The 143,339-nt window shown below is 46.6% G+C and overlaps 3 protein-coding genes and 2 long non-coding RNA genes across 8 annotated transcripts; 4 read left to right on the top strand and 1 right to left on the bottom strand.

The window, feature by feature from the left end:
* The first annotated feature begins 67,113 nt into the window (after positions 1 to 67,113).
* Positions 67,114 to 71,027, top strand: LOC307208313. Its single transcript, XR_013835068.1, has 3 exons — positions 67,114 to 67,718; positions 68,324 to 68,520; positions 70,939 to 71,027. It is a non-coding gene; the product is annotated as an uncharacterized lncRNA (long non-coding RNA).
* A 2,948-nt stretch (positions 71,028 to 73,975) lies between these two features.
* On the top strand, positions 73,976 to 93,831 carry GDPD2 (glycerophosphodiester phosphodiesterase domain containing 2). 4 transcript variants are annotated; one of them, XM_079962818.1, is made up of 16 exons: positions 73,976 to 74,505; positions 77,163 to 77,294; positions 81,528 to 81,631; positions 81,740 to 81,833; positions 82,836 to 82,895; positions 84,970 to 85,068; positions 86,405 to 86,498; positions 87,407 to 87,552; positions 88,151 to 88,233; positions 88,390 to 88,540; positions 90,012 to 90,227; positions 90,546 to 90,697; positions 91,914 to 92,061; positions 92,216 to 92,298; positions 92,972 to 93,000; positions 93,384 to 93,831. In XM_079962818.1, the coding sequence occupies exons 2-16, from the start codon at positions 77,193 to 77,195 to the stop codon at positions 93,434 to 93,436; spliced, it is 1,614 nt and encodes a 537-aa protein (XP_079818944.1). In that variant the 5' UTR covers positions 73,976 to 74,505; positions 77,163 to 77,192; the 3' UTR covers positions 93,437 to 93,831. The 4 variants fall into 4 exon arrangements, with proteins under 4 accessions (XP_079818944.1, XP_079818943.1, XP_079818945.1 ...); XM_079962817.1 differs by having other exon boundaries at positions 73,977 to 74,505; positions 77,160 to 77,294; XM_079962819.1 differs by lacking the exon at positions 73,976 to 74,505 and adding an exon at positions 76,853 to 76,981 and having other exon boundaries at positions 77,160 to 77,294.
* Positions 93,832 to 96,342: 2,511 nt separating this feature from the next.
* LOC307208338 lies at positions 96,343 to 102,315 on the top strand. The gene is made up of 2 exons (XR_013835107.1): positions 96,343 to 99,281; positions 99,656 to 102,315. It is a non-coding gene; the product is annotated as an uncharacterized lncRNA (long non-coding RNA).
* On the bottom strand, positions 101,525 to 129,127 carry FOXO4 (forkhead box O4). Its single transcript, XM_079962809.1, has 3 exons — positions 128,409 to 129,127; positions 109,563 to 110,797; positions 101,525 to 103,524 (listed from the first exon to the last, which is right to left on the bottom strand). Exons 1-2 carry the CDS (start codon positions 128,877 to 128,879, stop codon positions 109,580 to 109,582), a joined length of 1,689 nt encoding a protein of 562 aa, XP_079818935.1. The 5' UTR covers positions 128,880 to 129,127; the 3' UTR covers positions 101,525 to 103,524; positions 109,563 to 109,579.
* Positions 129,128 to 133,127: 4,000 nt separating this feature from the next.
* Positions 133,128 to 141,805, top strand: SNX12 (sorting nexin 12). Its single transcript, XM_079962498.1, has 4 exons — positions 133,128 to 133,416; positions 138,473 to 138,568; positions 138,759 to 138,883; positions 140,035 to 141,805. The coding sequence occupies exons 1-4, from the start codon at positions 133,252 to 133,254 to the stop codon at positions 140,135 to 140,137; spliced, it is 489 nt and encodes a 162-aa protein (XP_079818624.1). The 5' UTR covers positions 133,128 to 133,251; the 3' UTR covers positions 140,138 to 141,805.
* Positions 141,806 to 143,339: the final 1,534 nt, after the last annotated feature.

Below are 143,339 nucleotides of genomic sequence, written 5' to 3'. Positions count from 1 at the left end.
TGATCACTGCAGATGGTGACAGCAGCCACGAAATTAAAAGACGCCTGCTTCTTGGGAGAAGGGCAATGACAGGCCTAGATAGCATCTTGAGAAGTAGAGACATCACCTTGCCAACAAAGGTCCGTATAGTTCAAGCCATGGTTTTCCCAGTAGTGATGTATGGAAGTGAGAGCTGGACCATAAAGAAGGCTGATCGCCGAAGAATTGATGCTTTTGAATTATGGTGCTGGAGGAGACTCTTGAGAGTCCCATGGACTGCAAGAAGATCAAACCTCTCCATTCTGAAGGAAATCAGCCCTGAGTGCTCACTGGAAGGACAGATTGTGAAGCTGAGGCTCCAGTACTTTGGCCACCTCATGAGAAGAGAAGACTCCCTGGAGAAGACCCTGATGTTGGGAAAGATGGAGGGCACAAGGAGAAGGGGGCGACAGAGGACGAGATGGTTGGATAGTGTTTTCGAGGTTACCAGCATGAGTCTGACCAAGCTGCGGGGGGCAGTGGAGGACAGGAGTGCCTGGCGTTCTCTGATCCATGGGGTCACGAAGAGTCGGACACGACTAAACGACTAAACAACAACAACAATTAACTGTCTGGCTCTGAAGCACCCTCTCCAATTGCATGGAGCCCGGACAGCCCTGTGGTTTTCCCCGGAGCTGAGGGCGATGAAACAATCATTGAGATGGCTAGAGCGCCGGTGGAGGGAAACTCATTCTGAATAAGACCTGGCACGAGCTAGAGCTCAACGTCGAGCCTACCAAGTGGCGATGGCGACAGTGAAGAGGAGCTTCTTCACCGTCTCTATTGCATCTGCAGAAAACAGCAGCAGGAGATTCTTTCAGGTGGTTCGCAATCTATCGGAACCACCTTCGTCACCGGGGCCTGGTAGGGACCCCAAGATCTCCTGCAATGCTTTTGCAGTTTTTTGCAGATAAAATCGCTCAGATTCAGAAGGAGGTAGACTCCACCATGGGAGCAGAGCCAGGGCAGGACTAGACAGAGTCCTGTCTAGTCTTGTTACATGGGATCAATTCCAAACTGTTACCTCCAAGGATGTGGACAGGCTGCTTGGACGAGTGAAACCGACCACCTGTCTCCTTAATCCTTGCCCATCCTGGCTGATAAAAGTGAGCCGGGAAGGGCTGGGCAATGGGCTTCGCGGGGTGGTGAATGCTTCCCTCTGTGAGGGAGCCTTCCCAGTTCCGCTGAAAGAGGCGGTCATTAAACCACTTCTTAAAAAAACATCTTTAGACCTGGCCAATATGGCCAACTATCGCCCCGTCTCAAATCTACCATTCTTGGGCAAGGTGGTTGAGTGGGTGGTTGCTGAATAACTCCAAGCACGCCTGGAGGATGCAGACCATTTGGATCCCTTCCAATCGGGATTCAGGCCACACCATGGGACCAAAGCTGCCTTGGTCTCACTGGTCGATGATCTCTGGCGGGCTAGGGACAAAGGTGAGAGCTGTTTCCTAGTTCTGCTGGATCTCTCAGCGGCCTTTGACCCCATCGACCATTACATCCTTCTGGACCGTCTAGAGGGGCTGGGAGCTGGGGGCACTGTTATACGGTAGTTCTGCTCCTTTCTCCTGGGCCGTGTTCAGAAAGTGGTGGTGGGGAATGAGTGTTCAGACCCCTGGGTTCTCACTTGTGGGGTGCCTCAGGGTTCCGTCCTCTCCCCCATGCTTTTTAATATCTATATGAAGCCGTTGGGAGAGATCATCAGGGGGTTTGGGCTGGGTGCTCATCAGTATGCAGATGACACCCAGCTCTACCTCTCTTTTAAATCAGAACCAGTGAAGGCGGTGAAGGTCCTATGTGAGTGCCTGGAGGCGGTTGGAGGATGGATGGTGGCTAACAGATTGAGGTTGAATCCTGACAAGACAGAAGTACTGTTTTGGGGGGACAGGGGGCGGGCAGGTGTGGAGGATTCCCTGGTCCTGAATGGGGTAACTGTGCCCCTGAAGGACCAGGTGCGCAGCCTAGGAGTCATTTTGGACTCACAGCTGCCCATGGAGGCGCAGGTTAATTCTGTGTCCAGGGCGGCTGTCTACCAGCTCCACCTGGTATGCAGGCTGAGACCCTACCTGCCTGCGGACTGTCTCGCCAGAGTGGTGCATGCTCTAGTTATCTCCTGCTTGGACTACAGCAATGCGCTCTACGTGAGGCTACCTTTGAAGGTGACCTGGAAACTGCAATTAATCCAGAATGTGGCAGCTAGATTGGTGACTGGGAGTGGCCGCTGGGACCACATAACACTGGTCCTGAGAGATTTGCATTGGCTCCCAGTACATTTCCGAGCACAGTTCAAAGTGTTGGTGCTGACCTTTAAAGCCCTAAATGGCCTCGGTCCTGTAAATCTGAAAGAGCATCTCCACGCCCATCGTTCAGCCCAGACACTGAGGTCCAGCTCCGAGGGCCTTCTGGCGGTTCCCTCATTGCGAGAAATGAGGTTACAGGGAACCAGGCAGAGGGCCTTCTCGGTAGTGGCGCCCACCCTGTAGAACGCCCTCCCTTCAGATGTCAAGGAAATAAGGAGCTATCCTATCTTTAAAAGACATCTGAAGGCAGCCCTGTTTAGGAAAGTTTTTAATATTTAATGCTGTATTGTTTTTAACACTCAATTGGGAGCCGCCCAGAGTGGCTGGGGAAACTCTGCCAGATGGGCGGGGTATAAATATATTATTATTATTATTATTATTATTATTGTTGTTGTTGTTGTTGTTGTTATTATTATTATTATTATTATTATTATTATTATTATTATCATCATCATCTGGCAGGCAGACTCTGAAAAGTTGTCCAGGGAGCAATGCTGTCTTCTGAATGCAATCTGTGCAAAAAGCCACACAATGGGGAGATGAAGGACTCAGTAACATTACAGTGGTACCTCAGGTTACATACGCTTTAGGTTACAGACTCCACTAACCCAGAAATAATGCTTCAGGTTAAGAACTTTGCTTCAGGATAAGAACAGAAATCATGCTCCAGCGGCGCGGCAGCAGCAGGAGGCCCCATTAGCTAAAGTGGTGCTTCAGGTTAAGAACAGTTTCGGGTTAAGAACGGACCTCTGGAACGAATTAAGTACTTAACCCGAGGTACCACTGTAGTGAAAAAAACACCTGTGTTTTGAATGTGTTATGAACAAGCAACACCAGATAGCACTGGAGAGTAAAAAAAAAATTCCACATGATTTTCCACAGCATTTTTGTTTTGCTTTGTTACAACAATTTAATTTCTGACTTATTTATAGTGAGGGTTTTCCTGTGTTTAGATTCACCCAGAAGAGGGAGCCATGTGTCAGTGAAAGAGAAGGCTGCTGGAGTGGGGCTGGAAGAAGAATGCTGGAAGGGAAAGGAGCAAAGTTGAGAAGAAGCTGAAAAGAGGCTTGAGGAAGAAGATCAGGGAAGGAAGGGAAGGAAGTGGATTGATGAGGGAGCAGAAGGGAGAGCGGACTCCGACAGACAACCTGCCACTCAGCTAGCAACAACTAAGTGACATTGTTTATTTGTTAATTCAACAAATCCGCTGTTGCCAAGGAACCAGCACTGGTTTGAAATGGGTCATTGTGGGGTGTTTTGTTTTGTCTGTTTATTGTTATAATTGTTCCCTAATTGGCTGCACTAACTGCTCTCCCTCTTAAGAGATGAAAGAAGCATTGCTATATTCATTAGACTTCTGGCATGATTGCCAGCACACCCATTCTCACCCTAATTATGGGACCCCAGGGCACTGCACATCAACTTCATAGCTCAGAGGGTGATGCCCTGTGGCTTAGCAGGATGCAGATTTATAGCAAGTTCCATATCTGGGCACCTGGACCACAGGACAAGCAATTGACACCTTTCTCCCAACCTTCACAAAGCAACTCCCTGTCTGCCTTTTGCTAATTCTTGCAGGGAAGGAAGCCTATTGTGGTTGCTTAAGGATGCTTAATGTCCAGGTGACCTACTTTTACTGTTGGAGGCAACGTGCCTCTGAGGACAAGTTCTTGGGGAGCACAGGTGGGGAGAGTGGCTGTTGAACCTCAGCCCAGCTTGCAGAATTCCCACCGGAGCATCCAGTTAGCCACTGTGAGAAGAGAATAGTGGACTAGATGGGACTTCAGCCTGACCCAGCAGCACTTTTCTTATGTTCTTACTTGAACTGTGGGCTGCAGCCCAGTCCTGGGTCCTGAACCAAACCGGGCCAAGGGGATTTGTCCAGAGCAGGTTGAGGTGTCTCCGGATCACCCTGAATCAGACTGGGTCCACTCAGAGTGATCTGCAGTTGTCAAAAGTGAGAGGTTCAGCTAACAAAGAGAGTGGGAGCAGGGACCTTGCTGCTCTTGCCTACAAACAGGGCTGGACCATTCACAAGGCAAGCTGAGGCAGCAGGATCCACAGGGCAGGATCCTTCTGCATCCCCTGTAGATCTGCACCCCCTACCCCACCCCCTTGTTCCTGGTGTAGATCTTTGCTCACCCCTTCTTCCCTGCTGGAGAGGAATGTACCTTTTGTGGTTCTCTTCAGGAAACAAAATGTCCTGGCCAGCCCTGCTTATGAAATGCTTACATTTTTCCTGCAATGCCATCCGTGAATAACCCATCATTACTAGAAGTACCGGTAATAACTGTGCGTGACTGTTGTGACTCTAGGTAGCAATTCCTCTTTAATCTTCCTTTTCTGCTTTTTATTCAGGGATTTGTGACACAACATCTCTGGCCTTTGGATTTCAAAGGCTGGTACCAGGGGAAAAAATATATTCTGGTAAAAGGTGTCTTCACAATGCACCTATCCCCAGAGATTCGCTGCTGCCCCCCACCCACCCTGCCAAAATGCAAATGAGCTGCTTTGATCCTCCCCCCCCCCCCCATTCTAAGTGTGGAGAAAGCCATGCATTGTTACATACAAAGCTGGGCTTAATTTCAGAGCATATGGACCACGCCGTGTGTGTGTGTTTACTTCAATTGGAAGGCTTTAATTTGTCTTGGCAGCGGCTTCTGTTTGGGATAAGAGAGAGATGTATGGACACAGTGTAGGCTATGATGGAACATAATTAGGCAGCGCAAGCTCTTAACCAAAAAAAAGAAAGAAAACCCAAACCCTCCTTTCATCTATAACAGTTGCACACATTATGTAGCGCTGCAATCTGTAATAATACACTTCCCCTGCAGCTTAGCACACAGAGTCTCGGAGCTGTAGGCCACCTTATAATGCCTGTTTTTCAAAGAGACCTTCAGCATGCAAAAAGAGAGAGCACTGGTGGTGCAAAATCCAAATTAGAAAAAGATTAGGTGGGGAGAGCGGTAGCCCAGGAGTTGTAGAGTACCTGCTTTGCATGAAAAAGGCTCCAGGCCTCAATCCACAGCAATAAATTAAAGCTGAGAGTATCCCCAGCCTGAAAACCCAGGAGAGCAGCTGCCAGTCAGTGCAGACAATACAGAACTGAATCGGCCACTGGGCTGACTCTATGAAGCAGCTTCCAATTTTCCTCTGTCTTGTGCATTAAAAGTCCATTGAACAGTCCACAAAAGCCTTACTCGGTCAGCCCCAAAGTTCTCCCTTAGCTAGTCTTCCTCCTGCCCTAGCCTCATGAACTCAGCCCGCACTGGGAGGGCCAGCCAAGATTTAAGTTAAATTAAAATTCAGCACCCATCCCCATGCACCACTGAGCAGCATGGCATTAGCACATCAAATTAGCCAGAGTTGGCTGGGGTACTGTTTGCTTTTTTTCTTTTCTTTTTTCATTCTTTCCCTTTTAGTGTCTGTTGCTTGTTTATTCCCTCCTCTCTACATCTGTGTTTGTGGCTTGGGCAGCTGGTGGAGAATCAGAAAGATAGGATTCCCTGGAACAGGAAGGAGATCATCCTGCCAGCAAGCTGCATGGAGCTGTTTCTGTGCACTTTATCCAAAAAAACTGAAGACAGCACCTCTCCCTTCCTCTCCAAAGCATTTGGATGAGCAAGGCAGACACCCCTGGGACTCTGACACCCTGAGTAGCTGCCAGATTTGCTTCTGTGACCAGGCCAGCCCCGGGGCAAAGTTTCAGGCAGTTGGCAGAGTAAAGTTGAAAGCAAAATGAAATTAGGCACAGCATATTGCCAGTGGGCATCCAACACCAGAGAGTAGGGAAGGGAAGACTCAGAACCAGTGTGCCCTCCTCTCTGCCAGAAGAAGAACTCAAAATTGGGTTTCTGTTTCTGTCAAATTCTTTATGCCTATGTCGGAGGGCTTGGCCGCACTTCTACTTGTGCCATGCCTAGAAACCAAGCGGTTTCCCCCTTGTCCGACACTGACTGTATGTGTTGGGATGGATGTGGAAGGTAGGAAAGGATATATTATTTATTAATTATCCTTCCTCTTGCTCACTTCAGTAATATTAGTGTCTAATTTAGCAGAGTTAAAAATATGCCATACTCTGCAGCATTAACACGGAAACTTGGGACAAAGCTGTGCAGCTTTCTATAATTATGCAAGATGCCTTTGGCAGACAGGATCTTCCCCTTTATTTATCCCTCCAAACAAAATAAGAACACAGAAGTCTGCAATGTAAGAGTATAAAAATATTGTTTGCTTACATAAAGTTGCAGACTCGACTCAGGCAGAAAATAGCAGTGAAATAAGTTGGGCAAAATATCTTTCTAGATTACAAAATATATGATTTAGAGCAGTGTCTCTAAAACATGGATCTCCAGCTGTTTTTGGACTACAACTCCCATCATCCTTAGCTATCTGAACTAATGGTCAGGAATGATGGTCAGGGATGTTGTTAGGGGCCTCCTAACAACTCTCTGTGCCCTTGATGAACTACAGCTCCCAGAATTCTTTTGGAGAAGCCAAGACTGTTTAAAGTAGCATCATGGTGCTTTAAAATATGGGGTGGATGGGACTGGTGCCAGCTGTTTCAGGTCTGGTCCTGATGGAACAGCTGTTAGGAAGGAGTCCAATTTGGGGAGAATTTTAACTGATTACTTTATTGCTTGTCTTGTGGCACAGAAACAAAGCCCACCCTGCCACAGGGTAAGCATGACTCTGGACCACTCATCCACGATGCTTGAGATCCTTGAATGCCCTTTCCCAGGGCTTTTTTTCATGGGGGAAGTCACAGGAACTCAATTCCGGCACCTCTCAGGTGGGCATCATTGCCATTATAAGAGAACAAGAGAGGCGTTCATGGTGAGTTCCGGCACCTCTTTTTCTAGAAAAATAGCACTGTCCTTTCCCCTCTGCTGCCCACCTCCCTCTTTTCAGCAAGCAAGTGTGCACCATGCAACTAATGTCTGCAACTTCCTGCACAGTGAGAGATGCTCCAAAAGGGTCAGATGGATCTTGCTCAGGAGAAAGGAGTGTTGGCGGTGGAGAAGCCCAGTTCTTGTATTCCAGCAGGAAGAACGGCTGTAAGTCAACAATAAAGAGGTGTAATTATCATGACACTAAGTAAGAGCTCCAGTGATTTAAACTTTAGAGCAAAGCTTTGCCAGTCATTGCAGCGATTACCTAGTGCCATTAAACTTTAACATCTAAAGCAGCAAGAAGCATCTGGGCTCAGGAACAATTTTCACCTCCTCCAGCACTGACAAGATTTGCAAATGCTAAAATATGGAAAGGGATATCACTGTGCTCCCTAGAAGGCATCAAGTTTGGCCTTGCTTCTCCCCCTACCCACTCTCCCACTGTGCTACAAGGCAGTGTGCAGCCCACAGGTTCCATGTAAAAGTACTCTTACGAACCAGTTGGTATGAAAGGGGGGCTGCTAATAGGCAAAGAGGCAGCAGAGGGAGCTGGAGGTTTAAATGACTATGAGGCTTAGAAAAACGGGTATCCCTGGATAAAGTTCATTGATTGGGTTCAATTAATTAAACTAAATGGTTTTTAATTGGATTTTGAATAAATGTGCTATTAATTTTTTACTGTTTTTAATTTTATTGTATTACTAACTTTCTTAGTGGGTCATGCAAACCGCTATCCTTAATAATGCTATTTATACTGCAAAAGGAAGTTCACTCTGTGTGCAGGAATCCAAAATAACACAGAAGCCCATGAATATCCTTCTTTTTTGCTGTAAGCATCCACACATCCTGAAACAACAAGTGTGGGACAACATAATCTCCTGCAAAAACAATTTTTACATCAAGATCCTCTGTGCCACACAAATTACTACAAACCCTCAAATTTCTTTAGCTTAGCCATTTTTAATTGAAAGCCTTTGGAAGCTCAGACCCTCAAAATTAGCAAGCAAAAGGGAAAGTGGGATGTGGAGGAGGACAGGCAGGCATAATCCAAAGCAACAACGTGTAGTAAGCATATAGTAAATCTGAAGGCAAACTCAGCTTGCATGCCCAAGCTCTGCACCCCCCCAGCTCTCCAACTGGATAGTAAAGAAGGACACAACACTGCTGCAAAGGGATCAAATCAGACCACAACTTTATTGACAACAGATGTGAGAGGTTTGGCATAGGCATTGTGCAACCAGTTACTTCAAGGACTAACCCAACAGTGGGGGATTCCTAAGACTTGCATCAAATATGGAGACCTCTGCCGGGATCGTTGGCTCTGGCTCAGTCACCACTGGCTCTGGTGCCACCTTCTGTTGGGCTCCCTTGCCTCCTGCCCTGTTAGTTTCAGTGGGCACCATCCATCATTGGTCGTAGTGCTTTACAAAGTGATGGGGGGGTCCCTTCTGCAGATGGGAAACAAGAAAGGAAGGGGGTGGAGGCTGAGGGGGGAAAGTGCAATTATCTCAGTTATGCATACTTCAGCTTCGGTACATACTCTGTCTGTTAGGGCAGTGGGTGCATCTCTTTAACCTTGTGCAGTCATTGTTGTTGTTGTTTAGTCATTTAGTCATGTCTGACTCTTCGTGACCCCATGGACCAGAGCACGCCAGGCACTCCTGTCATCCACTGCCTCCCGCAGTTTGGTCAAACTCATGCTGGTAGCTTTGAGAACACTGTCCCACCATCTTGTCCTCTGCCGTCCCCTTCTCCTTGTGCCCTCCATCTTTCCCAGCATCAGGGTCTTTTCCAGGGAGTCTTCTCTTCTCATGAGGTGGCCAAAGTATTGGAGCCTCAGCTTCACAATCTGTCCTTCCAGTGAGCACTCAGGGCTGATTTCCTTCAGAATGGAGAGGTTGGATCTTCTTGCAGTCCATGGGACTCTCAAGAGTCTCCTCCAGCACCATAATTCAAAAGCATCCATTCTTCGACGATCAGCCTTCTTGATGGTCCAGCTCTCACTTCCATACATCACTACTGGGAAAACCATGGCTTGAACTATACGGACCTTTGTTGGCAAGGTGATGTCTCTGCTTTTTAAGGTGCTATCTAGGTTTGTCATTGCTTTTCTCCCAAGAAGCAGGCGTCTTTTAATTTCGTGACTGCTGTCACCATCTACAGTGATCATGGAGCCCAAGAAAGTAAAATCTCTCACTGCCTCCATTTCTTCCCCTTCTATTTGCCAGGAGGTGATGGGCCCAGTGGCCATGATCTTCGTTTTTTTGATGTTGATTTTCAGACCATATTTTGCGCTCTCCTCTTTCACCCTCATTAAAAGGTTCTTTAATTCCTCCTCACTTTCTGCCATCAAGGTTGTGTCATCTGCATATCTGAGGTTGTTGATATTTCTTCTGGCAATCTTAATTCCGGCTTGGGATTCATCCAGCCCAGCCTTATGAAGGGAAAAAGAACTGGGTTCCTGTGGCCCCAAACATAGCCATAGCCTGCTATATTATGGAAATAATAATCAACACCAATAGCTTTTGCATAGATTCCTAGGGTCCTTGGGATATGCAGCTCAGTTTGCCACAAGTAGTTATTTATTAACTTGTGCCTAACTTAAAAAACAGCAATTATTCATTGAGCAGGATATCCATGCAAGGAGGTACAAGAAGGAAATGCATGAGGGAAGACAGAAGTCACTCCCTGCTCTTGTTATGCATGAATGAACACATGAGACTGCTGTGCTCAAGTCAGAGCATGAGCTCAGTACTGTCTTCTCCAGCTGGGCTCTCCCCAAGGTCCTTCTCAGCCCTTCTATCTGACATCGCTCGAGGGAATGAACCTGGAACATTCTGAATGCAGAGCATGTGGCCTCCCCTTGAACACAGAGGTTTCTCCTCAGCCTCAGCCAGAGATGCTGGGGCAGAACCGACAGCAGATTGCTGTGACTTATTTGCAAAGCATTTTGCAAGATCCCCACTGGGATCTTGACTCTGCTGTTACAGTAGATGAAACTCATGTGGTGTCCACAGCACTGTCTAGTCCTTTTGTGTTGGATGAGTTTCACTTAACAAGGCTCAAGGATGAAGGCAAGGTGCTTGGATCGGTCAGAGCAACCACTTCCACTCTGGACCCTTGCCCCTCTTGGCTGATAAGAACTAGTAGGGAAGGGGCAGCTGGCTGGGCCAGGAAGGTGATTAATGCTGTCATTTCATGCTCAGGTGACCATGGTGGCACAGAGTGCCTTCCATCAGCTTTGGCTGGTGCCCCAGCTGCACCCCATCTGGAGAGGGATAGCCTAATTTATGTTGCCTATGCTCTGGTAACCTCTAGAATGGATTACTGCAGCACATTATACGTAGGTCTGCCTCTGAAGACGATTCAGAAGCTTTTTTTTTTTTAATGATATTTATTAAAGTTTCCAATAAAAACATACACAAACGAAAGACAGAAAACAAGTATAATTTCAAACCTTATTTTCTTAAACCTAACTTCCCCGACCTCCTCGTACCTCCCCCTTCTGTATTCTAATTTCATTATCGAATCAGCAAATTCATTCCCTTATTTCCCATAGTTTTTGATAATTCTGTTCTTTTTCCTTAATCAACACCCCTGAAAACCACATAATTTTTAAACCCATGTCATTCTAACCTTCATTAATTTTATAGTGTTTATTAAGATAGTCTTTAAATTTCTTCCAATCTTCTTCCACTGTCTCTGTCTCCTGGTCTCGGATTCTGCCAGTCATCTCTGGCAGTCCCATGTAGTCTATCATCTTCATCTGCCATTCTTCCAAAGTGGGTAGATCTGATGTCTTCCAATACTTTGCAATAAGTATCCTTGCTGCTGTTGCGGCGTACATAAAAAAAGTTCTGTCCTTCTTTAACACCACATGGCTAACCATACCCAGGAGAAAGGCCTCTGGTTTTTTCAAGAAGGTATATTTAAATACCTTTTTCATTTCATTATATATCATTTCCCAGAAAGCTTTGATCCTTGGGCATGTCCACCAGAGGTGAAAGAATGTACCTTCATTTTCTTTACATTTCCAACATTTGTTGTCTGGCAAGTGGTAAATTTTTGCAAGCTTGACTGGTGTCATGTACCACCTATAAATCATTTTCATAATATTCTCTCTCAAGGCGTTACACGCCGTAAATTTCATACCGGTGGTCCACAACCTTTCCCAGTCAGCAAACATAATGTTATGGACGATTCAGAAGCTTCAGCTGGTGCAGAATAACATGGCCAGGTTGCTCACCCGGGAAAGAGAGTTTGAGCATATTACTCTGATCCTCTTCTGACTGCACTGGCTGCCAATTTTCTTATGGGCCCAATTAAAACTGCTGGCTTTGACCTATAAAGCCTCCCCCTTATAAACTTCCCCAGACCCTGCAGCCATCATCTGAGGCCCTTCTTCATGTTTTTCCTCCCCGAGAGGTTCAGAAGGTGACAATGCAAGAGCGGACCTTTTCTGCAGTGGCTCCCCATCTGTGGAATGTTCTCCCCATATTTCTTCTATATTTTTAGGCACCAGCTGATAATGTTCCTCTTCAACCAGGCCTTTGGCCAATTAATATTCTACAGACTTTAAAATGTGTTTGTGCAAGTGGGAATTTTTGTTTTGTTCTGTTTAAACTATTTCTTTTTGTTTTTATTTTGCATTTTTATCTTGTGAACTGCCCTGAGATCTTTTGATGAAGGGTAATATATAAATCTGATAAGCAAACTGGACTTCCGGTCGGCGCCAGCGCTTAATGGCGGCTCTCTCCCCGATCTCCAGAGAGAGGGCTGCTTCACGAGTTCGGGTCTGACCGCTACGGCGAAGCGGGGACCCCTAAAATCACAGGCGCAGAAGCCTGTGAACAAGGAGACTCGGTGAGCACCTTTTGCGCGCCCCCTTACTGCAAAAGAGCCTTTTTAAAGGCTCCGGAGGAGCATCGGGGGATCGTGCGGTGCTGAGAGTCGCTACCCAGCCCGTGAAGTGAAGCCGCGTCGCCATAAGCGGAGAGCGCCGATTCCTTCCTGAAATCTGGACTGAAATTGAAATACCCGTAAGTAGCATTGGGAAACCTACTGGGATTATAAAAAACGTTTGAAATTTGGCTGAAAACAGGGATGGTAAATAAAGGAAGTCTGCCTCCCCCGGTTTGCATGGCTTTTAAAGCAACGGAACTGGAAAGCTGCAATTGAAGGAAAAGTAACTTTGAATTTTTGAATTATTTAACTTTGGCATTGAACTCTAACTACCCCTCCAGCAAGCAGGAGCAGGGGGGAAGAAAAGGAAACTTGGCTTAACCTGCGTGAGAGGAAATTTAAGTGATTAATTCCTGCTGTCTCTGACTCTGGGAACAGACTGCCTGGGTGAAGCGCTTTGACAGGAACTGTCTGACAAAACCTGCTGCAAAGCGGAGAGCTCAAATAGATACAATTTTTGGGACTTTACAGAAATATTACTGTTGCAATTGGAAGACTGAAAGTTTCTAAAAAAAAAAAAAAAAACCTCTCTCCAAGAGGGTTTTTGGTTTCTTTGTTTCTTCTGCTTATTGGACACAGTGTATTGCTCCCTCTAGAGGGCTGAAAGGTTACAGTTGTAACATAGACTGTCAAATAAAAACAAGTCACTGGATTTTTCTACTTAAGAGCTGTTCCTGTGGGAACGACCTTGGGACATGAGTGGTTCCGCAGAAGACATAACAACAAGATCTAAGGCTAAAGCTGCACAAAAGAAAAGAGGCTCAATATCAGGCTTACTGCCAACAGGCACAGCTGGACAGGAGAAAGGAATAAACGTATTCATGGATTCAGTGACTCAAGCATTACTCAAAATAAATGAATCTTTAGAAAATTTGACTAAGCAGAGCACGGAGAATACCAAACAACTGACAGAACTTACAACAAAATTGGACTTAAATACCAAAAGCATTACATCTAATACAGAAACCATAAACAAATTAGTTCAAGAAAACGCCACAATTCGAAAAATTGCAGAAGAAGCTAAAATTACTGCAGAAACCACACAGGAAAGTCTAATACCAGTCTGTAAGAAGTTGGACCAGCATGAGGCGGCCTTGTCTTTGTGGGAGATGCAGAGGAAAGAGAAGAATTTGAGACTTAGGTTGGTCCCTGAAAGTGAAGGGGACAACCTAGTGGACTTTCTCACAAAAGAATTATCAGAATTTTGGCAGGTAAATTCAGAGGAAGAAGATTTTAAGATAACAACCGCCTTCAGATTGGGCAGAAGGCAAGGCAGGAAGATCCCAAGGGATTGTCTGATAACTCTGAGATCTAAAGAGGAAAGAGATAAAATTTTAAATTTACATTACCAGAGAACCCTTCAGATTGGAAATGCTTCTGTTCAAATTTACAAGGACATTCCAAAATACATTCTGGAGGTAAGAACTTATTTTAAGAACCTGGTTGACCTGCTGAAGAAGAATAACATACCTTTTAGGTGGGAATTTCCACAAGGTTTGTCTTCTAACTTCAAAGGAAAGAAAGTCAAAATAAGAACAGTGCAAGATAAAGAACAATTCCTAGACAGAAACGAGGAGGACCTTGTGAAAGGAGTGCTAGACTCGACCTCTGACACAGACCTTGGAAACTTGACATTTGGACTGAAGTCACCAACAGAAGAAGAACAGCTGCAGGGAGCAGCTGGAGGTAACTAACTAATAATGTCTCTGCAATTTTTAACTTGGAACTGTAATGGACTCAACCTTCCCAGAAAAAGGCGTGAGGTCTTTCATATCTTGAAAAGAGAACAATTGGATTTGATATGTCTACAAGAAACCCACGTAACAAGGGCACACAGAAGACTACTTATAAATAAAAGATTAGGACAGGAATTTATTTCATCAGACAAAGTTAAGAAAAGAGGAGTGGTGATTTATGCAAAGGAAAAATTGGACCCAAAATTGATCTTTAAAGATGAACATGGAGGAATTTTGGCAATTGAGATACAAATCCAAGGAGAAAAACTCCTGATAGTGGGCATCTATGCACCAAATGAAGGGAAGGCAGAATTTTACAAGAAATTGCATGAGACATTAACGGATTATTTGGATTATAAGGTGATCTTATTAGGAGATATGAATGGCGTGGTCTCTACAAATATGGATAAAGCACAAAGACAGGTGGTCTCTAAGGACGGGAGATTACCTAAGACCTTTTTTGAAATGACTGAAAACATAGACCTGATTGATATCTGGAGAACAAGAAACCCTCTTGAGAGAGAGGGAACATTCTTTTCAGAGGCACAAATGACATGGACAAGAATAGATCAAATATGGATTACTAGTGGAATGGCTCCAAGGATAAAAAAGGTGGAAATCTGCCCAAAGACATGCTCCGACCATAACGCAGTGAAGATGGAAATGAAACTAACAACAGCTGGATCCTTCAGATGGAGAATGAATGACACCCTATTCAGAGAGGTGGAGATTTACAAAAAGGCCCAAAAAACCTTGAAGGACTACTTTGAGATAAATCTGAGGAAAGAGGTTGAGAAAAGAGTGATTTGGGACGCAAGCAAGGCCGTGATGCGAGGTTTTCTGATACAACAGAACTCTTTAAAGAGAAAGAAACAAAATGAAAGGAAGGATAAGATTCTGGAAAAAATAAAAGAAGGAGAAAAGAAACTGAGGTCTAAACCAAAGTCTCATGAAACTCTGAGAGAAATTAAGTTCTATCAAATGCAATATATGGAATTGATGAACCAGGAGATAGAATGGAAAATCAAGCAAATGAGACAGAGGACATTTGAATCAGCGGACAAATGTGGGAAACTTCTAGCATGGCAATTGAAGAAGAGACAGAAATTAAATACAGTCACAAGTTTGGAGGTGGATGGAAAGAACATCTTTAAACCAAATGAGATTAGCAACTGCTTTTAGAATTATTTCAGGAGATTATATGCACAAGGGCCGGAAAACGAAGGAGGCATAGAAGATTTTCTTAAGAAATATGGATTACAAAAAATTTCGCAACAAAGTATGTTGATTTTAAATGAGAAAATAACAGATCAAGAAGTGGAGGGTGCCATTCAAAACATGCAACTAGGGAAATCTCCAGGACCAGATATTATAAAGCATTGAAAGAATGGTTAATATAGCCGCTTAAGGAGGTTTGTAATGAAATATTAGAGGGGAAAAAGGCACCTGAATCGTGGAAAGAAGCTTTCATCACACTTATACCAAAGACTGAAACTGAAAAAAACCAGATCAAGAACTACCGCCCTATATCATTACTTAATGTGGATTACAAAATATTTGCTGACATTTTAGCAAAAAGACTGAAGAGGGTGTTAATGGAGGAGATTCATAAGGACCAGGCAGGCTTTCTCCCAGGAAGACACTTATCAGATAATGTAAGGAACATAATTGACATTATGGAACTGCTAACTGTAAATATTAATACGAAGGCAGTCCTAATCTTTGTGAACGCGGAGAAAGCCTTTGATAATATCTCTTGGAAGTTCATGAAGAAGAAACTCCATGGGATGGGGGTAGGTCAAAGGTTTGAAAATGGTATAAGTGCAATATATTCTGAACAAAAGGCTAAGCTAATTGTAAATAACGTGGTTACTGATGAACTTTCCATAGAAAAAGGGACACGGCAGGGGTGCCCGATATCCCCATTACTTTTTATATCAGTCCTGGAGGTTTTGTTGAACATGATTAGGGGGGACCAGCTGGTAAAAGGAGTTCAGGTCGGAACTAAACACTATAAATTGAAGGCATTTGCAGATGACCTAGTATTGACTTTACAAGAGCCAGACACTAGCACAAAAAGAGTTTTAGAGTTAATTCAATTCTTTGGTCAGGTGGCAGGATTCAAGTTGAACAAACAAAAAACTAAAGTTCTGGAAAAAAACTTAACAAATGTTGAAAGAGAGAGATTCCAAAACGAAACTGGGTTAATGGTGGCAAAGAAAGTAAAATATTTGGGGATTAACATGACATCTAAAAATGTGAATTTATTTAAAGACAATTATGATAAATGCTGGACAGAGGTAAAGAAAGATCTAGAAATATGGTCGAATCTGAAGTTTTCCTTGTTAGGCCGAATTGCAGTGATCAAAATGAATGTATTGCCTAGAATGTTATTTTTGTTTCAGACATTACAAATTGTGGATAAACTAGATTGTTTCAAGAAGTGGCAGAAAGATATATCTAAATTTATCTGGCAGGGCAAAAAGCCCAGAATAAAATTTAAGATACTTACTGATGCAAAAGAAAGAGGGGGGTTTGCCCTGCCGGATTTGAGACTGTACTATGAATCGGCAGCTTTCTGCTGGTTGAAAGAGTGGCTACTACTTGAGAATGCAGATATTCTGGACTTGGAAGGATTTGATAATAGGTTTGGCTGGCATGCATATTTATGGTATGACAAGGTTAAAGTTCACAAGGGTTTTAAAAACCATATTGTTAGGAAAGCATTATATAATGTTTGGATTCGATACAAGGATTTGTTGGAAAATAAAACTCCTAGGTGGTTATCACCTATGGAGGCTAAGGAGGTGAAGAAACTTAACATGGAATCCAAATGGCCAAAATATTCTGAAATTTTAGAACAAGAAAGCGGTGAGTTTAAACTACAGAGTTTTGAGAAATTAAAGCCCAAGCTACGAGATTGGCTCCATTACTACCAAATAATGGAAACCTTTAAACAAGACAGGAAAATTGGCTTCCAGGTGGAGAAATCGAAATTGGAAACAGAATTGTTAGAACCCAATACTAAGAATGTATCAAGAATGTATAATCTGTTGCTGAAGTGGAATACAATAGATGAGACAGTTAAATCAGCCATGATTAAATGGGCACAGGACATTGGTCATGACATTATGTTTGCTGACTGGGAACAGTTATGGACCACCGGTATTAAATTCACGGCATGCAATGCCTTAAGAGAAAATATTATGAAAATGATTTATAGGTGGTACATGACCCCAGTCAAGCTTGCGAAGATTTATCATCTGCCCAATAATAAATGCTGGAAATGTAATGAGACTGAAGGTACCTTCTTTCACCTTTGGTGGACCTGCCCAAAGATTAAAGCCTTTTGGGAAATGATCTATAATGAAATTAAGAAGGTACTTAAATGTACCTTTCACAAGAAACCAGAGGCATTTCTCTTGGGCATGGTCGGCCAATTGGTGTCAAGGAAGGATAGGACTTTTTTTATGTACGCCACTACAGCAGCAAGGATCCTTCTAGCAAAGTATTGGAAGACACAAGAACTCCCCACACTGGAAGAATGGCAGACGAAAGTGATTGACTTTATGGGATTGGCAGAAATGACTGGCAGAATCCGTGACCAAGAGAAAGAGACGGTGGAGGAAGACTGGAAGAAGTTCAAAGCTTATCTTAAGAACTGTTACAATATTGATGAGTGCTAAAATGTCAAGGGAAAGGAAGATACAGAATTGCAGCGGAAATTGTTTGTTGAAATAAGATGAAATTGAGAAAGATAATAAGTTTTAATTAATTGGAGTAAAGGGTTGCTGAAAAATTGTAAAATATGGATGCAAAAAGGGTGAGGTATGGGGAAGTCCGAGAAAGAAGGCTTATGAAAATGAGGTTATGAAATTATATCTGTGTGTTTGTTTTTGTTTGTTGATGTGTGTATGTTGTTTTGTCTTAAAATTGGAAAATTAATAAAAATTATATATATAAAAAAATAAATCTGATAAGCAAACTGAACCCAGGACCTTCTGCATCCAAAGCAAGTACTCTACCCACTGAGTCAGGGCCTGATCCATTAACCGCTAGAAACACGGGAACTTTCCTTTAGCAAGCCAGACATGGCAGCATTTATTTATTTTTCAGTTTAATGGATTTTGCCCAGAAAGGGAAAATCTGGATTAAACTGGGAAGGGGGAATTTGTAGCCATGCATTTTGATGTTATGTGGATACTGCAAAAAGTATGCATGCATGAGGATAAAACAACTGTTAGGAAGCATCTTGAGTAGGGGTAGGTGGAATCCAGTTACTTTTCCCAGGAGGGGAACTGTCTTTTGAGAAATTTCTGCCCTGTTCCAAAGAGCACGGGTGGTTCCTACCTGGTATATTTAGAGATTAACGGTAAAGGTATGCGGATTAGGGATGTGGGTGGCGCTGTGGTCTAAAGGACTGAGCCTCTTGGGCTTGCCGATCAGAAGGTCGGCGGTTCGAATCCCCGCGACAGGGTGAGCTCCTGTTGCTCACTCCCAGCTCCTGCCAACCTAGCAGTTCAAAAGCACGCCAGTGCAAGTAAGATAAATAGGTACTGCTGTGGCGGGAAGGTAAACGGCATTTCCGTGCGCTCTGGTTTCTGTCATGGTGTTCCAGTGTTCTGTTGCACCAGAAGCAGTTTAGTCCTGCTGGCCACATGACCTGGAAAGCTGTCTGTGGAGAAACACCGGCTCCCTTGGCCTGAAAGCGAGATGCGCCGCAACCCCATAGTCGCCTTTGACTAGATTTAACCATCCAGGGGTCCTTTACCTTTTTTATTTCGAGATTAGCAGATTGCTGCCCTCTAGTGGCAAACATGAGTGAGAGCTGCCCTCGCTGCATTACTAGAAAGGAATACAATCATGCATCCTGTAGCTTCGCTTAGTTTTTTTAAACAGGCATTTGAATTGGGATGAAGCTACTGTTGCTTCGTCTCTGGCAATGGAGTCCTGGAAAGTGTTCTGCAGCACTTGAATCAAAAAGCTTGCAGTCCCTTAAAGAGCTGCCTTTACTTAATCAAGCAGGATAAGTGGGTTTTGTTTTGTTTGTTATTTAACTACCTTAGAACACAGAGAACCATCGGCATTCAGAAATACCTAAACCAGAGATTTTCAGTTTTTTTGAGTCCCACAGCTTCCTGCACTCTCACCTGCAGCTGCAACTACATTGCCACCACAATGCAGCAGTGAGGGTGCAATATTAGTGGTGAGAGCAAGGGTGTTGTGGGAGCAGCAGTGGGGCCACAGGCAGGGGCACAGCAGTGGTGGAGTGGGTAGAGGATTGGGTCAGATCTGCTGCCCATGGCAAATTGCTTCACCTCACCTCACAGAAAGGCTGGCCTTGCAATGGAGGTAGAATGCAGCCATCATGGTGAGCAGCCATTAATAGTCTCATCCTCTATAAATCTTTGTACTTCTCTGTTTATGATTCTTTAGCTTTTAGTGGGAGTTGGGTGACTGCTACTGGGGTGAGCTTGCTGAACTGCAAACAGAACCTTTTGTACAGATGGTTTTAGTACTATTGTCAGCCACCCCAAGAATCTTTGAAATCGAGTCGAGGAAGGTGTATATCAGGGGTCAGTAAACTTTTTCAGCAGGGGGCGAGGCCACTGTCCCTCAGACCTTGTGGGGGGCCAGACTATATTTTTTTTGGGGGGATGAATAAATTCCTATGCCCCACAAATAACCCAGAGATGCACTTTAAATAAAAACACATATTCTACTCATGTAAAAACACACTGATTCATGGACCATCCACAGGCCAGATTTAGAAGGCAATAGGGCCAGATCCAGCCCCCAGGCCTTCGTTTGCCTACCCATGGTGTATATGTTTTAAAACTGCCTTTCTCAACTGTGTGCCCTCGAGATGTTTTGGAATACAGCTCCTATCTGTCCCAACCAGTACAGAATGCTCCATCAGGGGCTGATACATTATACGTTTCATTTACTTAGTCATAGTTCAACATAAATCTCTAAGCAGTTTGAAGATCCTAACAAAAAGAAGTGTGTGTGTGTGTGTGTGTGTGTGAGAGAGAGAGAGAGAGAGAGAGAGAGAGAGAGAGAGAGTCTGTATAAAAGCAACCATGTTCAAAATCAAGTTTAAAAAAAACCTGGCCGGTAGGCAAGAACTCCTCAAGAGTCAAGGTCTCCTCAGGAGTAAGATCCTCCTCTGGAGGGGAACTGCTGATACCAGTCAGACAAGGGGTCATGGTGTGTTTCTAGAAGCTCCAACTAAAAAACTCCAGTGCTAGGCTAGAAGAGCTGCTAGAACTCCGTCTATGGCTTTGGACCTTGACTAAATTGCACCTACTGGACATGTCCTTTGACTCCACTGAGTTAACCTCATCTCTCAACTGTGCCCTGTTTCCTGACCTTGACCTTGACCTTACCCCTTTCCTTATTACCTCGGCATTGACCCAGATGGGCCTTGGACATCACCTTTGCATTTGTCAATGCTGGTGTTGTTTCCATAGAGTACTTTGATCACTCAAGACCCTGTACAGAGCTGGGGAAATATTTTGATGCACTTTTCTGTAAAATATGCACTTTTAAGCACAACATTTCTACTTCTGCACACTGAAACTGCATTGCAGAGAAGTACATCATCCAGTCAAGACTTATGTTCTGATCTGCAAACACATCTGGGACCATCAAATCAGGCACTGAGGAAAGCAGATGGAGCCAGTTCCTCCCCGTTTGCGACATCACTCTAGCCTCTGAGCATCCATTACTACTGAGTCTGTGCCTTCTCCTGTCAAGCTCTCCATGCCTGCAATAAACCCTGCCATTCTGACAGGTTTTGGGAGCCTGCGTTGCATTTAGATAAATGGCAGTGAAGCAGAGAGCACATCCGTTTCCCCCGCCCATTGTGTGCAAGGCTGCATTGTTTTTATTTCCTTTGCATTGATGGATCTGCGCCTCCAATTCAAGCTCAGGGCCCATCAACACAACAGCTGGAGAATTAAAAGATTAAGCTCCCCTCTCTGATTACTAATTATTTCCTTCTATTTTCAGTTATGAATAGAGGGCTGTCAGGGATGGAAACGGTCTGTGCATCTCACAGTTGATTGCCTTCATGCATACCCTCGTTTCTATCAGGATAACATAGATGACAAATCTCCCAGTACAAAATAAAAATAAAAAATCTGTCTTTCTTTCCACCATTTGCAAGCTTCTCCAAGGCCTCTGTGAAAGGCTTTCAGGCAGTCACATTCCAACTTTTTCAGAGTCTGTGGTGTTCTGTCTGCTAGGAGGCCTTGTGTTCTGTAGCGCAAGTATCAGAGCAGGTTTCAGGGTGAGTGCTTGGATCACTCTGGAATGTAGGAAGCTGCCTTATACAGAGATGGGTCATTGGTGCATCTAGCTCAGTATTGTCTACACTGACTGGCAGCAGCTGCCCACGCACTGAAAGAGGAGACCTTCCCTGCTATAACTGGATATGCTAGGGATTGACATTGGACCTTGAACTGCATGCAAAGCAGTTGCTCTATCACTGAGCTATGGTCCTGGGGGGTGAAGGGCAGTGTCATCCTACCCACAGAAGTATACATGCCAGAGTGTTATGCTTCCAGGTGTTGTCAAGGACCTTGAAGGCAAAAGGTGCTTTGATTTTGGTGCTCTGCCCTCAGTCTGGGCAGACTTCACCTTTGAGGCTAAATGCCATGCAAAGGGACACAGCTCAGTGGCAAAGCAACTGCTTTGTCCTGCTTTTCAGTCCCCAGTGGCATCACCAGGTAGGACTGAGACAGACTTCCAGGCAGCTGCTACTGCCAGACAGAGTCAACAATACTGAGCTAGATGCTCCCATGTTCCTAAAGCAATGAACTGGAAAGCTACAATTCAGTAGGATTTGGCTAAAGGAGGACAGTTACGATATGCCAGTTACGGTATGCCAGGCAATGAACCACACAGTTGTAAAGTTGAAAGGGACCCCAAGGGTCATCCAGCCCAACCCTCTGCAATGCAGGAATCGCAGCTAAAGAATCCCTGGCAGCCAACCTCTGTTTAAATACATCCAGTGAAGGAGAGTCCCACCACCTTCTAAGGTAGTCTGTTTCACTGTCAAACCAGAGCCTTTCCCCATCCTAGTTGGAGATACTGGGAATTAAAGCTGGGAGCTTTTGCAAACAAAGTGAATGTTCTAACTTGAGTTATGTATGGCTCCTCGCAGGCAAATCAACATGCCCATGCGGTTTAGCCTTCTGCTTTGTACAGTGGCCAACCAGATGCCTCTAAGAAGTCAAGGGCCAAGGCAAGAAGGTAATGAGTTCTCTCCAGCTGTTGCAACCTAGCAGCTGTTATTCAGAGATCCCTTGGCTTTGAACAGGGAGGCTCCATACACGTAACTCAGTTCTTGTTTTGTACTAAGCTTGAATCCTAGAACAATAGGCAAGTAGGATCCTAGAATGCAACAACTGGTTGGCTTGCAGGAGAAGACCAATCAGACCCCAGGAGAAAGCTAATCAGCCTATTAGGCTGGTAGGATCGTAGAATGCAACCCCCTGAGGTTTGGGGGAAAATTCAATCACTGTTTTACAAGCTGCAATAAAGAGCATGAAATCACTGCAGGACTCCGAGTATATGTCACTTCTACTCCCCTTGTGTTCAACGGGACAATAAGATTATATTTTTTTCTAAATAAAAGAGCTGGGAGCTAATGAGAAGAGTTCATTATTTCTCTGAACATGCCCCACATCCAGTAAACCAGATGGATAAATGACCACATTTTGATTTTTCTTTTTAAAAAATGGATTTTCAAAAACAGGAACATAGAGCATATTTAACCCCCTCCCCCACTTACAACTTCGTACCAAATACAGCATGTATACATATACCATATGACTTCCCTTTCACCCTTTTCCTGGTTCCTTTGCTTTTCCACTACTCTGTGTAATTCACTTCTTTTTAATCATCCAGTTTGTTATCTATTAAATACTATTTCAAATATTGAATACTATTAAAAATCTATTTCAACTCCACTGGATTTACTCAAGACCTGCTAAGCTATGTATTTGTCTATATGGTTCTTGAAATAGTCAATAAACCTTGTCCATTCTTCATTCTTCATCTTCGTTGTCCTGTTATCCTGTTCTTCAGACCAGCGTACTCAAACATTTTACACTGCCATTCTTCCTTAGTGGGTACTAGACCTGTTCTCCACCTCCTCCAACTTTTATTTATTGAATTTTCAAATCTTACCCTTTTTTCTACAGAACTCCTCTTGTGACCTCCTATCAACTGTTCCATGATGTCCTATGTTTTCCCTTAAATGCTGCATATCTTTGGCTCTTGATCTCTATATTTATTCATCTTAATATTTCTAAGCTGTTACTCATATTTCGAATCCTGCTCGCATTTTCATTTCAATTTTTCAGCGGAAGATGCTAAGATGATAAGGAGGGTGGGTGGGAAGCTGCAGAAAAAGTCCTGTGCTGCTGCAGCACATACAAGTTTCCACGAGTATTTATTACAAAAGATATTTTCAATTAGCACTGAAGTGCTTCTAATAGAGCAGGCTGGTATGTAAGAAATTGCTTTTCTAGGAACCAAAATAGGTTCTAATTGCCTGAAACATTTGCCAGGGAACTGGAATAGCTCCAACGCTCTGCAGATAATTGATTCTCACCTCAGAGTGCCCCCGTATCTTTTGTAAAGGGAAAGCACAGCCAAGCCATGTGCCCCAGAAGTGGAATCCTCCTGCCACCAGAGAGACACCCTTCACACACACAACACTGGCTGTCCTCAGTTCCCCTTCCAAGATTGCCAGGGCTGGCCCAAGACATTTTGGCACCTGAGGAGAACTACAAAATGGTGCCTCTGCCCAAGAAGAAAGGGCTAGGGAAGACCTCAAAAGGCCCCTCTAGCCCAGCAGCCTGCTTCCCACAGTGGCCATAGCTCAGTGGTGGAGCATCTGCCTTGCATGCAGAAGGCCCAGTGTTCAATCCCCAGCATCTCCAGGTACGGCTGGGAGACACCCCAGGCATGAAACACCAGAGAGCCACTGCCAGTCAGGGCCGGTCCACCTGTGAGGCAAAGTGAGGTGGCTACCTCAGGCAGCAGGATCCACAAGGGTGGCAGATATGGCCCTGCAGTTCCCAAGCTGCATCTGCCCAGCGTGATTCAGAGCAGACACCCTTCCCCCCACAATGGGTAAGGCAGATCTGATTCCCCACTCCCTTTGTTCCCAATGTGGATCTTCACTCCCTGCTTCTACCCTGCTGCTAGTGCCATTTTATGCTTTGCCTCAGGTGGCAACACGGACCAAGGGTCTGAGGAAATTTCTAATTTAAATTGGCCCTTTATGCAGAGCCATGAAAACTAGAAATCTTACTTTATTTTTAAGGGAAGGGAAATAGGTCAGTGGCTGAACATCTGCTTTGCCTGCAGAAGTTCCTGGGTCCAATTCCCAGCATTTCCAGGAAGGGTTGAGAGAAATCCCGTGCCTGAAAACCTGGAGAGTCACTGCCAATCAGTGCAGACAATCCTAAGCTGGATGGACCAAGAATCTGACTCAGTATATAGGGCAGCCTCCCATATTTCTAATTTGCCTCCACTATGGTCCCAACTCAGAGCTGGTGGAGGAACCAAGCCTGGACTTGTTGCTACCAGCTTGGGAATTGCATACTCTCCAACCAGTGCTGTTTTTCTAGAAAAAGAGGTGCTGGAACTCACCATGACCACCTCCCTTGTTCTCTTAGAATGAAAAAGGTTCCAGAACTGGGTTCCCACAAATTCCAGCTGAAAAAAAGCCCTGCCTCCAACATTCCTCAGATGAAAGTAGGAACATTTCTCACTCGCCCCCGACTGACCCTCCTTGACCCCCACATTTTTTGTGTGTTCCCACCCCCCCACCCCCCGCAGAGCATTTCCTATCAGAAGAACGACACCACCACGACACCAACAGGACACAGCAGCAAACCTGTGCCATCCTGAGAAAACCCCTTAATCCCAGTTTTGTTTTGTTTTATTCTTTGGTAGATTTGCTAAAAGAAAAACACACACCAATAAATACATTGCAAAATGGGCAAGATTAGATGTGGGCACACAAAGCATTTTTAAAGGGGGGGGAATCAAGGCTCTTTGAGCCCCACTTCGCCCCTCCTTTCTTCCGGCCCAGGGTGGCCCTGCCCTCTGCCTGCCCCTCAGATCCAGCACAACGCTTCCTCCAGCCTCTCCTCTTCTTCACCTGCTCTCCAGCAGCCACTATGAGCTGCCCTGGGGAGGAAGCTGGAAGGATGTTCCCGTGCGCTGTTGCCATTGCTCAGGACAAGCTCCAGCTCCTCCTCCTCCCTGAGCTCAGTGGTGGCAGCTCTGGTGGGGGAAATAGGGGCATTCCAGGATCGAATCAGAAACCGGGGTGGCTTTTGTAGTTCCACGAGTGTCCCTGCAAAATTGGGACACTTGGAGGCTATGGAACTGGACCAGGCTCCTGATGTTGCTTGGGGCTGACGGGAATCATAATTCCAAACGTATGGAGAGTATTGGGTTGGCAAAGCTTGACCAAGCAAGGCCTTCCTCCCAGAGCCTGAGCTTCCAAAGGCAGAGGAGGCAACCTTTGTGGAACTGCAATTATGGAGGCACATTAGTCAAGGAGCTGTTCTAAGTAAAACAAATTAAAATGGCCCTTGCAAGGGCAAGCTTCATTTCGCTTTAAATCCCAGAACCATGAAGGAGAAAAGGCTACCATTGCCCGAGAAATGGAGCTTAATTGCAGCAGGAAGAGTCTTGGAAGCAGCAGACCCAGTGTTATCCGAAACATAATATTGTAAATAGGCAGCGCTGTTATTTAAAATACTTTAAATAAATGCACACTGAAAGCAGCTTAGGACAGAAGATATATTATTATTTACCCTCCTGTAATATGACGCACATCTAAAAATATAATGGTTACTAAGGGCACCTAAGAAGTGTATACAACACTTCTGAAGCTGTAATTGGCTTTTTGCATAAGAATACATGATATTATGAAATCATACACATTAAATATATTTTTTGCAATTATCTTTTTTTTACAAAAAAAAATTCCACGCCTGGAAGGGCCATTGCCTGTTCTGGTCAACACTCATGTCCAAAGTCTGTTGCAGGGGCCCTATGGCAGTTTACAACTTCAACCCTAAAAAAAGCTCAACAACTTCATTCCTTCATTCCTAAAAAAAAAGCTCAACAATTTTGGTCGGCCCTTTGGTCACGACCCTTCACTTCATCAGATCTGGCCCTCTTTGAAAAAAGTTTGGACACCACTGTCTTAGGGAGGTGCTCTGATCACATAGAAAGGCTGCTGTGACAAGAGCAGAGTCAAGGCAAAAATGTGCCTTCAGCCTGGTACACTGTCAGTAATGGTAGAGGAAGTGGGGGGGGGGGAGTGTCATGCTCTTGGGCCCAGAGTCCCTGAGCAACAGAAGAACCAAGGAGGTGGGAATGTTGAGCAGTAGGGCGTCCATGTTTGCTGAAGGCATCAACAGAAGACTGACAACTGTGAGCAGGAAAGAGAAGTCCTGCGTCACATTAGTGGGGCTGCTCAGGTCCAGCTTGCAGGACATCTGCTTGGCCTCATTAGAACAGGATGCTGGACTAGACAGCAGAATCATCTTAGGTTCTTTCAACAGGTGTAGCAAGAACCAGTGACAGGAAGAGCCAACTAAATCTCATTTTGTCCCCTCCTTCCTCCTTGAAGGGTTCTACGGTGCAGGGGTAACACGGTACTGAGGAGAAGGAAGCTAGCAGCAGGTGCCATCTGGGCTGGTCGCAAGGAGCAAGGCAGCTAAGGGGTGATAACATTGAAGGCAGACTAGAATGGGCAGTGCCCCATTCATCCTAAGGAACCAGCCTCCACTCTCTTACACCATTAAGGTGTTGGGTTTTCTTATTATTGATGTGGTCAATGGTGCTACTCAGAGGTGTGTGTTTGTAATTATAACCTGCATGGCAGCACATCTGTGAGCTCTTGACAATTCAACATGCCTGTAGTATCTTAACAATTTAACTAATTAGCAGGGGGGAGTTTACCTGCTGCACCAAATGCAGTGATGTGATAGAGTAATTGATTATTTTGAAAACTGTATTAAAGTTGACCAAATGCTTTGTATGGTACTGGCAGGTGTAGAGTGGTGAGTTGCAGCTGTTTGATTATTATTTAAAAATAAAAGATAAGCAAAGATATTGCAGGCAAGTTTTTATTCCATCGCCCCAGCCACTGCACAAACTCGGTTGGTGAAGAAAGTCCAATATAGGGCTGCTAGCCCTGCCCTCCCCCCACCCCTGCAATCACCAGCTCCTTGCACCCCAACCTCCTGCAAGTTAGCCTGCAGAAAAGCCTACGTTCTGGAGAGCGCAAAAAGCCTTTGGGAGAGCCTAGCTCTGCGACTTTTCCAGAGAGGCAGTGCTGAGCAGATGCCCAACACTTGGCTGATCTCCAGCCACAGGATAAATACGGCAATCAGGAAAGAGGTTATGGCCTCCCTTTGCTAGCAGGTGGGACATAATTTCCCGCAGCCCGCTGGTCTGCTTACAAGAAAGGCAGCAGGTGCTTGATGGCCTCACTCAGTGGAGCAGCTCATAGGTTAACTGGACTCTCTGCATCACTGCAGAACGCTCGATGCTTACCTGCTTGGCCAGCACACCAGCTCTATGCCTAGTGTGGATGGGTCAGAGAGGCAAGGTTGTGTCTGTCTGACCAGCAAAGTGAAAAGTCAAAAGGTTTGCATTGAAATGCCTGTTTCACCCATTTTCAAGTTTCCATGTAGAAGAGCATAGCTCAGAATGTGTGTGTGTTGGGTTGAATACAGCCTTTGCTTCATCAAGCATAGGGTTTGTTTTTTGTTCCAGAGCTCATTATGAGGTGCAGCCCTCTTGTGGGTGTCTCTCCCCCCCCCCCATCTTTGGCATACAGAGCCCTACACAAAAGTAGGGATGGGGGAGAGGTTTGGTTTGGGTTGCATTTTAATGCAAAACTACCTAATTTGCACTTGCCAAAACAATGGACAAAACAAAAGGCAGCCATCCTTTGAAATATGCAGTTCTGAATTTTATTATGCAATTCTCCATATGAACAGAAATGCATGTATTAGGGTAAAGCGTGCATTAAAAAATAAATGTGTGAGTGAACATAACATACAAAATTGCATTCTGTTAACAGAAATTGCTTACAAAGGCACGTACATTATGGGGAATGTGAACTAAAACACTGACAAATTTTCTACTAGCTGCAGCAAGGTTGGAACAATTCACTTTTTTGCCAATAGTGCATATCTATGCTGTGACCACATTTGGAATACTGTATAGGTTCTGGTCGCCTCACCTCAGAAAGTATACTGTAGCAGCAATGTAGCAAAGGTTGCTGGGGCCCGGGATGAGCAAGCCACCAACACTTCCAGAGTCAGTCTTGAGCCTTGAGCCTTGAGCCTTGAGCCAAGCAGGGCTGTGCCACCCAGCCTGCCTGCCTGCCTGGGCAGGGGGAGGCTGGGCTAGCTGAAGCGACGCTTAGCAAACATATCCTATCGATGGCATTTTCATCTTGAGAGAATCTGCAGCTTTAAAGTTCCCCCTCAAGGAACAGAAGTTCTAGACATGTTATAATGTACAGAACAGCCTACTTATTGCTTTAGTTTTAGGTTTATTAAATTTGTCTATCTCTTCCTGCTAAGGAAGCCCCAAAGTGGTTTACAATCAAATCAACAATTCAAGAACAAAATCGCATAAACATTATTAACATTAAAAAGGTAAAGGTACCCCTGCCCGTACGGGCCAATCTTGACAGACTCTGGGGTTGTGCGCCCATCTCACTTAAGAGGCCAGGGGCCAGCGCTGTCCGGAGACACTTCCGGGTCACGTGGCCAGCGTGACATCGCTGCTCTGGCCAGAGCCAGAGCCGCACACGGAAACGCTGTTTACCTTCCCGCTGGTAAGCGGTCCCTATTTATCTACTTGTACCTGGAGGTGCTTTCGAACTGCTAGGTTGGCAGGCGCTGGGACCGAGCAGCAGGAGCGCACCCCGCCGCAGGGATTCGAACCGCTGACCTTTCGATCGACAAGTCCTAGGCGCTGAGGCTTTAACCCACAGCGCCACCTGCGTCCCTATTATTAACATTACAATCATATTATTTATCCCCCTGGAGTATTTTTTCTGATATAAATTCCAAGAGGCACAAATCGTTAACTATTCTCTATGTTGGTCCTAGGAGACTTCTCCCCACCCTCCAAAAAAATTGCATTTGAAGCCCTTCTGAGGTTGATTCAAAGCATAACCTTCCCCCTCCCCCAATTAAATAACTGTCTTCATTATCAATTGTGCAGGTCTCGTCATCAGCATAGAAAACTCTAAAATGATGTTTGGCATTTTTAATTTCTTGAAGAGTGCAATCAAGTGATAATGGAAAGTGCCTTGTTAAATGCACTGAAATTGTCTAAGAAATTCTCAGTTCATCATGAAGCAAAAATGTTTTCTCACATTCAAGCAGGGGGAGGAGGGAGTCAAATTACAGAATTGTAGAGTTGGAAGGGATACCAATGGCCATCTAGTCCAGCCCCCTGCAATGCGGGAATCGCAACTAAAGTATTTGTGACAGGTGGCCATCCAACCTCCGCTTTAAAACCTCCAAGAAAAGAGAATCCACCACCTTCCAGTTCTTCCTGATGTTTAATCAGATTCTCCTTTCTTGATTGAAGCAATTGTTTTGAGATTAGCCATGGCTGAAAAGAGTAAGCAGGAACCATCATTCGCAACAAGACAGAAAGCAGCAGAAGTGAAAAGAAGGGCCTCTGCTCAAGAAGAAACTGAAAAAATGGCTAAAGCAGATTTTTCAGAACTCATGGCGTTACACTTTGCAGAATTCAAAAAAGGGAATGGACCAGTCAATGGAAAGATTAACTAGGGAAGTAAAAGCAGATATTGAGAATAGTACTGAGGTACTTTCTCAGAAATTTGATAAATTAGATGAAAAAGTGAATACTTTAGAATCAAAAACAGAGAAATTGGCAAAGTCTGCTGGGGAGGTGGAAGATCTTTAGCAGGAACAATGTGCTGTGGCGGGGGCTATAGGGAGTCTCTCTAACAGGCAGAATGAGCTGGAAGAACAGATTCTTCTTCTTCAGTTAAAACAGAATGCTAATATGGTTCAAATAAGGGGATTGCCAGAATCTGAAAAAGAGCAAGGCTTGGCCACGTATTTAAGTAAAATTTTGGCAGACTGGATGGGGGAAGGGCAAGCAGGGATGGATGAATTAATTGCAAATTCTTACAGAATCAGGACAAGAGCGTCCAGAGAAAGAAAACAGCCTCCAGGCGTCTTGGTAACTTTTTTTACAAAAAGAGTGAAGGATTCAATCCTTCAAAAAGAATATGAAGAGAGTCTGCAGGTTCAGGGTAAAAGGGTGGATATATTCTGGGAAATCCCCTTTAAATTAAGAATTAGGAGACAGAAGTATAAGATTTAGAAAAGTGGATATAAAATACAAATGGAAATTTCCAGAAGGAGTTTCCTTTACTTACAGCAGTGGCGTAGCGTGGGGGGTGCAGGGGGGGCCGGCCGCACCGGGCGCAACATCTGGGGGTTAGGGAAATCCATGGGTTAGGGGGCGCAAATCCACGGGTTAGGGGGCGCAAATCCATGGGTTAGGGGGCGCAAATTACTTGCCTTGCCCCGGGTGCTGATAACCCACGCTACGCCACTGACTTACAGAAAGAAGAGATACAGACTAACAGAAAATCAGGCCCATGAATTTCTGGAAAAACAAGGCAGAGACTTCGAGTTTAGAGAAGGGGCAAAAGAGTTGAAAAGTCCCTTAAAACAGCAAAGGGAGGCACTGGAACAACTGGAGGGAGCAGTAGGTGGAGAAACAGATTTTTTAAAACAAAACTGACAAGGGCAAACCTTAAAGTATTAAGCTGAATGTGAATGGATTGAATAACAAAGTAAAAAGAAATAGGATTGAACATGTAATTCTCAAACAGATCCTAGACATAATTTGCCTTCAGGAAACACATGCAGCAAAGAAACACAAAAGAATTCTGATTAATAAAAAAATAGGGGTGGATTTTATTTCAGCAGACAATGCTAAAAGAGGTGGTGTAGTATTTTATATCAAATCTGCACTTGAACCCAAACTAATCTAAAAAGATGACAAAGGGAGAATTCTAATGGTACAAATTAAAGTCCAGGGAGAAAAAATAATGTTGATAGAGTAGGTATTTATGCACCAAATGAAAATAAATCAAAATTCTTTCAAAAATTGGGAACACATCTCTTGGAGTTTGCCAACAAGAAGGTAATATTAATGGGAGACTTAAACGGAGTACTATCATTAGAGATGGATAGAACAATTAGGAAAAAAGATACTAAAGAAGGCAGGCTCCCGAAAACATTTTTCGACATGACAGAGACATTGAATTTAATAGATATTTGGAGAGTAAAACCACCTATACATCATTTTCATGTAATTCTCTTACAACAATATGCAATCTGTAAATTTCAAATTGACTTTCCAAAGCCTTATCCATTCCTCAAATTGTATATTATGACATAAATATTGTGCCCATTTTTTAATAATAATAATAATAATAATAATAATAAATTTTATTTATATCCCGCCCTCCCCAGCTGAATCTGGGCTCAGAGCGGCTAACATCAAATGTATAACACATTAACATAAAATCAGACAATCAATTAAAATACATCATTACTGATTTGACTTCTTCATCTTTAGCTTCCCATTCCAACAATGGGAACTATTCCTTCATTGCCTTGCTGACCATTTCTTTTCTCAGAAGGTGGAAGAAGCAACAAGGCGACCATCTCTCTTGAACCTGGGCCTTGCTAACAGAAAGAAACTGACTGATGAAGTAGAAGAACTGGGAACTTTGGTAGGAAGTGACCATATCATCTAGTGTATCATTAAACATGGGCAAGGAGAAGTTGAGTGTGGTCAGACATGCACTCTGGATTTTAAGAAGGATGATTTCTTTAAAACTTCAGGAACTACTGTGTGAAATCCCATGGTCAGAAATGCTCAAAGAGCAGAAGATGGATGGGAATTTCTTAATGGTGGTATACTGAAGGCAGAAAGGTGGACAATTCCAACAAGAAGCACCTAAAGAAACAAGTGTGAATACATAAAGAGCTTACAAACAGTGGCGTAGTGTGGGGGGTGCAGGGGGGGCAGCCACACCGGGCGCAACATTGGGGGGGGCGCACTCGCACTTGCAGCTCTCTGCCCTTACCTGGCTCACTCACTCTCTCTCACTGCAGTGCTGGCTGTGCGAATCCGATCCGAGCTGCCGGGTCGCCGCCCACTGTGGAGGGGGATGGTGCCAGGCGTGCGTTGCGGTGCGGAGCGGAGAGAGAGTGAGGGAGGGACTATCTGGGGGAGGGACAGTGCAGCGGCCGCCCAGCGCAGCGCTGAGCGCGGGAGAGAACCACACCCGACCAGCCCAGACAGCAGCAAGAAGAAGGTTAGGGGCGCAAATTACTTGCCTTGCCCCGGGTTAGGGGGCGCAAATTACTTGCTTTGCCCCGGGTTAGGGGGCTCAAATTATTTGCCTTGCCCCGGGTGCTGACAACCCATGCTACGCCGCTGCTTACAAATGAGCTAAAATGTAAGAAGGGAATGTATAAGAAATGGAAGGAAGGAGACATCACAAAGGAAGAGTATACACAAGTAGCCAACAGTTGCAGGGAGAAGTTCAGGTGGGCTAAAGCTCAGAATAAGCTCAGGCTTGCAAGAGAGATTGAAAATAATAGTGAGGGTTTCTTCAGCTATGTTCAAAGCAAGTAGTAGGTCCCTTGCATGGAGAAGATGAAGAAATGCTACTGAGGGACAGAGAGAACGCGGAACTGCTAAATGCCTACTTTGCCTCTGTCTTCACCCCAAAAGAAAGCATTGCCCAACCTGTTGATAACAGACTAAATAATGAAAGGAAGAATCTGCAACCCGATATAGGAAAATAGGTGGTAAGGGAACACCTGTCTACGTTAAATGAATTCAGATCTCCAGAGCCTAATGAGCTGCACCCAAGCGTACTAAAGGAGCTTTCAGATGTAATCTCAGGGCCTCTCTGTCTTTGGGGATGATTAGAGAACAGGTGGTGCCAGGCAGCAGTGTCAGGAGATGGTGCATCTGATTGTGTGGGCTTTCCTTCCTTTGATCTCTGTAGTTTAAGGGACTGCCAACATTACAAAGCAATTTATATTCCCCTCAGGCTTCTATCCATGGGGCAGGCATAAGTCACGTTCCTTTTGAACAAGGCCTTGAATTATTATGGTTGTTTAATGATAAATTGAAAAGCTAAACACTCTCAGACAGGGGTTTCTATCAAGCTGTGAGATCTTCTGCCTCCCTCTTGAGCAGATGATAGATTAACTTGGGATTTGGAATTGCCCAAAAGTCTTGTTACTGCTTAATGAATATTTCTTCTTTTTGTTGACTCTCTTTCTATATTAAGGGCAACATTACTCCTTCCTGCTTGTGTTTATATGAGCTTGCCTGGTGCTGTTTATCTGGCAGTCTTAAAACACTTCCACACTTCCCTTGAAAATCACCTGGGGCGACCATACATACGCACACACACACACACACACACACACACACACACTGGTACCTCTAGTTGCGGACTCAGTCCCTTCCGGGGTGCCGTTCACACCCCGAAAAGTTCACAGCTAGAACGCCGCTTCTGCACACGCACATGGCATGATAATGTGCTTCTGCACATGCACAAAGCGTGCAGATCGCTTCTGCGAATGAGCACGTGGCAAACCCAGAAATAAACACTTCCAGGTTTGCCACATTCGTAACCCAAAAAGACGCAACATGAAGCAAATGAAACACAAGGTATGGCTGTATATCATTCAGAAGTGATAGTTTCTTCTACTTCAGAAACAAAAGTCTTGTGGCTCCTTAAAGACAAGCAAATGTCTGTTACCTTAACCAGTGTGACGCAGTTGTTAGCGTGTCAGACTAGGGCCTGGGAAGCTAGGGTTCAAATCCCAACATGGTCATGAAGCTCATTGGGTGACGTTGGGCTCGTCCTTGTCTCTCAGTCCACCCTTCCTCACAGGGTTGCTGTGAGGATGAAAGGGAGAAAGGGAGAGCATTACACACCACTTTGAGCTCCCTGGAGGGAAAGTGGGATAGAACAACAACAATAGGAAGAAGAGCAGGAACAACTCAATGCAGTGCCAAGTTTTGGTCCCTTAATGGTGTATTTCTCATGCTAGTGGAATGGCTTGCACAAGAAGAAAGGGAAGGATGTCAGCTTGGTTCTCAGTGTGGGATTTCCAGTCAAAATCACAAATGCATGATTGCCAGACAGGCACATGAGGGGCAGACACTCACAGAGTTCCAGAATCAATATAGAAGGGACTATATGGGGTCACTTCCTTAATACTTTGGCAGGAATTTCTAACAAAGAAGATAATCTTATGTATTTTCTTCTTGCCTGAGCTCTCTCTCTCTTTCTTTCAACCCAACAATGTGAGCAGACATACCTGCCTGGGCTCTGGTCTAGACTCCATTTTGGAAACTAATTTTCCAAAATTTTCATAACTAAGAAGCATTCTTATTTAGAAGTAATGGCTTCCTGCCATTGAATGTAAGCAAACCTTTTTATTTTTATAAATCTTTATTTTTATAAACCTTTTTTATTTTATAAACATGTGGGAGGTTTTCTTAGTAACAGGGACAAACAGCAGACAACAAATAAACATGGATTAAAAGGTGCAGTTGCCTAATTCCCAGTTTCCAGGAACCTGCAAAAGCACCTTTGTGTTTTTACTCTGCTAAAAAATGACTTCACAGCCGAATTACTCTCATATTTCTCCTGCATACATGGGACAAGAGGTTTAAATTTTAATTTAAAGATTTAATCCTCAGTCCATCTCCATCACTTATGGCTGGTTGCACAACAGACTGCTGTAACCCAGGATACACCGTTACACAACCTGTTGCACCACAAATCTCCATTAGTGCAAGCGCTGCACTGGATTTCATATTATGCAACCATTATTCTAATGCTGGTGCAACAGCTCTTGTACGAGGGGTCAGATAATTTTGGATCTGGAATCATAATCATAATATGCAGAAGGTCTTGAGTTCAATCCCTGGCATTTCCAGATGCAGCTGGTAATGTAGCCTGCCTGAAATCCTGGACAGCTGTTATAGAATTGTAGAGTTGGAAGGGTTCCAAGGGTTCCCAAGGATCATCCACTCCAAACCCCTGCAGTGCAGGAATCGCAACTAAAGCATCCATGCCAAGTGGTCAGTATAACCCAGGGGTCACCAGTCTTTTGGGGAAGGGCAACAGCTGAGCAGCAGAGCATCTGCTTACCATGCTGAAGGCCCCTGTGCTTTTTAAGTGCACCCCCAAAACATCCTCCACAATTCAATGAAATATGCTCTAGTTCTTCGGCAAGGGTGTATGAGTTTCTCAGCTGACAAGTGTATTTGGCAAAGTGTTTCTGTCTGGAAAACACCCTCCTAAAGCATTTCAGAAATGCTCTCGGTGGCAGTCACCAGCTCTGCTCTGAGCAGGAAAACTACTCTTCCTTGACAACACTCTGCAAGACTGCCAGGGATGTTTGTGCTAATGTTAATTAATCCCTGTCATTATCAGAGAAGAAGCGGTGGTAATTACAATCCCCAAATAAATGAGGGATCACAGGTAGCCCAACAGATGAGTCAAGCCAAATAAAATGGCATGGAGAAATCGGGGAGAGAAAATGGTTCTTTCTCCCTCTTGCATAACACTAGAACACGTGGGCATCCACTGAAGCTGAACGCTGGAAGATTTGGGGCAGGTAAAAGAAAGAGCTTCTTCATGCAGTGCATAGTCAAACGAATGGAACTCGTGGCTTCCCCAAAGAATCCTGGGCACTGCAATTCACCCCTTACAGAGCTACTATTCCCAGCACAAACTACAGTTACCAGGATTATTTAGGGGAAAGTAGTGTGATTTGAATGCAAGGTGTGTTTGCATCCTTAAGCCCACTATTCTTACCACAGACACCTGAGGAAGCAAAGAACAAATCTTTGCCCTATGAGATAGGCTTCAGATATTGGAATTACCCCCACACCACAGCCATCACTCCTAAGCATCCCATTTTGTTCAGTCTCTCCTCTGGTCCTGTTCCAATTTGTCCACCATAGATCCTTCTTAAAAGTGCAGCACCTGGAACCAGACACACTTCTCCAGACAAGACCTGACTACTACAGAATAAAATGGAACAAATTGCTTTTCATGACTGATTATATTAATGCAGCTTAAAAACACATTAGCTTTTTTGCTGCAATATCACACTGCAGGCTCATGCTCAACAGCAAACTTGAAATCCTCTTTGCTTGGCTGATTGGAGAATTTCTGAACCTTGGTCTCCCAGGTCCTAGCAGAGCGTACAAACCAAGGGAAGGGAAACATGATGCCCTCCAGATTTTGCTGTACTACTGTTCCTATCATGCTTGATCTTTGCCCATACTAGCTGGGGCTGATGGGAACTGGAGTCAAACTACATCGGGAAGGCTATTGGTTCCTCATGCCTGCAGTAACCAATACAATGCTGAACAAAGACTTTCTGTTTGTCCAGACATTTCAGCATTTTGAATACTTGTTGGTTGCTGCTGTTCCAGGGTTTCATGTTGCTTTACCATTAATGATTTGTTGTTATTATTTTATAGCTTTCTTCCTTCCTTTCTTTTCTCCTCTTAAAAGTCTGTTGCCCTGAGAGCTCCCTCTGAAGGACAGCTTATAAGTTTCCTTAATAAATTCAATTTAATTTAATAAGAGAGTTAGGCACGACCATCAAATCATCCCCATGCTGCCCCATTGGGAGGAAGGCCAGTTGGCGTTTATTAAGCCTCTGGCCACGAAGCCTTCATTTGCTAAATGTAACAGTGTCCACCTTGCAAGACGCAACTGTTCTCACCCAACTCCATGCTCTAGGTCTGTATTCTCCCTGGGGCCAAGTCCTATGCAGCAGCAATAGAAATCATTTCATGCCAAATCAAATGATGCTGTTTGAATATGGAGATTCATCCAGTCCCTGCTCTTTGATGTCAGTGTTATCAACTCCTGTCAGAATCTCTTCCTTGCCAGAGGGAATATGGTGCCAGAACCCTGGAATAGGAGGCACTAGTGAAGAAATTAGATTTTGTAGCATTTTGAAAAGGAACTACTTAATCCAGTGGTTTTCAACCAGTGTGCAACCCTGGCCTCTGTCCCTCTTTCTTTCCTTCCCTCCCTCCTCTGATGCCCTCTCTCAAGCCTGCCAAAGGCTTGCCCAGCTGTTTGTTGCAGCAGCCCTGGCTATAAGCTCTGCAGGCCAATGGTGCCTCTGGGGCTGGCCAGCGGGTGCAGGTTGCCAGGAGCTCAGGCAGCCTTGGAGTAAGCAAGCAAGCAAGCGGGTGAGGGAGCCAAGCCAGTCAGTCCACCAGGACTTGCTGATGAGAATGGAGATACAAGTCCCAGGACCCTGTGGGGCAGTGTGAGGAGGCACCTCTCTTTGGGGCAGGGGGGCAGCTCAGAGACTGGGGTGGCAGCAGTGGCTGCCTGGAGGACTCCTAAGGAGAGGGGAGAGGAGACAAGGCTGAGGGAACATTCCACCAGGGAGGGTGTTCAATAAAGGGTGAGAGGCTGCCAGCTCTTCAGGCAAGGGGGAACAGAACTGGGCTCCTGAGATGCAGAAATAATGTAGTTGGTCAAAGGGGTTGAAAATATCTGACTTAATCCAATGCATGAAACAAAACATGGCTGGCTAGCCTTCAAAATTTGCACCTATCTAGATTCTGAGATGTAGCTATTTAACAGAAAATGCTTACATTGTGGGAAAGTGTGCATATAAACAGAAATATTTCAATGGAGATAATTTACAAAAATGCATTATATATGGAGGAATTGTATGTTGGAAACCACCCAGAGTGACTGGGGCAACCCAGTCAGATGGGCAGGGTACAAATAAAACAATAACAATAACTTGCAAAAAACAACAACCATGCATTAGTCAAAAATACATACAAAAATGTGTTTATTAAGAGAAAATTGCACTAAAATGCTGGTGAATTTTTGCAAGATTGATTTTTAAGAAACAAAAGCAAATTGCTGCAGAAATCTGGGGAACTGAATTGAAAATGAGAATCGTAAGAGAATCAAAACTAGCAGAGTCTTTAGTCCCTACCCAGTAGCAACATACCTGCTTTGTGTGTTTTCCTCCTGAAGACAAGGATAAACTGCAGACTGACAGGGGAACAGGGTCTCCATTTCAGTCTCCGAGTATAATATATGAAGGCGAAATGCTCAGCCAGTAAGATTTACTGTGCCAACTAACACATTCATAATCCCACAGTTCTGCTTTCCCTGGACTGATTCTGATAGATGCTTCCAGGCAGCTTTAGGCATCTATTTATAGTTAAAGGTAAAGGTAAAGGTACCCCTGCCCGTACGGGCCAGTCTTGACAGACTCTGGGGTTGTGCGCCCATCTCACTTAAGAGGCCAGGGGCCAGCGCTGTCCGGAGACACTTCCGGGTCACGTGGCCAGCGTGACATCGCTGCTCTGGCGAGCCAGAGCCGCACACGGAAACGCCGTTTACCTTCCCGCTGGTAAGCGGTCCCTATTTATCTACTTGCACCCGGAGGTGCTTTCGAACTGCTAGGTTGGCAGGCGCTGGGACCGAGCAGCGGGAGCGCACCCCGCCGCAGGGATTCGAACCGCCGACCTTTCAATCGGCAAGTCCTAGGCGCTGAGGCTTTAACCCACAGTGCCACCTGTGTCCCTCTATTTATAGTTAAAACATGTCAAAAGTGGAATTTGACCAGAATAGGTTTGTGGTGGCACTGGGACTACTCTTAGGGAGGGGTGAGGAAACCTCTTTGGGTCCAAAGGGCCACATCATTCCCCTTGGGGCCACAACTTCTGAGAGTCACAGGGCAGTGGTGCCTTGTTTTTCAAGTCGGTATACAGGTGGCTAGTCTCCTTGCAAGAGAGACCCACAATCAAGATACAGCAACCAAGAGCCTGACCCTTTAGTTGCTCTCTAAAACAGGGGGCAGCCAACCTGTGGCTCTCTAGATGTTGTTGAACTCCAACTCCAACTCCCATCAGCTCCAGCTGTCAGAGATGGAGTGTGTTGTGTACAGCGGTGACACAAGACAAAGGAGTCTTGGTGGTGGCCCACCCTTAATAGAATTTCCTCTTGGGGGTGTTTTATTTTCTGAGGCCTTCGGGAGATAGAAAGTAATATCACTGGTTCTTATCGCTGACTGTTCTATGTTTGAAAAATGGGTGGCAATGTTGCTTTCTTTAGATACTGTTTTATGACTGTATTTGTGTGTATTTATGTTGTTAGTTGTCCTCTGTGTTAAAGCTGTAAGTTTAATGCACATAAAATGTTGTGTTTGAAAGCATTGTGTTTGACATGTTGTAAAGGGAAGCTTACCTTAGGCAAGAGGTTCCACTCTGGCGAAAGCATCAGAGAAGGCAGGTGTTTTTCCATTTCTGTGAGATAAGCTACCTAGCGACTCATCACAGGAAACACATGCTAAAGAGCTCTCATAGCGGGAAGCTGAAACTTGCACCTGTGTGTGCTTACTGGAGATGACTAGTAGTAGCAGCAGCTGTTGCAGAGAAGCTCAGGGGCGATGAACAAGCTTAGGATCTATCTCTGAGACCAGAGAAGGGAACGTTTACTAAACTACAAAAACCTCATTTCTTGTCTGCAATGTGTTTCTTGTTGTTTTGTTTGTTTGCCTTATTGTAACTAGTATTTAAGACTGTCCTACAGTAAAGCTGTGAAACTCATTCTTGTTGGTGGAGAGAATTAATTTCTACACAAGGTCCAGATTACAGGTTCTGCTGATCAACTCTAATGCTCTAGTCTTTTGGCAGGAAGGGTGGGAAATAAAACGGATGTGTTTCCCCCCCCCCCCCAAAAAAAAGAAATAATCAAATAAATAATGGTGAATAATTATAATTATAATGAAATAATAATTCAGAAGCTTCTGGAGGGCAACAGCTTTTCCACTGCCCCCCCAAAAAAATTCCACAGATGTTGAGGTTGCTACATAAACAATGAATAGTAATCCTATCAATTTTTCTGACTTCTTTGGGAAATTATTTGGGAAACACAGGAAGCATCTCTCCAACTGCAAAAATATCTGAAACCCCTTGGAACATAGGAAGCTGCCTGATACCGAGGAAAACCCTTAGTCCATCTAGTAGCTGCTGCCATTATTATTATTATTATTATTATTATTATTATTATTATTTCTATACTGCCCTTCATCTGAAGATCACATTTCTACTCTCCTCCAACAAATTGGAAGTTCCTGAGGGCGATTTGATACAGCTTATTCTGGCCATCGATGAACATTGTCCCTGGTATCCCCAGGATGGAACTTGGACTGGGACAAAATCGGGATCCATTTTCATGCATCGGCATTCGAGTTCTGAATGCATGGTGCAAGGTTCGTTACGCCATGGGCTCTTTATCACCAAAAAATATCTCCATGGCCGCATTGCCAACATCACCTTCAGCCTCTTTAATCCAGCCTGCCGTGTTGCCGTCTGCTCCAGCACTCACCCTGCCGGCACCACCGGATTACAGCTCATCGCTGGGGGACCCCATTATTCAGAAATACCACGGCCTAGTAGGCAATGATCCTGTTATGGCATCAGCGGAACCGGCTACTCCTTTTCAACGTGCGGTTCTTGCCTGTTCCTTATCTCAGGATACTGTGGCATTTCCCGTTATATTGCCTCCCGCTGGCGCCCCGGCAGGCACCCAAGCCCAAAATGAACCTTTTGACTTTAAGATCTTGAAAGAGTTGCAGCAGTCAGTAAAGACCAATGGACTCCAAGCTCCATATACGCAGGCGCTTTTGGAAGCCACATTTGCCCAGCTTTTGGTTCCTGATGACATAAAGCTTCTGGCCCGTACGGTGTTACCTCCATCAGCGGGCGTATTGTTTGCCCACGAATGGGAAACCACCTGCCGTGCTTATGCTCCGGCTTTATTACAACAAACCAGAGGGAATAACACTAACGTTACCCTCGGAGATGTCATAGATGCCATGATGGGGCGTGGTCCTTTTGTTGTATAAGGTTGATAAGTTATCATCTCTTAGACTACGAAATCACCGGGAGGTTAATTCACCCATAAATCAATATACCGGTACCCAGATTTCTCGAGCCTTTCTGCCCCCAGTGGGCGCAGCAATGAACTATAGGGACCTCCATCGGCTAGCAAATTGGACTGAAGGATTATTCAATGATACCATAAAAGCATTGAAGAATCTCAACCAGGAGGTGTCTGAAATGAGAGAGGTGGTATTACAAAATCGTTATGTGTTGGATGTCATTTTGGCCTCAAAAGGAGGGGTATGTGCACTTGTTCATTCTCATTGTTGTATGTTTATTCCTGATAATAATGTCAGCATATCTGCGACGATTGATCATATGGAAACCATGGTAGCTCACAATCCACTTGCCCCCCCACCTTCCGTTGATCCATGGGCATGGTTATATTCTTGGCTTCCGGATGGGAGTTGGCTTCTACATTTATTGATTTCTGTGATCCTTATAGTAGTTATTTGCATTATTTTGTGTTGCTGTATACAATGTATTCCTTCTTTAATCTCTGTATGTACTGCATGGTTCTCCCGTCAACGGCCTGCTTCAGGCCTTACAAGGGTTGCCTATCGTGCTCGGTATAAACGTATTGGTAATGAAATATATGACTCTGATTAATAAAATAAAGAAAGAGGGCATGTGGGAGCCATGAAGCCATGGCAGAGGCTTGTAGTGCCGCGTGGTGCCTCGCTGACCTCGGTGATGCGGCATGTCCATGCTTTGCAGTGTATTAAGTGTATTGACCTTATATGGAGTTATGTTCCCGCTGTGCAGTAATACCATATATGGTGATGAGTGTTGTATAGCCATGATCGGGCGATGTGACGTGGGACATTGGCAGATGGCCACGTAGGCTGTTAGAAAAAGGGGAGGATAAAAAATATACGGGAGAGGAGGAACGTTCAAGTGAGCTGCCCTCCACCCTGAAGATACTCGCTGTCTCTGTGTTTTTTCTATGCTGCACACCACCTGTTGACGGCTGGTTTCCGTCACTACCCCAGCAGCAGCCATCCCCCAAATTAATCCTTCCAGCAGGGAGCCTTGTAGAAACACAGCTTTCAGCAGTACAGCAGCAGCAGAAAATATTCTGGCATAAAAGCAAGATCCCCCTGAGAAAGGTTTCAAGACAGCCAGAGATATGCTTGACATGAAAAGCAGGACCAGAGTTGGCCCTCGGGCAACACCAGATGCCAAGAAACTGAAAGCATATTACGATGCTCAAGGGGCCTGGGCATGCGCACTGGATGTTTTGCAGAAGCTGCACATTCCCCATAACCCTGTCCTAAGAAGCATCGCTCAGGCAAGATACAAGGAGAAACAAGGGATGTCAAGGCATGTGAGATGCCACTTTCATGGGTTTGCCAATTTGACCATCTGAATGTGTTTGATATTTTCTGCTACAAAAGACGTTTATAATTTCTACTGCAATCTCAAAGCGCTGGGATGCTTTCGCTTCTAGAATGACCTCCTGCAACTCAGTGACTTCCAGATGTTTTGGACAACAACTCCCATCAGCCCCTGCTAGGAGTTGCGGTCCAAAACATCTGGAAGTCACCTGTCTAGGGGAGGCTGCTGAGAGGAACAGCTTCATGCTTTGAGAACCATTTGAATTCTGCACCAAGCTGTCACACGGTGTGTGTTGTTCTGCAGGAATTCTATGATTCTATGATTCTATGAATTAGGCAGTCTTCAGCGCCACCTGCTGGATTTTGTATCAGCTGTTGCCAAAGCATCACTCATCTTCCACACAAAAAAAAGATGGATCAGGAAGAACATTAAGCACACCTTGCAAGGCAGCATTTCTAAAGGGGATAAAAATCAAGCATTTTCCATATAGGACACTTCATCACTACCCCAGCACCTCGTAGAGTTTAAACAAGATCCTCCATGAAAAAGAAGGGGCTGGGAATTAAAATGTCAGCACATTTATGATTTTGTGACCTGAATCAGAATACGGGTGAGATTGCAGTTGCATAAATGTAGTGGTAATTCAGACTTCACGAGCCCCTGCCCATGGCAAATGCCTGTGTTATGTAGTCACCCAGGATCTGCAGCCAAAAGCTCAGTGACAGGTTCATTCAAGCCCAGTCATGGCTGCTGACTGATTTCTTATTGTCCATAAATGAAAAGATCTTATTTGTTCTCACAGGAGCCCCCAATGTTTAGAGGACCTAACCCTGTGTTCAGCATTCTGAGCAAAGGGTTGACCTGTTATCTGGGCCACAGTTTCTTATGTTTCAGAGAGTAAATAGCCAATAACTGCTACAGAGGTGTAGGAAGGTCAGGTGGTACCCGGTGCGGAAAATTTCTTGTCCCCCCCCCCATTGATTCCCCCCCCCCTGCAAAAATGGTTTTGCATTATTTCATATTTACTTACAAAGGAATGTGGATTCTGGGCCTCTTAAAACAAGTAGGAGACCGTGGACAGATACTTAAATCTACAGGATGGATTGTGTTTTTGCTTGTGTTATTTTATTTATATTTATTGTTTATTTATTTAATAAAATTTATTTTTAAAAACCTGCAAAGTGGTTTACCAAAACAAAAAACAAAAATACACCACATCAGTAAAATCAAGAAAAATTAACAATCCTACCTTAAAACATTGAAAAGCTAAAATATTAAAATTAAAATTACTTCAACTTCCTAAGCATCTAGGTATGCTTGCCTATAGAAGAATGCTTTTATCAGGTGCCCAAAAAGAGTCTAGCAAAGGCACATGCTTTGTTGCAATAGGTGGGGAGTTCCAAAGTGCAGGTGCTGTCACAGTAAACAATGCAGTACAGATATTATGTGGAACCTGTAGTAGTGCTTGAAACTGCTGAAGGGAAGGTTTTATTTATTGTGATTGCACTATGGTCTATATTATCTGAAAAGGAAAACATTTATTTTTTAAAAAAAGGACTGCACAGCAGCAATCTAGTCTCATCATGATCAGTGGGACTTATTCCCGAGCCGACGGTGCATAAGATGGGCTGCAATCCTATGCACCCCCTGCATCCAACTTGTACCTAAAAATCTTCACAAACCTGCGCCAGAGAATTGTAGAGTTGGAAGGGACCCCTGAGGGTCATCTAGCCAAACCCCTGGGGCAATAAAGGAATCTCAACTAGACCATCCCTGACCAATGGCCACCCGTCTTCTGTTTTCCCCCTCAGCCAGGACACACAACGGATAAAGACACAACAATGAAGACTGGAGGTGGGGAAGGGTAGGGCAGTAGGGCGGTTCATTTAAAAACTTTTTTTAAAAAAATGCCTGCTCCAAAGCTCATATCTTACTAAACTAGGGATTATATAGCTATATCTGAAATTTCATGCATATCAGTTAATATCTTGACCCTGCTCCACTGAATTGAAATTTCAGCCTTCACAACATAGGAAAACGGCCAAGTAAACAGCTATTTTCATGGAGGAGGGTCAAGATATTAATGGATATGCATGAAATTTCATATACAGCTATAAAATCGCTAGTGTAGTAAGATAAGAGCTTTGGAGCAGCATTTTCGAAAAAAGTTTTTTACTAACCACCCTAGTAGTGCAGTAGTTGTTCCTTGATAATTTGTCACCCCCTCCTCCATGGTGGTACCTGGGGTGCCCCCCCTGCCCCCCTGCTATACTTGAGGCCTGAAAGAATTAGGATGTAGGAAAGCTTTGCAGGTCAGGCCTCACTGAATCCTATTTGGCTGCTGAGACTGAGGTTTCCCACACTTACTGGGCTGCCCAGACAAAAAGACCCACCCCCTCGGCCTCATTGATGTGGCGCAAAGGAAAGGAGAGCAAGATGTTTGGCACCAGCTTGGCTGCAGGACTTGCCATAAGGAGGCATAGAAAATGCCATCCAACCTGGACCTCCATACTCAGTGCCTAAGCTTGTTGCCCAGGAAGGTTACCTCTCAAGATAGATGAATGCCAACAATGACTCTAAGAGCAAATGCACACCTTCCAACTTTTTTCCAATGCAAATCCAGAACACATGTATTCTGGGATAGTCACATGACCCGTGCCTCGCTCTCACCCCGAAAAAGTGCTTCTTGTGGGGCAAGAGCATGCAAAATTGTGGCAACCAAAATGGTCCCCAAGATATGAAAACAAATGGGATGTCTCTTTTTTTCTAGGGCACTTGGAAGGTATGAGACAGCCTATATGTGAAGAGGCGTTTTTAAAAAGCATGTGGCAGGATGTTGTTAGGAGAGTCGGCTTACCTAGAGATTATTGAGAAAATGTCAAGGACGTTTGTGCTGGGAAAACATGGCCTTGTACTTCTGCCTGACAATTCTTCAGCTCTGATAATGCAGGCTGGCTTTTCCTCTGAAAATGTGAGTTACTTTCTACACATGTGTAAAGCTAAGGTGAGGGAACATCTGTGTAATTTTTAGGCCGGTGAATCCCACTTTTGTGGGTTCCCCAGCGGCCATTGTTGGCAGTCTCAAACATCACAACTGATGTGGCTGATTGAAGAAAACCCAACCTGGGGAAAAGCCTAATTGAACACAGTGGGCTTACTTCTGGGTAGACACTGAGAGGTTCAGCAGAGATTGGGGGTGGTGCACAGCCTTCATAACAATATGTCCTGGCTGCCACTTTCAAGCTGCCCAGAGTTTCTGGGATGGGAGAATTTCATAATCTCAGTTTGTTAGGAACTTGTGCACCAACAGATCTCACAGTGGCTTGACACTTCTAACATCCTGAGAATAGTCACCGCCTACAGATCAAAGTTCTCCTCCAAGTTTTTGTTGCATTTCCCAGCATGCCATGGAAAAGAGGAATGGAGGCTAAGCTTTTCCTTTCGGCCCGAATGCTATGAATTGTTTTGCCAGCACATACTGCTTCTCTGCTTAGCGGCTGTCTTCAGAAGATGACATCGTGTCAAAGCAAGTGTTTGTCCCACATTTCCAGGACATTTCCCCCTCACTTTCCTTATCATCAAAAGTCCAATTTGGGGGGCAAAGCGGGTTTGTTGCATAAGACCTCCAAATCAACTGTAATTGCACAAGCTGGATTAGCCAGCACATTACTGAATCCCATGTGAAAATAGAGATGGCCTGGCAGTGCCCTTCAATCTGGCTTTTTTAATTTTCCTAGAAAAGGGAATGCTTTGGGTTCACTGTGTAGCCAAGAAATATAGTATTTCTAGCCTTTGTGTGTTGTTTTCTCTCATGAAACAAGAGCCAGCAGCCCTAATGCAATTCCCTCTTACAGACTGGATGGGAAACGTCTGCTTTTCCAAAAATTTTGAAAGGAACAATAGCTCTTAATCTTGCACATTTAGTTGTGTTTGTGTGAATCGTAGCACTGTGTGTGTGGTTTATAAATGCAATTTGCCACTTTAATCAATTCTCAGGCTCAAGCCTTCTTTTCTTCTTTAATGGAGAAAGCCCACTTTCAATGAAGAGGTGGCTATTACCATATGAATATGTGTCTAATTGTCCCCTCTTCTAATTCTGGGAAGGAATTGGCAAGCAGTTTGAGTGGCAGGAAGGTTAAGGAATGTGCCCCATTTGCATTTATGATGTGAAATTGTTCCATCTTCTAAATTGCTCTTACCTCACCATTGTCCTCACTGAATAAAGTAAGAACTTGTCATTGCCAAAAGTAACAATAGCCAGAAAGCTTCTCTTAAAAGAATTCAAGTACAGGCTCCAGGTACACACTGCAATTAATGAAACTGTAGATGGGGCACTTAATTGAATTGGTCTGAATCCACAGAGGATACCGTAAGTCCCTGATGGCTCTCCTATCTGGAAAAGGAGGGATCATTACACCCATTCAACAGGAGATGGTGTTGAAGTCTCACTGCAGCAGTTTCCATAGACCAGTGGAAATCTCCAAAGGCCAAGGAAGAAGAATGCCACTGTTACTTTGGCTTCATATTTTTGCTCTTCATGTTCTCCTTTCAGATTTGTAAGCTTTAACTGAATTAAGCATTTATTTTGCAAAACTTTGTTCATTTCCTTCACATATATTGCTTGAAATACGTAGTAAAAAGATATTTCCTAGTCCAATATGCAGCATGTTTTGGTTATAAACATAAAAGATGATATACTTACTTGATTAGTGAATATATTTACAGTTCTTGTTTGATAATATATTGTGAACCACCCTGAGATCTTTGGATGAAGGGCAGTATATAAATCTAATAGATAAAATAAATAAATAAAATAGAACTCTTGATGCAGGCATGCCACTAGACATTTTGTCTGAGAATCAGTGGGGTGTAGTAGTTAAAGTATCAGAACCTGGGACACCAGGGTTCTAGTCCCACTTGGCCATGAAGCTCAAAAGAGGTGGGGAAGAACTATGTATGTGACCTTGAGCTCTTTTGAGGAAAGGTGGGGTATAAATGCATTCAATAAATTAAATAGATATATTTTCTTAAAACACAAGATTCACAATTGGAGAAAACCAGAATTCACTAGCAGACTAGTCATGGTTTCCAAAGTGGGTGGTACTGTCCTCTGGCAAGATGCTCATCAAATTTGCAGGTGACACCAAACTGGGAGGGGTAGCTAATGCCACAGAAGACAGAATCAGAATTCAAAATGACCTGAACAGATTGGAGAACTGGGTGCAAGCTAACAAAACGAATTTCTATAGGGACAACTGTAAGGTTCTGCACTTGGGTAGGAAGAACCAGATGAACAAATATAGGGTGGGGGGACACCTGGCTTACTAGCAGTACATGTGAAAAGGATCAAGGGGTCTTGGTGGACCACAACCTTAACATGAGTCAACAGAGTGATGCAGCAGCAAAAAAAGCAACACTATTCTAGGTTGCGTCAAGAGAATCAAGGAAAGTAATAGTACCACTCTTTTCTGCCTTGGTCAGACCACACCTGGAATATTGTGTCCAATTCTGGGCACCACAGTTTAAGAAGGATGTTGACAAACTGGAATGTGTGCTGAGGAGGGCAACGAAGATTATCAAGGGTCTGGAAACTAAGCCTTAAGAGGAGCACGGTATGTTTAGCCTGGAAAAGAGGAAACTGAGAGGAGATATGATAGCCATCTTCAAATATCTTAAGGGCTGTCACATGGAAGAGGGAGCATGCTTGTTTTCTCCTGCTCTGGAGGGTAGGACTCAAACCAATGGCTTCAAGTTGCAAGAACAGAGATCCCGACTAAACATTCAGAAAAACTTTCTGACAGTAAAAGCTATTCAGTCGTGGAACGGACTCCCACGAGAAATGGTTGACTCTCCTTCCTTGGAGGTTCTTAAGCAGAGATTGGATGGCCAACTGTCATGGATGCTTTAACTGAGATTTCTGCATTGCAGGGGGCTGGGCTAAATGAACCGTGGGGTCACTTCCAACTCTAAGATTCTATGATTCTTTGATTCTACGAAGATTACCCAGGGGGCACTAAGAGGCAATAGGGTTTTATGTGGGTGCTAGAAGTGTAGATTACTATCAATCAGACTTTGACAAGCTGGTATCACTGGATCAAGTTCTTCAATTTTGTTGAAATAATTAAACCAAATAGTTTTAATAGGATTTTGAATAAATGTTCAGTTAATTGTTACTGTTATTAATTTTATTGTGTTATTATTTCCCTTCGTAGGCCATGCAAACTACTCTTCTGAATAATGCTTTTCTATAAGGTGCACTAGAGGCCCCTGGGGATGAGTTTATGGAAGCAAGGGGGCAGTGGCACAAAAGAAATTGGGAACCACTGGACTAGATGCTACACAAACCAGAAGTAAGAGAAGGGGGATAGAATAGAAAAATTAGGCTGCGGGTTGAAGCCCTGAGGTCTGCATGTAGACTATCTGAAGATGGGGGCCAGATTAATCTCTAAGAAGTGCATGAACGTGTCAAGTTAAACCCAGAATTCTGGGATGAAGAAGCAAGGACTGATCCCCATTTCTGAAAGCATAAAATGCATATGTTATACTGATCTCATGCCTTAGGCTTAATGGGAGGAAAACTGTGGCCCTCCAAATGCTTATTCGGCTCACAGATTGCCACTAGCCCCAGCAAGTACAGAATGGTCAGGAAAGTCAGAGTCCTCAATCAACAACATCTGGAAAACTGTAGGTGCCCCAACCATGCCTTAAAAGGGGGAGGGAAAATACTGTTATTTAATTAGATGCTGGCATCCATCTGCCTGGGATCCACTACCCAGCACGCTCTTGACCCAACATCTTGCGGAATTATTCCCTGTTATAGATGTGCTCCTAACTTTCTGTTTGTAATTTGTCCCATAGGCAGCCAGGCTTCATGGCAAGATTGCCACCAGCCCAGAGTAAAAGTGTCTGCGGCTCCAATATGCATGCAGCCTCCACCCCCAAATCTGGAGCCACGGTGTGAATGTTTCCTTCTGGTCTAGTAATCCAGGAAGGAACAGAAAGCAACACATTGTTGGCAGAGGTGCAAGGCAGACAATTCCCTTCTCAAGCTCATGGGCCTACCTGCTCTTGTCCAAGGGGATCACAAGCACTGGTTGCCTCAACCTCATGCAGTACTCTTGCCACAGTTTAACTACCCACAATGCACCTTATCCACAAACCATTCTATACACCAGCAGCATGGAACCATCCTGGATAGCCACTGCCTGTCCAAAGTAGAAATACTGTGCTTGATGGACTAATAGTCTGGACTGGTATAAAGCAGTTTCTCATGTGCCACAGACTTTGCATGCAGAATGTCCCATCTGCAAGCTAAAAGTTCTAGGAAAAGCCCCCTATCCTGAGATCTTGGAGAATGGCTGGCTGCCAGAACAGGCTACATGAATCGGAATATGCTTATGTGTGTAAACAGAACTTTGTGTGTCTGGCTGAGTGTACTAGCTCAGAGCCAATCTTCTCTTGCTTACCACAACATATAATATATAATAATAATAATAATAATATATAATAATATAATATATAATTTTTTATTCATTTTCTCATCAAACAATAATTTCACTTTACATCACCAATCCAATCTTTCCAATCTGCCGAGCTTGAGACTTCCCTCCCCCTTCAACAAGCTTTCTATTACCAATCTATATATCACATTTATAACTTAGACTATAAAGTCCACGTCATAGGAATTATTTCAGTCCTGCTAGTGTCTTCAAGGGGACGCAAGTGGCGCTGTGGGTTAAAGCCTCAGCGCCTAGGACTTGCCGATCGAAAGGTCGGCGGTTCGAATCCCTGCGGCGGGGTGCGCTCCCGCTGCTCGGTCCCAGCGCCTGCCAACCTAGCAGTTCAAAAGCACCTCCGGGTGCAAGTAGATAAATAGGGACCGCTTACCAGCGGGAAGGTAAACGGCGTTTCCGTGTGCGGCTCTGGCTCGCCAGAGCAGCTTCGTCACGCTGGCCACGTGACCCGGAAGTGTCTCCGGACAGCGCTGGCCCCTGGCCTCTTAAGTGAGATGGGCGCACAACCCCAGAGTCTGTCAAGACTGGCCCGTACGGGCAGGGGTACCTTTACCTTTACCTTTTAGTGTCTTCAAACTTTTACAATGTAGTCAATAAATTTACTCCAGTCTCTCTGGAATTTTGTGTCCTCCTGGTTCCTGACTCTGCATGTCAGTTTTGCCACTTCTGCATAGTCCATCATTTTCATCTGCCACTCCGCAATCGTTGGTATATCCTGTAATTTCCACTTTGGGGCTAATAAAGTTCTTGCCACAACTGTGGCATACAAAAATAGTCTTTGATCTGCTTTTGCAATTTCTTCCCCCATCAACCTGAGCAGAAATGCTTCCGGTTTCTTGGGGAAAGTATATTTGAACATCTTTTTAAGTTCATTATATATCAGATCCCAAAAACATCTTATTTTGTCACATGTCCACCACATATGGTAAAAATCTCCATCCTTCCCTTTACATTTCCAACACATTCTATTATTCATTCTATACATTTTAATAATAATAATAATAATAATAATAATAATAATAATAATAATTTTTATTTATACACCGCTCTCCCCAGGCAAGGCTGGGCTCAGGGTGGCTAACAAGCAATAATAAAAACAAGTTGAATGAATAGAACTTAAAAACAAGATTAAAATACAACATTAAAATATTGAAACAATAATATATTAAAATGCAGCCTCATCACAGAAGGAGAAAGGAAAAGAAAAAAGAAAGAGGGGGAGGGAATCAAATTGGCTCCAAGCCAATTTTAGCCAATTTTACTGGTGTCAAATACCATCTGTACATCATTTTCATTACATTTTATTTTAATACACGCAAGCTATAAATTTTAAATTTTTATTCCACAGTTTTAACCACGCATCATATTAAATATTATACCCAAAATCTATTGCCCATTTTATCATAACTTCTTTCGTCTGCTCATCCATTGTATACCATTCCAATAACAAATTATACATTTTTGATAACAATTTACATCTGCCTTCCAACAGCTCAATTTGAAATCTAGATTTTTTATTCTCAAAACCAATTTTCTTATTTCCCATAAATAATAATAATAATTTATTATTTATACCCCGCCCATCTGGCTGGGCCTCCCCAGCCACTCTGGGCGGCCTCCATAGAAACTAAAAATACACTAAAATATTACACATTAAAAACTTCCCTGAACAGGGCTGTCTTAAGATGTCTTCTGAATGTCAGGTAGTTGTTTATCGCTTTGACATCTGCTGGAAGGGCGTTCCACAGGGCGGGCGCCACTACCGAGAAGGCCCTCTGCCTGGTTCCCTGCAGCTTTGCTTCTCGCAATGAGGGAACCACCAGAAGGCCCTCGGCGCCGGACCTCAGCGTCCGGGCTGAACGATGGGGGTGGAGACGCTCCTTCAGGTATACTGGACCAAGGCCGTTTAGGGCTTTAAAGGTCAGCACCAACACTTTGAATTATGCTCGGAACGTACTGGGAGCCAATGTAGGTCTTTCAAGACCGGTGTTATGTGGTCTCGGCGGCCGCCCCCAGTCACCAGTCTAGCTGCCGCATTCTGGATTAGTTGTAGTTTCCGAGTCACCTTCAAAGGTAGCCCCACGTAGAGCGCATTGCAGTAGTCCAAGCGGGAGATAACCAGAGCATGCACCACTCTGGCAAGACAGTCTGCAGGCAGATAGGGTCTCAGCCTACGTACCAGATGGAGCTGGTTAACAGCTGCCCTGGACACAGAATTGACCTGCGCCTCCATGGACAGCTGTGAGTCCAAAATGACTCCTAGGCTGCGCACCTGGTCCTTCAGGGGCACAGTTACCCCATTCAGGACCAGGGAATCCTCCACACCTGCCCGCCTCCTGTCCCCAAAAAACAGTACTTCTGTCTTGTCAGGATTCAACCTCAATCTGTTAGCCGCCATCCATCCTCCAACCGCCTCCAGACACTCACACAGGACCTTCACCGCCTTCACTGGTTCTGATTTAAAAGAGAGGTAGAGCTGGGTATCATCTGCATGCCTATGAACACCCAGCCCAAACCTCCTGATGATCTCTCCCAGCGGCTGCATGTAAATGTTGAAAAGCATGGGGGAGAGGACAGAACCCTGAGTGAGAGCCCAGGGGTCTGAACACTCATCCCCCACCACCACGTTCTGAACATGGCCCAGGAGGAAGGAGCGGAACCACTGTATGACAGTGCCCCCAGCTCCCAGCCCCTCAAGGCGGTCCAGAAGGATGTTATGGTCGATGGTATCAAACGCCGCTGAGAGATCCAGCAGAACTAGGAAACAGCTCTCACCTTTGTCCCTAGCCCGCCGGAGATCATCAACCAGTGCGACCAAGGAAGTTCCAGTCCCATTATGAGGCCTGAATCCCAACTGAAGGGATCCAAATGGTCCGCTTCTTCCAGGCATGCCTGGAATTGTTCAGCAACCGCTCGCTCAATCACCTTGCCCAAGAATGGAAGATTTGAGACTGGGTGATAGTTGGCCATAATGGCCGCATCTAAAGATGTTTTTTTAAGAAACGGTTTAATAACCGCCTCTTTCAGCGGGTCTGGGAAGGCTCCCTCACGGAGGGAAGCATTCACCACCCCACGAAGCCCAGCGCCCAGTCCTTCCCGGCTAGCTTTTATAAGCCAGGATGGGCAAGGATCCAGGAGACAGGTGGTTGGCTTCACTCGTCCAAGCAACCTGTCCACCTCCTCGGAGGTAACAGATTGGAATTGATCCCACACAACTTGACCAGACAGGACTCTAGCACTCTCCCGCCCTGGCCCTGCTCCCACGGTGAAGTCTACTTCTTCCCGAATCTGAGCGATTTTATCTGCAAAAAAACTTTGCAAAATCATTGCAGGAGATCATGTGGCCCTTACTGGGCCGAGATGTCGCAGGGGGGTCCGCTAAATTGTGAAGCACCTGAAAAAGTCTCCTGCTGCTGTTTTCTGCAGATGCAATAGAGGCGGCGAAGAAAGTATTCTTCGCCGTCGCTATCGCCACTTGGTAGGCTCGACGTTGAGCTCTAACCTGTGTCCGGTCAGATTCGAAATGAGTTATCCGCCACCAGCGCTCTAGCCGTCTCAACGATTGTTTCATTGCCCTCAGATCCGTGGAAAACCACGGGGCTGTCTGGGCTCCATGCAATCGGATAGGGCGCTTTGGAGCCAAACAGTCAATAGCCCTGGTTAACTCCACATTCCAGCGGGCCACCAGGGAATCAGCTGAAAGGCCATCAACATGGGATAAAGCATCCCCTACCGCTCTCTGGAAACCATTTGGATCCATTAAGTGGCAGGGGCGGACCATCTGAATTGGTCCCACCTCCCTGCAGAGGGGATGGGTCGCAGAGAAGTCCAGTTGCACCAGGAAGTGATCTGACCATGGCACTTCTTTCGTTTCGCTTTTACTTAGTGTCAGATCACCAACATCCATAGAGGTAAACACCAGGTCCAAGGCATGTCCGCGGCTATGGGTTGGGCCAGACTTATTCAGGGACAGCCCAACGGAGGCCATGCTTTCCACGAAGTCCCGAGCGGCCCCTTGTAAGGTCGTGTCGGCATGGATGTTAAAATCCCCTAGGATGACCAAACTAGGTGTCTCCAGGAGAACATCCGCCACGACCTGAAGCAGCTCAGGCAGGGAATCCTTGGTGCAGCGGGGAGGTCGGTACACCAAAAGGAATCCTGTACTGCCCCTATTGCTCAACTTCCAGAACATGCACTTGGAAAACTGGGTCTTCCCAATAGGACGCCTGGTGCAAACTAATGACTTCCTAAAAATCACTGCAACCCCCCTCCCCGCCCACATGACCTGGGTTGCTGTGCGTAAGAGAAACCTGGTGGTCAAGCAGCAGCAAGGACAGGCCCATCTGCTTCATCCAACCAAGTCTCTGTTACACATGCCAGGTCAAGTCCTCCATCCATGATCAAGTCATGGATGGCAGTGGTCTTATGAATCATTGACTTGGCATTGCACAGCAACACCTTCAGGTCATGGGGGTATCCCTTGCTGATTCTAGTATCCATCCGGTCAGGACCAGACCCGGAGGCAGGAATAGTCCTCAGACAATGACTAAACCTGCCCCCTCTGTAATGACATGGTCTGGTCTTAGCGTAACTCCTCCTCCTACCCGTGATCATTGAGATCGGTTGTCCCAGTGCACACACACACACCCCCCCCCCCGTGGAACATGCCCCAGCCATTTTGTGGGCTGGGACCCACTCCCCGGCAGCCCTGACCCCTCCCCTTAAGAACAAAATAACACCTTAAACAAACAAACAAACAAACAAAACCAATAAAACAATACAAACAAAAAACTGTAAAAATTACAAAAACAACAAAATCAAAAAAATTCCCCAAGCCCAACCAAACACCCACCCCACCCCCACCCCCACATACAAAAAATTCAAAAGAAAAATTTAAAAACATTTTAAAAACACTCTGTGCCCCTCCAGCAGTAACAGCAACTGTCCTAGTGAGGCCCCAGGCCAGATGGTAAGTGGCAAGAGCAGGGCCCTCAGGCACTCACTCAGGGGAGTCCTCCTGGGCAGCATCATTCACCTGATGATATTGCAACCATCCTGTAAAGTTCTCTTCTGTTTGGTCATATGGTTTCAGTTTCAAACCTGTATCAGTTTCCATCAATAGGTGGCCCACCTCCCTTCCATATTTAGTTTTTTAACCATCAATACCTCTACCAGTGAAATCCACCAAGGGCCAGCACCACAATTTTAAACTTAAAAACATTGGGAAGGGAAAATGCAGAGCATTCCTAATCCAGGTCAGCACACAGAGCTAAGGAAGACTCACCCCAGCTGCAGAATGGGAATGGCCTACTGCTGAAGTCACTAATATGGCGCCTCTGGTGCCCACAAAGACTCTGCACTCCCTCCCCACTAAATAACCCCTTTGTCATTCCATGGTGAGGGTGCTCGGCCTCCCACCCACCCAGAAAGAACATAGAGCTAAAGAAATAATTTGGAAGAGTGGCATTCTTTCCCACCTCCTCTTTCAGCTTATGTTTTTCAAGGCTCAGTTTGGCACCTGAGCAGTTGAAGAGCAAGCAGAGTGAGAACGAGCATAGAAGTGAAAAAGGAGGAGTAAAATGCCAGAAACGGAGAGCAAGAGAAGGCATGAAAGCTACAGATAATCCTTATGGATTCTATACACTAGCTATGGTGGGAGCAGCTATGACACTTTTATGCTGCATCAGATTGCATGTGTTAAGTTGTGGGTTGACATAGCAGACGACACAGCGATTTCTCCAAGTAGCTCTTTATTTTGTAAGCTGGAATAGAACTGACTGCAAACAGCTCAGCCAGCCTGCTTTTATAGGCAGCCGGCTGTCAACATTGTAGCAACAACAGCCCAGCGTTTCCCGCCTAAAATAACTGATGTGGACCTGAGTGAAAACTATCTACAGACCTGAGTGAAAACTATATACAGTATCCCCCTGCTGGCCCAGGGTGAAACTTCACTACATAACACCCCTCCCCACCGAGATAAGGCGTTAGTTACAATCGTAATGGTTTCCTTATATACAGCACTACGCGTAATGGTTCAATTAGGCACAAAAGCATATCGGTTACATTTCCCATACTTAGACCAACAGTGATACATGTCCAACAACATAGTCCTTTAAATAGTTTGGGCGCTTGGAAACTCTTCCAGACCGCCGGGGACTGGTAGCCAAGTCCGGAGGGCCACACAGTTCTTGCTGAGGCTGTGGTGCGACCCTAGGTGGCGTTGGAACCAACTCCCCTGGATCCGCTGCTGTGGGTGGAGCCTCCGCAAGTGGAGTGGTCTGAGTCTGTGGTAAGTCTGGCAGACCCTCTGAAGCGGCTTGGTTCGGCTCCACGCTGGCAGTTTGCGAGGGAGGTGTAGGTGGGGCCTCGCCATCTGTACGTGTCTCTTCTTGAGCCGCAAGCGCAGTTGGGGGCACCACGGTAGTGTCCAAGTCCCCAACCCTGCGCCTAAGCTGATCTATGTGCCGTCGCCACAAGCGTCCGTCTTCGAGTGCCACCTGGTACGAGCGAGGTCCAGTGACTCCCACTACTGTGGCTGGCACCCAAGGAATGTCCCCCACATAGTTCCGGGCAAAGACCTGGTTTCCTGAGACAAATGACCGTGGCGCGTTGGCACAGCCTGGGGGTTCAGCCACGGCAAAGTCCGGGTGTAGCCGGTCGAGCGGTGACCTGAGGCGGCGGCCCATAAGCAGTTCAGCAGGACTCTGCCCTGTGGCCGCATGAGGGGTGATGTGTTGCACGAACAAGTATTCGGCGACCCGCTCATGCCAGTCTCCCCGGTCCAGGCGCGCCAGTGCCTCTTTTGCCGAGCACACCATTCTTTCCGCTTGCCCGTTGCTGGATGGATGAAAGGGTGCCGTTAGGGCATGGCGGATGCCCAGTCCCAAAAGATACCGCTCAAACGTGCCTGACGTGAACTGCGGTCCGTTGTCAGAGACAAGGACATCAGGACACCCATGCGTTGCAAACAGGCCTCGTAGCACCCGGATGACGGCTTCGGTAGTGGTGGAGGGCATCAGGGCGACCTCCAGCCATTTGGAATAGGCGTCCACCACTACCATAAAGGTCCGGCCATGAAAGGGGCCAGCCAGATCGATGTGCAGCCTCGACCAGGGTGTCTTTGGCGTCTCCCAGGTGTGTCCCTTAGCTGCCGGTGGTGCAGGCCTCGACTCTTGGCACGCTTGACAGGCGGACACCCAGGCAGTGATGGCATCGTCCATATTAGGCCACCAGACGTAACACCGAGCCAACGCCTTCATTTTGACAATTCCCGGGTGGCCAACGTGCAGAGCCTCCAGGACGCGCTGACGGAGTCCCTGGGGAATCACGACGCGGTCTCCCCACAGCAGCCAGCCGCGATGAGCTGAGAGTTCATGTTGTCTGGTTGCGAAGGGCTGGAGCGGCGATCTGGCACTTTTCCCTCTTTACCTTGAGCCCAGCCTCTTGGAACCTGGTCAGCACGGCACGGAGGCGCTCGAACAGCTGCTGGTGTGAGTCTGCAGACACCAAGACGTCATCAAAATATGGTACCACGCCTGGAAGCCCTTGCAGGAGACGCTCCATAAGGCTTTGGAAGATGCCAGGAGCCACACTCACCCCGAACTGCAACCGGCGGCAACGGAATGCCCCCCAGTGGGTGACGATCGTCTGGGCTTCAGCAGTGGCATAATCGACGGGCAGTTGTTGATAGGCTTGGGCAAGGTCCAGCTTAGCGAAGACCTTACCCTCACCCAGGGAATGCAGCAGGTGTTGGACAACAGGAACCGGATAAGCGTGCTGCTGAAGTGCCTTGTTGATCGTGCACTTGTAGTCAGCGCAGATTCTCACTGACCCATCTGGCTTGACAGGCCAGATGACAGGTTTCCCACTTGGCGTGGTCAACCGGCTCCAAAACTCCTTGGGCGATCAGTTTGTCCAGTTGTTCGTCCACCTTAGCCTTGAGAGCAAAGGGAACCCGGCGTGGCTTTAGCTTGATGGGGGCGACTTGTGGATCAAGGCTAAAGGAGATGGGCGTACCTGTATATTGCCCCAAGGTGCCGTCGAAAACCTCGGCAAAGTCTTTGACCAGACCCTCAGTCTCTGCGTTAGAGATGCAGTTGATGCCGGTGACTTCCAGGCCGAGGGCATCAAACCAGTCTAGCCCTAGGAGGCTTGGCCGCTGACCTTCGACCACCACCAACCGGAGCAGGCCCGAAAAATTCTTGAAGGCAATCCGGAACTGGCCAATGCCTACCACGGGAATGTCGTTTCCCTGGTAGTCTCTCAGGTGTACGCGGTGAGAGTCGAGTTGCCTTTTGGACACTCTGGGTACCAGTCTTTTGATGGTGCTCCATGACACGATGGACAGGGCAGACCCGGTGTCGATCTCCATGTCACATGGAGCTCCTTCAATGAGCACCGTGACGTTCAGCTTGCGTCGCGTAGGCAAGTCGGTTTGGCCAATCGTGGTTCCAGACGGGCAGCGGCAGTTGGTGAGAGCGAAACAACTTTCCTTGGCAGACTGGAGTGAAGACTTGGACTTGCGAGTCGATGAAGGGGGGGTGTCAGACGGAGCCGATCGGCAGACCTTAGCAATGTGGCCCCTTCTGGAACACTTCCTACAGATGGCGTCTCTGAATCGACACTTGGCACGGGAATGGTTGCCTCCGCAGCCGGCACATTCCGGTTGGCCCTTGGACTTCTGTTGGAACTTCCTGCGCTCCCGCTTTGTCTGGTGCACGTCATCGTCTTCACTGGAGGATGCCTCATCACTGCTGGCCTCTTCATGATGCACCGGAACTGGCTCCCTAGCAAGACACGGGCTGCTGGACTTGCGGATATCCTGGGCGGAGCGTTCAGCAGCTTCTGAGGCCACAGCCTCCTCAATGGCTTTCTGTAGCATGAGGTCTGGCTTGGCGAGGAGACGCCGTTGCAGATGGATGTCCCGGACCCCGCAGACGATTCGATCCATCAGGGCATCGTCTAAGTCTCGGAACTCACAGTGCATTGCAGCCTGTCGCAGGGCGGTGGTGTAGTTGTTGATTGACTCCCCCTCTGCCTGGTTCCGGTGGTAGAACGCATGGCGGGCAGCAATCTTGGACGGCTTTGGTGCGTAGTGGTTGCGGAGCTTCTCTTGGATCGTGTCCCATGGTGTTGCCTGGACTGCTTCAGGTGCAACCAATGCTCAGGCCGTCTCAAACACCTCAGGCCCACAGAGGCTGAGGAATAGGCCCCGCTTCCGATCCTTTGATACTGCTGTCAGCTCGTTGGCTTGGAGGTAGCAGTCGAACCGAGCGAGGTAGGAGTCCCATGATTCAGAGGCTGGCGCAAATGGCGGTAGAGGCACAAGTGAAGCCATGACTCCGATGCCTGCGTGAAGGGCGATGGATGGAACACAGTGCTCTTAGCCAGAACAGTCAGCTCTGAATTGGTTCTGTCCAGTGATTTCGCTCAGTGATTTCGCTCTGTGATTCAGCTCAGTGATTCAGCTCAGTTCAGAGGCTGGCCGCATCTGGCTGTGCTCTGATGTCCATCGATCCCATCCTCGTCGCCAGTGTTAAGTTGTGGGTTGACATAGCAGACGACACAGCGATTTCTCCAAGTAGCTCTTTATTTTGTAAGCTGGAATAGAACTGACTGCAATCAGCTCAGCCGGCCTGCTTTTATAGGCAGCCGGCTGTCAACATTGTAGCAACAACAGCCCAGCGTTTCCCGCCTAAAATAACTGACGTGGACCTGAGTGAAAACTATCTACAGACCTGAGTGAAAACTATATACGGTATCCCCCTGCTGGCCCAGGGTGAAACTTCACTACATAACACCATGCATGTTTAAAGGTAAAGGTAAAGGGACCCTGACCATTAGGTCCAGTCATGACTGACTCTGGGGTTGCAGTGCTCATCTTGCTTTATTGGCCAAGGGAGCCGGCGTACAGCTTCCGGGTCACGTGGCCAGCATGACTAAGCCGCTTCTGGTGAACCAGAGCAGCGCAGAGAAACGCCATTTACCTTCCTGCCAGAGTGGTACCTATTTATCTATTTGCACTTTGACGTGCTTTCAAACTGCTAGGTTGGCAGGAGCAGGGACCGAGCAACAGGAGCTCACCCCGTCGCGGGGATTTGAACCACCAACCTTCTGATCAGCAAGTCCTAGGCTCTGTGGTTTAACCCACAGTGCCACCCGCATGTTTACTTATTAGTAAATTCCAACGAGTTCAAGGGAATTTGTTTCCTTGTAAGTATGCTGAGGATTGTTGTTCTACATGACGACAATTGGCCCTTTAACACGTCGCAGAAAACCATAATGATTTACCATGAATGCACTGATCTCACCCACTGAATTCCTTCCTACTAACATGCATGGAAAACAAGCAACAATCTCCAGCCAAGCATTACATCAGGTATATACTGTGGGGGGGTTTGAGCGAAACAAACTCTGAGGCTTCAATGCAACAAGAAGCCAGTGACAGTGTGGATGAAAGTGGACTCAGAACTAAGTTTTCCTCCCTCCCTCCTTTGTAACACTAGAACTTGTGGAGGAGCAAAGTGGGTGAGATCCATGCATACACAGTATACCATTGAGTAGCATGGCATGTGAACTGGACCAGGATCTTTCCTTAGGCAATCTGCCTGTACAAACTGCTCAGAAGCTTAGGCAACCAACTATTAAAAGTGTCATTTATTAGGGCGCCACAAACATTTCAGAAACAAAAGTAAATCACAAGTCAGAACTGAATGAGGGAAAACAATAGACTTGCTCAGGTGTGATAGTCAAAATGTCACCAGACCCAAGGCTGTGGATGGAACTTATAGATGCCTCTCAGCAAAGCTGAGTCACATCAGCACCATAAAACCCACTTGCATTTTTAATCAGTGCTTCTTCTTTTCCCCAAAAAAATTAGGTGCTACAATTCCAAGCATTTCCAGGGGAATGCCATTTTTTGATTCGCTTCAGTGGCAAAAAGTCTTGGACCATCAACATAGGCCACACTACAATCTCCTTGATAGTCGCTTTTGCAAACTCAGCTCAAGCAATGTCACCTCAGTTTACCAGAGGCCCATGGTCCACAGTCTCTTGCATAATTAGCTTTATCATTTTTGGTTCTATATTCTTTAACCGTTCATCTGTTGGACAAGGCAGCTCTGTAGATCCAGCCACATAAAGTTTACACAGTGTTCCGAAATTTCCATTTCCCTCTTCTTTTGGCAAAGGAGGAACAAACTTTCCAAATAAGCACTTAGAGCTTCCAAGCCCCAGGCTGGGGCTGATTTGGGTAATTCTGCTTATCCACTCACAGCTGTTCTTTTGCTGAAACCTGATGCTCGACTCTCACTGTTTTTGCTTCCACTCCCTGAAACGTTATTTCCTTCTTATTAGGATCAAAGGCAGAAACGGTATTACTACTTTCTTTTTTAAAAAAATAATATTTATTAAAATTTTAAAGATTACAGAAAGAAAAAGTAAAAATACCACATTAAACAAAAACAAAACAACACATCACAATATGAAAAAACAGAAAAATAAAATCCATTAAACAGAAACAAAAACGCAAAGAAAAATACAGCAAATCTTCTCATTACTTATCTTTCATCAGCTTATTTCCTTGACCTCCTCACACCTCGCCTTTTTTGTATTCTAGATCAAATATCCATTTCAGCAAATCCTTTCCCTCTTTTAAAATTTTAGTCCTGTAAATTATCTTAATATGATGTAACTTTACTTTTCTTCCTTTCACCAATTAACAGTCAGTTATTCCCAAATCCTTTATATCATTCCTGCTAAAATCATATAATATTATTCCAACATCCTTCTAACAGTTATTAATTTTACAATGTTTCTGTAAATAGTCTTTAAATTTCTTCCAATCTTCCTCCACCGACTCTTCTCCCTGGTCTCGGATTCTGCCAGTCATTTCCGCCAGTTCCATGTAGTCCATTACCTTCATCTGCCATTCTTCCCAGGTGGGTAAATCTTGTGTCTTCCAGTACTTTGCAATAAGTATTCTTGCTGCTGTTGTGGCATACATAAAGAAAGTTCTGTCCTTCTTTGGCACCAATTGGCCGACCATGCCCAGGAGAAAGGCCTCTGGTTTCTTCAGAAAGGTATATTTAAATACCTTTTTCATTTCATTATAGATCATCTCCCAGAAAGTCTTAATCCTTGGGCACGTCCACCAGAGGTGAAAGAATGTACCTTCGGTCTCTTTACATTTCCAACATTTATTATCGGGCAGATGATAGATTTTTGCAAGCTTGACTGGTGTCATGTACCACCTGTATATCATTTTCATTATATTCTCTCTTAAGGCATTACATGCCATGAACTTCATACCTGTGGTACATAACTGTTCCCAGTCAGCCATCATAATATTATGTCCAACGTCTTGTGCCCATTTAATCGTAACAGATTTCACCGTTTCATCCTGAGTATTCCATTTCAACAGCAAGTTATACATTCTTGACAACAGTGGCGTAGCGTGGGGGGTGCAGGGGGGGCCGGCCGCACCGGGCGCAACATCTGGGGTTAGGGCAAATCCACGGGTTAGGGGGCGCAAATCCACGGGTTAGGGGGCGCAAATTACTTGCCTTGCCCCAGGTGCTGACAACCCACGCTACGCCACTGCTTGACAAGTTCTTAATTTTAGGATCTAGCAGTTCTGTTTCCAATTTTGATTTTTCCACCTAGAAGCCAATTTTTTTGTCCAAATTATATGCCTCCATTATCTGGTAATAATGAAGCCAATCTTGCACTCTATTTTTTTAATTTTTCAAAACTCTGCAATTTTAGTCTGTCTCCCTCTTGTTCCAAAATTTCCCAATATTTCGGCCATTTGGCCTCCATATTGAGCTTTTTCTGAGCCTTCGCTTCCATTGGTGACAGCCACCTTGGGGTTTTATTTTCAAGCAAGTCCTTATATCTTATCCAAACATTAAACAGTGCTTTTCTGACAATATGGTTTTTAAACGCTTTATGTGCTTTGACCTTATCATACCACAAATATGCATGCCAGCCAAAAACATTGTTAAAACCTTCTAAATCCAACACGTCAGTGTTCTCAAGAAGCTGATTGCGGCTGATTCATAATAAAGTTTTAAGTCCGGCAGGGCAAATCCACCTCTTTCTTTAGCATCAGTTAATATCTTAAATTTTATTCAAGGCTTCTGGCCCTGCCAGACAAATCTAGAAATATCTCTCTGCCACTTCTTGAAACACTCCATTTTATCCAAAATTTGCAATGTTTGAAACAAAAACAACATCCTTGGCAATACATTCATCTTTATCGCAGCAATTTGGCCTAGCAATGATAGCTTCAGGTTTGATCATATTTCTAAATCCTTTTTCACTTCCATCCAACATTTTTCATAGTTATCCTTAAATAAGTTCACATTCTTAGCAGTCATGTTAACCCCTAGGTATTTCACTTTCTTAACCAGTGTTAATCCTGTCTCCTTCTGAAACCTCTCTCTCTCAGTCACTGTTAGGTTAGAGAAAAACGGTATTACTACTTTCTTCACTGAATACACAATACACTTTCCTTTTCCTACGTGGCTTATCGCTGTGGGAAAGCTGATTTATTGGAAGATGGTGAATTCTGCCCTAAACCAGAGTTTCTCATGAGTGTCAGAGAACTATTCAATGTTTATTAGGAATTTACAAAAGAAAAGGTTGCATGAATGGTAACATCACACACTTTACTTCTAGGCATAGGTGACAAAGAAGGTGCAGCTCCTATCTTCATTGAAGAAAGTATCCCCCCACTTTGATGACTTCTTAAAGCTGGTGGGATCCCAAGGATATCTGGTCCCCAATTTACACAATTTGATGGGGCAGCCCCAAGCACAGATCCCCCATCTCCACTGCAGAGAGTGAGCTTGGGAAGGCCTGAAATAACAGAGGCAGCAGTTCCCTTATCAAAGCTGGCATCAGAAAGCTCTGGGACTTTTTGCAATCCTGCCTCAACTCTTGCACACACCTCAGTTCCATCACATTACTTGTTGTCAACCCAGACTGCCACTTGTCACTTTCATTTTGCTGACATCTTGCCAGAGTTGTAATGTCTTTAGTACAGTTATTCAAGCCAGTCATGGCACTGTCCCAGTCAATAGCTGTCAAGTATTTTTCTGCATATATTTTTTAACGGGTTCACAGCACGAACCTGGGAGATCTCTGATCTTAGCTACGTGTACTGAATGTGTAAAATCTGTGTATCATATGCATCCACCTTCTGTCCTGGTGTAGAGGAGCAAGAGATAACAACAAAGTGATTCTTTTGCCATTCATTCAGGTGTATGTCACTGAGACTATTGGTCTGCATTATCAATGGAGAAACAGTAAAAAATGTTATGATGAGCAGTGACGGATTTACGTATAAGCTAAACAAGCTATAGCTTAGGGCCCCACTCTCTTGGGTGCCCCCAAAAAAATAAAAGGAAAAAAACTGGATATAGAGTTCCAAAATATAAGATTAAAAAACAAATAAAATAAAACCTACATATAGTTAGAGCTTAATAATTATGTCACTATTAATATACTTCTTAATTGTATTTCACTAGTAATATACTTCTTCTTAATTATATTTCAGTTCAACAATTACTTTGATAAAATACATATTTTGTTATGTGCAAATGGCTTTAGATACCTATTAGGTCCATAAATTGCCATATAGCATATATTCAACACAAAAAACCAGTGACAATTTGTTGTTGACAAAAGACAGCTGGACATATAAAGGGATCCATTACCTTCAGTAGTTTAGGGCCTCATCAAACCTAAATCCGGCCCTGATGATGAGGAGCAGGGGTGGAATTTGCCTTTGACATTAGTTCTAGCTAAAGAAGAGGCAGTCAAACTACAGTAATTTCTGAAGGAATACATCTATTTTAAACACCATGGTGTTCTTAGCAAATATGTCACACAATCAAGGCAATCCAGCTCTGTATTACAGTGTTTCCAACCCTAACATGAGGGCAAAGTCTTGAAAGTAGCATTCGCCTGGCCCTGGTTTCCAGGTGACTTGCATTCAACAGTACTTATTATCAGACTCTGGGTGATCCAAACGCAGCTGGAAAGATCCAATTATCTTAGGGGCTCCAGATTTTTTTTTATATAAGATATTTATTAAGGTTTTCAAAGATAATACATTGTAAAACAACAAAAAGAAAAACAAAAATACAAAGGTACAAAAATACGAAAAATAAAAACAATTTAAAAACACATAAAGTTTCCATTTACTTATTTTCATTTGACTTATTTTCCAGACCTCCTCATACCTCCCTTTCTTATATTCTAATTCAATTTGTTTGTTTAGCAAATCCTCACCACTGATTCTTTTAATTATTTCAAAACCTTGTTTTCCATCTCTTTTATACATTACAGCGGGGCTCCAGATTTGTATAGGGTTTACTCTAGCTTTTTCTCACCCACAGCTGTCCAAAGCTTCTCCCCTCTCTGGGCCTAGAGCCAAGCATCCCAAGATCAAAAGATAAGTGAGCCAATTAGCCGACATCAAATCAGGCGAGTACATAAACAAATATGAGCTCAGTCAAACAACTACCAATTATTTTTGGGGTTATCTTGACTGCCAAGATGGCACCTGCAGACCTTCCAGATAACATCTTCACTTTTGGTTCAACACATTAAGTTCTTGCATTTTTCTCAGCTGGTGCTTTGTACCCATGGGATGCAGTGCTTTCCCCTGAGATTAACATAAAATTTTCTTCTGAGCTGCATTATCTTGTAAAATGGGAGGCATTGCCCTCCCATTATGAGGTAGTTGGCATCAGTCTGTTTCAAGACGCAATAGAATGCACCTCCAGGACTGAAGTCTATCCGCTGCATTAGCAGCACCAACGTAACCTCTCTGGGTACAAGCCTGGGCAGTGTGCATAAAGGCTGCCCAGATGACAAGACCCCCTCTTGGCCTCACTGATGTGTTCCAAAGCAATATGTATGGCACTAGCTTGGCTGCAGGAGTTGACATGAGAAAATACAGAATCATGGAATTGTAGAGTTGGAAGGGACCCCGAGGGACCCTTAGTCCAGTCCTCTGCAATGCGGGAATCTCAAATGAGGCATAAAAGAAGACATCCAACCACCTTACGGACTCCAGATTTGTGTAGGGATTACTTCTTCTCCTGAAGATATCCTGCAAGGCAACAGAGATTTAGGATCAGAGCTTTTCTTCTCCTAGATGAACTACCTTCTCAGGTTGATGAACTCAAATTGCCCCTCACTTCCCTCTGCAGCACATGCAAGGAACCAATCTCTTGACCACTGGACCCACTACTGGTTTCATCTACTCAGTCTACCAGAAGCTGTCTTCACATGCAGGGGAAGTCCCTAACTCACCAAGGGTTTAAGAGCTACCCTCACTTGGTTTAACTGGCCAGTTGAAGCAGTTTCATGAGGCATGGCCGCTGTCTTATGCGGACAGCTTTTGGGAGCCCCAGCTGAGATGAGTGCAGGGTGGGGACCAAAAGTGGACAAACCACCCCAGAAGGAGAATGAGGTGTCCCCCACCAGAGGAACTACCCCTCCACTATCACCTCATGCACCCCTATATATAATTCTATCAATTTGTGGGGGGTTTTTTGTTTGATATTGTATATACAGTGGTACCTTGGGTTAAGAACTTAATTCGTTCTGGAGGTCTATTCTTAACCTGAAGCACCACTTTAGCTAATCCCGCTGCTACGTGATTTTTGTTCTCATCCTGAAGCAAAGTTCTTAACCCGAGGTAATATTTCTGGGTTAGCGGAGTTGTAACCTGAAGCATATGTAACCTGAAGCATATGTAACCCAAGGTACCACTGTATGAAGTTGGGGGTTTTTCAGCCGGAACTTGCCAGAACTCAGTTCCGGCACCTCTCAAGTGGGCGCCATAGCAGAGGTGTCTGACACCTCTCTTTCCAAAAAAATGTGTGTGTTACATTGTTTTTAATGAGACCTATGTTTTAAGCTGCTCTCATTTTTAGCTGTAAGAAGTCTTGAGTTGCTATTAGGGGAAAAGGCGGGGAATGAATGAATGAATGTTAAAGTTAGGAGAAAGAATCCTGTAGTAGCAAGTAATATAGGACAAAGAGTCTTGTGTAAGCCTTAAAGATAAACAACTGGCTTTGCACGTGTTCTGGGAACCAGGGCGCTCCATGAAATTTACTCCCAATTAATACAGTACTTCAGTATTAAGAGCATGGCAGGTATGGAAAAGACTACAATTCCCAGCACACCTTGCGCAGAGTTCCTGAGGCATAAGGCAGGATGATGCTCTTTGCGCTTCTTTAAGGACTTTTTCTGTCCGCCACGGCTTCCTTTTTAAAACCCCGGCCAGGCCTTCGGAGAGGCCCAGCCACCTGCTCCCTTGGCGGCAGGGACAACCAAAGCACAAGACGGCAGAAGGGCATCGCGGCTTGCAGTTCCCATGGAGATTAACGGTTCAGACGGACTACAATACCCAGCGTGCCGCTGCAAGGGGCTACTTCCGGCAGCCCTGTGCTGACTTCAAAGAGCTGCTTTTAAGCGGACTGCGTTACCCAGCATGCGCAGCGGTACAAAAGGGAAGCTGGAGGCTCAGTGGGCGCGCTGGGGGATGCTGGGAACTGTAGTCATTGCAGCATGAGGGAACTTGTCAAACCCAAAAGTTGGCCTTGGGCCAATCACTGTCTCTCAGTGACTTGCGTGAGGATAAAAACAGGATAAAAACAAATGTACCCTAAAACAATTAAAGCAGTCTGAAGAAGATGACTACTTCTAAAAGCAGTTGCCGTTCAAAAACATTCTTGGATTCAGTGATCTATGGGGTGGCCAGGAATTGTGCAGGGATGTTTTTATTTTTTTAAAATTCCTGGAAGTTAATATTGATGGACACAGGTGCATGCACCTCAATAGGGAAGCCATTCCGCAAATGGGGAGCCACCACTGAAAAGCCCCCGTCATGTTTAAGATAACTTTTGCAAAACAAAAAAACCGGAGGCTTTTCTTTTGAGAATTATGAGAATTACCTAGACAATATAGAAATGTATTTATGTATGCAGCCATGGTCTCCTGGATGATCTTTGCCCAAAGATGGAAAGCAGAAAACGTCCCAACAAAAGAGGAATGGTTACAGAAACAACTATGCAGAAATGGCGAAAGTTACCAAAAGAATAAGAAATCAAAATGATCAAAATTTTAAGAAAGAATGGAAACCATTTATAGAATACATACAAAATTATTATAAACAAATTAAGGCATTAGCAGGCTTAATATAAAAACATACAGCAGTTGTGAGGGGAAGTCTATGTAACACAGGGAAAAATGATAATTTGGTTTAATTTTGAAATGCAGTAAAATATTATAAAATCAAGGAACTGCAGAAGGGGGGGAGGGGAATCGAAGTAAGAGATATATGATAAACCTTTTGCTTTTAAAGTTGGGGTTTTTTTGTATGTTGTAAAATAAATTATATAAATAAAATTGTTATTTTTTAAAAAAAGAAAAGTCCCCGTCATGGGCCAGTGATGACAGTGGTGGACCAGGGAGGAAGCCCAGAGTCAGTGGCTACCAGAAGGCTCTCTCATTAGGGGTCTACGGTACTTTGGAGGAAGGATGTATTTTGGAGAAGGGAGAAGACCACCTGGAGGGAGAAAACACAATGTAAAAGAGGTGACCCATGCTGTAAGCAATGAGCAAGGTAAGAATAATAGAATCATAGAATTGTAGAACTGGAAAAGACCCCGAGGGTCATCTAGTCCAACCCCCTGCAATGCAGGATTCTCAACACACAGTTGCCCACCCCATTTGAAACCATACCGGACCCTGCTTAGCTTTGCAAATGTGCTAGCAGCTTTATTGCTACGCCACTAGGATGATGGCCCTATAACTAGATGAGCTTGGCTGCTACCACCACTGGTCTTCTGCTCTTGGTCTTTCCTTCCCTAGGAATGACCTTCCAGCATTAATTCCAGGCTGGCCTTTGACTTTGTGGGTTACCCTGGAACCTTCCATCCTCAGCTCCTGCATCCAGCTTTGGCATCAACCTAAAGGCTCTGAACACTGCTTGCTTTACATATCATGTCTCCAGAGCTATCCCTAAGAGCAAGGGTCAGCAACCTAAGGCCCTTGGGCCAGAAGCAGCCCGTGGAGGTCATTTGACCGGCCCACAAGCCGCCCCTGAACGGAGTTGCCTGCTCACGCACTGCACTGAACCAACACAGGGACTCGCTTCCTCGGCACCAGAAATCGCGTCTGCACACGCGCAGATGCTGAAAATCACCGGCATGCTCGCTCGCACACGCACACACGCACGATCCGGCCCACGGAGGGATCTCTGCGGGACCGATCCAGCCCAGGCAAGATAAACCTTGCCAACTCCTGCCTAAGAGGGTGCAAGGCTAATCACACAGTGGGAGGGGCACCATTGCTTTCAACCTTCTCTCCCTCTGCCTCTGCCATCCTGCCTCCTCTCCATGCTGATAGTCCCTCCTCCCTCAATTTAGTTTTTAGCTTTTTGCCTCTGCTTTAGCACTGGTGGCCAATATCTCCCCATTTTCCTTCCCCTGTCTTACTTTGTGTCATTTTTTGCACCCGGTTTAACACTGTTGGGCTCCCTCTCCCTGTTGTCTCCTTGGCTATTTTTGCGTTGTTGTTTGCAGCTGCAAAAAGTGCCAGTGGCCTTCCTCTCTGTGTCCTTCACTTGCTAACTCGAAATTTCTTGTTTTTTGCAGCCACTTTAGCTCCCGTGGCCTATTCCCTCCTTTCTTAATCTCTTGTTTCTTTTGCTGCTGCCTCCGCTCGACTTCTCTGCCTCACTCTAACAAGTGAGGGGTTTGAGAGGTTATCCAGTTGGGTAGGACACAGCAAGACCTGCCATGAAGTTTGGGCTACTGTCTGTGCCACCAGTGATAAGCAGGGGAGTCGAAAGTGTGGGGCCTGGGACAGTCACCCCTATTCACACCCACCTTCCCAGGGCCAGTCCTGCATGCCCCTGCTAGAGTTGGTCATCTCAGCCTCCTGCCACCGCTCTCTCGGCTGGGACAGGGTAGAGACATAGGAACCTGCCTTACACTAAGCTGGACTATTGGTCCCGCTCTGACCCAGCTGTCCAGGGTTTCAGACAGAGGTGTCTCCCAGCCCAACCTGGAGATGCTGGGGACTGAACCGGGAGCCTTCTGCATGCAAAGCAGATGCTCTACTCTTGAGATGCGGCCCTTTGCCACTAATGCCCAATTAGTGCCATTGCCTTCCATTAAGAGTTTGGTGTAATCCTTGATGCCTCCCTTTCCATGGAGGCGCAAGTTACAGCAAGAGTCAAGGCGACATTTTTCCACCTTCGCCTCATCAAGCAGTTGGTCCCTTACCTTTCCCGCCCCAATCTGGCCACAGTGATCCATGCGACGGTAATCTCCAGGCTTGACTACTGTAATTCGCTCTACGCGGGGCTGCCCTTGAAGCTGTCCCAGAAACTCCAGCGGGTGCAGAATGCTGCAGCGAGGCTCCTCACGGGGTCTCTGCCATGGGAGCATATTCACCCAGTGCTTTTCAAGCTGCACCGGCTCCCGGTGGAGTACAGGGTCAGATTTAAGGTGCTGCTTTTGACCTTTAAAGCCCTTCACGGCCTAGGACCCTCATACCTACGGGACCGCCTCTCCTGGTATGCCCCACGGAGAGCCTCAAGGTCCACATATAGCAACACCCTAGAGGTCCCGGGCCCCAAGGAAGTTAGATTGGCTTCAACCAGAGCCATGGCCTTCTCAACACTGGCCCCGGCCTGGTGGAACGCTCTGTCTCATGAGACCAGGGCCCTGCAGGATCTGATTTCTTTCCGCAGGGCCAGTAAGGCAGAGTTGTTCTGCCTGGCCTTTGGCTTGGAGCCAATTTGATTCTCTCCCTCTCTTTCTTTTTTCTTTTCCTTCTCCTCCTGCATTGAGGCTACATTTTAATATTTTAATAATGTTGTATTTTAATTTTGTTTTTAAGTTGTAATCATTCAACTTGTTTTTATTATTGCTTGTAAGCCGCTCTGAGCCCGGCCTTGGCTGGGGAGGGCAGAGTATACATAAAAATTATTATTATTATTATTATTATTATTATTATTATTATTTGCCTACAGCTCAGCTGCTCGCATAGCCAGGGACTATGCTGTGGCCTTGAGCAGGCACACTTAATCCTACTTGCAGCAGAGGCAGACATGAGGCAGCGTGATCAGTTCCACTGCACAGGGCGCCACAGAGCCCTGCGACTATGACAGAATTGAGCAAAGGTGAGAGGCAGGAGCATGCTGAATTTTAACCTTGCACACGGCGCCACTGAAATTTGAAATACTGAAGTCTGACAGCATATATGTCTCACCTCTGGAATTTTACTGGGTTAAGATACTCTTTTTTCAGTTCATTAATTCACACATCTTCTTGGCTCCGTCAATGGGCAATTTATAGTATAAAAACAGAATACTTGTGGACGGTCAGTTGTTATTCCATAGCACAGAAACCCCCAAACCTGCTTTATATATTTTGCCTAAATTGTTCTAAATCCTTGCCTGAGTAATCTGCATCTTATGAGCCCCAATCTCTGCGCAGTATAAGATTCTTGGAATTTCTAGTGCTTACCCAGGGTTCATATTTCCTTCAAGGATGAAGCTCAGCGAAGACTGTGGTATCTTTAAGATATATGGTTTGTTTACACATATACAGCCTGAGCCTATGATGGAGGGGCCCATAGCATTAACCCCCCAAGAGGGACTTGTTTCTCCCATAGCCACAGCCTTGGATTCCAGCAGAAATCAGCTATGGCTGTCTCTCTTCCTTTCCAGCTTCTAGGTCACATAGCTCAACTCTAAACTCTGTCTTTTGTCTTCACTTTTGCAAGTTGAGGGAGGGACCCCACCCATTTTCTGCCTAGCATGAACCCTACTTTCCTTTGTTCTCTGAATGACCCATCACCCATCACTTTGTTCTCTTAATGACCCATCACCCAGACAAGCTGGAGATATGATAAAAGGTAAAGGTAAAGGTACCCCTGCCCGTACGGGCCAGTCTTGACAGACTCTGGGGTTGTGCGCCCATCTCACTTAAGAGGCCAGGGGCCAGCGCTGTCCGGAGACACTTCCGGGTCACGTGGCCAGCGTGACATTGCTGCTCTGGCGAGCCAGAGCCGCACATGGAAACGCCGTTTACCTTCCCGCTGGTAAGCGGCCCCTATTTATCTACTTGCACCCGGAGGTGCTTTCGAACTGCTAGGTTGGCAGGCGCTGGGACCGAGCAGCGGGAGCGCACCCCGCCGCAGGGATTCGAACCACCGACCTTTCGATCGGCAAGCCCTAGGCGCTGAGGCTTTAACCCACAGCGCCACCTGCGTCCCTGGAGATATGATAGCCATTGTCAAATATCTCAAGGGCTGTCACATGGAAGATGGAGCGAGCTTGTTTTCTCCTGCTCTCGAGGGTAAGACTCCAACCAATGGCTTCAAGTTACTTGACATGAGCCAACAAGCAAACTTGACATGAGCCAACAGTGTGACGCGGCAGCTAAAAAAGCCAATGCAATTCTGGGCTGCATCCATAGGAGTATAGCATCTAGATCAAGGGAAGTAATAGTGCCACTGTATTCTGCTCTGGTCAGACCTCACCTGGAGTACTGTGTCCAGTTCTGGGCACCACAGTTCAAGAAGGACACTGACAAACTGGAACGTGTCCAGAGGAGGGCAACCAAAATGGTCAAAGGCCTGGAAACGATGCCTTATGAGCAACGGCTAAGGGAGCTGGGCATGTTTAGCCTGGAGAAGAGGAGGTTAAGGGGTGATATGATAGCCATGTTCAAATATATAAAAGGATGTCACATAGAGGAGGGAGAAAGGTTGTTTTCTGCTGCTCCAGAGAAGCGGACACGGAGCAATGTTTCCAAACTACAAGAAAGAAGATTCCACCTAAACATTAGGAAGAACTTCCTGACAGTAAGAGCTGTTCGACAGTGGAATTTGCTGCCAAGGAGTGTGGTGGAGTCTCCTTCTTTGGAGGTCTTTAAGCAGAGGCTTGACAACCATATGTCAGGAGTGCTCTGATGGTGTTTCCTGCTTGGCAGGGGGTTGGACTCGATGGCCCTTGTGGTCTCTTCCAACTCTAGGATTCTATGATTCTATAAGCACCTCAACACAGGAAGCTAGCCTGTCTTATATTTTAATACTTGCTGGGTCCAGGGGTTTGAAAGATCTCAATTCCCTCCCCCCCCAAAACCCAACTTCATAACAGTAGAATCATGAAATTGTAGAGTTGGAAAGGATCCCGAGAGTCATCTATTCCAACCCTCTGCCGTGCAGGAATCTCAACTAGAGCATACATGACAGGTGGCCATCCAACCCCTGCTTAAAAGTCTCCAAGGAACAAGAATCCAAAACTTTCTGAGGCAGTCAGTTCCACTGTGGAACAGCTCTTACTGTCAAAAAGTTCTTCCTGATGTTTGGTCAGAATCTCCCTTCTTGTAACTTGAAGCCATTGGTTGGAGTCCTACCCTCAAGAAGCTCGCTCCATCTTCCATGTGACAGCCCTTGAGATACTTGACAATGGCTATCATATCTCCTCTCAGTCTCCTCTTTTCCAACCTAAACATACCCAGCTCCCTCAACTGTTCCTCATAAGGCTTCTGTGTTAGGTTGACTGGTACCAGAGTCATGGCCTTCTCAGAGGTTGCCCCTTAGTTCTAGATGCTCTCCCCCATGGCGCAAGCTGAGTTAGAAGAGAACATACATTTAATATGTTATTATTCCAATCTTTTAATTAAGTTACTTTTCTTGATGAAGTTTTACTGCTAATTTTAAAGGGTTATGCTGCCAATTTTAATCTTAGTATAAAGAAACGTATATAAATTTCTCAGAAACTGTCCATACCCCCAGGGAAGCTTTTATACCTATTAGGCAGGCAGAGGTTCTCCTTGAGGAGGAAGATGTGAAGGAGTATCATTAAAGGGCTACAATTGGTCAGACAATTAAGTTTTATGAATGTTTTACTACAAGAGAGGATATTGTTTGGGTTTCTTCTTGCCCTTGGTCCTGAAATAACTTGCGTATGCTTGTTAGAGCTCCTCTTGCTTGCCAGAGGAAGACAGAGGGGAATGAGCCGCCTGGGTGGTGCAGAGCTCCTTTTCTCTCCTTTTGGGGCAGCCTCTCCTTTGTCTGGCTCCTTCCTCCGTCTCCTCCACTCGGAGCGTGGGCTGCCTGCAAACTTCAGGTCTGGGCTCTGAGTGAGTGACTCCCCCCACTCTCCGCCCCCCACCTTGGGCCTCTCCAGCCAGCCACAGAACAAGCTCCCCTGGCCTGTGAACTGAGTGGCTGAAGAGTGTGGCACAAAAGCGGCACCTTCCTTGGCCTCCAGCTGCAACCCTTCAGCCAGTTCACACGCTCTTGCCTCTCCCTAGTGCACCTAGCCTGCCTGGCCCTGCCCATAGGTGGCACACACACGGGTTTCATGCCAGCTACTGTGCAGGTGAGAGGAGACAGCCGGTGAGAGCAGAGCAAGGAGAAGGAGGAGGAGGAGGAGGAGGAGCATCAGCAGCAAAAGTTCAGCTTGGAAGAATAAAAGCAGCTGTCAGATAAAAGTGCCTCATCGGACTGCCTGCAAAAGAAGGGAGATCTGATCAGCCAGCTCTTTCTCAGCCTGTCCTCCAAGGGGACTGGGGCCTTGGTCAAGGTGAGTGAGGGGGCTGGGAGGAGCACCAGAGGTGCTGCAAATTGGGCAGTAGGCAAACTGCCTTGAAGCAAAATAGGCTCTTTTTGGGGACATAGAAAAGAAGGTTCCCTCCTTTCTCCAGCCCACCCAGCAAAAACAGGGGAAGGTAATAAAGTAGGAATTGGTTTGTTTTGGTGGGGGCGGCAGGAAGGGGCTGGAGAAAGGAGCTATCTTGTCTTCTGAAAATAAGCGTTTTAGTTTCACTTTCCAGCTTTAGATGGGGTAAATATTTGGTGTGGGATTCTGAAGGTGGGTCAAGAAGTTTCTCTCCAAGTTTTCCTTTCTTTTAAAAGAGCGAAACCATGACCTCCCCTTTCCCCCCCATCGTGGGAATGGGCACCACTGTGTAAAGTTTTCCTTAATAATTATATGCAATTATTCCATGTGCATTCCTCCACTTTCTGTGCCACATAGGGATTGTGTGTGAAGTTGGGCTGGAGAGGGTGGGGGAGGGAGAGGATACAATTAAGACTAGTTTATTTCCCAACTTGCTCTCCCCTTCCTCTGACTAATGTAATCTTGGTCATTCATACTTAAAATAATTTTGTACAGCCAAACTTTTATTCAGAAGGAAAATGAGTTTTTTTTCTAAACACATGACTCCTCAAAATGGTGCAATCTCTCCCCCCCCCCCCCCCGGAAATAAGCTGGGGCCATGGCTGCCAGGTTTTGCAAGACTTGCAGAGTCACCCCACCCCTAGCAGCTCCTTCTGCCCCCCTCAGTGGGTGCCATGCTATCCCCACCTGCAGTGGCAGAGCTTGCAGTCTCAAATTTAAGCAGTGCCCAGTGCCACACCAAACCTCAGTGCCCCACTGCCTCTCACGCTCCATTCTAAATAAAAATTGTGGTGTCCCCCAGGCTCCATGCCTAGTGCAACCAAACCAGGGGTGGTCTCCGCATCGCCTCTGCCCACCTGCCTTTACCCTGGCACTCTCAGATAAGGTGGCCTGAGAAGGCTGGTGTTTTTTGAGCAGAGTAGCCAAATGGTCGTGTTTTCTCCTTCTGCACCCCCACCACTGCCCCACATGTCCCTGTGCACCAAGGCCTGAAGTCTCTCTGGTATCCATAGCAACACCTTCCCCATGCCTGAGGGGCCTTGGCAGGGCGGGAGTGCTCCTTCCCTCTCACAACTGCAGCGCCTTTGCATCTCTCAACTGCTCCACACATTACATGATGCAGAGACCATCCCCGTGTAGAGAGAGAGAGCTGTATCGCCATGTGTGAAAAGGAAGATCGTATGCATTTTTGTTGTTGCTTTTTCTGACATTGGTTATGGGTAACTGCGTTAAACACACTTGTGCGTATTATGCCAGGCGCTGGATACGTCTTTTCCCAAAGCAATTATCTTGACATGGGGAGAAACTTAACCCAATTAAAGCAGGCTTCTGATTTGTAAGAGCATTTTGGGGGCTCATAGGTATTACTGGCATCATCATTATGAAATACCGTATACTGCCATTATGGTTTTTATTTGTGATTATTGTTACAGTGCCATTTGTGTACATCGTACTTTCCCAAGAGCAAGAATGCAGGTCCCTGCCCCAGTGGCCATACAGTCTGGGGGGGGGGCGGGACAGAGGATGGGGAGAGGGATATGGAGACAGGGTTTAATGGGAAAATAAGCAGGTCTGCATGTCTTCCTTGCACTGTTTATGTGGCTGATGTTAGGTAGCTTGAGTGTGCTGGAATCTGGGTTTTGATTCAGCTGAGGACTTAAGAAGAGCCAGTGACCCATCTAGTCCAGCATCCTGCTCTCACAGCAGCTGGAGGAGGAGGAGCTGCAAGTAACAGGCTTCCACCCTTCATGTGCTTCACCTGTTCTGTAAACAGACCCTCCATAAGGGTTCCAAGAGCTCCACTCAGAGCTGCTTAACAGCAGGCAGTTTGAAGGACCTGGAATGCTGTAATAGCCTTTGCTTGTGCATGAAAGAAATGAATGAATGAGGCTAGTAAGTAGGGTTAAGTGAGTACGCAGGAAGCAGACTCTCCTCTCCAAAATGTGACTTCCGAGTATAAACTCTAACAACACCAGAAGCAGGGGAAGGAGGGGCTGTGTTTGTGGGTTTCCCCGCACCCTCCTGTCCCGTTGCTTTCCTGTGTTGTGTCTGCCTCTTTATCTTTCACTCTCTGGAGGAGAGAGGTACGATTAAGCTCCATACTAAACCGACTCCTTGCAGCGTGGGCCTGCCCCAGCTTGCAAATTTGGGGTGGGGTGCCCGGGGTGCAACTCACCAGGCAGGTTGAGTTCTCCCCCCCCCCCCGCTGCCGCCACCATGCGCAGGTTTCCGTTGGCCTGGTGCCTGATCTAGATTAGCCTCTTCTGGTATTGCACCCGCAACATTTGCGCTGGGTGATGACAGTGGGGGAATGGAGCTTGGGATCTCGTTGAACTTCACACACTTCCGCACTCCCTTTTGCAAACCGCAACTGTTCCTGGTGAGTGGAAAAGAGCAGGAGAGGCGGAAGGCTGAAGACCCATTCAAGCCAGTGTGCTTTCTTTCCTTCCTTATCCCCCCCCCCCTTGTCACACCTATTCCTGCATTATCTGCCTCCTCCCTGCAAACTCCACGTGCCCTACCATGCAGTACCAATAGGCTACATGTGTTCCCCCCAGCAGGGCCTGGTGTCCTCCACTACTTGACGCACCATGGTGAAGGACGTAGGTTGCTGCAGCCAGTGTGCCACCTGCCTGCTGTGCCTCTACAGCTGCCGTTGGACTCGTAACAAGAAGGGTCTGGTAACTAGCAAGGTGAGTGGGCAACTCTTCTCCAGCATCTGTAGGGATGTGTTTAGAGAGTCCTGGCTGGCCTGGCTCTGTTGCATCATGAGGCATGAGGAGAGCACTGGCATGTCCTGGAGAAGAGGGGCAGTGGGTGCCAGGCATGGACCCTATTTCTGTCAAGGGCTTTTTTAAAGTTCATTTTTCACAGCATTTATTCCCTACCCCTCGCCAAAAGGGCTCTCTGAGAGACTTGCAAAAATCAAGACAGTCCCTGCCCTCAGGCTCATAATCTAAAAAGGCATGACACACAAGGAAAAAGGAATAGGAGGGAGGAAAGAAACAGAAGCTCCAGCAAAAAGACCTGTTTTCCCTAGTGTGTCCAATATGGCAGGATCCTCCATCTCTCTCTCTCTCTCTCTCTCCCTCTCTCTCTCTCTCTCTCTCTCTCTCTCTCATCACCCTCTCCTAGCACCCTCAGTTTTGGCCCACTCAGTGCTGTGCTCTCAAAAGTTCCAGGAGACCTGGTGCTGGAATTGGTCGGTCTGCCTGACTCTCACAGAGAAAGATGGCTTGCCTGCCTTGACGTGTTAGAAATTCCCTCTTACTGACTAATCATGGCCCCCTTCTCTTTCTTGACAGCAAAAGACAAACTGGTTTCCCAGCGCAGTGGGGGAATGTAGCCATGCCTGTAAAGTACCCTGGTCCTCATTGTATCATTATTATCATTTCATCTTCATCATTATTTAGTTCAACAATTTTTAATGCTGCTTAAAACCCTTTTTCTAAGCAATGTACAATGCGGTTACAAATATATATATAATACAGAGGGGAAAATCAGTTAAAATCAATAATAAAAAGCTTACTTAAAGTGCCTGCTGAATATTTCTTTTTTAAAAAAAGAAGTCTTCATTGAGGGAGGAAGGGACCGCCTGGTAGGGCTGGCAGTTTCTGGTTTTCATCACTGTGATATATCAGCAGCTAAACATTGTGATATACTTATATATCACAATATCTGAAATAAGGATGTAACTATGTAGAGGCAAATAGGGCAATGTCTTGGCAACTGCTACTACTTAGGGGTCTATAAAGGGTACATTTTTACTTACCTTTAGCATATCATTACAACTGTTATTTTATAGTACAGAGAGCAACAGGGGCAGCAGGAAACATAAGAGAAGCGATGACTGGCTTCACGGTTTTTCCCATTTCACAATTTTCTTACATAGCACCCTCACAAATTGTGAATCGTGATATGTCGCCATGTCAAATATTATAGAACTGTTCTCACAATGTGGACTTCGAACCAACTTCAGACGATGTATTGATACATCGCCCAGCCCTGCTGTCTGGTCTCAGTCGGGAGAGAATTCCACAATACGGGAATGCTTGGCTCCTGGCAGATGCAGGCAGTGCCATTCGGGACCCCTAACTGTTATTCCCCCAAATACATCAGGGATCAGGCAGGGATCGGGATCCAAGTACTTAAGGGCCTTGTGAATTAATGCAGGAACTTTGAACTTGACCCAGTAGCATATGGGCAGCCAGTGCAAGCTTTTGAAAACTGGAGTAATGTGCTGGTGATAATCCATCTCCATCAACAGCCTAACTGCAGTGTTTTGCACTAGATGGAGTTTCCAGACCAGGCCCATGGGCAACCCCACATAATAATTATCATTATGAATTTCTAAACCACCCTCTATTAATTAGAATCCCTGAATGGTTTGCAACAACTACATTAAAACCATAATTAAAAAACATACCATGGCAACACAGCAGGGATGGGCAGAGGTGGGCAGGCGACGGGAGCTTAGAGGAAGTAGCAGCCATGGGCAGCCACAGAGTCTGTGGCTCCAGCTCCACCCCTTTGTATACTGGGTGACACAGGGGTGAAGGAAAGGGGTGTGGTGGGGCGGGCCACCCCGGGTGTAACCTGTTAAATGGTGGGTAGACATAGCAGATGCAGTGATTTCTCCAAAGCAGCTCTTTATTTATAAGCTGGAACAGAACTGAACTGAAGAGTTCAGTCAGCCTGCTTATATAGAGCTCCAGTACAACGTTACTGTAACAACTTTCTAAAAGTATCCAATCACTGACTGTCACTTTCGATCCCTTATTTGCATAACTACAGTATCCCCCTGTCGGCCCAGGGTGAGAACTTCAGTACATAACATAACCACTGAGACAAAATGCCAGGCGGCACTCACCATGGGGCTTGCACCATGCCCAGCCATGCATCTCTCTTGGAAGTGACGCTGTGGCTTGGGCGGCCTCAGGCTCCACACTGCCCCAAAAGGTCCGCCCGCCGCCTCCCCCTCAGTTGTAGGGCAGCTGAGTGGGAGGAGGCAGGCAGACTAGTCAGAGGCCCAGTGGAGCGTCCTGCCCCAGCTCGCCCTGCCCCACAGGTAGCTGGCGCCGCCCCTGGGTGCAGGGCATGCGCACTGCCCCAGGCACCCGACTGGCTTGCTCCACCACTGGGGTGGCATGCTCAGCAAAAGTGAGAAGAGGCATTATCTGATCACGTGACGGAAAGTGAGTTCCTGAGAATGTGGGTGGGAGGAAGCCAGGGGGGTTGGCCAGGGGGGAAAGTGTTCTTTCTGCTTCCCACCCCTCCTGCAGTGTAGGCCCTCTAAGCAGTGCAGGGCTGGAGACAGATGGCATGTTTTTCCCTCCAGGGAGTTGAAGGCCATTTGAAAGAGGGATTGCTGCTCACAATGTATATATTCTGCTCAGGTATGCCTCCATGTACAGGGCTTTATGTGCGCTTTGGCTGGCTTCAGTTTATCTGCATGTTGCCTTTCTGTGGTAAAGCAGCTCCTAAAGCATCAGAATACCATGCAATAACAATGTAATATAACAACACCTAGTAAAATATTTAGCATCTACTTTCCAAGCTAATCATTAACAATTCAAAACATATTGCCAAAATATAAACATAGAATCAACATTTCAAAAGGCCCACCGAAACACACCTGACAATCAGCTCAGTATTATACAACTGGGCCAACAATTAATCCTAAAGCTTGGGAATAAAACTACTAAAGACAAAATCCAAATTAACAGCAAAATAGTCTATGCACCCTTACTAAGAAGAAGCCAAAAGCATGGAAGAAAATACAAGATCTTATGTCCAACCTTTAATTTCAAGGCACATCAGCAAAATGATTTCAGAACTAATGAAATATGTATGTTCCCCAAGGGATGTAAAGCTCCTCAAATCACTTTCAAAATTATTATCTAATCTTCAGTCTAAGGCTAAGCTGTCCTCAGAGCTTGATTTAAGGTGGGCAATAAATCAGAATCTGCTGTCAGCGCCGCAGCTCAGCCTTAGAGCAAGCAAGGGAAAAGCATAATTTCATTCGTTATTTTTAACCCACTTTTCTGTGTGGAGACACAAACTGGCTTACAAGATTAAAACATGTTGTGTACAAATTTTCAGGTTTAAATATACTGTAGCTATTTGAATTTTTTCTCTCTCGCTTTGGATCAAAGCTAGTTGGGGAGGGAAGACATACCAAAGTTCAGATTTTATAAGGAACGACAGGATTGATGACAGATAGTCCTGTTTTAAATGTATTCGGAGCTGTCGTTTTTTATTTTAAAAACTGTTTTAAAATATTTTTTATGTAAATCGCCTTGAGATGGCAGTTTAGAAGGCGATTAATCGGTGATTATGGTGATAATAAGGAGAAGGACTAACATCATATGTACACCACTTCCCAAATCAGTGGTGTGCTGCATATAGAGCAAATGGGAATGTGTGCACAACCACAGCTTAATGGCACCAGATAAAAAAACAAATGCAGTACCACAAGCACAGCAGATGGTAAGAAATAAAACAATTTCCAGCAAGTGTCTAAATCAGCCCTCAACAGCTTGGTTCCCTCCAGTTGTTTTGGTGGGAACCACTCTCATTATCCCTTAGTGGCTGGGGCTGATGCAAATTGTAGTCCAAAACATCTGGAAGTCACCAGGTTGATCCAGATACTAAAGGAGAAGGAGGCTGACAGTAGGAGGAAATTCCACAGCAATGTCACTGAAAAGGAACCTGTCATGGGTACTTTCCTGTCTGATCTCACATATGACCACCTAAAGCATGTGCCTAGGGCATGCCTTCCACTGTGTAGCCACAGCCAGCCTTGCACATCTGGAGCTGCAAGTGGGGCTTCCAGGCCAGAGGGTGTGTCATCCAAGAGTCAAGAGCCATCTATTGAGGTGCATCTGCCGGTGGTTCATTTTCTAACCTGTTCCTCCTCTTCACAGTGCGACTGTGCCTGGTTCTTCTTCGTCTTCTGCGTGTGCCTTTTTGCCCTGGCCTGGTTCTACCTTGCCTTTGTCACCCTCAATGATTTCCACAATCTCAATGAGTGAGTAGAAGGCCCGGGATGCCCCCCCAAACACACACAACTAAGATTCTCTCCAGCTACCTTTGTCATAACCCTTCCTCACCTCGGGTTTTTTTCCCTACCCAACAGATTCATTTTCCGCAAGACAGGATGGTGGCTTGACTGGTCGATGGTGATGCTGTCTGGAACAACAACTCTGGTCACCTTCTCCTCACTGCTCCTGGTACACCCTTTTTATTTGGCTCCTTTCCCAGGACGCTTGCACCGTACCTCCAGAATTCCCTGGTCTCGCTTTGGGGTGGTTGGGGGGTGGGGGGAAATCAACTTCTTAAAACCCATTTGGGAACATGCTGTTCTGTCTACTAAGGGCCGTTTCATATAACCTTATAGAGCATTTATCCTGATTTGTTAGAGGAGAGGTTACATGATGTTGCATCAAAACAAGGGTTATCCCACACTCCAGCACATTTCCCCATCACTTTCCTTATTAGAAAAATTCAGGTCTTTGGGAAAAGTGGGTTTGTCACACAAGACATACCTATCTATCTGAATTTGCCAGTATGTGATTAAGTCTGGGAACTCCAGTTTTTTGAGAGAGCCAGCAATATCTAAGCCCAACATTTCATAAAACTTAATAGAGCTCCTTGGGAGAAAGTTAAATCAGCACATGGAGAATACCAGTGTACAGTGGTACCTCGGGTTAAGTACTTAATTCCTTCTGGAGGTCCGTACTTAACCTGAAACTATTCTTAACCTGAAGCACCACTTTAGCTAATGGGGCCTCACGCTGCTGCTGTGCGGCTGGAGCACGATCTCTGTTCTCATCCTGAAGCAAAGTTCTTAACCTGAGGTACTATTTCTGGGTTAGTGAAGTCTGTAACCTGAAGCGTATGTAACCTGAGGTACCACTGTATAAGTGAACATCTCAGAAGCCAGAAGGAAGGTTCTGAGAAGGGTGTCTAGTGGTTAGTGGCTGAGACTTTTGCGACAGTGGAATTTGTAATGCAAATAGGAAAGTATCTGCCAACTTTCATAATACAGGTCTGAAGGGTATGGGTATAGAAAGCAGGTTGCCTAACTGCAGAGTTATGGCTTTTCTTCATTTTTGAGTGGTGTCAACACCATCATCTTCGTATGAGAATGTGGTCCTCCTGCAGTCCTTGTCCCAGAATCCAAAGTGGGCTCTTTGGTCTTAAGTCATGTCACTCTCCCATTTTAATTATAGGTTCTGGCACTCTGCCTGCAGCTCTGGCACCAGCCCCTGAAGCTCCATTGGATACACAAGGTAAACCCCTGCCCCAAGCACAATTCCAACTTCCTACCGGTTTCCTTTGTGGAAGACACAATCCTACACAAAGGTTTGTGCTGCTGCTGCTGCATAATGTTGGTGCACACCAGATCACCACCATTAGCTAGGTGGATTCCCAGTATCAAATGAGCATGCATTTATTTATTTTTGCACTTAGTGCTGAGATAAAGTACAACAGATCTCTTCACCTGGTGTCATTTGATGTTAGGTGAATGACAGGTGGGTGTGGTTGGCCCAAAACGGCCTGATGGTCCTCCACTTCCTTCTCCTTCCTCTATTTCTCCTGTTACATTTTAGTCCGTAAGCTCCTCGGGACAGGGTTTCACTTTGCACAGTGCCTTGCACATTGATGGCACTATGTAAGTTTATTTTCCTTTTTAAAATGTTTAGAGACTGTCTTCTATTATAAGATAACAAGGTAATTTACAGAATAAAAGCCAAACAATTAAAATGATAAGGAACTGTAAGCAAAAATACCACAGATTTCCAGACTTTTCCAATAAAGCCAGTGCTATAAACTAACAAATATTTTTCCAATAAAGTCAGTAATGAGCTAATGTAACAATACCATTGAAGGGGAGAGGACAGTGGGGGCTTGCAATGTTTTGTAAGGATGGAGGAAAAAATTGATTCACCTCACATTTAATAGAAACATGACTACAATGTGAGAACCAAAATACTGCCGTGCTTTGAAATTTACATTTCTCTATTTTTTTTTTCTGTGCAGTTCTCCAGCCAAGCAATATGTTCAAAAATGCATACAGTAAAGTGTACATATAAATATGCACTAAAATGCTTAACGGTTTTTCACAAGGACTTGTAACTGATTTGGAAATGTAGGGAACTGAGCTTAAGACTAGAAAAATAGGAAACTAAAATAAACTGAAACTGACATATTCACCATTCCCTACAAACATGCAGTTAGAACACAGGTGGAAGTGAAAAGTCACACACATCAGCTTCCCCAGAGAGAAGCCTCACTGCACCCCAATATATGCATTGCCAGGGACTGGACAGCACGACCCTCAGGATCCCTTCCAACTCTGCCATTCTATGATTCTATGTTCTGTTACTCACTTTCTCTCTCTCTCAAACACTCACAAGCAAACTGATTACTTTCCCATTCCAAATGCACAACAATCTCTCTAAAGATGTTCAACAACACTAGGCCCAGAACAGAACCCTGCAGCTCCCTACTTTTCACTCCCCCCTCAAAAAAAAAATTAATATATGTGTTGCCAAAGCAAGCATACTTTTTTCCAGAATGGTGAGAAACCAATAGCTTTATTTAGTTGCAATAGTGTACAAAATAACCAAAGTGGTACAGTCCTTGCAGAAAGGCCTTGACAGTCTATACCAGGGTTCGGCAAACTACAGTCTGCTGGCTGGATCAGGCCCACAAGGGTCATTAACCCGGCCCAGCTGCTTTCTGAGCTCCCTGGAGGAAAAGACAAAAAAGAGGGAAGCTGCCGCATGTTCTTATGCAAAGCCCTCCTTCAGAAGGAGGAAAAGCAGGTGGAGGAGGTGCCGCTGGCAGGAAAAGAGGCATCACTCGGGGAGGGGGCAAGAGATTTATGGGGGGGAGGGAAAAGAGGGGGGGCCCACTCCCGAAGCGCAGAAGAGGTGCCAGCCCACTGGGAGGCCCACTGGGCCGCAACGCAGCACCAAACCCAGGCAAGGACCCCTCATCCAAACAATGACTATCATCAGTGCAGGCAAGAATTTTTTTTAATTTTAATATTTATCACCTACAATGCTGTCTGGCCTGCATGGTGCTCTTGTGTGGAATGTGTCCTTTTAAAATGCATCTGTGGGTTATTTGTGGGGCCTGCCTGGTGTGCATAGGAATTCATTTATTTTTTCACCCAAAATATGGTCCGGCCCCCCACAAGGTCTAGGGACAATGGACTGGCCCCTTGCTGAAAAAGTTTGCCGACCCCTGGTCTATACATACTGCCTCCTTTTCAAAATAAAGCTCTTAAAGTGGCTTGAATACAATTGTCCCCCTGCCCGCCCCCAGGCACTTGATGCTGTCTTCTCTTCCTTCCAGGTTCTCCTGATCCTGACGGCACTTGTGGTGGCTTCTGCTTTTGTGGGGGTGGAGGTTCAGTGGGAAGAGCAGTGGGAAAGTGCCCGCATCTCCCTGCAGGTAAGAATCCACAGCTGATGGCATGATCTCAGAGAATATGAGCCATGGCACAGTTGCCACATGAACGCTGCCCAAAAATGAATTGAATGGTGAGCTTTTGGGATATAACAAGTGTTTGCCATGTGATTTTGGCACAGGTTGTGTTTTTTTCCTTGCCTTCCCTTCTTGCTGAGCTGCTGCGCATGGCATCTCTTGCAGCAGCAACTGAAACATGGAATGATTCATAGCAGCTTCTACACAGCAGTTAACTTGTGAACCAACCCAGTGGGTACATTCAGCAACAGTTGCTTGTGCACCTGTTGGACCTTGTTGGCCAGGCAACTGACAGCACAGGTAGACCCCCAGGAAAAGTCTGATACCCCCCTGCCCTCTAGCATCCTACCCAGTTCAGGTAGTACGAAGCAAGTCAGGCAATCTGCCGGTGGTGGGGTGGTTCTTATGGCTGATGAAGACCAGACAGGAGGAGGCAAAGTTGATTGGAACACAGAATACCCTTGCACATTTTGACCAAGTTTTATATCACAAAATAAAGGGGCTACAAAAATAAAATAATAGATATGTAATGTCTTAATATCATGTATATACAAAATGTCAGTTATGGTTTAAGGAGCATTATATAATCAGGCATCCTTGCTCACTATTATATTTTAAGCAAAATGTCAAATTATAAGACTGAGAATACTAGATAAGGTTGAACATTGTTTTGGAATTTTGCATCCCAATAATGAACAAACATACTCCATTTTTCAATAAAATTGGTTTTGTGCACATCCTTCAGCATCTCTTTTATAACATGCAAGTTTTGTCAACAGTGGTATATATTCCATATGTTTTATTACCATTGCAAGATGTCAGCTGGTTTATCTGATTTCCAGTTCCTTGCTGTGGCTACTCTGGCTGCAGTTTGCAAGTTCCAAACCTTCCACATTTGCTATGCATTTCAGACACTCCAGTAAAACATATTTGGTGGTTAAGATTATATCGCCATAAAGAAGTTCATTTATAATCCTCAACGCCTCTTGCCAAAAGCTTATAATCTTACTACAGTTTAATTTCCAGATCACTTATTTAATTTATGAGTCATTCCTTGTGAAAGCATCTTGCAGCAATTAACACTAACTGTGGCTTTTCCTTCTGGGTGGGGACTCCAGCCCTTGATGCCCTCTGCCATTATCCTGCAGGGAACTCTGGGTTAAAAGCTTAGCTTCAGGGCCAGCCTATTCCCTGGCATTGCCCCTTCATTCTACCTGCTCTGTTTGTTCCATGTTGCTGCAGCCTGATATGACTCCCTTGGAAACTCCAAACCAATGGCTAACTCTTGTTTCTGCCCTGCCAGGCAACAGGCCCCTTCCTGCACATCGGAGCTGTGGTGGGCATGACACTACTTGCCTGGCCAGTGGCTGACTGCTTTTACCGTACATCCTGCTCAGGTACCAGGGAGGCCAAAGCTATTCTTGTTCTATCCCAGTACAGGCCCCTACAGCAGGCATTTCGGAGTCTTCCTTAGGTGCTGAACAATGTTTCAAGGCCACACGGGGTCCCTCCTAGGACTAATCTACCCTCATCATTTAAAATGTTAGAAATGTGTTATTAACATGTGACACCGGATAGCGCTGTAGAGCAGCGAAATGTTGCCAATGAGAACTTGCATTGGGAAATATATAGTTTTCCAGATCAGTGTCGATCCAGCCCCAGTGTCTTTTTTTACCACTCATTCATGATTATTTGTGCTTGTGATGAGGCTACTCAGACAATTACACACAATCTCACTTCAAATACTGTTTGCACCTGCAAATGTTTGGGGCAGTCATACTGCTTCATTTACAGCCAGTGCATATCCTGTTGAAATCCTATTTATTTGTACCAAAACTGAGAGAGTGAGGGGAAAGTCGTCCCACTTTTGTCGTTTTATAGCCCCTCCAGACAACAATGACATAGTAGCGGTGGGGAAGCATCACAGAACAACTAACAAAGCAGACTAAATTCACCACTAATGCACCACTATTGTGCCAAGAGCATGTTGCAGACTACACTCTAAATAAAATGCCAGTATGGAGGGGCCCTACTTCTTGTGTATTGGCAGTATTGCATGCTCAGCTATTTCTTTAGGGCTCTAGCAGGTGGCACCATTGCATTATTAGAGTTCCACTCTGAAGAAACAAGTAACCTCACTGGTGGGAAGAGACTAGGATGATCCCAAAGAGCTGGGGGCCCAATTCTGATATCTTACCTGGAATGTCTTCTCAATGCTAGTAATGAAAGTCTAGCTTGCTATTATCTTCTTCCAAGACTGCCGTTGCATTTTACCTGCATGTTCCATCTGTCTGTGTCTCCACAGTCCTCAGAACTCTTCTGCTGCTGTTGTATCTGGGTGCAGTGTTTGCTCTGTACTTAGCCCCGCTGGGTATTGATTCCCCCTGTCTGTTGGAGTACAGCCAGCTGCCCCCCAAGCCAGCTCTGTTCGGGCACCGTGGAGCTCCCATGGTGAGTAGCCAGCACCTCCTTTGCACAGCAAGAAGCAGGATAATAGGTGGCATATCCAACTGGGGACAGGGAGACTGACTAAAGGGATCCAGAGGTGCCTTATCTCTTCCTCCTCCACCACCACCACCTCCTCCTCCTCCTCCTCCTCCTCCTCTTCTTCTTCTTCTTCTTCTTCTTCTTCTTCTTCTTCTTCTTAGATTTATATTCTACCTTTCTCCCCAAAAGGACTCAAAGTAGCCTACAGATAAAAAGAAGAAAAGACATAGAAAAATCCATCATTAATATACAATTTAGCATTGGTAGAATTAAAATTATACAGAAATCTATGCAGATTATTACAATGAAAGCAGCACAGCACCAGCCCTTTCATTAAAAGCAGTCAGTTCCCAAAGGCCTGTTGGAACAAGAAAGCCTTCACTGGCTAGCAGAAAGACAGTTTAGCTTCTCTAGGGAGGGACTTCCAAAGTTTGGAAGCAGCCACCAAGAAGGCCCTCTCCCATGTCCCCACTAAGCATTACTTGCCATCCAGCACCAACCTTACTACCTTTGTCCTTCAAATGCACCTGTCATTTTATGTCCATTTTTAATCTCCATCCAGCTTGCACCTGAGAATACTCTGATGTCCTTCCGGAAGGCAGTTGACTATGGAGTGAGCGTCTTGGAGACAGATGTCCTGGTGAGGTAAGGGGAGAAGAGGTGGCAGATCTGCTGTCTGTGGGAGATGAAGAGACTTCCTGGTCCCCAAAGGCAACTTCCAGAGTTCTTTCCTTCTCCCTCCAACAGTAGAGATGAATCCATTCCCCAGACCAAGCTCTTTTTCTCTTTCTTGCCTGGCAGTGCCGATGGGGTCCCTTTCATCATGCACGACGAGAAGCTCATCCGGACCACAAATGTGCAAGAGGTTTTCCCTGCTCAAGCCCAGTCCAATGCCAGCTCCTTCAACTGGACACAGCTGCAGCAACTTGATGCTGGCAGCTGGTTTCTGCAGGTGAGAGCTGTATGGTGGTGCCAAGTCAAGCCCTGTGCAAGCTTGGTGGGGTGAAATAGGTGCTGCTGGGCTGACTTGCATGAGTGGTATAGCATTGGTTGCTCCCTCTGCATTTGCTCTCTGAAGGGATACAATACGGTGGGAAATGATTTCCTGTTGTGTGGGATGGAGAACAGACAAGAAGGTGCTGTATATCTGGCTATAATTCTTACTACCAGAATACACAGACCTGGGTTTGCCAATGTGGGCTTCTCCATTGTGCCCATCTGTACCTTTATGGCACCTGCAAAGATCTCAGTGTATATCTGCTCAAAAATCCACAATACATGGGAGATGTTTAGCTCTTCCTGCTCAGCCCCTGTTTTCACCAGTTCAGCCTCTCCTACATTGGACATACCCTCCAGAATTGGACACCACCCTCTTTTCCATTCTGAACAGAGGAGAGGTGCAAAGGGCTTCTCTCTGTCAAGATGCCTCCTCCCCCCCCCCCTTCCCAGTGATGCTGGCAGGGGCTTGCCTTCAGCTTTCTCTGCTCTTTTAGGTGTGGCAGCCAATTTGCATTACGCCATGCTTCCTTGCAACTCACACACACCAACATTTTGTGACTGGTGCGCATGGTACTTTCTCAAAATTCCAAATGTTCCTGTGGGCCCAGAAAGGTGATTGACGCCTGGCTTAGTCCCTCAATAGGACCAGATCTAATGAATCCAATAGGGGCATGTGGGCTGTGGTATTTGCTGCTTATGATCTGATCCCTACTGAGCCCGTGTGCTTAATAGGCTGTGCAGATGGCTGCTCTGAGGTAGCAGAGCTCCATGGGCTGCATGCTAATTGGGTAAATCCTTTGATATCCTGATGTGGTCCTGCTCCAAATTCTGTCTTACTGTGAAGGTAAGTATCCTTCACAAAAGACCAGGGCTTTCTTTGAGCAGCCCTGATACTTCAGAACTCTCTCCCAAGGGAGGCTTATTCAAACACTTTCAAAACACTGTTCTTTTTCAAGAGGCCTCTGGTTTGGTTTGGTTCTTGTTTTGTATCACTTGTTTTGTATCCCTTCTTGTTTTGTATCCCTTGCTTTGCAACTGCTTGTCAAAATGGTTATCATCAATAAACTGTTTCTATTGTTTACATTTTGGTTTGTTGAGCAATGCTGAATACCAGTAAATATCTTGTTGAATGAATATTATTGTGATTACCAGTCCCAGACCATGGAAACAGCATTCTCTCAAGTGCAATTCCCCTCTTACTTTCTCTTGTCCCATAGGAGTGAATAGTACAGTGTTCATTATGTTCCCTTGTAGGGAGCAAGATCCTTAGGTCTGACTGGGGAAGCCCTTGCATGCAGCAAAAATGGATGGGTGGTGATTGCCTATTCAGCCTCAATGGGGAACTAAGCCTGGGTTGGAGAAGCCTGGAGCTGCAGGGCTCTATGATGTCCTCTCTCACTGACGCCCTTCTTGCCCCCTACCAGAAGCCACCCTTCCCCACAGCACGAAGCCTCTCAAAGGCAGAACGAGCTTTGGCACAGGCGCAGCGTGTTCTGTCTCTGAAGCAGCTGCTGGTTGAGGCCAAGAGGCACAACGTGTCCGTCATGTTTGACTTGCGTCCCGAGAAGGATCCCCACTACGAGGACCTCGTCAATGTCACTGTGAAGACTATCCTCCATTCAGACATCTCCCCGGAACTGGTGAGTTGTCCTCACTGCTTGACAGGACACAGTGGGCTTCCCCTTGGAGCTGGTGGGGAAAGTGGGTGGACAGGGATGAGGCTGGCATGCTTGCCTTGAGAAGTTCTGCCTGAATGCAAACAACAAGGAAGGCAAGAGCAAGCCAGCAGTAAATCACACTGAGCAAATAGAGCAAGTAGCTGTTTATTAACAAAAACGGGAACTACACAGGAGTGTCTGGCCTAATGAGCACAGCAAGTCCTCTCTTGTAGGTCTTGCCCCCCATGAAGCAGTGGGAGAGAGGAGGGATCTCTTGCTTACCATTTCCCTCCTTCCCAGATCCTGTGGCTCCCTGATGAGTTTCGAGACTGGGTGAAGCAGCGGGCGCCCAGGTTCCAGCAGGTCTATGGCCGGAAGAAGCTGAGCAATGAAACAGAAGACCTTAGGCGTATTAACCTGCCCTACCAAAATCTGAGCAGCACTGAAATCCGGTTAGTTGGGGGGAGCGATGCGCAGGAGGGAGGGTGGTGACAGTGGGGCAGGTTGGTGTCTCTCCCAGGCATAGGTCAAGGAGAGAGAATTGGCTAGCAAAGACAGTTTGAGCATCCTGAGACAACGTCTTTTCTTTTTGAAAAAAAAGTCTCAAGTTTTTGTTACTCCATGGATAAGTTTGGAAATATAGAGTAGGCTCATCGAAATCAATGGACCCAAGTTAATCGCGTCCATTAATTTCAGTTGGATCACTTTGAGTGGAACTAACTTTGGACACAATCCTACATAAAGGAGAACAGTTTAGAACAGCACATGCACAAAATCAATGCAGATCCAAGCCAGATATCTGCCAGGATAAAGATTTCCACTTAGAAAGCTTGTTGAAAGAGGAATGTCTTTAGCAGGTTCCGAAAAGGCAATAGAGAAAGTACCCCTCTGATATGCAGTGGGAGGGAGTTCCAGAGGGGACATACTTCCACACTAAAGGCCTGATTCCAACATGGTGCAGAATGGACCTCCTGATAGAATGGTATCTGCAGCAGAAGTGGATTTAGGGGAGCACAACCAGTTCAGTTACACTGGACGTGGAGCCTCGGTGGCACTGCAACCATTATTTAGAATGCGTGCCAAATGTTGGTGTCACACAGGGTGCTGCTGAAACTTGAGACCCCAAAGCCCACCACTGTCTGCTGGATGCTCTCACACAGGGCATGCAGGGGATCTGGCACCCTTTTGGGCAGAGCAAAGAATACAGTGGTACCTCGGGTTACATACACTTCAGGTTACATACGCTTCAGGTTACACACTCCGCTAACCCAGAAATAGTGCTTCAGGTTAAGAACTTTGCTTCAGGGTGAGAACAGAAATCGTGCTCCGGCAGCGCGGTGGCAGCGGGAGGCCCCATTAGCTAAAGTGGTGCTTCAGGTTATGAACAGTTTCAGGTTAAGAACGGACCTCCGGAACGAATTAAGTACTTAACCTGAGGTACCAGTGTATATCTAACCCCAGATGATAAGCCCTGAACATCGTCCCAGAACACAGCAGCAAACTCTGTGGGTGGAAACTGTGGGGCTTACGCTCAGAGTCTCCCTTTGCCTCTGGGAGCCCGTCTTTTCCCTTCAGAATATCTTAGGCACTGGGGTTTCTCCTCCCTCGAGACTTCATGGGAGTTTCCCTGTTCTGCTTTGGTGCCATAAATCCCACCTTCTTCCCTAGGGAGTATCGCCGTGACAACATCTCTGTGAACCTGTACGTGGTGAACGCCCCGTGGCTCTTCTCGATCCTGTGGTGCGCAGGAGCCAACTCTGTCACCACTAACGCTTGCCAGGTGCTACAGGGAATGGAGCGCCCCCTCTGGCTGCTGGTAAGACTGGTTGGGGCAGGGAAGGACTAGACTTGTATCACCACCCCCACCCCCCCACCCCCGTGTAGGCAGCTCCCCGGGGAAACTGGCAGCTGCCCGTTTGCCCTTTCTCCCACCCCAATGACCTCCGTTCCCCATGTTCCCTTCTCCACAGCCTCGTGCCACGTACCAAATGATCTGGATTGTGACAGACTGTGTCTCCTTTCTGCTGATTGTCTGGGCCTTCTTCTTGCTGAGGTGAGTAGAGGGTGAGGAGCTCCCTTCTGCATGGCCAGGGCGTCCTGCAGCTGCCAACCCCTAACTCATCAGGGCTGGGGAAACCTGTGGCACTCCCGTGATTCATTGACCATTAGCCATTCTGCCTGGGGCTGATGGGAGTTGTGAGGGCCACTGATGATCGCCTTCCCTGCTATATAGCCATGTCTTCACAGCATCAGCTGGGCTCTGCCTACCAAGGGGGCATTTAGGAAAGCCAGTGCAAAAGTGTATTCACTTGGGCGCCACCCACCTGTCAGTCACCTGATGTCATGGACCAATCTGCCAGTCTTGCTGGTGTGTCCTTGCAGCCCTGACCTCACCTCTGCCCTGCTCTTCCCTGATCCAAACATGGCCTCAACACTGAGTGACACTGTTGACCTACCTAAAATATTTTTTCAGGTTCCTGAGCTCCATTGGATGGTTGCTCTCCTCTTTTTCTTGGAATTGTTGGTAATAAGTTGCGGGTAAAATAATCCCCCTGTATTTGCAACATGGCTAGTGGCTGGTGTGATATATCCTAGCTTCCTCTATTCCACCAAGATCAAAATACTTCCCTTGTCTCTGGCAGAACCACAGACACTAGCGATGAAGCTGAGGGTGGGAGGGCACACCTGTCTCTGAGCTAACTTATCCCCCCTCCTTCCCCTTACAGAAAATGGTCCCGAAGAAAAGAGCCACAAGGTAAAGGGAGACGTTGGGCCTTCAGATCGGTGTGATATTTCTGCTATATTTTGTGTGTGTTGTGCTGTACAAAGAAAAGCGATCCACTTTCCACCATTGTTTGGGGTACCTGCAAACTGACAGGGGTGACTTGAACTCTATTCAGCACCTGCTTCAACAACTCTATCAGTGGGCAGAGGCTGCAGTTATTTCTATTGCACCTTTCTTCGAAGGAGCTTAAGGGTAGCGTACATGGTTCTCACCCACAATGCTCCTGCAGGCGGGGCCTGACTGTTTAAAACATACAAACACCTTGGCTCACAATGAATAGACCATAAAGCTAGTAGTCCCCTACCCAGGATCTCCTGTGTTGACATTCTTCTTTTTCCTTTCTGCACTTCCAGGTTATGACTCAGATGTGCTCCTGACAAAGATCCACAGCCTGTTGTCTGAGTGACATATCAGCACAAACAGAGCAGAGGCCCTGTCCTTCCCATTGGTGAATGGGCAGGGCAGTTTTCACCTTTCAAAATGTCTTTTCTGGGGATGGCTTCTGGCTGTTGCTGAGACCTGGTTGTGGTGGCCTCTGCCCCCTGGAGCCAAGAGGCCCAGCCACCACATGGCCTGTGGGGAGCATAGCAGGACTTCTGCAGTTATCCTGCAATCATCTCTCTCAGCATGGCCTAGATCCTGAAACTGCTGGGAAAGGACTGTACCAGTTGTGGCAAAGAACTGGAGATTCCATCTGAAGGTTTAAGTGTTGTCCCTGGTCTGGGAGGTGATAGAAATTTTCTTTTTTCTTACGTGCTTCTGAAACTGTTGTCAATAAAGCACCCTGCATGATTTGAGAAAGCTGAGTCAGGCTGCAATTCTTGTTCCAGGGGTGTGGAGGACAAGGACGAAGAGAAAGTACATGCTTTCTTGCAGCTAGGCACTTTGCATCTCAAACATGGCTCTCATTCAGCCTTTGCCAGCCTGGTGCCCTCCAGCAATTTGGGACTGCACTTCCTATCAGCCCCAGCCAGATGGGAGTTGTAATCCAAAACAACTGGAAGGCACCACTTTGGTGAAGGCTGCTATAGGTTGTGATCTAGCATAGAGCTACACTAAACCATTGCTTAACATTACATATACAAGAGTTGATCAGCCCAGTGCCAGCCTCTCCACAAGAGTGACGCCATCCCTTCCAAATCCCAACCTGCTTTGTCTGTGTCAAAAGTGCCAACCTGTTGTATCTCATTGTGCAACAGTGCCTTGTAGGGAAGGGAGGCACCCCCTCCCTCCCCATGAATCTGGTCTACCTGTGTTTCTAGCCAAACAGGCATACTTTTAAAGATACTTTGAGATCTTTCCCCTGCTCAAGAACCCCTTGCAGAATTCTTCACAGAAAACTGTGTCTTTTATTGGGAAGAGCAAACTTCTTAGTCTTTTGACATGTTGAATAAAAGAGGTTCCGGGTATAGCTCTGGTGGTAGCGGCACAGTAGTGTTTTGCTCGCTAACCAGAATTAACAACCACATTTTGAATAAACATCACTTTGTTTTAAAAAAAAAGCATTTACAAGTCTCAGGCTCGTACACTTCCCCCATCCTCTCCAATCACCTTGTAGCTGTGCCAAGCGCCTGCTTCCACTTTAAACTGCAATTTTTCATTTTATACCTGAAGGTGGACAAACTGTGGTATTAACTGTGATGTATTGAGAGAAGCCAGCTTCAAGCTGTGGTTTGTGATCTTCACTCGTTTCAGTAAACCATGGGTACCACATAACCCCAAGGCTCTTCCCTGTGTGTTATGCTAAGGTAGAACCAAGCCAAAATATGCAGGGTGTGAAAAACTGCAGAATGCTTCCTGGAGGTTCAGTAAACTACCTCATACATTGCCATGCTACACCCTCCTCTGCTGTGTCAGGGACCAACTTCTAAGGGCCCAGCACTCCCAATCTGGCAAGTGGCAAGGTTCCTTGTGCAGAACTCATTTGTGCCACCAATCCCCACAAAAAGGCAAGGCTAAAGTTGCTGCTCATCAGCTTATCTGGGCCTGGAACCAGTTTACAAGACCAAGGTTTGGCCGCAGAGCATGTGAAAAGATTGTTTCTCTGTAGGTACAGAGTGCTATAGATAGCTCCTACTTGTTCCTGAGACCAAGGGCTTGAAAGAGGTTCCTTTCTTGGCTGCAGATTTTCAGACAGCCTTGAGGGATGCTGCATCAAGCACAAGAAAGGATCTTTTATTGAAACTTCACCATGGTTCTTTTAATAAAGCTGAAGGAGCTGCTGCTGTTTTGATAAAGATCAGAAGTTGCAAAAAATGTTGCAGCCCTAAGTCTCTGCTAATAGGACTTGCACACCTGCATAACTGGGCAGTAGGCTTATTTTTATGAAAGCGCTTCCTGTGACAAAGCACTATCTTAAGAAGCAATTTCTCTTTTAGAAGGAAAGCATACCTATTGTTTTCAAAGCACTTTTACTGGTGTGCAGATTTAGTTTGCTGATTAATTAACCTGCTTTGGAAGTGAGTTGATTTAAATAAATTGTAATGAGGTTGCAGTCCAAGTTTTATTAAAAACATAGGCTTGCAAATGTTGCTTTGGTATGGGCAAAGATCTTGGGGTGAAGGAGAGGATGGCACAGCTTAAAGGAGGAAGCTATATACTAAATGCTTAGCATGGAATCTGAACCCACTTAACAGGAAACTTTCCACAGTGCTTCTAGGTGGTATTTAGGTTCAGACAGCAGCAGCAGCAGCAGCAGACGTCTCATGGAAAGGGCACACAATTATCTGGCTGCCCTTAAGACCCATTTGAACTTTCAGCATAGCTGCTAAGGGCAAGGTGTCACGCAACTGACTTCAATGACACAATGGGAATGAAGCAATAATGCAGCTCCAGAGGCAAACAAGGCTTGAAATCAAAAGCTGTACGAGCTACAGCTCTGCCAAAATGTGCTACCACTTAACCTCAAGCAGAGATGGGCTACTGCTTAAGCAGCCAAAGCACTAACTATAACAGAATGTACCAGTGCTCACATAAGTGAAAACATGTCCCTGGCCAGCCAGATGGAGAATGTCCTGCGTATTGTGTTTGGGTGGGAGTTGAAATCTCTCCTGGAATTCTTGACCACCAGGTGGCACCGCATCTCCAATAACTGCTGATTTGTTGGAAGCAGTGAAGATCTGGGCTGCTGCTGCTGCTGCTGCTGCTGCTTGCCACCACCAATCATGGAACTTTTGAGGAGAGAAAAACCTTATTCTCATCCAAGCACAGAGAACATAGCATGCTTCTTTATACCATGTCGGACTATTTATCCATCTAGCTTAGGACCTAACCCTTTTAACTAGAAATGACAGACAGGGTTGCCATCTCATGTGCAAAAGGGGCCTTTCCTTGTATTTAACCAAGGATAGAATCACAGAACTGTAGGATTGGAAGTGATTCCAAGGGTCACCTGGTCCAGCCCCCTGCAATGCAGGAATCACATCCCTGACAGATGGCCATCCAACCTGCTTAAAAGCCTCCAGTGGAGAACCCACCATCTTCTTCTGAGGTAGTCCGTTCCAATATGGAACAGCTCTTACCATCGGAAAGTTCTTCCTAACATTTAGTCAGAATCTCCTTTCTTGCAGTTTGGTTTGGGTCATATGTTCTGGAGCAGCAAAAAACAAGCTTTCTCAGTCTTCCATGTGACAGCCCTTAATTGATATTTGAAGACAGCTATCATATCACTTCTCAGACTTCTCTTCTCTAGGCTAAACATACCCAACATCCTCAACCATTCCTCATAAATTTTGATTTCCAGACCCTTTATCATCTTGGTCACCTTCCTCTGCTCATGTTCCAGCTTGTCAGTGTCCTTAAAATGTAGAGCCCAGAACTGGAGACAGTATTCCAGGTGTGGTTTGATCAAGGCAGAAGAGATTGGAACTATTACTTCTCTTGATCGGGACACTAGACTTCTCTTGATGCAACCTAGAATTGCATTGGCTTCACCCCCGCCCTGCTGCACCACACTGTTGACTCATGTTAAACTTGACGTCTACCAAGTTTAACCCCTAGATCCTTTTCACATGTGCTGCTGTCAAACCAGATGTCCTCATCCTATATTTGTGCATCTGATGATTCCTGCCTAAGTGCAGAACCCTGACTTTGTCCCCTGCTGAAATTCATGTTGGTTGGTTGTTTTGTCCAGTTCCCCAATCTGTGCAGGTCATCTTGAATCCCGATTCTATCTTCCTCTAACTCCCATCATTTCTGGGCAGCGGACAGGCTGGCTGGGGCAGATGGGAGCTGGGAGTCAAACAGCAACTAAAAAGTCACATTCCCCATCCCTTCCATCAAGCTATTCCCCCCAAACCCATCTGTCTCCTTTCCTGTGTCTAAGGCTCAGATGAAGAACCTGTGTTCCTCCAGAGGTTTCTGAGTTCCTCCCTCCCACTATCCCTGACCACTGGCAGTGCTTACAGGGGCTGGTGGAAGTTGGAGGTCAGCATCTGGTTCCCCATCCTTGACCTAAACTGCAGAGTATAAGTAAAATAAGAGAAGAATGTATGCAAACTGTTAGTATTTCCCTCCTCCCATTTTAAGGATCATCTGATCCTATTGTTTACTTTCTGTTCCGTGAGAAAGGAAGCCTGTCTGTGTGACTTCTGTCTCTGGTACTACAGTATTGTACTTTTTCTTTCTGCTCTGGCTCTGTCTTGCGACAAGACAGGATGTCTGTATGAGGGCTGCTCCTCTCATACGTGTTATGTTTGTTTGTTATGTTCTTTAATCTGTAATTGGTAGAAATAAAGTAGGTATGCCCAGATACCTCCTCACCTGTCTGCGCTGCTTTACTCTGCTACCGGGTACTCACAAGAGAGCAGCTGTGAGTCCCAGAACACCTTCCCAGGAATGCTGTGTAGCTGTTCCAGTTGCCGGAGGCGGCCATGGGGCGTGCAGGAGTATTCCATTACAAATACCCACTTTTAACTCTTTTCCCCCAGTAACATACGCAGCTCTTGGCCCCTTCCTTGGCTACACTGACACTTAACTGAGCCAAGTTTCTGTATTAGCATGACTTAGGATTATTTTTCTTTATGCAAAATGCTGAGGTTTAAAAGCAACTCAGGATACAGCATGCAACTTTGCAGGTAAGACATTGATTGGTTGACTGGAGTGATCAGACCAGTCTATAGAGTTCAAGTTTTCCACAGACCTGCATAGGCTCCATCTGGCTATGTACAGCACCAGACAGTAGGTCACAGCTGGCTCGGCTTCCTGAGGGTGGAACAGGCAAATGCAGCTACCTACCTTGACTACCACAGGGAGCAGGCGGCTGTCTTGACAGAGGCAGCAGGCAGAGGCTGCTCCCAGTCCTGCTGGTGGGAGGAAAAGAATGGAATGTGCTGGCCTACAAAGAGAAGCTCTCTGTGCTGGAATGCAGCCTGCTCCAAGGAGTCATCGGCTGTTGGCTGAACCACAGCTGCTCACTCGTTTACTCCACAAAGCAGGAGGGGAGGCTCCTCTTCCTTGTTCCTGCTTGCACCCTCCCCTTTCCCAATTTGTCAAGAGAGAAATTACAGGCAGCAGAGCGAACCAACTCTGCTGTCACACTAGCCTAAATCATGCCGATGGCACAAGGCAGTTATTTCACTGCTTTTTTAAAAAAATGAAAAGGCTTGCTGGGTAGCTTTTGGGGGCTTGCAAAATGGTTTTTCACTATACAGTGGTACCTCGGGTTACATACGCTTCAGGTTACAGACGCTACAGGTTACAGACTCCACTAACCCAGAAATATTACCTCAGGTTAAGAACTTTGCTTCAGGATGAGAACAGAAATCATGCAGCAGCAGCACGGCAGCAGCAGGAGGCCCCATTAGCTAAAGTGGTGCTTCAGGTTAAGAACAGTTTCAGGTTAAGTACGCACCTCCGGAACGAATTAAGTACTTAACCCGAGGTACCACTGTATATCCAAGGAATGGAATCACTGCTGCCAACACTTTTGGGAGCTTGGCCACTGGCAAAGTCACTCAATATGTTGATAATTCCGCCCTCCACCTTTAATAAGTGGGGTTTTCTCTCTTCCAAAAATACATCAACTGTACACTTCACTGCCCCCAGAAGTGGCTAATCTGTTGGATTTCCTTGCTGCACTTGGCTTTCAGCTCCTTCCATCTCAGAAGCAGCTCTCTCTCAGCTGCTCCTGGGTGAAGCTGGAGCTAGAGCTGGAGCAGGTCCCACCTCCTTTCCCAGGTGGAAGTGGAGAGTGCCAGATGCAACACGCACAAACTATTCCCTTGAGGAATAGGTTTAGTAACAGCTATTAGGCAGACTGCGGGACGCAGGTGGCGCTGTGGGTTAAAGCCTCAGCGCCTAGGGCTTGCCGATCGAAAGGTCGGCAGTTCGAATCCCTGCGGCGGGGTGCGCTCCCGCTGCTCGGTCCCAGCGCCTGCCAACCTAGCAGTTCGAAAGCACCTCCGGGTGCAAGTAGATAAATAGGGACCGCTTACCGGCGGGAAGGTAAACGGCGTTTCCGTGTGCGGCTCTGGCTCGCCAGATGCAGCTTTGTCACGCTGGCCACGTGACCCGGAAGCGTCTCCGGACAGCGCTGGCCCCTGGCCTCTTAAGTGAGATGGGCGCACAACCCCAGAGTCTGTCAAGACTGGCCCGTACGGGCAGGGGTACCTTTACCTTTTATTAGGCAGACTAGCAAAGAACAGAACTTCCACCATCAGAACAGACAGAGCTGGTTCTCCCTGTACAATGAGAGCACTTGGGTGGCGGCTCCTTTTGGGAGACAAGTCCTGAACTAAATAGATCTGTCCTTCGGCAGGCCAACTTATGATCCCTACTCACATAACAGAACCGTTTAATTTTTTTGCAGCTCCCACCTCCAACTTAACACCTGTGGTGAGGGGAAGACTCACTGCATGGACTGACTGGTGTGGCAAATGCAGTCCACACTGTGCTCAGACACAGTCGCTGTGCCATAACTTGCCCCAGGCTTAAGCTCTGCAACCAGCATGTGTTGAACCATGGACTTTTATCTCCAATACTAGGCCCAGACCAGCAGGCAAGATGATCGCACCCAGCACAGCAACTTTTGCCATGGGGTCAAAGCTTCTCCCATACTCAATTGGCAGACACATTCACCAGAATCCCTGTTTCCTGACTAGTTACAGGGATAGGAAGCAAGAAATGCTATGACACTGGCAGATAATAGAGATTATATTTATTTGTCACGTTTTGACCTCCAGCACATTCCACACAGTTTGGGGGGGGGATCGCTGGTAGAGACTGTATTGCTACAATTTATTTATTATTTATTTCATAAAATTTATATACCGCTTGATTGTAGAAAAAACCTCAAAGCGGGTTACAAAAGGGACAAAAGCAAAATAGAGCATTAGCATGAGGGATCACTTCCTCGGGAGAAACAGGGAAAAGCCTGTTTTGAACCAGCTTCTCCCCAAGCCATCAACTGTACCAGAGCAGTCCAAGGAGAACAGACACACAGCATGGCCCATGGAGTCCACAGGTCCGTCCTGGAAAGAGGCCAGCCGAAGGTCACCTGCTGTGTCTAGATATTACTTCTGGGGAGAAGAGGCCTCAGCAGCCCACCCTGAGAGACGCACAAATGTCCAACATGTAGCTTCCACCCTGCTGCTCCCAAATCACCAAAGGTTCCCCCGCCAACTGTTTGACAAGCTAACTTAGCATGAGCCCAAGATCATCAAAGAGGAGTGCATTCTACCACTGCACCACACTCTGTTGCCTTCATTTTTAATTATTCTGAGGCACCAAAACCAGCCCTACCTTCTTACTCAGAGTCCTCTGAAGCAACTGGGGAGGAAAAGGCAACAAGAAGCAAGGGGTTCTGGGAGGCTGCTCACAATTGCTTAATGCAGATCAGTTCATCCTTCGTGTACTTTAGATCACCAACTGACCCCTTTTTTAGTGTGAATGGCCCTAAGGCTTTGATGTAGCCCACCTTAGGCATAGAAGTGAAGCAGAGCAGTGGCGGTTCTTACACAATTAACCAACTCTAAGTTAGAGGATGTAGTTCTTCATGTTACTTATGCTTCTTCCCCGAGCCCAACCTGGCTGAGGCCTGCCATGCAAAGTGAGGCAGGGGACTTCCCTGAGCAACTCTGGCTCAGAAGCAGCTTAGTTCCTGCCACTGCGTAGCACTTGCTGCTCAACTCTGCTGGCTTCCCTCATTTTTAAAGGTAGGCTTACTACTACAGCAATGGCTGTCAGGGAACTGCTCTACATGTGTGCTGGGAGAGGACAGGAGTGCCATTCTAAGCTAGGGGAGGTGACAGGGCCTGGGCTGAACCTGCAAACACCTAGTGTGACTCGCCTGGAAGTCACAGCAGGAAACGGCAAGAGCGTGCTACCAAGGACCAGGGCTGCTGCTGCAAGCAGGGGGAGCCTGGGTACTTCCTCAAGGCATGCCTCCCTAGCTGACATATTCTGCACATGTGCTTCAGAACACACCCTTTGCCTTGTGCTAACCACAAAGGACCTTTGTTAACCTAAGGAAGGCTCTGAGGAAAGTTTTTTAGAAAGTAAGTGGCTGAAGAGAAGGCTTGTGCTGTTTGCCCTTCCTGAGAGTGCTTCAGGGGGCTGAAGCCTCACCTGCTCCCACCCGCCTACAGTAGCTCAAGTGAGACTCCAAACATATCATCCCCAGGGCAGAAAGAATAGCCTGCAAATATCGCCCCTTTCCTGAGCGGGCCCATACCAGACAGGAATCCACCCACGGTCCCCATTTCTGATACCCTTAATTCTCCCATCTATCCAAGGAGCTACCAGATCTCCTCTAGAGTTTCCCTGGTTCCTCAAGGTACTTTTCTCATAGCAATAAAGTGGTCCCCCCAACCCTCAGAATCCTAGATGTTATTTTATTTGTTCTGCCTTCCAAGCTTAACAGTGAAAGCTCACAGCAGGCAACCCACCCAAGGCCGTCACAGTTGCTCAGCAGAGGTGGGCCTGAGCCAGCCACTGCTCTGCCAGGGCTCTGCACAAAGTGGGCAAGGGCTCAAAAGGCATCCGCAGTGGCAGCTGTGACCCAGCTATTCTAAGGCTTAGAGGACCCCAACATGTCCTGCTGGCAATTCATAATTAGCTGCTGAAAAGCACAAGGTTGAAAGGACCCCTTCCCCATCCTCCCCCCAGCAGGGTAGCTGTCCCATAATCCCATCTTCACACCCATCCCTGGGCCTTGTGTGCTTTAGTGTTTTGTCTGGTATCAAAAGGTGTAAAGCTGCAAGAAAACAGGCTGCACTTTTAGCCAATAATGTCATAGGATTCTGCATTAAAATATAGACAGTTCTTCCCAACCCCGCACCAAGGTTTACAAAAGCTTCTATTTAATCTGCTGCTAGCTTTGCAGGTAATTATCTATAACGTGCAACTCCACCACCTGCCCCAGTTCCAAAGAACAAAGCTGCTTCCGTGCCCTTCTCTCCCCATTCCCATTCCCACCCCCCAGCAAATGCACCCAAGGAGTTGCCACATTGTCCTTGATGCAGTTTTGAAAAGCAACAGCTACTGCCAGTAGCGCCATCTCTGAGGGAAGGAAAGGCACTCATAATACAGAGACACAAATAATACAGTTTGAAGGCTGCCACAGAAAGCCCTGCCTTCTGCCCATGTCAGGGGGAGGAGAAGAAAAAGCAACCTCCAAAATAGTTCATCTGTAGAAAAATGCCCTTCTGGACTAGAAAAAGGGAAAATGCAGATCAGGGCTCTGGTTAAGGCCAGATATGGGTTTTCCATTTCTCAGCTGCAACACAAAACAGCCCAGAAACGAACCCAAAGAGAAGTCATTTTGGTTTCTTAGCAACAGCTTTTAGCACCTGCTTGCCTGCTTTGGGGGAGCCATTGTTTCAGGGAAGTGCTGCCCAAGAACACATAGGTGAGGGCTTCACAAGGTCAGACCGGGCCTTAACTTCCAGAAGGCACCTGTAGGCCAGGTGCACAGTCAATAATGAGTTCTACAGCTTCCCACCACCACCACCCCAAACAGGGCAACTTTACTTCCCTCAGCCTCCTCCTCCTCCACCACCACCTGCTCCCATCAGAAAAGGAACAAGGGAAGTGCTCAAGAGGGGAGGGACTTCTCAACTCAGACAGCCACATGATTCACAGACCATCTTCTCACCCCATCCACAGGGTGTCTGACTTGAGTCTGAGGGGAGGTGAGGCTGAGATCAGCTGGAGGGGTGATGCCAGCTCAATGCCCTCCCCCTTCAGACAGCTCTCTGACCTATCGCGGCCAGGCCAAAACCCCATCAATCCGGAGAATGCTTATGAAGGGCAGGAAGTGTCTTTGGCCATGGGTGGAGCACTTCCTTGGCCTCTTCTCAGGCTCCTGGATGGGGCTTGCAGGGCTTAACAGTAGGCTCAGGAAAAGATGTGGCACTTAACAGGATCTCTCTCTTCCAGTTGCCGTTTGCTTTGCCCTTGCTTCCAGCTGGTTTGCAGAACAGTAAGACGGACACCAGGTGCTCCTTGCATTCCAGACTCCTCTGGGAGTGCAATAACTCCAGGACCAGAAGAGCACTGTGGGGGGAGGGGGGAGAGAGAAGATGCTTAGTGCACTACTGCGCATGGATGTACAACAGAAAATACACACAACAGAGTAAGAAACATCCAGCCTTGAGGGAACTCCGGTTTCCAGATATTTAGTATCACTGTTCCTTGAGCACCTCCATTCCTGAAGGTCTGATTCCCAGTTTAGAGCCAAAGCCTGAATCCACAGAGGTTTGCGAGCTTCAAGACTCCCACACCAGACAAATGTAGGTTAATCTGCCCCCAACAGAGGCTCCATATTAATCCACAACTGTCAGATTGCTTCTAGCCCCAAAGCCCCAGGGATTGTGCATTGTGTAATTACTACAACCTCTTGGAAGCCCAGACTCTTTTCACCTCTTGGTTCAAGGCCTCAAATGCATCCTGTTACGTAGGCTCATTCTGCCGTCAGTATCATTTCTGCTCCAACCTCCCTGAAGTCTCCTTCTTCCATATATGCACCCTCCTGCCCATCAGCACCTTCCATCCAAAGCAACCCTTTTATCTGCACATGGCAACAGAAATCAGAGTTCAGCAGAACTCAAGGAAGGGATGAGGGATGGTGTGAGACAGAGCGACAGCTCACAGCTGCCCATCACATCTGTCATATGGCCACAAGTATCGTACACTTCTGGCTACCCTAGTTTTGGGCCAGGAGGGAGGGGGAGAGGATTAACTCATCTTCTCTGCCATGTCCTGGTCATCCTCAAAAATAAGTATGAAACAGAATCAAACATGTGAAATGGTTTGCTAGCAATACTGTCTTGAAGACCGAAGCAGGAACTAAATCTATGAAAGCAATGCTACAGAGAAGTTACTGTTCTGAGTCTACAAACAGCCTGTCAGTCACCTTACTGCCTGTGGTAGTAACTGATCCAGGTGATCAGGCAGAGAAGTATAGAAAGGGGCCCTTGCGAAATGATAGCTCACTGAATGCATGGAGTGCATTAGGCCCTGGCTCATTCCCCAGCACCTCCAGGTAAAGAATTCTCAGGCAGCACAGCTGGGAAAGAGTTCTGTCTGATCCTGGAAAACTGCAGCCATTCTGAGTAGAAAATAGTGGATTTTCTCCAATGAATCTGAAAAGACAGCTTCACAAGTTCTTTACAAAAGTTGACTCCTTTTTTATTTTAGTCCACACATGGCACACTTTTAAAGTATTTTTTATGTGCTTGTCCACAATTGGCTGACTCTTAAATAAAAGCATTTCTTAATTGGTCAGTTTCCATCTTTGCCACAGTTGGTGATGTCCAGCCTGCATGAATAATTAGGACTGCCAGACCATTGAATTTGGCCCACAAGGCCCTTTTGGGCAAATGATGCCCAGCTGGCAGTCACTTTACATGCATAGTGGAGATTTATTATCTGATCTACATCCTAAGCGCCAAGAGTGGAGATATGGGACACAGGTGGCGCTGTGGGTTAAACCACTGAGCCTAGGACTTGCCGATCAGAAGGTCGGCGGTTCGAATCCCCATGACAGGGTGAGCTCCCGTTGCTCGGTCCCTGCTCCTGCCAACCTAGCAGTTCAAAAGCACGTCAAAGTGCAAGTAGATAAATAGGTACCACTCCAGTGGGAAGGTAAACGGCGTTTCCGTACGCTGTTCTGGTTCGCCAGAAATGGCTTAGTCCTGCTGGCCACATGACCCGGAAGCTGTACGCCGGCTCCCTCAGCCAATAAAGCGAGATGAGCACTGCAACCCCAGAGTCGTCCGCGACTGTTACCTTTACCTTTATATATGTTGTAAGCCTCCCAGAGTGACTGGGGAAACTCAGCCAGATGGGTGGACCTAATGGTCAGGGGTCCCTTTACCTTTTACCTACATCCTAAGTGCCAAGAGTGGAGATAAGGGAGCTCTTGAATCTTAGCGCAAAGCATCACAGTGCAGAGATCCAATAAGGTTATCTCCAGTCTTAGGTCTGTGATGCTAAGATTGGATATAAGCCTTAGTGGCAGCTTTTTGTCACTGAAAAGCTAGCAGAAATGCTTCTCCCAATCCTAGCACTGTGGGACTACAGTACTAAGATTGGCAATAAGCCAGTGTCTGCTCCTGTGGCTGTAACTTTGAATTGTCTGATGCCATATGGCAGGTGGGTGGCCTTGGAACTCCCTGCCTACAGACATCAGGGAGCTTTTTTCCGCACCTGCTTAAAGAAGCATTTTTGTTAGGTAATGCAAGCCTACCCAGACATGCATAATGCTTTATTCTGTTTTCTTTTTATTGTTTATGTCAATGATGTTTGAATGTTTTAAATATTTGTTGCTAACAGCTTTTACTGATAACTTTATTGGTTTGCTCTTTTTCTAAATAAAACACCAAAAAAAAAGTGCTGCAGGGTGCCCACACAAAGTGGCTGCCATGGGCAGCAAAAGAGGTGCCAGCACTCTATACTGGTAAGTACTGTCACACATAAAAATGCCTGGCTAGAAGAATGGGGCCAGCAATAACTTACAAGGCATAAGGAAAATAGCCAGCAGGGAAGAACTCCATAATACCCATATATTGCCCTCCTTTTGAGGAAGAAGCAGGATTTCTTGTGCTGTACAGAGGGCATAAGCATTTTAGGAAATCCTGCTCCCAACACCTGCCATACACAATTCGGCTCAGTTTTGCCAACATGATTAGGAACTCATTCTTAGGCAAAGACTCCTGTCTTTAACCAAGGAAAGGAGAGTTTGGGGCACATTTCTACTCTATGTCAGGAGTGTGGAACCTGTGGCCCTCCAGATGTTATTGGGCTACAACTCTCATCATATCTAACCCATGGGCCATGTTGGATGGTATTGATGGGCAGTGGAATCACCATCACCTGGAGGGCCACAGGTTCCCCACAACTGCTCTACAACCTCATTGTGTCTCAGGATGGAGGACAATGCTCTGAACACAAGAAACCTGGGAGGCCAAATGCTTTGCTAGAACAGAGGCACCTTTGACACAACCATCTGGGTGCCTGTTGCTGCTGTTTATGCTGTAGCCCCAGTGACATTAAAACAGGTTTAGAGCTAGGCACAATAAACCACCATCTAACAGGTCACAACCCTGTCTAAAGACATTTGCATGAGGTGGTGGCGAAGGAAGGTGACCCCAGAAGTTGCTGGAGGGCAACACAGGAAAGGGCATCCACTGTGGCAACCCCTAAGTTGTGAAATACCCTCCTCACAGAAGTGTGTCTGGCACATTCATTATGTACTTTTTGTCAGATCCTAAATACACTCCCCACTACCCTGGCCTTTGACACCTAAGATATATATTTTAGGGCCACCTTATTCCCATGATTGTAATCCATCTGAAGTGGTTTCAATGTCATATTTTAAAATTGTTGTGACTCACCCTGGCACCTCATGGTGAAGGGTGGGTAAGAAATCCAATAAAATAATAATTTGCCCACTCTCAACCCTCCCAGAATCTGAATCACACATTTACAAAGGGACAACTTGCTTCCATAATACTGGACAAGCTTTCACTTCACAAAATCTAGGGCAAATACTTGGGGGAGAAGGGGGCCAAACACATGATTTTAAATGAATTACAGTAATGTGTTTAGTATTCATTTATTAAATTTATTTTGAAAAATATGAATAGTTGCTGTGTGGGTCCCCCTGCACTGGGGGGGGGTTAAGCCTCCCCACTGCTATGAACCTAAGAACTCCCCTCTGCTGCCTTTTTATTTTGCAGGAAAACTCTCGTTGGATCCATTCCAGGCCCCCACCCTCTAGACTAGGGGTTGTCAACCTGATCCCTACCGCCCACTAGTGGGTGTTTCAGGATTCTAGGTGGGTGGTAGGGGGTTCTATGGCACAAACTGAATCCTCCTTCCATCGAGGACTGGTGGGTGGTAGGGAAATTTTACCATCAAGGAAGATGCATTAGTGGGTGGTAGGTATAAAAAGGTTGACTATCCCTGCGCTAAAAGGTAAAGGACCCCTGACCATTAGGTCCAGTCGCAGACGACTCTGGGATTGCGGTGCTCATCTCGCTTTACAGGCCGAATGAGCCAGCGTTTGTCCATAGACAGTTTTTCTGGGTCATGTGGCCAGCATGACTAAGCTGCTTCTGGCAAAACCAGAGCAGCGCATGGAAATGCCATCTGCCTTCCCGACGGAGTGGTACATATTTATCTACTTGCCCTTTTTGACGTGCTTTCGAACTGCTAGGTTGGCAGAAGCTGGGACCGAGCAACAGGAGCTCACCCTGTCATGAGGATTCAAACTGCCAACCTTCTGATCAGCAAGCCCAAGAGGCTCTGTGGTTTAGACCAGAGTGCCACCCGCGTCCCCACCCCTGCTCTAGTCTAGACCAAATTCTTCTCATGGGTCCCTCAATGGCTGTTTAGGTTTTATGTATTTCAAGAATGCACATTCAATGTAATAAATTAATTTAATGTCATAGCTAGTGCTGCCCATATTAACAGCAGCACCAAGATCAAAAAGATGCTGAGATGGATGGAATGGAGAATTTTTATATCATACTCCTTGTGTTCCTCACACTTTCTAAGGTATTAACCACTCACGGTTTGTTAGCTTGACCATGCAATCACTTTATGGCAGAACAGCTGGTAGGATTAAACCAAAGCTGGAGATTCTGATTCAGCACCTCAATACCTGAATTATTTTTCAGCCCTGTGTAGGTGTCAGGAACTGATTGGATGCAGAGGAATGGTGGGCAGAACCAGTCGGAGAACTTCCAATGGTAAAAGCCTCAGAGCCAGGAATTGGTGTGGGATGGCGATGAGAGGGAGAAGATGGGGAAAAGGAGGTGCTGGAAGCTGAAGAGGTAACAGGGCTTAGAGAACTGGGAGAGTCTGTGGCAGAGAGCAGTCCAGACTCAGATTCAGAGGCAGAAGCTGAAGCTGAAGCAGGAGAGTGGGTTGAGGGAAGCCAAGAGGCAGAGATGAGTCAGGCTGGTGAAGAGTCACAGGTGTCTGTTTCCCCTTCTTGCTGTGGCAACCTCCCCCCACCCCAGTCTCCCAGAACCAGGAGAGGCATGAAGAGGGTGGAGGAGAAATAATTTTTTAAAATAATAATAATAATAATAATTTTATTATTTGTAACCCCCACCCATCTGGCTGAGTTTCCCCAGTCACTCTGGGAGGCTTACAACATATATAAAGGTAAAGGTAACAGTCGCGGACGACTCTGGGGTTGCGCGCTCATCTTGCTCTATAGGCCGAGGGAGCCGGCGTTTGTCCACAAACAGCTTCCGGGTCATGTGGCCAGCATGACTAAGCCGCTTCTGGCAAACCAGAGCAGCGCACGGAAACGCCGTTTACCTTCCCACTGGAGCGGTACCTATTTATCTACTTGCACTTTGACATGCTTTCGAACTGCTAGGTTGGCAGGAGCAGGGACCGAGCAACGGGAGCTCACCCCGTCATGGGGATTCGAACTGCCAACCTTCCGATCTGTGGTTTAGACCACAGCACCACCCGTGTCCCTACAACATATATAAAACATAGTAAAATATCAAACGAAAAACTTCCCTATACAGGGCTGCCTTCAGAGGTCTTCTAAAAGTTATGTAGTTCTTTATCTCCTTGACATCTGCCTGGTTCCCTGTAACTTCACTTCTCACAGTAAGGGAACCAACAGAAGACTGTTGGAGGAGGCACCTCAGTGTCCAGGCTGAACAATGGGGGTGGAGATGCTCCTTCAGGTATAATGGGCCGAGGCAGTAAATTAGTGCCATGCAGGTGCAGGCTCAGATTGCTTGGGGAAACCTGGGCGAGGAGAGGAATTAGGCAGCTGTGGGAAGGAGGGACCTTCAGTCTCTGCAACCAAAGAAAACTTGCTAATGCTCATTAGGCCTGACACTCCTGTGCAGATCCTGTTTTTCTAATAAAGAGTTAACTTCACTTATTTCATGTGATTTACTACTGGCTCACTCCTGATAGTAGGGGTAACCCTCACCACTGTGACTTTTCAGAACCTGTGACAATCTGAAATAGGAAAGAGCAGGGATTGGAGTTGTAGTGCAAAACATCTGGAGGGCACCAGGCTGGAGAAGTGTGGGTTGCATACATCCACCTACCTTTGTCAATCCTGAAGTTAACTGGGTACCCAGGTATGGTTGGAGGCCTGTGACGTGTTGGGATAGCTGGGAGCAGATGGAATGGGTTCAAAATTGAAGTCCAGGCCTTCTCCATCCATGAGGTCAGTGTTGATTATGTAATCCACATCACATTCGAGGTTTTCCATGTACATATCGTCCAAATCATTGGGCAATCTGTCCTGATTGCCTCCACAGGGGGCAAATGTAGCTGCAGACAGAAATGACTGGGTGCCCAGCTGGACCGCCTGGGCAGGCTGTGTGGAGCCCGGTGCCTTCAAAGCTGACAGGCTGACTGTATTCTGAGGAGATGCCATTGAAAATGCAGTCGGCAAGGAAGCAGTGCCAACGGACTCCAGCTGCTGCTCTGGAGGCTTTCTTAATGGGTTAACTGGCCTCATCCTGTTTTTGGAGGACTGCTCCCCCAGAAGCAGAAAAGTCTGGCTGTTCAACCTGCCTTCGCTCTGCGGGAGGATCGGATCTACCTGTGTCATCATCACATCACTGGGTGGTGGTGAGTTGGATGTCAGGAGGGCTTCCAGGGTCTGTGGGCCAGAGAAGTGGCTGGCAGAGCTGTGCAGAGAGATATCAACAGGGTTGAAGAGGGAGCTGCCAAATGACGACGCCTGAGCAGCTGAGCTCTGGCTTCGCAAGGAGAAACTGGGATTCCTCTGTGCCAGACCACCTGGAGAAGGCTGCTGAGTTGACAGCAAGGATGAGCTTGATGACATCAGATTCAGGCCATCAATGAGTTCCAGCTCCTCTGTCACTGTGGGTGGGACACTGCTAGATGCGCTGGAGTAGACAAGGGATGGAAGGAGCGCCTCGTCTCCAAGGTCATCTGGCTCAGTTAGGATGGGGGAAAGCCTTGCACTGATGGTGCTGGCATTGGAGCTGGTCCGAGGCCGGATGCTGGTCCACACGTCAGAGTCCTCGTTGCTTCTGGAAGAAGGGCTGCCAGGCCACTTGGAGTACTGGGAGCCTGGGCTGTCGGCAGTAGATTCCGGGGCCACTGGCATGGCTGCCTTCTTCCTGGGGGCTTTTCCTCTGGGCTTGACCAGCTTGCTGCTGTTGTCCATGGAGGCCGCTCTCCTCCGTGGGGCTTTTCCACTCTTGCCGCCTTCTGGATTCAGCATCCACCAAGAGCTCTTCCCTGTAGCCTCGTTGTGCACTTTAATGAACTTGCTATGCAGGGAGAGGTTGTGTCGGATGGAGTTCTGGAAGGAAGTGGGAAAGGGCAGTGTGTTAGCATCATTCCCATACAGCCCATTAGACCAGGGCTTCCCAAACTTGGGTCTCCAGCTGCTTTAGGACTCCAACTCCCATCATCCCTGACCACTGGTCCTGCTAGCTAGGGATAATGGGAGCTATAGTCAAAAAAACAACTTGAGATCCAAGTTTGGGAAACCCTGCATTAGACCATTCTCCTCTCTCAAGCAGAGATGGACAATCTTTTACTCTCACCCCCATATTTAATTTATGTACTTAAACTAGGTATAGCCCACTCTTTTTTAAAAAAAAAAATGTGCATCCCAGAGAGTTACATTAAGCACCATAACACACAAATGAATGAATGAATGAATATAAAGAAAGAAAGAATGAAAAGAGTTAACATTCAGAGCAAATCAGCAGCAATAATTAATCCAAAGGCCTGGGTAAACTCACAAAATGCATAGTAGTGGGTGCCAGCCTTGTTTGGGGTGGGGGAGGCAGATTCCATAATAGAGGAGCCTGGACTGAGAATGCCCTCTCTCATGAAGCCCCACACTGAATTTCAGGTCTGTAACTCCCATCACCCTGGGCCACTGGTCATGTTGGTTTATGAGTGATGAGCATTCAAGACCAACAAGATCTGGGGGAAGGGAAAGTTGTCACAGGTTCTGTGTCCTTGCTCAACATAAAGGTAAAGGTAAAGGTACCCCTGCCCGTACGGGCCAGTCTTGACAGACTCTGGGGTTGTGCGCCCATCTCACTTAAGAGGCCAGCGCTGTCTGGAGACACTTCCGGGTCACGTGGCCAGCGTGACATCGCTGCTCTGGCGAGCCAGAGCCGCACACGGAAACGCCGTTTACCTTCCCACCGGTAAGCGGTCCCTATTTATCTACTTGCACCCGGGGGTGCTTTCGAACTGCTAGGTTGGCAGGCGCTGGGACCGAGCAGCGGGAGCGCACCCCGCCGCAGGGATTCGAACTGCCGACCTTTCGATCGGCAAGTCCTAGGCGCTGAGGCTTTAACCCACAGCGCCACCTGCGTCCCTTTGCTCAACATAGACTTTAGCAAAAAAACAAAAAGGAAGAGGCACTGCTTGGCATAAAAGTCCATGAACATGCCTTTTTTTCCTACACCAATCTAGAAAAAAAAACTGCACCCAGCATTTTAAGACTGGCATCAGAGACTAAGGTGACAGAAAAGGCAATTTGCCTTTCCCACTGTAACCAAAGATGTATGGGAACTTCTGCTTGGGAAGTTCAAACCAACATAAATATCCAGGAATATCCAGGAAACAGGGTACAGCAGTGAGCCAACAGTCATGCAGTGAGTTGTCCTTTCACAGCTGCCCTCATGGAAAAACTATCTAAACAAATGAGACAGAGATGTAATCCAACCAACAAAAAAGGCACTTTCCAGGAAAGTTGCTTTTCCTTTCTTTCTTATGTGCCGCAAATGTAACATGATTGAAGACTACCATTGACCTGAGCATCGTTACTGAGGGATACTTTAGGATAATTTCTAATGTCTTTACAAATTCATTGAAATGAAACTGTAATCATTTACTTGAGTCCAAGGAACATTTGAGAACATGAATAGGCATTTTATGTTTGTATGCTCCTTATTCTTTCCCCCCCCCTTCCCTTTTTATTTCCTTCTTTTATATTATATCCTATTTTCTTCAAATAATTTGAATGTTTTCCTTTATTATAAAAATTGCAATAATACATTTACGTAAAAAGTTGTTCTTTCAATCCTCTGCATGTAAGTCCCCCTCTACATCCTTTGCTTTCCTACCAGTGTTCAAAATTAGCCAGGCGCCAGGTGCATTTTGCATCTGGCTTCCAACCACTTGTGACCAAGTGAAGATGCCTGGGCACCAGGATGGCACCTCCACCATCTGGGGATCATTGGATCTGGACTGCTTTCACACCCTAATCCCCCATCCTGTTGAATTATGTCAGTTATATTTTATATGCACTATCAGAATAAATTTCTGGAACCAAATTGCTTTTTCTGTGCAGCCTGAGCAGGAGCAGTTACCTTTAAAAAAAGAGAGGTTGGAATAGGCCAATATATATGTGGACTGTGCCCGAATCAAGTGACTTTTCTTCTTTAAGTTCTCAAAGCTCAAACATCTGAACCAGCCAGATGCTTAACTGAGAATCAATCACAGACAGTCCATCATTTGAAAAATTTTACTTTAGAGCCCCAATATGGTAACTAGACATTCCATTTTGGCAATTGCAACCTTGGTTTAAGAAGCCATTTGGCACCTAGTTTATTTATATGAGTTTCTAACACTGCTTCCTACTCCAACTGATTTGCAATCACCAGCTTTTGACTGCCAAGGGAATCAGCTGCCAACCCAATCACTGTGTTGTGCCACATTCCCGTCTCTTCTGGGTGGCCATCTCGGCTGATATCAGATCAAATTCCAAGAAGGCATTAACAATGGAAGATTCCAACTCCAGTTGTGTGGAATATTCAGAGAACTATCCCCATAGCTTACTTTTCCCATCAAGCCCAAGTGAAATAGAAGATAGCCCAGCTGGGGCCATTAGAACACAAGTCCTCAATTTCAACTGACCTAGGCCTCTTTTGGCGCAAGGGTGAACCCTGAAAATACTGATTTCTCTTCCAAACTGGGAAGCATGCTGGATCATTGACTTAGTGACAGCATAAGCAATTCCATGAACTGGCCATTAACCCCAACTGTGCCTACACCACCAGAAGTTTGTGTATTCCAATACACAATGCTGTTTTCAAAGCCTTTGCAAACAGCTACACCAGCCTGGAGCACAGCTGTCAACGTTTTCCTTTTTTAAAGGGAAATTCCCTTATTCCGAACAGGATTCCTCGCAAGAAAAGAGAAAAGTTGATAACTATGGCCTGGAGGTCTCTGGCTTCCAAATATCTCTTCTGCAGCTTTTGCAAATAAGAAAAAACCCACCACCACCCCATAGTCGTGCCATAGCTGCCCTTGATTTAGAATGGAATAATTATTTTCCCTCCCAGTGGTTTACAAGCTGCAAGTTGCTGCACAGCCCCGCCCCACAGGGAGTGAGTCAACCAGCTGACCAACAGGAGCCACCCTCCCTCCCCAAAAGGAACGACTGCAGTTTAATTGCATAACCACAAGACTTTGGCTCCACATGCTTCAGAGTGACTTGAAACCAAGAGGTTTAGAACAGCATGTAACTTCCTAGGAATAGTAGTAAGGTTTTGTTTCTGGGTAACGGGCCTCCTCAGACAGAACCACAGTGTGCTAAGCCTTGCATCAAGAGATGTCCTCGGCCCAACAGCAGAACTGTTCTGGAACTACAGGATGAAACTATCAAGCCTTAGCTCAGGGTCAGCAAACTTTTTCAGCAGAGGGCCGGTCCACTGTCCTTCAGAACTTGTGGGGGGACGGACTATATTTTTTTTGGGGAAATGAACGAATTCCTATGCCCCACAAATAACCCAGAGATGCATTTTAAATATAAGCGCACATTCTACTCATGTAAAAACACGCTGATTCCTGGACTGTCCACGGGCTGGATTTAGAAGGCAATTGGGCCGGATCTGGCCCCTGGGACTTAGTTTGCCTACCCATACCTTAGCTCTGGGTTATTTGTGGGGCCTGCCTGGTGTTTTTATATGAGTAGACTGCGTCCTTTTATTTAAAATGTGCCTCTGGTTTATTTGTGGGGCATAGGAATTCATTCATTATTTTTTTTCCAAAATATAATCCAGCTCCCCACAAGGTCTGAGGGACAGTGGACCAGCCCCCTGCTGAAAAAGTTTGCTGACCCCTGCCTTAGCTTCTCTGATGAAGATAATACTGTACACAATGTACAGTGTGTACACAATTTTAGTGTGTTGGTTTTAATAAGTTCAGAAACTAAGGCATGACAGCACAGACAGCTGGAACATGGAAAGCTGCCCTTGGGTTCATCTAGCTCATTACGGTCTATACTGATTGGCAACAACTTTCTGGGGTTTCAGACAACAGTCATTTCCTGTTCTATCTGGAGACTGGTCCTGGGGGTTTCTGCATGCAAAGCAATGCTCTACCACCAAGCAATGTCCCCTCAGCACGAGACTGTGCCTCAGGCAACCCAGTGACTTAGCCACAGTCACCCCAGTAAGAATATCCAGGAGGCAGTTAAGGTAGAAGCCCAACACAAAGTTCTCTAAAAATCCAGAGTTTAAGGGTTGCTCAGTTTAGAATTACAGTGGTGCCCCGCAAGACGAACGCCTCGCAAGACGGAAAACCCGCTAGACGAAAGGGTTTTCCATTTTGGAGGCGCTTCGCAAAACGAATTTCCCTATGGGCTTGCTTCGCAAGACGAAAATGTCTTGCGAGTTCCTGCGGGTTTTTTTTCCTCCCCCCCCTTTTTCTAAGCCGCTAAGCCGCTTATCAGCTGATCCGCTAAGCCGCTAAAAGCCGTTAAAAGCCGCTAATAGCGCTAAGCCGCTAAGCCGTCAATGGGCTTGCTTCGCAAGACGAAAAAACTGCTAGACGAAGAGAATCGCGGAACGGATTCTTTTCGTCTTGCGAGGCACCATTGTACCATACTAGTCCTGAAACTACAGATGAAATAAAGGATTATTATTACAGTCACACCTCAGGTTAAATATGCTTCAGTTTGAGCATTTTCAGGTTATGCTCTGCGGTGACCCGGAAGTAACGGAATGCATTACTTTCAGATTTCGCCGCTCGCGCATGCGCTCAAATGACATCACGCGCATGCGCGGAAGCGGCATATTGCAACCTGCGCAGACGCAGGTTGCATTCGCTTTAGGATGCAAACGGGGCTCCGGAACGGATCCCGTTTGCATCCAGAGGTACCACTGTATTATTTATTATTATCATTATCATTATATTCTTATTATTATGGAGCAAGCAATCTTTGGAATACCCAAAGCAAACTTGGCGAAAAGATAAAAAGCTTGGAACTACCACATGACTAGACTCAACTATGTTTCTAGATAAATGGTATTTAACGCAAATTGAGGGTTTACAGGCTCCCAGTTAGTGAACATGTTTCCAACACTCACTTTCCCCCTACTCTATTGCTCTGTGACAAAGTGATTCCAGCAGCACTTTCAACCACATACAAAGGCTGTCTGAACATTCACAAAAACAAGCCACCACAGGGCGTTCCTAGGTAGGCTTGGTTTTTCTACATTTTGCTGAGAATACTAGTGAGAAGCGCTTTCTATTACATGTATCTAGATTTACAGTCCAAGCACTCCACTACACCTCCAAGGCTCTGTGTGGCGGAGCAGATAATCCACTTGTTTTTGAAGGAGATAAAATACATCAGAGTGACACAATCAATTTAAATACCTTCCTACTGGTTTAATCCCAGGCTACCCATATATCCTCTTTGCAAAACAAAAAGTCCATGTTTCAGTGAGAGTTCAGAGGGAAGAACAGCCACTTTGAATGCCTCTTGCTATTATACCCTCGCCATTTGGACACAGTACATGTGTGTTTCATGAAGCTACTAATAGGGCAATCCAATTTCATTCTAATTGCTGGTTGTCATGGAATACATGGAAGGAGACTGTCTGTAAAATTATAGTGAGCTGGAGCTACTTATGGTTTTATAGGGTTTAAAAAAAACCAGTTTCAGCACAGTGCTCTTCTGGTGCAACAGACTTCTCATACTTGGCTTCTACAATAATAGTCAAATCTAGTCATTAAGAGACATCAGGACCCAAAGTAGAAGAAAACAAAAGCCAGAAAGTAAAACACAAGAGGAGTCCTGAGGGGGTCAAACAAAAAAATATGGACAGAGTTGCGCAAAATCTATATACCCCATATATGTGAGTGTGTGTGTGTGTTCAAAAACAAATATAGCAATATAACTGATCGATTAGGAAATCAGATACCATACCAACCACAAAGCCTTCCTGATCATTTATAGTAAGTCAGGGGTTGGCAAACTATGGCCCGGGGGCCGGATGCAGCCCACCAGGCTCGTAAATCCAGCCCGTGGACCCTGCTGCCTGCTCGGTCAGTCCCCGCACTAAACTGGCATGGCGCAACATTTCCTTGAAAAGAAGCCGCGGATGCCTCGCCGCACAGGGACTGACTTCTGCGACGTGGCACGGCTTTGGATTGGCTGCAGAAAGCTCCTGCAGCCAATCCGAAGCCGTGGATGCCTCTGGACAAGCGGCGACGCTGGCGCAGCTTTGGATTGGCTGCAGGAAGTTCGCTGAGGTAAACCCAGCGCAGCCATTGATGGAGAGGCTGGCAGGCAGGTGGCAGTTTTGGGCCATGCCATGGGCATCGTGACGGGCACGTCGCAGGGCTTCAGCCAGAGCTTGGTGCACCTGCTGGCCCCATGCCTGGCATCTGGCTCGGCGCTGCTGCAGGTGGCACACTCAGCAGCCACACTGGAGCAGCTGGAGGGCGCGCTGCACGCTGCCTGCCCAGCTTGCCGCCCCCCTGGCCTTGGATGACGGGCTGCAGCACGTGGTGCATGCCACCTGGGAGCTCCAAGGCCAATGGAGCAGCTGCTGCTCGTCAACAACAGCGGTGGGCGGGCGGCGCAAGACACGCTTCTGAGCGCATGCAGAGTGCGTTCCTCCTCCAGGTCCAGAGCCAGCTGTGAGACCGGCTTGCAGGGTATTTATATTTTTCAAAATATAGTCCGGCCCCCCACAAAGTCTGAGTGACAGTGGGCCAACCCCCTGATGAAAAAGTTTGCTGACCCCTGTGGTAAGTGGTTCTTTGAGTGTGAGAAGGGGGAAGGCAACAGTATCTCAGTTACTTGATCAAGCACCAAATTTGAAAATACTTTCCCCACCCTTTGTTCTAATTTGAAAATGCTGTATTTTTTTTAACATTTGATTGGAAGCCGCCCAGAGTGGCTGGGGAAACTCAGCCAGATGGGCAGGGTATACATAAATTATTATTATTATTATTATTATTATTATTATTATTATTATTATATTTATTATTATTTGTACCGAAGTGTAGTTAATAGATAGTACAGTTTTAATGGGGTAACAGTCTTGAACAAGCTCTTATTATTAATGCTCGGTCTCTGCTGACCCTCAACTCTCCCCTCACCCAACCCTAATTCAAACTTTCTGAATTATAAATATATTTTATGACATCAACCTGGATAGCTCAGCTGGTTAGAGCATGGTGCTGATAATGCCAACGTTGCAGGTTCAATCCCCATATGGGACAGCTGCATATTCCTGCATTGCAGAGGTTGGACTAGATGAGCCTCAGGGTCCCTTCCAGCTCTACAATTCTGTGATTCTAAGTTCTGTGATGATGAGGGGCAGAGGAAAAACCAATAAAGGCATCACACATCAGCCATCTTAAAGCAAATACTATTTTGACAGCACATATTGACTGCTTTTCAGGAACCTCTGGTGTGGTTCTTAAATGCCAGGGTGCTAGTACCTGTTTGGAACTCCTCAAATGTGTGAGGAATTTGGCAGCAAGCTGGGGGCAAATTGTCCTCACCAGGACAGACAGAAAATGATGTTTTCAAATAAAGTTTGATGTGCCAAATACTCATCGACTTTCCTGGAAGGAATGAAAGGCACCTCCCATATCAAATGGCAAGCCCTACCTCCATGCCAAAGAAGCAGCTTGCACTCTCTCCAATGCAGCTGGAAGAATTTCAGCCTTAGAAAGCATCCCTTCCCTCACAGCTACCTACTTTTTAACAGAGTGCTAATGTAGGCACTGGCAGAGGAAGAGGAGTGCGGGGGGAGTGCACCACCCCGGCAGCATGATCCCGGTGGGGTGCCATCGCAGCTGCCCCCTGCCCTGCGCTGGGCACCACGCCCCCGCAGGTAGTGTACCACGGGATGCACGCCAGTCCCGCCCCGCCTGCTCTCCACCCCCCCCCGGTGGAGCATGAAGTTCCGCCACTGAGTGTAGGTGATGTTTGATAGCAAATGAGATCCTTACAATCTAAAGTCTAACACAGAAAGGGAAGCAGTGGAAGAAGGCAAGGGCAGCAGATGACAACGGGTAAGTGCAGTTAGCTAGCTTTGCAGTTGTTAGACAAGACTTGGGGAAGAAAGGCTTCACAGAAAAAAGTGAAGCTTGAGGAAGAACTTGACAAAGTTGTTACCACAGTAACAGTAGGTTATTTCCCTCAAAGCTGTCGTGGCCAGGATGCCTCTGAATGCCACTTGCTAGGGAATATAGGAGGAGAGTGGCTGTTGCACTCAGGTGTTGCTTGTGGGTTCCCCAAAGGAATATGGTTGGTCACTACAAGAACAGGCTGCTGGACTACATTGGCCTTAGGCCTGATCTAGCAGACACGTTCTTCCTATATCTGTAAGTATAGCACACAAGCCTGCAACTGAAATTTCTCCAACCCACAACATCGCAGAGCACAAGCCTCCCTCCCTCAGGTGATTATTCTACCTTACAGTGGGATTCTGACCTCCATACTACTGAGGGCTGCAAAGAAGTAGGTCATCAAAAGTTATGCTAACTAAGTTCCTAGTATTTCCGTACTAGAACAAGCTTAACCTGCTGACATTCTGCCTGCCACAACTGTTAAAAGCACAAGAACTGCTCTTCCTCCCTTCCTCCAACACTAACCCTGAATAATGCAAAGCACTAAAGGTTCCCAAGTTGCAAATAAGTTAGTTTACCTAAACCTAGGACACACCACACACAGCTCATAGGCAAATCTTCTATCTTTTCATACAAAAATCCTAGTGCCAGTTAAGTTCTCCTTTCACAGCCAGGAAGGGAATAAAAAGTTGGGGCTGTGCACAACATGTTCTGTAGAATGTTTAACCTAAAATCAAATCTTATGGACAAGAGGCACAAAAGCCAAAAGGTGGAGAGTCACTTCATATGGACAACTGGTGGCACAGTATAAGCACCTGGAAGCAGTTATTCTGGGGCTCAGTACAGCTGCAGGCCAACCTCTACACATGCTCTCTTCAGGGAAAACAGCTTCTTTCAAAAACTGGCAGAAACAGCACCAAGGTTTTCCAAGACAATTCAGCTTGAGTTATGAAGAGCAAGCAATGTGAGGAGGGAGTGGGAAAGTGCCCTCTGGGACTCTGCACCCAAATGGCTCTGGGGTGGGGCATGTTTGTCCTGTTCCGTCCTTGTTCAGTTAAGCACACCCTGCTTTTAATCTAGAGTTCACTCAGGAATAGGCATGGCTGACAACACCTCAGAGCAGATACTCTCTGTGGGTTCCCTAGCAAAGATGCCCAAAGATATTACTGGGATAGGATTGTGCTACTGTGCTTGCCACCTCATCTTTTTCTAATACATTGTATTTCCATTCATCACCCATCTCATCTGCCAGCTGGCATGCACTGTAAGTGAGATGCTTGTAGGCTGGGCCCACCAATATGCATGTAACTTGCATATCAAAAACATAACTTTTGCAAAGCTTCAACAGAACTGTTTGAGTCAGACAAGCCCAGGTGTTGCTGGAGAACCCTTTCCAATGTACCACACCTACTCCTGAAAATCAACATTTAATATGAAGCAGTGCTCAAAGTATAGTTTACATCTTTGGTGCTTACCTACCCAAGAGAATTATGTCCAAATCTTCTACTTAAATCATCTTGTTTTGGGAATGATACAAGTCATAAAATTCCATACACAGAAAGAAGCCAAGCAAACAGCTATCCACACCGGCATAAAGCAGCACACAAGAACAGCCTCTGATCAATGAAAAACTGGAAGTGTCTTTCTTGGCATTCCCCAATATGTGCCTTGCAAATGAAGAAACACACTGGGTTTACAAGGAGGATGTCCAAGCTAAGTAGAGGAAATCAACTTTGATGATTTCTGGTGTATGGTGATTCTCACATACCATTTTTTCAGAGTACAGTGGTACCTCTGGATACGAACGGGATCCGTTCCAGAGCCCCGTTCGCATCCAGAGCAGAACGCAACCCGCGTCTGCGCGTGTTGTGATTCGCCGCTTCTGCGCATGACATCATTTTGACCATCTGCGCATGCACAAGCAGCAAAACCCAGAAGTAACACGTTCCGTTACTTCCGGGTTGCCGCGGAGCACAACCTGAAAACACTCAACCTGAAGCAACTTCAACCCGAGGTATGACTGTACTGTTCTCTTTGCTACATCTGTGGGTTTCCATTCTAAAAGAAAGCCACTTTCCCCTGCAAGCTTATAAGCTTGCACTCTGATAGAGGCAGGTGACTCTACAAGAGTGAAGACAGCCACAGTGAGTGGGGATAACCAATAAATCATTACCCTGAAATTTATGCAGCCTAACTACTTAGTAATTTCCCCCTTGTCCCTATTAATTTGGACTTGCCAATCCCATCTTGCCTGAGCTCAGTCAGTCAAGTGTAGGGATCCTTAAGGCAGTTTCCTGAAAGAGACAGTAGCTGGTGCAATAAGCCAACCTATGAAAGTTTCTATAAGATTGGGGCAGAATCTGGTATCTTATGCCAATCTTTTAACAGTTCTACTATGAAACCAATAGAAATGTTTTGCTTCCATTTAACAGATACAAAGTATAGCTTTACCCAAGCAGCATTCAAAGGCAAAAAGATTTAAAATGCTTCATGATTCATCTAGAAAATTGCACAAGAGTCTACAAACATACACGAATGCTATTAACATCCTTCCCTTTTTTAAAAAAAAATTATTGAAGATTTTAGTTTAAAAAATATGTGCATTGTCTCTTTTCTCAAGTTGCATTTTCTACAGATCAGTTACATTTGTTGTGAGACATGAGTGTTGCATGCAGAGTAAGGTCGGTAAGAAAAGAAGGGGAAAGAGGGAGGGGATAGTGAGAGGGGTGGGGTCAGGTGGTAATGCTTATTTTCTTTACTTAGTGTATATGTGGGGTTTTGTGTCAGCGTCACTTGTGTGGGTTCTCTTTCTGTTCACTTATGTTTCCTTGGTGGTGAGAGAGGTTGGGGGTAGCCTAGAGTTTGGTTGGTTGTCTTTGGTTGGCTATAATGAGAGTTGTTTATGTGTGTGAGAGGGTGGATTTTTTGGTCGTTAGCCAGAATGTTTTGTACACTGTTGGTAGATTCTTGTTGGGCTGTGTATGTGATGAAGGGGATCCATACTGGAGTGAGAACGTCTTCTTCTATTTATCCCAATGTCAGTTTCAGTTTATTGGTTAGCTTTTCTAGTGAGGCCGTTTCCCATAGTTTCCCATACTGTTTGATACCATTTGCTCATGTTTACTCCTGACAAGTCTCTCCAGTGTCTGGCTATGAGGCTTCTGGCTGCTGAGATTAGGTGGGTTATGAGTTCTGCATAATGTGAGTGGGCATTATTAACTTGGACGATGTTGCATAAGGCCAGTTCTGGGGTGACTTCTAATACCTACTTATTTATTTTGCATATTTCTAGTATGACTGGTTGGACTTTAGGACATACCCACCACATGTGAAGATATGTGCCTATGGAGGTGCAGCCTCTCCAGCATTTTGGTGAGGATCCTGGGCGTCTCAGCCCTAGTTTACCTGGTGTTAGGTACCATTGGTAAGTGAGTTTCAGGGTGAGTTACCATAGATTCCGGCACATAAGATGACTTTTTAACCCCGGAAAATAGGTTAAAAAGTCGGGGGTCATCTTATACGCCGGGTATGGCTGCAGTGGGCGGCGGAATCCACTCCGCACCGGGAGGAAGCTGCCCAACAAAGCTGCCCAGCGATGCTAGGTCGGCTTCGCTGGGCGGCTTCCTCCCGGCACGGAGCCCACCACCCACTGCTGCGGCGGCAACAGCTTCGCTGGGCAGCAGCAGTGGGTGGCGGGCTCCACGCCGGGAGGAAGCTGCCCAGTCGCCTAATACGCCGGAATCTACGGTATTTTCTTTTAGTTGAGATGGATTTAGGGGGGGAGTTAGACCACATTCTAGTCGATTGGGTGGGATTAATTTTACAGTGGTGCTTCGCAAGACGAAAAGAATCTGTTCCGCGAGTCTCTTCGTCTTGCAGTTTTTTCGTCTTGCGAAGCAACCCTATTAGCGGATTAGCGGCTATTAGCAGCAAAGCGGCTATTAAAAAGGTAAAGGTACCCCTGCCCGTACAGGCCAGTCTTGACAGACTCTGGGGTTGTGCGCCCATCTCACTTAAGAGGCCAGGGGCCAGCGCTGTCCGGAGACACTTCCGGGTCACGTGGCCAGCATGACATCGCTGCTCTGGCGAGCCAGAGCCTCACACGGAAACGCCGTTTACCTTCCCGCCGGTAAGCGGTCCCTATTAATCTACTTGCACCTGGAGGTGCTTTCGAACTGCTAGGTTGGCAGGCGCTGGGACCGAGCAGCGGGAGCGCACCCCGCCGCAGGGATTCGAACCGCCGACCTTTCGATCAGCAAGCCCTAGGCGCTGAGGCTTTAACCCACAGCGCCACCTGCGTCCCACCTGCTATTAGCGGCTTAGAAAAAGGGGGGGGAGTGAAAAAAATTGCAAGACTCGCAAGACATTTTCGTCTTGCGAAGCAAGCCCATAGAGAAATAGTGAAGCGCCTCGAAAAATGGAAAACCCTTTCGTCTAGCGGGTTTTTGGTCTTGCGAGGCATTTGTCTTGCGGGGCACCACTGTATAGTCTATGTTGCTCAGGCCTAACTACAGTGCTCAGATTCACTGGCATGATGCAGAATGCTTCTCTAAAGATAGAAAATAAATAAATATTAAGGCACAATATTGTTGGCAAATCCTTGTGCCTCCTGTGCTAAAAGCATAAGCACTGGGAAAGGGACTTTAACCATATTCCTGACACCTGTATGGGAGATGCCTGGCATAAGTGACAGCTCAAAACAGTTCTCACTGCCAAAACATGTGTTTCAACTGCTTTAGAACAAAACCTTTCATTAACTGTCTATCCATACAAGGGAATCCCGCAGAATAAAGGACAGGAAGAAACTGTTCAGTGTCTGCTTGTAGGACTGTTGTTAATTCATCTTTCACTAACAGAACATCTTCATTTACTTGGTGGATGGGGTTTGAGGGGGGTGGAGGACAATGAGAATTGACTAAAGAAACAAAAGGCAGCCAGTGTGATAGATATGAACACAGGTAACCAAGTTCAAGTTCTGCTGAGCCTTGAAGCCTATGGGACATCCTCAGGCAAGCTTCTGCACCACAGAATAAACTACAGGGTAGTTGTCTGTATTTGCAAAAGAGGGGAAATTAACTCCGAAATCAAAGCAAGTCCATGTGCTTCAAAAGCAAAAGAGTATTTTTTGTTACTGCAGTGGTACCTCGGGTTAAGTACTTAATTTGTTCTGGAGGTCTGTACTTAACCTGAAACTGTTCTTAACCTGAAGCACCACTTTAGCTAATGGGGCCTCCTGCTGCTGCCGCTGCGCCGCCGGAACATGATTTCTGTTCTTATCATGAAGCAAAGTTCTTAACCTGAAGCACTATTTCTGGCTTAGCGGAGTGTGTAACCTGAAGCGTATGTAACCCGAGGTACCACTGTACTTTAAATGCGAGCTTGCAAGGAGTAGATCGTTCTGGCATGTGGTGCTATTCTGGGATTCTGAATAGGCCTGCGAGAGCGGGACAGCTACCTCATATGAAGCCGCTAAAGGAGCCAACTCCCTTTAATACAGGCATTTCCCATTTTTAGGACAAATAAGGCTCATATCTGAAAGAAAGAGTGATCGTTCTAAGTGCCTTTTCAGCCTTACTGAACTTACTCAGCACAGAGCATGCATGTTCCCTCTCTGCCCGGAGTTCTTGTTCTGAAGGAAGGGTTGTGTGAGCCAGGAATGCATGCTATGAAGGAGTTATTTATACTGAGTATCAACGCAGCTGGGTGACAAAGAACTGAAGCCCAGTATTGAAAACTATTCAAGTGACACTTGGTCTTCCACAGCAGCTTGGCCTAGAGTTCCAGATCGAGCTCGTGCCTTTCCAAGAAATCTCTGAGAACATTTACAAAGGGGGCAGGGAGTGGCCTTTCTTGGAAGTGCTGAAACAAAGTGAACTTAAGGGTCACACTGGAGGGAAGAAGGAAAAGACACATGGGCTGGGGAAGTAGTCAGCTGTGAAACCCCCCAAGTCCATCTCCTAATACTTGCTCACTACCCTTTATTAGATACTATCAGAGGCACTGCTGGCCCAGATAAATATTTAGGCTAATCCAAGGCAAGGTTTAGGGACGCAGGTGATGCTGTGGGTTAAAGCCTCAGCGCCTAGGACTTGCCGATCGAAAGGTCGGCGGTTCGAATCCCTGCGGCGGGGTGCGCTCCCGCTGCTCGGTCCCAGCGCCTGCCAACCTAGCAGTTCGAAAGCACCCCCGGGTGCAAGTAGATAAATAGGGACCGCTTACCAGCGGGAAGGTAAACGGCGTTTCCATGTGCGGCTCTGGCTCGCCAGAGCAGCGATGTCACGCTGGCCACGTGACCCGGAAGTGTCTCCGGACAGCGCTGGCCCCCGGCCTCTTGAGTGAGATGGGCGCACCAACCCCAGAGTCTGGCAAGTCTGGCCCGTACGGGCAGGGGTACCTTTACCTTTACCTTTTTAAGGCAAGGTTTGCCTAGGTAAAAAGAGTCATTCTAGACCACCTTTGCCCAACCTGCTGCCCTCTGGGTACAACTTTCATCTGCCTCAGGAAGCATGGTCAGGCTGATGGGAAACATAACCCAGAACATCTGGAGGGCACTAGGATGAAGAAGGCATGTCTGGACTAACAGATTATTTAAAGAAATTCATATAAGAGAAAATTGTATGGAACAGAACAAAGCTGGAATTCCTTCTCCCCATCTCCCCAAATTCCTGTCTAAAACTATGTTTTCAGAAGACATCAGCTACCATATTTACTCAAGTCTAATGCAGTATTGAATCTAATGCGCACCTCAATTTTCAGAACCTTGAAACAAAAAAAGGATTTGCTGGAGAATGTAAATGTGCCATCGAATCTAATGCGCACTGTATTTTTTGCAATGTAATTTGGCCAAAAAAGGTGAGCATTAGATTTGAGTAAATACGGTATGTGCAGGAAGGAGGTGGGGGGAGGATGAGAGAACATTTCCAGAATATTTTCAGTCCCTAAAGACAGCGTTTTTACTATCATCCTCCCAATTTCTGGCAACAAGATTTCCCTAATCCAGCACAGATGACAGCTTCAGAAAGGGCTATCCTCTGTTAACTGTTTGCCCTTGGAATTTAGCTAAACTATGGGTATCTGGGACATCACACAGTAATCAGGCCAGTGTTGTGACACAGGAAAAAGGAGACCGAACCAATCCACCCCTTTGTTCAGAGAGCCACCCTGCAGAAGTCAACATTACTAGCACATGTAGAAATACACCAAGTCAAATCCAGCAGCCTCTCCATGTGGATCAAAAACTGTAGAAGAGTTAAAATCTAGGAGCTCCAAAGTCCCTACCACAATCGGTCGCAAGAGGAAGCAGACTCCTTTGTACGGACAAGGTTTATTTACTATCCTCTCTCTCCAACACTCCGCATTCATGTTCTGTGCAGGAGATGAATGCTTTCCCCATGCCTCCCTAGCTGGCACTGGAAATTGGCTTGCAGGCTGACTAATAATCCCAGTGCCAGCGCAATACTATGCACCTGTGGTTCTCAACCAGTGTACCGTGGCCCCCTGGGGTGCCTTGAATGATAGCCAGGGTGCCACAGGCAACACTGGCCTCTGTCCCTCTTTTCTTCTCTCCCTCCTCTGATGCCCTCTTGCGTCTCAACCTTCCAAAGGCTTGTGTGGCTGTTTGTTGCAGCAGCCCTGGCTACAAGCTCCAGAGGCGAATGGGGCTTCTGGGGCAGGCCAGGGAGCAGGCACCTTTGTTTGGGGGGGGGGGAGCTCAGAGACCAGGGGTGGGGGCGGCGGCTGCCCCGAGAACTCCTAGGGAGAGGTGAGAGGAGAGGAGGCTGAGGGAACACTCTACGAGGGAGGGTGTGACATAACTGGGCTTCTGAGACCCAGAACATGTTTCCCCAGAGGGGAGCCATAGAAAGAATGTAGCTGGTCAAGGGAGCCATGGACTCAAAAAAGTTGACAATCTCTGCTATACACGGTTCCATGTAAAAATCTGACAGTGCCCAATCCCCTGATGTCTCCACCTTTTAATTCTTTCAAGTGCCCTTAACATTGGCACAGCAGCTCTGTCAAGAAAAAGTGTCACCTGTTGAGGTCTTTGGTCTCAAAAAAATTCTAAAAGCAAAGGGGCAGTATCCTAAAACTTTTATTATGAAAAGCCACAAAGTCAACATGTTGCTGGTAAAACAAGGTGGAAGCATAATTCTGCCAAGCATTAAAATGTTGGTTCAGGATGATACAGAAATCCTCCTGTATTTGCATTCTGTATTTGTCTTTTAGACCACATGCCACTATATGCCTTTGGGTGCCCTGGCAGAAAAATGGCTTGGAAATGTAGTATATAAGAATAAACACAGGGATGTTGGGGGATGTGGAGAGAGAGATAAGGAAGAAAAGGTAGAAGTGTCATAGCTCCATGTAGCTTAGCAACAAACAATCAGGAAGCAGTCAGCTTCAATGTCCCTTTCACCATACTCAGCGGTCAACAACACTCACTCAGTCTTCCATCTCTGCAAGACAGGAAAGATAATACTGGCCTACCTTACAGGAATGTTGCAATGACTCCTGAAACAAGAGCACAGGAGGCAGCACTCTTAAGCACACCACAGGAACACTATCATCCATGTGCATAAAATGTAGCCACGATGGACCATAAGAAAAGTATCCAAAATCCAAATTTGAACCATTTGCTATTTTTTGGAATGGCAAAAACATCACATAGGCACTGGAGCTCCTCAGAATTGTTCAGCAGGCTAGATCATGGGTAGGCAAACTAAGGCAAATTGCCTTCACAATCCGGCTGGCAGCCGGAGCACAACGTGTTCTTTTATTTAAAATGCATCTCTGGGTTATTTGCGGGGCATAGGAATTTGTTCATTTCTCCCCCCAAAATATAGTCGGGGCCCCCACAAAGTGTGAGGGACAGTGGACCGGCTCCCTGCTGGAAATGTTTGCTTACCCCTGGGCTAGATGGTGAACAAAGCAAACTGGAGAAGGAAGGTGGCAGGGTCGAGAGAGCCCAGATGCTTTGTTCACCACTTCGCTGGATGGGTTCGGGAGAAAACTTAAGATCCTGCACACTCTCTTGTGGCCTTACTAAGCAGAAGAGCTGCCCAAATTACAGGATCACATCCAATATGCCAGCTCCACTCCAGTTCAGACCCACTGAAATAACTGGGCACGACTCAATTTCAGCCCGCTGATTCTGAGGGGTTTATATCAAGTGCAGTAACTTAGTGGGGCACATTATGCTGTTGTTGTTTTCTCTTTGCTAGCCACTTTGCAATTCATGTGAATGGAAAGCGGCATGGATATAGGCTTGCATCTAATATGCCACCCCCACTTCCGATCAGCCCCACCGAAATAACTGGGTACGGCTCAATTTGGGTTAGCTGATTCCGATGGGTCTACTCCGAGTGCAGTAACTTAGGCGGGCACATTGTGCTGTTGCTGTCTTCTGTTTGTAAGCTGCTTTACGAATGTAAAGCGGCGTAGGTGGATAACAAACCGAATCAACCCCGCGGCGTGTTCTCTTGCTTTGTTGTTGTCGGCTGGTTTTCTGCTGTCTCCCTTTCCCCACGAAGCCACTTCTTGCCCCCTCGCCACCCCCGGGGACTCACCTTCCATCCGGCGGAGCTGTTGCTGTCGCCCTTGTCGCGGAAGTAAGGCACGGAGCGGACCATCCACTCGTAGATCTGCGCCAGCGTCAGGCGCTTGTCCGGGGCGCTCTCGATGGCTTGGCTGATGAGGTCCGCGTAAGACTGGCTGCCCCAGGCGTTGCGACGCGCCCCGCCGCCGGACCCTCCGCCGCCGCCGCCGCTCTTCCGCGCTCCGCCGGACCCGCCGCCGCTTCCCGGCTCCGCGGCCGCTGCCGCCCCGGCCGCCGCCGCCGCCACCCCGGCCGGCTCCTCAGGGCTCCCCAGCCCGCTGCCGGGCGCTGCCCCGGGCTCCGCGTCGGCCGCCGCCAGCTCCGGCCGGGGCAGCGGCCAAGTGCAAGATCGCGGCCGGCTCTGAGGGGGGAACTCCGGGTCCAAAGCCGCCGCCACCGAGGGAGACTCCGCCGCTGAGGGGCTCCCCGCCGGCTCCGCCATGATGGCGACGCTCCGGGTCTCCGGCCGCCCTCAGCGCCGCCACATCACCCGCCGACGATCGGACCCGCGCGGCGATCTCCCCCGGTCCTCGCCCGAAGGTGGCGAGGCCCGAGCGGCGGCTTTGCCCGCGCCTCGATCGCGATCTCTCGGTGGTACCGCCCGCCCTGAGGGCCCTCCCGCTCGCCGCCGACTCTCGCTCAGAACTGAGCGCTCCGCCACGAGAGCAGGCGCCTCGGCGGCACTGTTTATCACAGACGGGGAGAGGGGCGGGGGGAGTTGGAAATGAGCCCGCGCGTGCGCACCCGGTGCACCTTGGGAGCCGTAGTCCCCCAAGCGAGGCGACGGCGGGCGGGGGGAAGCGTCTCGAAGCGGGACGCGGTTTCCCGTCAGGCCAAGCGCGAGACTTTCGAGGAAGGAGGGAGACCATGCGGACTACAAATTCCAGAGTTCCAACTTCTCGCTTACCCTCTGTCTCCCTCCTCCTCCTCCCCCCCGCCCCCCCGTGCCGGCGTTACATAAGCAACCAACCAACCAATCCGCTTCATCCAAAACAAGTGCGCCGTGCTAGGCGGCGCTGCGCTCCCACTCCTTTGGCTGGTGTGTCCAGCGGCTGCTACTCCCCCCTTTGCCCGCCACGGCGAAGCTCTGCCGGGGCTGTTCTGTCTAATCGCCCCCCTCCCGCGCGTGGATGATGCAGCCGGATTAAAGGCGTCTTCAATGATTGATTAGACGACAGCTAGCCAACTGATTTATTCATCGATTAAACCTACACAAATTCTCTCGCTTGTGTGTGTGTACTTATTACTATTCTACACAAAGTCTCTGCGTGTGGTTTCTCTCTCTCCATATGAGATAGACATTTAGAAATTGAAAAATACATTTGCAGTTTTTCACACGTGAATAAAACTGCTTCTGTGGGGGGGGCGAGGGCGGGGAGGCAAGCTTCGCTCAAGTTGAGAAGATGCTGCAAGATTCAGCTTATCTCTGGAGAGGATGAGATTCCTCGGTTGGAGGAACTCAGGACAGATGCTGCCTGCGGTGCAAGGTGAGCAAAGGTCAGATCTTCAGCCATGAAACTTGCTGAAGAGGGGAAGGGGCACCTGAAGTGTACATTTTAAACCAGCACCATACCAGTTTAATAATAATGTTATTATTTATATCCCACCCATCTGCCTAGGTTCCCTGAGCCACTGTGGGTGGCTTCCAGCAAAATATAAAACACAATAAAACATCAAAAACTTCTGTATGCAAGGCTGCTTTCATATGTCTTCAAGAAGACATATGGTTATCTCCTTGACAACTAATGGGAGGGCATTCTGCAGGGCAGGCACCACTACCAAGAATGCCCTCTGCTGGTTCCCTGTAACTTCACTTCTCCCAGTGAGGAACCTGCCAGAAGGCTCTCGGAGCTGGACCTCAGTGCCTGGACTTTAAACAGTCATGCCTTCCCCCAAAAGATCCTGGGAAGGGTAGTTTCCTTAAGAGTGATTAAAGTTGTTAGGAGGCCCCTTTCCCCCTCACTGTGATACAATTCCTAGAGTGTTCTAGGATTCAGAATGTCCTAAAGACTGCTGATTCACCTGCTGGAAATACCTTTCTTGTGTTGGCACACACCACCTTTCCCTCGGGGGGGGGGGGTACAAGGAGAAAGGCCTCTGATGATGAAAGTAGGGTCCAGCTAGGTTCATGTGGGGAGCTGCCCCAGAAATTACTCAAATGGGACTTGTTTGCGATTCCCAGCAACTGGTAATCAGAAGTATACTGCACAACACCCCTTCAATAGCTAAGCTGTGTCCATTTTGTGTTTGCACAGATCTTTGTGGCTCAGGACCCCTATATCTCCTGGAATGTCTCTCCCAAAATGAAAGTCTCTGGCCACTTAGATCTTCATCTAAGCCCTTCTCCAGGTCCCTCCTTCGAGGGAGGCTCAGAAGATGGTGACAAAGGAGAAGGCCTTTCCACTGGCAACTTCTCATCTGTGGAGCCACATCTTCTGGCTGCAAATTTCGTACTTTTAACATTAAAGCTCTTTCACCTCCCCCCCCCCCAGTTGTTATGTGTCACTTGCAAATTATATAGAACACCACAGAAAGCCAAAACTATAGAAAGTTTGAAATCTAGTGTGCACACTAGCCAGTGTAATTATTTCATTCTAATTGTGAGCATCCATCTGCCTCGGGAGACAATGGAGGAGTGTGCTTTTGGGGCTGAAGTCAAATTGTTGGAAGGTTGCAGCGCCTGCTGTGGTTGTAGAGACTGGCATGGGAGAGACATGTTTTGTTGCAGCTGGGGCAGATGAAGGGATTCAGTTGTGTTACTGCAGATGCATCATGGTGTTTCTCCACTCTGCACTTCTCCCAGAGGTCATTCATTCTTTGGTCACTGCAATGGTTACATAGCCTGTCTCCAAGCACTGTGGTCATCTGCAAGTGATTCCCACATAGCAGAGTTGATGTTGCCAGCCTTCATGTCTTGTTTGCAGACATCTTTGTAACACAGAATTGGTCTACCAATGGGCCTGGTGCCTGAAGCCAGGTCACCGCAGAGCACCCCTTTGGGGATCCTGCAATCTTACAATTTTTGGATGGTGTGTGGGATCATGACCTTCTAATACAAATGATATTCTCATACAAATACAGGAAAAGCCCATTATGCATCTCTTATGAAGATAGCCCAACCTTGTTTACTGGGTACTGTCTACACATCTCTCCAGGGTATCTGTCTGGGGACATTCCCAACCCTACCTGGAGATTTTGGGCATTGACTCTGGTGCCTTCTGCATGTGAAACAAGCACTTCACCACTGAGCTAATAACATAAGATACAGAGTCAGCCCACAGGCCCATCTGGCTCAACATTGTCTATATACTGACTAGTGCAAACTTTCCAGTGTTACAGACAGGGGACATAAGCTACCTTCCCTGAAGATGTGGAGGACTGAACCTGGGACCTTCTGCACAAAGCACATGCTTTACTAAGCTACAGCTACTGAATGCTTCTTGCACTGTGATATGTTGTTTTTATTGAAAAATATTTGGATAACGATGTATCACAAATAAATTTTTGTTGTTGTTTAGTCGTTTAGTTGTGTCTGACCCCATGAACCAGAGCACGCCAGGCACTCCTGTCTTCCACTGCCTCCCGCAGTTTGGTCAGATTCATGCTGGTAGCTTCGAGAACACTGTCCAACCATTTCGTCCTCTGTCGTCCCCTTCTCCTTGTGCCCTCCATCTTTCCCAACATCAGGGTCTTTTCCAGGGAGTCTTCTCTTCTCATGAGGTGGCCAAAGTCTTGGAGCCTCAGCTTCAGGATCTGTCCTTCCAGTGAGCACTCAGGGCTAATTTCCTTAAGAATGGAGAGGTTTGATCTTCTTGCAGTCCATGGGACTCTCAAGAGTCTCCTCCAGCACCAGAATTCAAAAGCATCAATTCTTTGGCGATCAGCCTTCTTTATGGTCCAGCTCTCACTTCCACACATCACTACTGGGAAAACCATAGCTTTAACTATATGGACCTTTGTTGGCAAGGTGATGTCTCTGCTTTTTAAGATGCTGCCTAGGTTTGTCATCGCTTTTCTCCCAAGAAGCAGGCGTCTTTTAATTTTGTGACTTCTGTCACCATCTGCAATAAATACTGTAAATCAAATGAAGAGCGGTGATAAAAACATAAGAAAGACCTGCTGCCACTGAAACCTGTTTTGTTTTACGCTGATACATTTGCAGTCGCGCAGCGTTTTGTAACATTTGTTTGTGTTATGGATTTCGGATTGCGAGGCACTTTGAGTTCATCCTTAGCGGGTTTGGGGGCGTTAATGCAAGTTAAAATGCATAATAATAATAATAATAACAGTGATCGAACCGGGGGCTAACAAAACGCTCCCCACCGGTTCCACCAGCAGCGCCAGCGCCGCATGCGCAGGGATGCAGCGCCCAGGAGCCTCCCCGCGCCATGGATGATTCTGCCAGTTATGCAAGGCACTTCACGGCGCAGAGCTCGGAGTAGGACACCTAGCGGCGGCCCCGCACCATAAACTGACCACTTCTGCGCCATACAGGTTCCAGGGCTCGGTGGCGCGCAACCACGCGCCGAAGATAACTCATAAACTCCGCCGCTTAACCAATGTGCCCGTTATTGCTTATGCGCGTTGCGGGGCTGGCGCGGCTTGTCAGAGGGAGGAGGCGGGCCCCGAAACATGAATCCCCACCGGAGTTATGCAGGGCGGACACGGCGCGGCGCCTCCCCACGCAGGTTCCGGGGCGGCGCCATGGTATTGCGGCGCCGCGGCTGTGAGGAGAAGCTGGCGGCAGCGGCAGCAGGGCGCGTTCCGCTGAGGCGGCTCTGACCACCAGAATCTCCCCTCCTTCCCTCTCCGCTATGTCCGAGGCGGCCGTGGCCGACACGCGGCGCCTCAACTCGAAGCCGCAGGACCTGACGGACGCCTACGGGCCGCCCAGCAACTTCCTGGAGATCGACATCTTCAACCCGCAGACCGTGGGCGTCGGGCGGGCCAGATACACCAGCTACGAGCTCCGCATGAGGGTGCGTAAGGGGAGGAGGGGGCGGGGCCGCGGGGGGGGGTCTTCTAGTGGGCGGGGTGTCAGTGGGAGGGAACGGAATAGGGCGCCCTCGTGCCACGCCCAATACCTGCCTTATTTGAGGGGGGGATTCCGACCCTCATTTTAATTCATTTAAAAAAAAAACCATTTATATTTATTTCTAATTACCCTGTTCCTGTAAGCAGGATAGGCAGGAATGTTATAGTTACATGGAGGCCATGGGGTAGGTGCAGTATAAAGGGGTGGTGTGGCATAGTGGTTAGATCGTTCTGTGGATGAGGTGGTGGCCCTGGGTTGGGAGAGGCTGCCCACTCTGCTACAAAGCACACATGGGCTTGAGGATAGATCTGCTTGCTCAAGCTGATCCCGCCTCATAGAATGTTGCAAGTAGTGAATGGGCTTGTAAGTTGGCGTGAATCTGCTAAGCCAGGGGTCGGCAACCTAAGGCCCATGGGCCGGTAGCAGCCCACAAGGCTTGTCTAACTGGCACATGGCAACCCCTGGCACCCCCCGCTCTTACCGACGCACCATGGGGATCGACTTCCGGGTTGATGGCACCTGTGCGCATGTGCACAGGCGCTCCTCCAACCCAGATGTGTGCCAAAAATAGTATGTGCACATGCGTGCAGGATGAAGAAGTGCCTGTGCACATCCACACACACTATTTCCGGTGCACTTCTGGATCAGAGGAGAGTTGGAAAAATAGCGTGTGCACACGGGCGCTCCTCTGACCCGGAAGAGCGCGCATGCACACATGCTCTGGCCCATCCTCTGACTGGCCCATCCTTCAATAAGGTTGCTGATCTCTCAGCTAAGCCTTTAGCACAGGCTTGGTTTCTTTTTTGATTTGGGGTAGTATCTGGTGCATCCTTGGTGCACACCTGCCTGATGTCACCATGGATCCCGATTGTGGCTGTGTGGGGGCAGCCTTGGAGAAGAATCAACCTAAGCAGAGACTGAGCGGTGTGGGGGGTTTTCCCCACCTTGCCCCCCCTATGCCTTTATTTTATGTGCATTCCTAAATATGTGCTGAGAAGCCACACTGAGTTCAGGAAAACTTGCTCCCTGGTAATCATGTAAAGCAGGGGCTCAAAAGCCAAGCCATTGACCTCCTGCCTTTGTAAATTTTGATACCTCTATGGAAGTTTTTGATATGTGAATGGTGCTACGTAACCCCTGGGTGGATCACACAGACCACCAGTTGGGAACCACTGATGTAATGGATTGCAACTATAACATTACATATGCAGAGAAAAAACACACAAGGGTGCATCTGTAAGAGTGAAACCACATGCCCTCATCTGCCCCAGCTGCAACAAAACATGTCTCTCCCTTATCAGTCTCTGCAGCCACAGCAGGCGCTGTAACTCTCCCCGTGATTTACCCCCGATGATGCACTCTTCTATTGTCTCTCGAGACAGACAGAGGCCAACAACAATACAGTAGCCTACATCATGGTGTGGAACCTATGGACCCCCATATGTTGCTGCACTCCAACTTCTATCAATCCCAGCCAGCATGGCCATGGTCAGGGATAATGGGGTCCAGTAAACACCTGGGAGGGCCACAGGTTCCTCATCCCTTTACAGTGAGATTAGCAAAGCATTTGTTGCTGCCCTTAGGATCTTACAATCTAAAATACTAGTTGGATTGGAATGGGGGGGCCAGTCAACTCAGCATAACAAAAGTAATTTTAGTTACTGGTATGGAACAGATGACAATTCTGCAGAATGGGTATTTGTGACCTACATGTCCTTCTCAAGCAATTAGTTGCATTTTAAGTTCCTTCCCTAGAAAGGAGCTCTTGAAACACCCTCTTGACTAGTGGAAAGGATTTTTGAGTCTGCAAGGGGCAGGATTTTGCTGTATTGTAGAATAGCTAGAAGGGGTGAGTATCTAGAAGTGGTTGTCCTGGGCCTTGCCATTAAAGCAATTGTGCCACTGCACTATAATTGTGCCTGCTACCTAGCTGAAGCAGTTGCTTCTGAAGAGTAAAGGTAAAGGGACCCCTGACCATTAGGTCCAGTCACGGACGACTCTGGGGTTGCAGCGCTCATCTCGCTTTATTGGCCGAGGGAGCCGGTGTACAGCTTCCAGGTTATGTGGCCAGCATGACTAAGCCGCTTCTGGCAAACCAGAGCAGTGCACGGAAATGCCGTTTACCTTCCCGCCGGAACGGTACCTATTTTTCTACTTGCACTTTGTGCTTTTGAACTGCTACTGAAGAGTAGATTACTGCAATGTGCTCTACATGGCGCTGCCCTTTAGGCTGAACTGAAAGCTGTAGCTTGTGCAGAATGCAGTGGCTTGACGCTCAGTGGGCCGAAATATTGCCATTTTATTATGCTGTTGCTGAAATAATTGCAGTTAGACTGCCAGTTGGGCTAGGTTCGTGATGCTAGTTATGGTATAGAAAGTTCTACAGTTTGGGATCAAGATTACTAAAAGATTGTATCATCCCAACATACATACCCAACCAATCACTGTCCCATGTGAGAGAGCATCCTGCAGATATAGTTCTATCAGGAGGTCTATTCCACACAATGTTGGATTTGGGTCTAAGCTGTGGTAGTACCTACCCTTTTAAAACTCCCTCTAGTTGCATGTTGGACTGGTGTTTTCTCTGTTGCTTTTCACCTGCTAGAAGTATTCCTCTTGCAGCAAGCCTTCTAAGTAGCTTGGGGTTAGAGCTCAACGTCGAGCCTACCAAGTGGCAATGGCGACGGCGAAGAGGACCTTCTTCACCGCCTCTATTGCATCTGCAGAAAACAGCAGCAGGAGACTATTTCAGGTGCTTAGCAATCTATCAGAACCACCTTCGTCACCGGGGCCTGGTAGGGACCCCAAGATCTCCTGCAATGCTTTTGCAAAGTTTTTGCAGATAAAGTCACTCACATTCGGAAGGAGGTAGACTTCACCGTGGGAGCAGGGCCAGGGTGGAAGAGTGCTGGAGTCCTGTCTAGTCATGTTACATGGGATCAATTCCAATCTGTTACCTCTGAGGATGTGGACAGGCTGCTTGGACGAGTGAAACCAACCACCTGTCTCCTTGATCTTTGCCCATTCTGGCTAATAAAAGCGAGCCGGGAAGGGCTGGGGGATGGGCTCTGCAGGGTGGTGAATGCTTCCCTCTGCAAGGGAGCCTTCCCTGGCCCCCTGAAAGAGGCGGTCATTAAACTGCTTCTTTAAAAAACACCTTTAGACCCAGCCAACATGGCCAACTATCGCCCAGTCTCAAATCTTCCATTCTTGGGCAAGGTGGTTGAGCAGGTGGTTGCTGAACAACTCCAAGCATGCCTGGAGGATTAAGACCATTTGGATCCCTTCCAATCGGGATTCAAGCCTCACCATGGGACTGAAACTGTCTTGGTTGTGCTGATCAATGATCTCTGGCGGGCTAGGAACAAAAGTGAGAGCTGTTTCCTAGTTCTGCTGGATCTCTCAGCGGCCTTTGATACCATCGACCATGACATCCTTCTGGACTGTCAGGAGGGGCTGGGAGCTGGGGGCACTGTTATACAGTGGTTCCGCTCCTTTCTCCTGGGCCGTATCCAGAAAGTGGTGTTGAGGGATGAGTGTTCAGACCCCTGGGCTCTCACTTGTGCCTCAGGGTTCCGTCCTCTCCTCCATGATTTTTAATATCTATATGAAGCCGCTGGGAAGGATTATCGGGGGTTTGGGCTGGGTGTTCATCAGTATGTAGATGGTACCCAGCTCTACCTCTCTTTTAAATCAGAACCAGTGAAGGCAGTGAAGGTCCTGTGTGAGTGCCTGGAGGCAGTTGGAGGATGGATGGCAGCTAACAGATTGAGGTTGAATCCTGTTAAGACAGAAGTACTGTTTTGGGGGGATAGGGGGCAGGCAGGTATGGGGGACTCCCTGTTCCTGAATGGGGTAACTGTGCCCCTGAAGGACCAGGTGCGCAGCCTGGGAGTCATTCTGGACTCACAGCTGTCCATGGAGGCGCAGGTCAATTCTGTGTCCAGGTCTACCAGCTCCATCTGGTACACAGACTGAGACCCTACCTGCCCACAGACTGTCTTGCCAGAGTGGTGCATGCATGCTCTAGTTATCTCCCGCTTGGACTGCTGCAATGCGCTCTATGTGGGGCTACCTTTGAAGGTGACTCGGAAACTGCAATTAATCCAGAATGCGGGAGCTAGACTGATGACTGGGACTGGCCGCCAGGACCATGTAACACCAGTACTGAGAGACCTGCATTAGTTCCCGGTACGTTTCCGAGCATAATTCAAAGTGTTGGTGCTAAACGGCCTTGGTCCTGTATACCTGAAGGAGCGTCTCCACCCTGATCATTCAGCCCAGACACTGAGATCCAGCACTGAGGGCCTTCTGGTGGTTCCCTCACTGGAGAAGTAAGGTTACAGGGAACCAGGCAGAGGGCCTTCTCAGTAGTGACGCCTGCCCTATGGAACGCCCTCCCATCAAGGAAATAAGCAACTATCCTACTTTTAAAAGATACCTGTTAATGCTGTATTGTGTTTTTAATATTCGATTGGGAGCCGCCCATAGTGGCTGGGGAAACCCAGCCAGATGGGCTGGGTATAAATAAATTATTATAAATTATTATTATAATGTCTATCTCAGTTGATACCTGTACAGTGGTACCTCTGGTTACATACGCTTCAGGTTACACACTCCGCTAACCCAGAAATAGTGCTTCAGGTTAAGAACTTTGCTTCAGGATAAGAACCGAAATCGTGTTCCGGCGGCGCAGCTGCAGCAGGAGGCCCCATTAGCTAAAGTGGTGCTTCAGGTTAAGAACAGTTTCAGGTTAAGTACAGACCTCCAGAACAAATTAAGTACTTAACCCGAGGTACCACTGTATTTGATTTGAATTGATTTTATGTATCTGCAGTTGTTACATTAAACTGTTAGTTAAAACAATTTCACATTGTTTTGTGTTTTGCATAAGTTTTTGTTATATTGCAAATTGCTTTGGTATGCCTAATGGGGAATGATTCATAAATCAATAATAATAAAGCAGTTGTCAATTAGAACTTTCTCTTGCCTCCTTTCAGACAAATCTGCCGATCTTCAAACTGAAAGAGTCCTGTGTGAGGCGACGGTATAGTGACTTTGAATGGCTGAAAAATGAGCTAGAGCGTGACAGTAAGGTGGGTACAGGAAATGAACATCCACTCTGTTTGCATAATAAATAGATCAATAGATAACTTTCTTCTTCATTCCTGTGGCAGAGAGCTCTCCTACTCTTCCCTGTTGGATCTAGTGGTGACCCTAACAGATCAAGCAGCAGAAGGAGAGTGGTTCTGCTCCCCTCTTAAGTCATGCTCTCAATGTTTCTAGATTGTAGTGCCTCCACTGCCTGGCAAAGCCTTGAAGCGCCAGCTTCCTTTCCGAGGAGATGAGGGCATCTTTGAGGAGTCCTTCATAGAAGAAAGAAGACAGGGCTTAGAACAGTTCATAAACAAGTAAGAGTGACACCTGGGTCTTCAATACTTGGGGAAGTGAAAGACTCTGGGAGAGGAGGACGTGTCATTGCACAGTGTAGTGACTAGATTGCATATCGTGGTTGCCAGTAACTCTAGGCATCATCTTAAGCTTACCATTGGTCTTCTCTTCATGTGGAATCCTAAGAACTGTAGTTCTCTAAAGAGTGCTTTTATGATACTCTGCAGCAACCTAATGCACTTCAGATGTTTTATACTACAATTACCATCTGTCCCAGCCAGCAGGGCTGTTGGATGCTGGGCCTGCTGGGAGTGTGGCTGTGATGGCCAGGGCTGATGCAAGTTTTTGTCCAGAACACCTGGAGGGCACTGGGTTGGCAAAAGCTGCCTTAAGTGGTGAAGAGCCTGCAGTTATACTGCCTCAAGTCTGCTAGAAATCCTAAAATGAGAAAGCTGGTTTATTGTTAAATTATTATTTTTTAAATTTATAGTCATGACAGAAACAGTTACTAGCCAGAGACTATCAACTTATATCTTCCCATTATCTGACTTTATCCCAACCCCTTGTAATAAGGCTCCACCACTCTCCAGCTGCTTCTTTCAGGGAGGAAGTAGGGAGCCATGCCCACTTCCTAAACCACATACAGCCGTGATTCAGCAGCTGGGCCATTTCTGCCTGGTAAACTACTAGGATGAGCCCTATCACACAAACTTATCAGACTACAGTTCTGAAAATCTGCTTGTGGGGAAAGAGAGACATGATGGCTATTCTGATACAAAACCGAAATGTTTGTACCGCAGACAAAACTGAAGGGTCTGCAATCCAGTTGTTAAGGAAACTACACTTCATACACAGAATCTGGCAGTTGTCCCTGGATGCTGAACTTTAGAAGCACAACCTTCTACATCCCTGCACAAATTCATAGATGAAAAGCCCTCCTGGGCCTGTTTCCTGGGGAGGATGCATGCTGGGGGTGCTGAGTGCCTCCAAAGACTGGAGAGATGCGATTGGTGGCAAATGAAAATAACAGAGGCCAGCCAAAATAGATGGACAATGCTGCAAGTGTCCTGGGTGCTTGTGTGTGCTGCTGTTGCACAACATGATCTTGCCTTGCCTTGTACAGAACTGGGTAGCTGATTGCTAATCTAACACTTCTTCTTGTTCTTGGCAGAATTGCTGGACACCCGCTGGCACAGAACGAGCGCTGCTTACACATGTTCCTGCAGGAGGAGACTATCGATAGAAATTACATCCCAGGGAAAGTCCGTCAGTAGAGGAGTCTGGCATTCTCCATTTTCTCTCCCCGTGCAAAAATGACATTTATTTTTACACTGCCCCTCTTCCGAACCAGCTTTTTTCTCTTTAAACCTCCTCACTTGTCTAGTGTGCCCACCACGCCATCCCACCCCATCCCACCCCTTGTTAGGCAGCAGCGTTGGGTTCTGTTGGTCTTTGGTCTCTGCATAAAAAGGTGAGGACCTGAGAAGAGCTTGTGCCTATTGGTGGATAGGTAAAGCTTGCTGAAAATGAACTGGAGACTAGTGTAAGGTATTGCAGCGTACATCAGAGCTGCTTTTCTTCCTTTGTGTAAGAATATGGAGGATTATCCAGCATGTGTAAGTGTGCTCCTTGCCACAGGTTTCCTAGGGAAGTCATGGTACTGAGGCTCCTTTTTTTGGCTACTGCAGAGATGTTTCAGGGTTTTTTTTGTTAGCATCTGTGCCCATCACCGCAGAATGATTAAAAGTGGGAAGCAAAAAATGTTTTTCCCTTAACTTGCTAGGAGGGTACTGTAGACCAAAAGCAGTTTGGAAGCTCCCTTTATTGAGCAGTAAGGCCTTCTGAGGGACTTCAAGTGACCCCTTCAGTATGCCTTGAGGTTTTAGCTGCTAATCCTACCCCAATAACCTTTGGGCTTTGTAGAGTTAGAGGCAGACTTGCAACCCAAAGAACAAGGCACCCTTTGGGAGCCACAACTTCTGGTAGCAGAATGGCTTCTTGTAAATGCATGGGCAAAGCAAACAGTGGCGTCTCAGAAGCAGGGTTCATGTTGAGGACTGGGCAGGAAAGGTTTGGTGGCTGGCTTTTGATGGTGAAACCTGTAGAGCAGTGTTTTCTCTGAGGATTGCACCTTGGCAAGATGGAGCAAGTGGAACCTGAACTAAGGGATGTTTCGCATGCCGCTTCTGTGTTCAGTGGATAGCTTCATCTGGCCTCTTGTCTGTGTCCATTTGGGGTTATGGTGCAAAGTTCCCTACTGTTTGTTTAATATTTAATCTGTTGGGAGGTCTTGCAGATGACCATGGTATCTGTACAGCCTCTTTGTTTGACCTGAACAAGAAACTTTGTGATCCCTCCAAAACTCTGGCCTGCAAGAGGTGTGGGCAGGAAGAGAGTCGTATCAACCTAAGTAATAAAGTGACCGTAATCACAAAGTTCCCTGTTCTGAAGTTTGCACTATTTGGAGTGAGCAGTACAAGTGTGTCTTGGAGGGGAGAAAGAACTGGTATATACAATTCTGCATGTTTCAGGCAAGAGGTTGTGGATATACACCACCCACCTATGGGGTAACTGGATAGCAGAAAACTCTCTTCTCTGGGCTCCCAAAGCAATGGTTATGCAGAAACTGTCTCTGCACGGACCACTCTCATCTGCTGCTGGAGAGGTGCTAACATTCCTGTTGGAAGCGGCCTGCTGCTGCCTCGTGGATCTGCATTAGCTATGAGTTCTTCAAATTCCTTCCTTCATTTGGTGCACAAGTCTGGAGATCAGAGGCTCTTGCTGCTGTATGTGTGTGTTTTTGTGTGTGTGTCTATATTTATAGATACATACACATACATATCCATACTGATGTGGGGCTTGTAATTCAGCAAACTATGTCTTCAGTTTACTGTTTTATGTAATGTCCAAGACTTGTTCATATTAAACCACTGTGAAGCCAATATGTCTGTGTCCTCTATCAGTCACCGGCTTTTCTAAGTACTTTTGGGTAAAGCTTTGGAAAGGAGTCATTACTCTCTTACATGTCAAATGTGTCATTTATGTGATGATTGAGTCTGAGGATTTATTGTTTATTTGCACTTGGGTCTTCTCAGGCAGTAGTCTCTGGTGCCTCTTGGGACTCACAGCCAGCACAAGGCAGAGAGACCAGCAGGAGCAACAGGCAAAGGCAACTGATACTAGTTTGTCCCCCGTCCTCCATGCTGAGTTCTACAAGGGCAACATTAAGCCGTGGTCTTCTGGGTTGTTGCCTCTGCACCACACTGGCTTTAAATGACATTCTTTTAGAATCATAGAATTGTAGAGTTGGAAGGGATCTTGAGGGTCATCTAGTCCAACCCCCTATAGTGCAGAAATCTCAACATTGTATTCTGGGCACTGCATTTGGCTAGGTGTTGCTAGGAATTTTAACACTAAACTACAGTGCCTATAATTCTTTGGGGGAAATAATTTGCTTTAAAGATATAGTGTGTATGTAGCCTGAGAGTAAGATGAAGGGAGCTGACAGCAGCACCCCATGGGCTAGTAAAGGTAAAGGTACCCCTGCCCGTACGGGCCAGTCTTGACAGACTCTGGGGTTGTGCGCCCATCTCACTTAAGAGGCCAGGGGCCAGCGCTGTCCGGAGACACTTCCGGGTCACGTGGCCAGCGTGACATCGCTGCTCTGGCCAGGGCCAGGGCCGCACACAGAAACGCCGTTTACCTTCCCGCTGGTAAGCGGTCCCTATTTATCTACTTGCACCCGGAGGTGCTTTCGAACTGTTAGGTTGGCAGGCGCTGGGACCGAGCAGCGGGAGCGCACCCCGCCGCAGGGATTCGAACCGCCGACCTTTCGATCGGCAAGTCCTAGGCGCTGAGGCTTTAACCCACAGTGCCACCTGCGTCCCACCCCATGGGCTAGCGACTTCAGACTGTGCCCCGTCCACCACCCACCCTGCCTTTTTACTTGTCGCTACTTGTCACCCCATGGGCTAGCGACAAGGCAGGGTGGGTGGTGGACGGGGCACTGTCTGAAGTTGGTGGGGCAGTTACCCATTTGCCCAGCTGGGCTAGTCTCTGCTGCAGCCAAGCCTAGATCCATGGACACTGCAGCCATTTCCCCCACATTTCTTCCAAGCTTTGCATAGCTTCCTAGCACTTTTCTCTCAGCTCCTTCAACAGGCATTGCAACACACTTTGGTTTGCATGCACACTGTACCTTTAAAATACATTCAGAGTACACTTCCACCGTCAAAGACTTCTGGGCACTGCAGCTTGTTAAGGGTTGCTGGGAATTAATAATTCTAGCAGCGGTGAATTACAGTACCCAGAATTATTTGAGGGAGGGAATGTGTTTAAAATGTGCCTTAAAGGTATACTGTGTGCATGGCCTCTACTTTTTTGCATTCTGCCATTTGTCCAAGGAGCTTAAGGAGATGAACATGGTTCCCCCTGGTTGTATCCTCACAACTACCCTGTGAAGCAGGCTAAGCTGTT

Source organism: Podarcis cretensis (genome assembly GCF_951804945.1).
Source record: "Podarcis cretensis genome assembly, chromosome: Z".
Lineage (NCBI taxonomy): Eukaryota > Metazoa > Chordata > Lepidosauria > Squamata > Lacertidae > Podarcis > Podarcis cretensis.
This window is presented reverse-complemented; position numbering and strand designations above follow the sequence as displayed.

Bases quoted from the DNA above. Each gene is read 5' to 3' on its own strand.
- GDPD2 (XM_079962818.1), top strand. From the start codon at position 77,193: ATGGTGAAGGACGTAGGTTGCTGCAGCCAGTGTGCCACCTGCCTGCTG. The intron at 81,632-81,739 runs GTGAGTAGAAGG...CCTACCCAACAG, and splicing joins GATTTCCACAATCTCAATGA to ATTCATTTTCCGCAAGACAG. The intron at 82,896-84,969 runs GTAAACCCCTGC...TCTTCCTTCCAG, and splicing joins AGCTCCATTGGATACACAAG to GTTCTCCTGATCCTGACGGC.
- FOXO4 (XM_079962809.1), bottom strand. From the start codon at position 128,879: ATGGCGGAGCCGGCGGGGAGCCCCTCAGCGGCGGAGTCTCCCTCGGTG. The intron at 110,798-128,408 runs GTGAGTCCCCGG...ACTTCCTTCCAG, and splicing joins ACAGCTCCGCCGGATGGAAG to AACTCCATCCGACACAACCT.
- SNX12 (XM_079962498.1), top strand. From the start codon at position 133,252: ATGTCCGAGGCGGCCGTGGCCGACACGCGGCGCCTCAACTCGAAGCCG. The intron at 138,569-138,758 runs GTGGGTACAGGA...CAATGTTTCTAG, and splicing joins AGCTAGAGCGTGACAGTAAG to ATTGTAGTGCCTCCACTGCC. The intron at 138,884-140,034 runs GTAAGAGTGACA...TGTTCTTGGCAG, and splicing joins TTAGAACAGTTCATAAACAA to AATTGCTGGACACCCGCTGG.